The sequence below is a fragment of the Pan troglodytes genome, chromosome 18 (assembly GCF_028858775.2).
Source record: "Pan troglodytes isolate AG18354 chromosome 18, NHGRI_mPanTro3-v2.0_pri, whole genome shotgun sequence".
NCBI classification, from domain to species: Eukaryota; Metazoa; Chordata; class Mammalia; order Primates; family Hominidae; genus Pan; species Pan troglodytes.
The window spans coordinates 94,401,321-94,517,500 of NC_072416.2; the positions used below are offsets into that span (position 1 = coordinate 94,401,321).

General features: G+C 37.5%; 1 protein-coding gene across 2 annotated transcripts; it reads left to right on the forward strand.

Moving 5' to 3' along the window:
• The first annotated feature begins 16,832 nt into the window (after positions 1-16,832).
• LOC134808837 (MAM and LDL-receptor class A domain-containing protein 1-like) lies at positions 16,833-107,979 on the forward strand. 2 transcript variants are annotated; one of them, XM_063797967.1, is made up of 4 exons: positions 16,833-16,915; positions 55,788-55,950; positions 84,323-84,410; positions 106,741-107,979. In XM_063797967.1, the coding sequence occupies exons 2-4, from the start codon at positions 55,936-55,938 to the stop codon at positions 106,959-106,961; spliced, it is 324 nt and encodes a 107-aa protein (XP_063654037.1). In that variant the 5' UTR covers positions 16,833-16,915; positions 55,788-55,935; the 3' UTR covers positions 106,962-107,979. The 2 variants fall into 2 exon arrangements, 1 of the variants encoding a protein (XP_063654037.1); XR_010152702.1 differs by lacking the exons at positions 84,323-84,410; positions 106,741-107,979 and adding an exon at positions 62,884-63,003.
• Positions 107,980-116,180: the final 8,201 nt, after the last annotated feature.

Genomic DNA, 116,180 nt, shown 5'->3' on the forward strand with positions numbered 1-116,180 from the left:
AATCTGATAAATAACCCATGCTATTTTGATCAATCTTTGCTGCAGATAATCATGTTGTTAAATTAGGAGAATTCAGGATAGTAGTGAAAATAAGTGATTCTTCTTCCGCCATTGAAAATTCTATTGAGAATAAAAGTCAGGCATTTAACAAGAAAGCCTTTTTCTGTAATTATTTAAGATTAAGTTTCAATACATTAGATTATTAATGGTGACTGTGGAGAGACTGGATTTTTTTTTCCATGTCATACTTTGAGCTCGGCTGGGATATTATTTTTTTTGACAAGATCATTGTTCTTCTTCACTCTTAAAATTGTGTTAGAAGTATTACTGCCTTTCCTTTTCTTTTTGTTGCTTATCTGCTGAAACTATTCAGTTCTTCTCTTTTCTCACATGCCACTACTCTTGTTCGTTTTGTTTCCATTTTCAGGTTAGCAATGTGTGTGATAGGTAAAAAGGGGGTGGAAAGAGCCTTCCCCACCTAACACTAAGTGTTCCAAGCATCCAAGCAATCGACGTCTCCCTGCCTTGCAGAAACACACCACTGTAGGGAGTGAAATGTACGCTGCTTCTGATGTGATATAATTATCTCTTTGGGTTATACGTTTAAAGACACCTAAAAGACCACATAATAATTTAGTTAATTTATGTAGTATAAATACTCACATGCTTACTTTTAAGCACTTACTTTATAGCTGACAGTGTTTGAAGTAAATTTGCAAGCACAAACTAATTTATAGCTCTGTAAAATAAGGCATAAAGAGGATTAATATTAGGGCCCTGCTTCCTAGCTTGGGAGAGACTGACCCTTATAATGAGTGAATAAATTATGTACTATTTTTAGAAGGGATGTATGCTGTAGAAAAAAAAATGAGGCAAGGAAAGGGCAATGGGGGAAGGCAAGGGAACTTTGCAATTTCCAAGAGAGTTGTCATAGTACATCTCAGTTACAAGGTGGCATTGTAACAAAGACTTGAGAAGGAGAGGAAACAAGCTTTGAGATATCTCAAAAGAAAAGAAAGAGTGTTCTAAGCAGCAAGAAGGAACTAAGGGATTGGGACAGGAATACATCTGGTGAATTTGAACAATAGCAAGGGGACCAATGTGGCTGGACGAGGTTGATTATAGAGAACAATTATAGGATAATAAGGCTGAGGAAGAGCAGCCCACCTAGAGCAATGGTTCCCAACATTGGCTGTGTGTGAGAGACACTCAGAGTTCTTTGCAGCAACATGGATTGAGTTGGAGGCCGGAATCCTAAGCAAATTAACAGAAACAGAAACCAAATACCACATGTTCTCACTCGTAAGTGGGAACTAAAACATTGAGTTCACATGGACATAAATATGGACACAATAGACAATGGACTACTGGAGGGTGGAGAGGTGGGTGGATTTCAAAACTACCTATTGGGTACTGTGCTCACTACCTGGGTTATGGGATCTGTACTCCAAACCTCAGCATCGTGCAACATTGCCATGTAACAAATTTGCACATGTATTCACTATATCTAAAATAAAAGTCGAAATAAAAAGTCTTGAGGCAGGGCTAATTAAATCACAATCTCTAGGGTAGAATCCTGGCATTCACAGTTTTTAAATTATGTGCAGCCAAGGTTGAGGACCATTTCAGCCGAGGCCTTATGGGTGATTGTAAGGACACTAGCTTTTAAATGAGACTGGAAGCATTTTGAACAGAAGACTTGCAAGATCTGACTTGCCACAATCACTGTGTTTGCTACATTGAGAAGAGATAGAAGGGGGTTATTGATGCCCATCGTCAATGACCACCTGTAACAAGATTGGGTCTATTGATAGTTGCTAAGCAAGGAAAATAGCCTACTAGGAGAAACTGGGACGTGGCTTAACAAGAGGAACTTTTTCTAGGATTTGGACTTGTGTTGGGTCATTTAGAGAAGGGCTCAAGGAAGCAAGAATTTTCTTTTGATTGGATGTTTTCAAGAAATAGGATAATTCTGTAATTGTATATCTGAACAAATTTTATTTAGGAGGTGAGAGAAATTGAACTAAAGTTATAATTGGTTAAAATACAATACTCATGTCAGTCAGGAAAGGGGAATGAATATTTGAGGAGTTTCGAGTTTACACTGTGATCTTTTTTTGTCTGTGTTCAGAAATGAATAGAGTGGCCTTCTTTTTGTGTGGTTTTATTTCTCAGTCTACGGAGTGACCTTGTTTAATGTTGTTGATATGTACAAATCTTTATGTTCAACAGAAGATCACTACAGCTCAGCTGTTATTGTAAGTTCAGGTACTAGCAACACCAAAGTCTAGACGACATCACCAGCAAACTGCCAACTGTTGGCCAGTGTCAGAAATGGAAGCAGAGGGGGAGGAGCCAAGATGGCCGAATAGGAACAGCTCCGGTCTACAGCTCCCAGCGTGAGCGACGCAGAAGACGGGTGATTTCTGCATTTCCATCTGAGGTACCTGGTTCATCTCACTAGGGAGTGCCAGACAGTGGGCGCAGGCCAGTGGGTGCGTGCATCGTGCACGAGCCGAAGCAGGGTGAGGCATTGCCTCACCTGGGAAGCGCAAGGGGTCAGGGAGTTCCCTTTCCGAGTCAAAGAAAGGGGTGACGGACGCACCTGGAAAACTCGGGTCACTCCCACCCGAATATTGCGCGTTTCAGACCGGCTTAAAAAACGGCGCACCACGAGACTATATCCCACACCTGGCTCGGAGGGTCCTACGCCCTCGGAATCTCGCTGATTGCTAGCACAGCAGTCTGAGATCAAACTGCAAGGCGGCAGCGAGGCTGGGGGAGGGGCACCGGCCATTGCCCAGGCTTGCTTAGGTAAACAAAGCAGCCAGGAAGCTCGAACTGGGTGGAGCCCACCACAGCTCAAGGAGGCCTGCCTGCCTCTGTAGGCTCCACCTCTGGGGGCAGGGCACAACAAACAAAAAGACAGCAGTAACCTCTGCAGACTTAAATGTCCCTGTCTGACAGCTTTGAAGAGAGCAGTGGTTCTCCCAGCACGCAGCTGGAGATCTGAGAACGGGCAGACTGCCTCCTCAAGTGGGTCCCTAACCCCTGACCCCCGAGCAGCCTAACTGGGAGGCACCCCCCAGCAGGGGCACACTGACACCTCACAGGGCAGGGTATTCCAACAGACCTGCAGCTGAGGGTCCTGTCTGTTAGAAGGAAAACTAACAAACAGAAAGGACATCCACACCGAAAACCCATCTGTACATCACCATCATCAAAGACCAAAAGTAGATAAAACCACAAAGATGGGGAGAAAACAGAACAGAAAAACAGGAAACTCTAAAATGCAGAGCGCCTCTCCTCCTCCAAAGGAACGCAGTTCCTCACCAGCAACGGAACAAAGCTGGATGGAGAATGATTTTGACGAGCTGAGAGAAGAAGGCTTCAGACGATCAAATTACTCTGAGCTACGGGAGGACATTCAAACCAAAGGCAAAGAAGTTGAAAACTTTGAAAAAAATTTAGAAGAATGTATAACTAGAATAATCAATACAGAGAAGTGCTTAAAGGAGCTGATGGAGCTGAAAACCAAGGCTCGAGAACTACGTGAAGAATGCAGAAGCCTCAGGAGCCGATGCGATCAACTGGAAGAAAGGGTATCAGCAATGGAAGATGAAATGAATGAAACGAAGCGAGAAGGGAAGTCTAGAGAAAAAAGAATAAAAAGAAATGAACAAAGCCTCCAAGAAATATGGGACTATGTGAAAAGACCAAATCTACGTCTGATTGGTGTACCTGAAAGTGATGCGGAGAATGAAACCAAGTTGGAAAACACTCTGCAGGATATTATCCAGGAGAACTTCCCCAATCTAGCAAGGCAGGCCAACGTTCAGATTCAGGAAATACAGAGAACGCCACAAAGATACTCCTCGAGAAGAGCAACTCCAAGACACATAATGTCAGATTCACCAAAGTTGAAATGAAGTAAAAAATGTTAAGGGCAGCCAGACAGAAAGGTCGGGTTACCCTCAAAGGGAAGCCCATCAGACTAACAGCGGATCTCTCGGCAGAAACCCTACAAGCCAGAAGAGAGTGGGGGCCAATATTCAACATTCTTAAAGAAAAGAATTTTCAACCCAGAATTTCATATCCAGCCAAACTAAGCTTCATAAGTGAAGGAGAAATAAAATCCTTTACAGACAAGCAAATGCTGAGAGATTTTGTCACCACCAGGCCTGCCCTAAAAGAGCTCCTGAAGGAAGCGCTAAATATGGAAAGGAACAACCAGTACCAGCCGCTGCAAAATCATGCCAAAATGTAAAGACCATCAAGACTAGGAAGAAACTGCATCAACTAATGAGCAAAATCACCAGCTAACATCATAATGACAGGATCAAATTCACACATAACAATATTAACTTTAAATGTAAATGGACTAAATTCTCCAATTAAAAGACACAGACTGGCAAGTTGGATAAAGAATCAAGACCCATCAGTGTGCTGTATTCAGGAAACCCATCTCACGTGCAGAGACACACATAGGCTCAAAATAAAAGGATGGAGGAAGATCTACCAAGCAAATGGAAAACAAAAAAAGGCAGGGGTTGCAATCCTAGTCTCTGATAAAACAGACTTTAAACCAACAAAGATCAAAAGAGACAAAGAAGGCCATTACATAATGGTAAAGGGATCAATTCAACAAGAGGAGCTAACTATCCTAAATATTTATGCACCCAATACAGGAGCACCCAGATTCATAAAGCAAGTCCTGAGTGACCTACAAAGAGACTTAGACTCCCACACATTAATAATGGGAGACTTTAACACCCCACTGTCAACATTAGACAGATCAACGAGACAGAAAGTCAACAAGGATACCCAGGAATTGAACTCAGCTCTGCACCAAGCGGACCTAATAGACATCTACAGAACTCTCCACCCTAAATCAACAGAATATACATTTTTTTCAGCACCACACCACACCTATTCCAAAATTGACCACATAGTTGGAAGTAAAGCTCTCCTCAGCAAATGTAAAAGAACAGAAATTATAACAAACTATCTCTCAGACCACAGTGCAATCAAACTAGAACTCAGGATTAAGAATCTCACTCAAAGCCGCTCAACTACATGGAAACTGAATAACCTGCTCCTGAATGACTGCTGGGTACATAACGAAATGAAGGCAGAAATAAAGATGTTCTTTGAAACCAACGAGAACAAAGACACAACATACCAGAATCTCTGGGACGCATTCAAAGCAGTGTGCAGAGGGAAATTTATAGCACTAAATGCCCACAAGAGAAAGCAGGAAAGATCTAAAATTGACACCCTAACATCACAATTAAAAGAACTAGAAAAGCAAGAGCAAACACATTCAAAAGTTAGCAGAAGGCAAGAAATAACTAAAATCAGAGCAGAACTGAAGGAAATAGAGACACAAAAAACCCTTCAAAAAATTAATGAATCCAGGAGCTGGTTTTTTGAAAGGATCAACAAAATTGATAGACCGCTAGCAAGACTAATAAAGAAAAAAAGAGAGAAGAATCAAATAGACGCAATAAAAAATGATAAAGGGGATATCACCACCGATCCCACAGAAATACAAACTACCATCAGAGAATACTACAAACACCTCTACGCAAATAAACTAGAAAACCTAGAAGAAATGGATACATTCCTCGACACCTACACTCTCCCAAGACTAAACCAGGAAGAAGTTGAATCTCTGAATAGACCAATAACAGGAGCTGAAATTGTGGCAATAATCAATAGTTTACCAACCAAAAAGAGTCCAGGACCAGATGGATTCACAGCCGAATTCTACCAGAGGTACAAGGAGGAACTGGTACCATTCCTTCTGAAACTATTCCAATCAATAGAAAAAGAGGGAATCCTCCCTAACTCATTTTATGAGGCCAGCATCATTCTGATACCAAAGCCTGGCAGAGACACAACCAAAAAAGAGAATTTTAGACCAATATCCTTGATGAACATTGATGCAAAAATCCTCAATAAAATACTGGCAAACCGAATCCAGCAGCACATCAAAAAGCTTATCCACCATGATCAAGTGGGCTTCATCCCTGGGATGCAAGGCTGGTTCAACATACGCAAATCAATAAATGTAATCCAGCATATAAACAGAGCCAAAGACAAAAACCACATGATTATCTCAATAGAAGCAGAAAAAGCCTTTGACAAAATTCAACAACCCTTCATGCTAAAAACTCTCAATAAATTAGGTATTGATGGGACATATTTCAAAATAATAAGAGCTATCTATGACAAACCCACAGCCAATATCATACTGAATGGGCAAAAACTGGAAGCATTCCCTTTGAAAACTGGCACAAGACAGGGATGCCCTCTCTCACCGCTCCTATTCAACATAGTGTTGGAAGTTCTGGCCAGGGCAATCAGGCAGGAGAAGGAAATAAAGGGTATTCAATTAGGAAAAGAGGAAGTCAAATTGTCCCTGTTTGCAGACGACATGATTGTTTATCTAGAAAACCCTATCGTCTCAGCCCAAAATCTCCTTAAGCTGATAAGCAACTTCAGCAAAGTCTCAGGATACAAAATCAATGTACAAAAATCACAAGCATTCTTATACACCAACAACAGACAAACAGAGAGCCAAATCATGAGTGAACTCCCATTCACAATTGCTTCAAAGAGAATAAAATACCTAGGAATCCAACTTACAAGGGATGTGAAGCACCTCTTCAAGGAGAACTACAAACCACTGCTCAAGGAAATAAAAGAGGATACAAACAAATGGAAGAACATTCCTTGCTCATGGGTAGGAAGAATCAATATCGTGAAAATGGCCATACTGCCCAAGGTAATTTACAGATTCAATGCCATCCCCATCAAGCTTCCAATGACTTTCTTCACAGAATTGGAAAAAACTACTTTAAAGTTCATATGGAACCAAAAGAGAGCCCGCATCGCCAAGTCAATCCTAAGCCAAAAGAACAAAGCTGGAGGCATCACACTACCTGACTTCAAACTATACTACAAGGCTACAGTAACCAAAGCAGCATGGTACTGGTACCAAAACAGAAATATAGATCAATGGAACAGAACAGAGCCCTCAGAAATAACACCGCTTACCTACAACTATCTGATCTTTGACAAACCTGAGAAAAACAAGCAATGGGGAAAGGATTCCCTATTTAATAAATGGTGCTGGGAAAACTGGCTAGCCATATGTAGAAAGCTGAAGCTGGATCCCTTCCTTACACCTTATACAAAAATCAATTCAAGATGGATTAAAGATTTAAACGTTAGACCTAAAACCATAAAAACCCTAGAAGAAAACCTGGGCATTACCATTCAGGACATAGGCGTGGGCAAGGACTTCATGTCTAAAACACCAAAAGCAATGGCAACAAAAGCCAAAATTGACAAATGGGATCTAATTAAACTGAAGAGCTTCTGCACAGCCAAAGAAACTACCATCAGAGTGACTAGGCAACCTACAACATGGGAGAAAATTTTTGCAACCTACTCATCTGACAAAGGGCTAATATCCAGAATCTACAGTGAACTCAAACAAATTTACAAGAAAAAAACAAACAACCCCATCAAAAAGTGGGCGAAGGACATGAACAGGCACTTCTCAAAAGAAGACATTTATGCAGCCAAAAAACACATGAAAAAATGCTCATCATCACTGGCCATCAGAGAAATGCAAATCAAAACCACTATGAGATATCATCTCACACCAGTTAGAATGGCAATCATTCAAAAGTCAGGAAACAACAGGTGCTGGAGAGGATGTGGAGAAATAGGAACACTTTTACACTGTTGGTGGGACTGTAAACTAGTTCAACCATTGTGGAAGTCAGTGTGGCGATTCCTCAGGGATCTAGAACTAGAAATACCATTTGACCCAGCCATCCCATTACTGGGTATATACCCAAATGACTATAAATCATGCTGCTATAAAGACACATGCACACGTATGTTTATTGCGGCATTATTCACAATAGCAAAGACTTGGAACCAACCCAAATGTCCAACAATGATACACTGGATTAAGAAAATGTGGCACATATACACCATGGAATACTATGCAGCCATAAAAAATGATGAGTTCATATCCTTTGTAGGGACATGGATGAAATTGGAAACCATCATTCTCAGTAAACTATCGCAAGAACAAAAAACCAAACACCGCATATTCTCACTCATAGGTGGGAATTGAACAATGAGATCACATGGACACAGGAAGGGGAATATCATACTCTGGGGACTGTGGTGGGGAGGGGGGAGGGGGGAGGGATAGCATTGGGAGATATACCTAATGCTAGATGACGAGTTAATGGGTGCAGCGCACCAGCATGGCACATGTATACATATGTAACTAACCTGCACAATGTGCACATGTACCCTAAAACTTAAAGTATAAAAAAAAAAAAAAAAGAAATGGAAGCAGAAAGAGCAGTTGGGGAGTATTCCAAGGACTGAATAAGGAAATGATGGTGACTTGAGCTAGGTAGGGAGAGAGCAGTAGAGATGGTCAGAAGTGGGAAGATTCTGGATCTATTCTGAAGGCAGGTAGAAGTGAAAAGCTTTGATAGAAATGAATAAATAATATAAAGATAATAAAGCAAATCAAAGAAATCAAACATTGATTCTTCAAAAAGATTGGTGAAATTGACAAACCTTTAACGAAATTTACCTAGGGAGAGAGACAAAGGGAGAGAGACAGAGAGAGGGATAGACAAAGAGAGAGAGAGAAGATTCAAATTAGTATAATCAGAAATAAAAGTGGGGACATTACTTTCAATTCTACATAAATAAAAAAGATTATAAGATTAGAGTACCATATACAAGTACATGCCACAAAATTGGATAACTTAAGTATAATAAACAGATTCCTAGAAATGTAAAACCTACCAAGATTAAAGCACAAAGAAATAGAAAATCTGAATGGACCTACAACTAGCAAAGAGATTTCATGAGTAATAAAAGATCTGCCAACAAAGTAAAGCCCTGGAACTCTCCCATTAGTGTCAGTGGTGAAGTTTGCCAAGTATGTAAAAAAGAACTAACAACAATCCTCTCAAATTTTTCCAAAAAATTGAAGACAAGGAATATTTTCTAACTTATTCAATGAGGCCAGCATTACCCTGAGACTCAAGCCAGACAAAGAGACTGCAAAAAAAACTATGAACCTATATCCTTTATGATCATTTATGCAAAATCCTCAACAAAATATTAGCAAACTTATTTCAGAAGCATATTAAAAAGATTATACAACATGACCAAGTGGGATTTTTTTCCTGGAATGCAGGAATGGTTCAACCTAGGAATATCTGTCTATGTAATGCACCACATTAACAGAACAAAGGAAAGAAAAAAACACGTGGTCACCTCAATTGATGCAGAAAAAAACATTTGATACAATTCAATATTTAATTCAGGATAAAAATACTCAACAAACCAGGAATAAAAGGAAACCACCTCAACATAATAAAAGCCATGTATGAAAAACTCACAGCTACATTATACTCATTGGTGACAGACTAAAAGCTTTTCTTCTAAGATCAGGAATAAGGAAAGGATGTCCATCCATATCCATGTTTGCCACTTCTGTTCGTAGTACTAGCAAAAGCAATTAGTTTAAAACATAACAAAAAAGAAAATAATAGGAATAAAGAAAATGCAATAAAAGTCATACAAATTGGAAACAAAGAATTTTTATATGTAAATATCCCTGTAAGTTCTACAAAAAACCCTGTTAGAACTAAAAAATGAATTCAACAAAATGTAAAGTTAAAATACAAAAATTGGTTGCATTTCTTTACATTAGCTATGAACCATCCAAAAAGGAAATTAAAAAACCAATTCTCTTGCAATAACATAAAAAAGAATAAAAGTCTTTAGGAATTAAGATGGTGAAAGACTTGTACAATAAAAAATAAAAAACATTTCTGAAATAAATTTTTAAAAATATAGGTAATGAAAAGATATTCCATGTTCATAGATCAGAAGACGTAATATTCTTAAGATGTCAGTATCACTCAAAGGGATCTACAGATTCAATATAATCCCTGTTAAAATACCAGTCACATTTTTTAGCTGAAATAGAAAGTAAGTTCATATTGAATCTCAAAGAACCCCAAATAGACAAAATAATTCTGAAAAAGAGGAACAAAGTTGGAGGACACACACACCCTGATTTCAAAACTTATTACAAAACTACAGTAAACAAAACAGTATGGTACTGCCAAAAAGACCAATGTATAGATCAGTGTAATAGATTACAGAGTCCAGAAATAAATCCTCACATATATGAAAAAGTGATTTTTTTTTTGGCAAAGGTACCAACACCATTCAATTGGTAAAATCCAGTATTTTCAATACATGCTGCTGGGAAAACTAGATATCAACTTGCAAAAGTATGAAGTTGGACCCTTACCTAACTTCATATTCAAAAACTAACTCAAAATCAATCCATAAACTAAATATAAGACCTAAAACTATAAAACTCTCAGAAGAAAATATAGGACAGAAACCTTATGATGCTGTGTCTGTCAATGATTTAATGGATGACACCAAAGACACAGGCAACAAAATAAAAAATAGACAAATCGGACTTTATGAGAGCTTTAAAATTTTTTGCATCCTAAAACACTATCAACAGAGTAAAAAGGCAACCCCAAGAAGGGGAGAAACTTCTTGCAAACTATATATCTGATAAGGGATTGATATCCACAATATAGGAGAGAACTTCTAACACTCAATAATAGACCAACAGCTCAATTCAAAAATAGACAAAATATTTTAATGGACATTTCTCCAAAGAAGACAAAATATTTTAATGGACATTTCTCCAATAAGCATGTGAAAAGATGTCCAACATCACCAACATTAGAGAAATGCAAATCAAAACAATGAGATACCACCTTTCATCCATTAGATTACTACCCAAAAATAATAAAAACCCAAAACAAAACCAAACAAAAAACCAATCCAGAAGTGAACAAGTGTTGGTGAGGATGTGGAAATCAGAACTCTTGTGCACTGTTAAGGAATGTAAAATGGCATAGCTACTGTGGAAGAGGAAAGCAATTCTTCAAAAAAATTAAAAATATAATTACCATATGATTCGGCAATTCCAGTTTTGGGTATATACTCAAAATAATTAAAAGCAAGATCTCAAAGAGATATTTGCACACTCGTGTTCATAGAAACATTATTCACAATAGCTAAAACCTGAAAGTAACCCAATTATTCATTGACTGATGAGTGGATCAGAAAAATGTGGTGAATGCATACAATGGAATGTTATTTAGTCATAACAAGGAAAGAAATTCTGACATGCACTACAAAGTGAATAAAACTTGAGGACATGGCCAGGTGCAGTTACTCACACCTGTAATCCTAGCACTTTGGGAGGCTGAGGTAGGTGGATCACCTGAGGTCAGGAGTTTGAGACCAACATGGCCAACATGGTGAAATCCTATCTCTACTAAAAATACAAAAATTAGCTGGGAGTGGTGGTGTGCATCTGTAATCCCAGCTACTCAGGAGGCTGAGGCAGGAGAATTGCTTGAACCTGGGAAGAGGAGATTGTAGTGACCTGAAATCGCTCGTGCCGCTGCACTCCAGCCTGGGCAATAGAGCAAAACTCTGTCCAAAGAGATAAGTAAATAAATGAAAATAAATAAAATAAAATAAAAAAACTTGAGGACATACTGCTCAGTGAAATAAGCCAGTCACAAAAAGAAGTAATGATATGATTAGACTTATCTGAGGTATAGTGAATAGCCTAAATCTTAGAGACAGAAAGTAGAATGGGAGATTCCTGGGCCTGAGGGAAGAAAGGAGTGGATAATTCTTGTGTAATAGGTACAGATGTCAGTTTTGTGAGATGAAAAGAGTTTTGGACATGGATGTTGGTGATGGTTGTGCAACAATATGAAAGCACTTAATACTCCTAAGTTGTGCACTTAAAATGGTTTCGATAATAATACATTTTATGTTATGTGTATTTTATCACAATAAAGAAAAAGTAGGGGAAAAAGCAAATAAGAAGAGGGCTTGATATACCACTGCTGGTTTAAAGATGTAAGGAGCCACATGAAAAGATATGACAGGTGGGCTTAAGGAGATGAAAGAAATCCTCAGCAGACAGGCAGTAATAAAACAAGGATCTCAGTCTTGTAGCCACAAGAAACTGAATTCTGCCAACCATCTAAATGAGAATAAGCCAGGAAGTAGATTCCCCCCCCCAGCCTCCAGATAGAGCCATCGTACCTTGTACTTTTATTACTACCTTTTGAGACCCTAAGCAGACAGCCATGCCATGCCATCCTAGACCTCCGACCTACAGAAACTAAGAGATAATAAATGAGTGTTGCAAGTCTCTAGGTTTGTGGTTGTTTGTTACATAGCAATAGAAAACTAATAGAAACTAAAATAAAACAAATGCCCTGGGTATCAATAGAAAACAAATGCACTGGCAGTTACTTTCTTTCAACACTCTAAAGATAACATTCCTTTTCCTTCTGGTTTCCATTGCATCTATTAAAGAGGTCTAATAATTATTCTTTGAAGGTGATTTATGCTTTTTTTCCAGCTGCTTTTAACATTTTTCTCTCTGGCACAGATTTTTGGCAGTTTGGCTAGGGTGTGCCTATGTGGGTTTTCTTTGTATTTGTTCTTTTGTGCTCACAGGGATCCTTGAAATATGGCTTTATATTCTTTTCAGTTTTGAAATTTATTAGACAGATTTTTCAAATATTTCTTCAGTTCCTGGAAATACTGTATGCCCCACAATGAGTTCTGAAAGGAGGCCAACATTATTTCAACAAACGATCAACAATATAATTGTTAAGAGGGAATGGGAAGTAGTGATAAAATAACTTACAACATCAGGCATACATAGCCATGAAATAAGATGGAACTATCAAGCCAGGCTCAGTGGCTCACACCTGTAATCTCAGCACTTTGAGAGGCTGAGGCAGGAGGATCGCTTAAGCCCAGGAGTTCCAGACCAGTCTGGGCAACATGGCAAAACCTCATCTCTACAAAAAATACAAAAATTAGCTGGGCATGGTGGCACATGCCTGTAGTCCCAGCTACTCAGAGGCTGAGATGAAAGGATCTCTTGAGCCTGGGAGGTTGAGGCTGCAGTGAGCCGTGATCATGCCACTGCATCCAGCCTGGGCAACACAGCGAGACCCCATCTCAAAAAAACGAAGAAAAGAAAAATGGAATTATTAAATTGTGCTACAAGACATGGGAATATTAATGCAATTGCACTTGATTTGGGTTGTAAAAATGGGTAGCGTTAATATAAATAATTCCTTATATCCTGGAGAGCAGGTTATCTTGGGTAATAAGAGATACCTGTGAATTTTAAGCAAGCAACTTGAGTTTTAGCTTAAAATATTCATATTTTGGCTCTTTAGGTAATTGAGCTTTTGTCAAGAAGTATGAAACATTTGAGATCATTAGCCTAGTCTGGGGAAAAAAATATATATATATACACACACATATATATAATGCAAAGACAATATAAATAAACATTTAACATGACAGAAAAAAATCACGTTATTTTAAAAATACATCACTGATTTCTGCCTACCCCCAGAGAAAAAATAGTAGGGTCTTTTACGAATCATACATTTTGTTCATCTATATTACTATAGTATACTGTTAATGTGATTATCTAAAAAAAATTATACTACTTGTCTTACAACAACCCACCTCATATCACCATAGCACTAACAATCTTCTCATAAATGAAAGCATAGTAGTGGGTACTGTTATTAACATGAGCTGACTAATACAATTTCACATTTCAAACGCAATTGTGGGTGCTGTGCTACTCCATATTATATTAGTAATTATTGTTCTCTAAAGGTTCTTAAAAGCAAATAAACAAATGCAAGGCAAAACATATGAAATGCAAGGCAAAACATACGAAATGCAAGGCAAATGCATTAAAAACTTTTGAGTGTTAATATATAGATTTTATTTTATCTTTTTAATTTCTTTTGCTTAACCAAATAGATTACGTAGTTTTGATTAACTGGCCATGAAATAGCTCTGCCTACATAGAATTTCCCATGAATAATTGGTTGTGGAGACTTTTGTGTGTGACCCAAATCCTCCCTCAAAATTGAAGTTTGCCCAGCTATTGGGAGTGTTGGCAAATCATGCCTCTCAGCTGATTCTCTCTAGAATTTATTCTCAGGAGATCTAATTAATAACTTGTCAAGCTGATGTCCATCCTTGGGGACAACTCGTATCTGAAGAATGGCCAGTGAAAGGTATTAAAACTCCATACTCCTGCCTCAATTTAGGGCAACTCTGAAGGGTCACCCCAGCTTCTCAGCTCCCCCTTGAGATTAGCTGAGGTATTTGTTGTGACTGCCTCACATCTCAACTCCCTTTATCCAATTCAGCTTTTTCGCCACAGTTGTTAGTTCCTAGGATTTTACCCAGTTAAATGTTCTCTACACAAATCTCTATCTCAAATCTGCTTTACAGGGAATGTGGCCTCAGTCAGGTTTTCATTAGGTTCTGGACATAACTCTCATTAGTCATTGATATGATTCGGCTGTGTCTCCGCCCGAATCTCACCTTGATTGTAATTATCCCCACATGTCAAAGATGGAGTCAGGTGGAGATAATTGAATCATAGGGGCGGTTTCCCCCTACAGTTGTCGTGGTAGCGAATAAGTCTCACGAGATCTGATGGTTTTAAAATGGGAGTTTCCCTACACAAGCTTTCTTCTCTGCTACCATTTAAGATGTGCCTTTGCTTCTTTTTTGCCTTCTGCCATGACTGTGAGGCCTCCCCAGCCATGTGGAATTGTGAGTTCATTAAACCTCTTTCCTTTATAAATTACCCGGTCTTGGGTATGACTTTATTAACAGCATGAGAACAAACTAGTACAGTCTGTTCTATAAGCCCAAGTTGGATCACAGAGTCCCGCTTTCTGTTTTTTTTTTTTCTAGCCCATATTTCTACTAAAACTTGACTCATATAGACTTAAAACAAAATAATTAAGCATGGCTAATATTTATTTAATATTTTATACGTGTCAGGTACTGTATTTTGTAACTTATCTTTTAATAATCTTTCCAAATCTCTAAAAGGAGAATTCTGCTCTTTTATAGAGAAAATAAGGATGGCTCTGAAAATGTTAGTATTAGGGGAAGTAGGGTGAGGGACATAGGGGGCACTTTCTGTAATTTGTGCATTTTACTATCAGTCTAAAATCAGGTCAAAATAAAAATTAAAAAAATGAGTAGTAGAAGCAGGTTGTTAAGATTTTCAGTGTGACTCTAGAATTTTTTTCTTTGTTGTTTGTTTTGGAGTGTAGTGGTAAGATCTCTGCTCACTGCAACCTCCACTTCCCAGGCTCAAGCAATTCTCCTGCCTCAGTCTCCCAAGTAGCTGGGATTATAGGTGCCCGCCACCACACCCAGCTAATTTTTGTATTATTATTTTTTTTTAGTAGAGATGGGGTTTCAGCATGTTGGCCAGGCCAGTCTCCAACTCCTGACTTCAAGTCATCCGCCCGCCTCAGCCTCCCGAAGTGCTGGGATTATAGGCATGAGCCACCACTCCTGGCCCAAAGTTCATATTTTAACTTCTAACCTAAATTATTTTAAAAACAAAAGTCTCCTTGGACTCAAACCAGGTCAGAGTGACATGATCATGTGCCTGTTTTGTGCAGGGTGAAGTGAGATTATTATCTAGGAAATAGCTGAAATGTCCTGAGGGTGACAAAGAGGAGCTGTGTTTTCAGCCAAATATCAGAACCAGGGCCACTGCCTGCCGCCGAACCCCAGCGGGCACCCCTACTTTGTGTTTATCTGTGGTGGCTACGCTTGCCCACCTGGGTGGGAACCCCGAGAATGACTCCAGACTTTTCCAGGGACTGCATGCCAGGGTATTTTTACAATTTATGTGTAGACTTTGTTCGAGTGGAAAAGTTATTTTATGAAGACGAAACAAGCAATTGGGGTACCTACCTTATGGCATTTTTTACATTGAGAGTGTTAAAAATACCCCTCCCCTAACCAAAACCCTGACAAATAGAGCCAGGGAAGGCCATGCAAAAAAGGATTCTTGCGCTTGTATGCCTGATAACAAAAACTTATCACAGAAGACTGCAAAAATCACAATCTTGCACAAAGCCCATTGCAACTTTGCACACAACAATGCTTCTGAAGGATATTTGCCCAACAACTGCCTGTCCAACCTGGGCCTGGCATCACCTTTGTTATTGATCTTTGTAGCCAAGGATAATCATTTCCAAATGATCATATAATCTTCCTCATTTTTTCTTTTGTCTTCCTTTACCTCCGTGAATATGCATATAGTTTACTCTGGCTTGCCTATTTCTATTGCAAGGCTCTGTTTCCAAACGAATATCTTTTTCTTGTGGAGAGCCTCTCTCTGTTTGTTATTTAGGTTGATAAGAGAAATGTGAACATTTGAGAGCTCAGGTAAAAGGCCTTAGTCTACAGTGAAACTTTTTTGCACCCTTAGATGCTTACTTCCACTACAACTTGCAGGTGGGCCTTGAAAAGTTCTTGGAATAAGTTTGAGCTTTGGTCTTCTCCGATTCATTTAGCATAGATTCTCAAAATGTGGTCCCTGGACCCACAGCATCAGCATCACCTGGAGATTGTTAGAAATGCAAATCATCGGGCCTCATTCCAGACCCTCAGCTGGAAACTCTAGGGGCATGGCCAGACCCTCTGTAGCTGAACAAGCCATCCAGGTGGTTTTGATGCAGCTAAAGTTCTGGAACAACTAATGTAGCCCCACTTGGAAAACTTGGCTCTACAGGCCTCCCTAGCTGGTAAGCTGCTAGCATTTTTTGTTTGTTTGTTTGTTTGTTTTGATACAGGGTCTTGCTCTGTTGACCAGACCGTGACCTCCTGGGTTCAAGCGAGGACTCAGCCTCCTGAGTAGCCGGGACTACAGGTATGTGCCACCACCATGCCCAACTACTTTTTGTGGTTTTTTTTTGTAGGGATGGGGTTTTAGCCCAGGCTAGTCTCAAACTCCTGGACTCAAGCAATCTTCCCACTTTGGCCTCACGAAGTGCTGGGATTATAGGCATGAGCCACTGTGCCCGGCCCTGCCAGCTTTGTATAAGCTGAGGGGTTTTTAAAAATACCTAGACTCAGGGCAAACCCCAGACACTTAAGTCAGATTCTCTGGGAGTTGAAGCCCAGGCACTGGTATTTTTAAAGTCTCTACAGATGGTTCTAATGTGCTGCTAAGTTAGAGAACCGCTGATCTAGACCAGGCCTTTTCAAACTTAATGTGCATGTGAATTACCTGGACCTTGTTAAAATGCAGATTCAGTCTGCATAGGCTTGGGGTGGAGCCTGAGCTTCTGCATTTTTAACAAGTCTCTAGAGGATGCTGCTGCATCTGGGCTGCTAACTACACTTGGAGATAGGAGGTTCTGGAGAGCAGAGGAAAGAGCATGAACCATAACCTAGGGGCTGGTAGTCCTGACTTCCAAGCCAAGGTTTGCCTTTATGTGGCTGACAACTTGCTTGGACTCCTACCTCAATTCTTTGGGCCCAAGGTTTGTCCTGCCTCAGAAGGATGTCAAGAAAATTGAGTGAGTAATGCAGAATTGTTTCTTAAAGTGTGTGCAGATGCTCCATGAATTTAGAGAGTATGTGGATGCACATTAGTAAATTTTAATAGTTGTGACCATGTTGTTATGAGTACTTAGAACAAGTAATAATGGCTTTTGATGTATAGTAGTAAGAAGGCTTCCTTTTAAAAGGCATGTATTTAAGTTTCAAAAGTGGGGCTATTTAAAAATATATGAAATAAATAATAGTAGAGGTAATTGACAGAGCAAAATTAGGAAGGCAGGATAAGAATGACTCAAGTTTGGGAAATGCTGAGAAAGCAGATGCCCAAGGGCTATGAAAACTTAAAAAAATAGGTAGCACTTGATTTTGATTGGCTGAATGAGATGATGTGTTTGATCATTTATGGGGTTGGCATTTGGCAACATGCACTGGGTGGCTGGGATCACTGTTTATTAAAAAATATTTGAGTCTCTACTTTGCACTAGATACTCTTTTAGTCTCTTGGAAAAGGGATTGGGGGGCAGGCAGGATAAAAACAAATCATTTATGCCCACAAGAAAATTGCAGGAAGATAAAAGTCATGAAATAAACTCTATGCTTCTAATTTAATATTTTTTTATAGATTATGAGAAAAAAGTTTTGCTCACTATCAGCTAGGAAAGCTGTCTTAGCACAACCATTCATTCTTGCACAAATCAAAATCAAGACGAGCCAGATTTAATTTAATATTTTTTCACAGATTATGAGAAAAAAGTTCTAGTTTAATTTTTTTATAGATTATGAGAAAAAAGTTTCACTCTCTATCAGCTAGGAAAGCTGTCTTAGCACAATCATTCATTCTTGCACAAATCAAAATCAAGATGAGCCAGAAGGCTCCATTCTGACAGCTTCTAATGGAGAAGCTACATTTACTGGACATGGGGAAAGTTGCTGGGCTCTAAGGACTGTGCTCATTTCTTGAACTAGATAAATGGTCTTGGTGTAGCATAATACCAAAACTTCTTGTCACAGCCCGTAAGGACAGAACTCAATCAGCCTGAAAAGGAAGTCAGTGACTCCGACTCAACACAGGAATGTTCTGTGATTCCTGAAGAAGGATGTAGGAGTGTGGCACAATTCAACCACAGTCTGTGGCCCTGTGCCTCTGCCTTGACATGAGTGGGATTTCCCAGCTGGTCATTTTCTTCTTATCTAAGACATTGGGAACAAATTACTTGACCTCCTCTGGGCTTCAGTACTCCCACTCATCAAGTTAGAGGACTGGGCAGTCGCTAGGCTCTCTTTAGGCATCATATTTTAGTTTCTGTGATTTTAAATTTGAGAAGGGGTGTCTAAGGGAGAATACATAGGGGAGGGGGAAAGGCTTATTAAAAGTGTAGTTAGACACTGAATTTTTAAGAATTGCATTTTGTAATAATACCTTTACCTAATCAGGACTGACAATCTTACCTGATGACAGCACCTGGAGGAATGGCTGCATTCAAAAATAAAAATGAAATAAAACAAGACCTTATTTGAACTTAGCAATAATGCTGATTCCTCTTTTTGATTTGAGGAGGTTATAGCTGTTGTAAATGCTTGAATTGGGTCTGCCCAGGCAAAACGGAGTCAAGAGTCCATGTCGGATGAATTTTAACAATGTAGACAATAGAAAGGGTTGCTTAAACTGCCCCTCTTTTACCAAAACACATTTACAAATGAAAGAACAACACTTCCATTTTTTAAAAACATTTTTTGAGATGAAGTCTTCCTTTGTCACCCAGAGTGGAGTGCAGTGGTGCGATCTTGGCTCACTGCAAACTTTGCCTCCCGGGTTCAAGTGATTCTCCTGCCTCATCCTCCCGAGTAGCTGGGACTACAGGCGCCCACCACCATTCCTAGCTAATTTTTGTATTTTTAGTAGAGACAGGGTTTCACCATGTTGGCCAGGCTGGTCTCGAACTCCTGACCCCAGGTGATCCGCCGACCTCGGCCTCTGAAAGTGCTGGGATTACAGGCGTGAGCCAATACGCGTGGCCAAAAAATTTCCATTTTTAATTGCAGGGTCTGGGGAATTAAAATGCATCCGTAATTACTTGCATCTCTCCGCTCGGGCTTGCATGAATGCAGAGGGATGGGGAGGACTTCTTGAGGCAAGCATCCCCCTCTTGTCGCCTGCCATCTGGAGAGAGAGGGCTGTGATTTATCTCACTTTAATCAGGAAGGACCCGATGGGTGGATGGAGAGGTCTGATGGCTTTGTTGCTCCATGTGGGAAAGAAAGGGACAGAGTGAATTTGTGTATGATCCCTAAGGAGAAAGCGTCTTTGTGCTCTATTTCTTTTTGACCTGGAGCCCCTGAAAGCAAGCTAGTTACAAGTTGAAATAGGCCGTTTCTAAAGTGTGATTTTGTTTGTGTATGAGCCTTGATTACAAAGGGGAAATAAACCCGCTTAATTTACATACACCACATGTAGTGCAGGATCCCCTGGGCTGTCTTTTCAGGTATCAGGAAACTTTGATGAAAGTCGCTTGTCTCATCTAGGAGTCATTTCATATTGTTTAGCAGAGCCTGGTATTAACATTTCCTTCCAACTGTTTACTGGAATCTGTGTGTTCCCTTCAAGTGATGCATACTAGGTGCACAGGCTTCCTGCCACTGTCATCCTAATCTTTCCGTGCAGACAGGAGCAGAGGGGAGAGCGCTGAGCCAGGCACCAGCTTGCTTTTCTTTCCTGACTCAGCCCAGCTCCGCTGCACTTCTCAGCTCTTGCTCTAGGTGGTGCTGTTTGACCATTTTCTTCATGTGACCCTCCACTGGGTAATATAAATTCATTCGGAGGATGACCTGATATCAAAAAAAATTCCTTTTGATTAGTAGAATCAACTTGTTTCTTCACACGATACTCTTCCCACTGAGACACATGGAGACAATTCTGACTCCAGGTTTGCAACCTTGAGATTTCTCTCAGATGCAATAAAAAAAACAAAAAAGCATTTTGAGTGGCACAGTGATGCCTAGTGCATGATCATGTTTGTCTGCTCAAACATTAAAGGGAAACTGGTGGGTTTGAGGATGCCCAGCAGCACGACAGCTGCCAATGTAAATGAGCCGTATAGAGAGAGAGGGGGCGGGAGGGGACTACAAACTTCAGAATATGAGCTGATCGTTTATAAGTTTAAAAAAAAAAAAAAAAGTCAAAAGGGAGCCCAGGATGGTGCAGGAAAAAGGAGAAAGGAAGATTTTCCTTGCAGCTAATCAGGAGAGTTCATAAGGGCTGATTACATGAATGGAAGCCTTAAGTTCTTTTTTTTAAAAAATGTGAAAGTTTGCATGTATGTATGTATGTATGTATGTATGTATGTATGTATGTATGTATAGCTTCGTGTATTACCATTATTATTGCAATCAGCAAATGGATTTACTTCCTTTATCTCATGGGCTCCTTCCCACTCACTTCTGGCAGCACATTTTCCTTTCTCCTTCATCCCAGAACACCAAAGAACAGATGCGCTTCCTAACCCTGGCTCCAGGGGACTTTATACAATGTAAACAGTGCACCTCTAACGTGGTTCACCGCTTAGAGAACGTGTGTCCCATTTTAAAACTGTGACTCCTTTATATTTTGCAGTGCTTATTTTAATAAGAGACATTGGACTTGTGACTTATTTTTCATGGAGGAGTGAGCTTAATGGTTGAAAGTAATCGATAAACTTGTTTTTCCTCTGATGCCATCAGCCAAGATCCTATGGCAATAGTAAGAGGATGACACTGGGCTGGCACCCCCTCCATAACATATTTGGAACATGTTTTTCCCCCAGAATGCACATGCAATAGCTTCGGTTTGGTAAGAGAGAGATGGTGTACTTGGTTTCCTTCTGTCACACTTTTGGTGAAATGAATTAGACTTTTAAATCAGGAAATTCAGCGAGATGAGTTAGATTTTTACACAAGAGCAGTGGAGGACTTCCAGCTGGTTGGGGGAATGATACGGAAATATCTTGCTAAATCAGGGTCTGGTGGAATGCTGCTCCCCTGGCAGGCTCCTCTTCACAGGGAGCAATCTGTGGGTTGCTTATAGAACAGAGCGAGCAGGAGGCATAGCATGGTCTTGCTCATGGGAAGAACCGGTGTTCAGATGTTTGTCATTAGGAACTGGGTGTGGGCTTTTTCAAGTTAAACTGAAGCAGCAGTTCTATTAGGAAGAGCCTCCCAGATCAGCATCTTCTGTTTCTGGATACTCTCCCTTTGAAAAGCCAGATTTCAGCAAAAAGCTTTGCTAATGGTGAAATTGCACAACCCAAACCCTATGGGAGCAATGGGAAAGATGGAGAAAGAGGTGGTTATATCATGTACTTCAACAGTTTATTTAGAGGCTGTTGACGTTAGAATAACAAGCCAAGACAAACAAAAATACTCATTTTGGATGAAAATATTGTCTTTTCATGTTATTATAGATAGCTGAGTGAGTCCTAAGACTTCTACAGAAACACATTTTCCTAATGAGTGGCTGATTTTTCTGGTTGTGCAAGTAATATCCAAATTATTGTACAAATTTTTGGCTCAGGAGCAAACATTGTATTGCATATTGAGCTAATCACTTGCCCTTTCTAAGGTAAGCCCTTACCTCTGCTTTCCCTTCATCTTGTCATTTCTGTTTGTTGGGTACAGGTTTCCTGTTGGTTCTTTCTGTTGGCTCTGATGTAACATGAATGAAGTTCTTAACATCCTTTCAGACATAAACACAACTTAGCTCATTGTTTCTGAGTTCATATAGAGGTTTTCTTGCCCCTGAGACTTTCGTGTCAGACAGCTGGATGTTGCTGTGTTCAAGGCTCTATCTGTTGATTTTGTATCCTACAACTTTACTGATTTCACCTATCAGGTCAGTTCTAACAGTTTTCAAATTTTATTTATTTGTTTTTGTTTTTTAAATATTGTATGTTTCATTTTAGAGTCAGGAGGGTAGATGTACAGGTTTCTTAAACAGGTATATTGCATGGTGCTGAGGTTTGGGCTTCTAATGATCCCACCACCCAAGCAGTGAGCATAGTAATCGATAGGTAGTTTTTCAACCCTTGCTCCCACCATCCTTCCCTCCCACCTTTGGAGTCCCCCAGTGTCTATTGTTCCCTTCTTTGTGTTGAGTTCTAACCTTTTTTTAGTGAAGTTTGTAGGGTTTTCTATACATAACAAGATCATGCCGTCAGTAGAGACAGTTTCACTTCTTCCTTTCCTATTAGGATGCCTTTTATTTCTTTCTTTTGCCTAATTACCCTGAGAAGTGGTGTCTGTGGGCATCCTTGTCTTGTTCCTGATGGTAGAGGAAAAGTTTCAACTTTTCACCATTGATTATGGTGTTAGCTATGGGTTTGTCATATATGGCCTTTATTTTGTTGGGATACAGTCCCTCAATACGTGATCTGTTGGGTGTTTTTTTTTTCACCATGAAAGGGTTTCGAATTTTGTCAAAAGCTTTTTCTATATCTATTGTGATGGCCATATAGTTTCTATCCTTTATTTTTCTAATATGGCATATTATATGTATTGATTTGCTTATGTTGAACCATGACATGATCATGGTGAATGATTCTTTCAATGTGCTATTGAATTTGGTTTGCTAGGATTTTGTTGAGGATTTTTGCATCTATGTAGATCAAGGATATTGGCCTGTCATTTTCCTTTCTTGTAGTGTTCTTGTCTGGCTTTGGAATCAGGGTAATGCTGGCCCTGTAAGATGAGTTTGGAAGTATTCCCTCCACTTCAGCTTTTTGGAAGAGTTTGAGAAGGACTGGTATTAGTTCTTCTTAAAATATTTGGTAGAATTAATCTGGGAAGCCATCTGGTTTTGGGTTTTTCATTGATAGGAGACATTTTCTTACGGATTCAACCTCCTTGCTTGCTATTAGTCTGTTCAGATTTTTAAGTTTCTTCATGAGTCAATCTTGGTAGGTTTTATGTGTCTGGGAATTTATCCATTTCTTCTAGATGATCCAATTAGTTAGTGTGTAATTATACCTAGCAGTTTCTTAGGATCCTTTGTATTTCTGTGATATTGGCTATGATGTTTCATCTTTCATTTCTGATTTTCTGCTCTATTGAAAACATGAGGCATAGCAGGTAGGGGGCACTGGTCAGGACTTGGGGTATAAACTGGCAGATGTTAAGGTGGGTGATTCTGGTTAACTCAGAAACTCCGAAGTCCCGTGTGGAAGAATTAACTGCCTGTACTCACGTAGTAATGTATATCCTTGGTCAAAAAAGATCCAGCTGAGAATGTTGGATGAAGGGACCAAATCAATATTCATCATTATATTGAAAACAAGTCAGATTGGCTGTGGTCTTTTGACAGCAGGTCAGTGGCTAAGTCTATTTGAACGAAGTTAGGGCAGGTTCAAGGGAGAATCCTGAGATCGGTATTCTTTGTTCCATACAAACTTGCCTTTCAGTTTCTTCTCCCCATGCCTCCAGGATGTCCCTGCACAGCCCGTAGGGCCCCCTCCTTCAGTACCTTGCCTTATGAAGGGGAGAAAATGAGTTTTCTCCATTTGTTTCCAATGTTAGCATATATTTAGCCTTCCGAAATTTTCTATTTCTATTTTAGGGGAGCTCTAGGAAAACAGCAGATTACTCTAAATCCCCAGGTAAAAATCTGAAATGGTGGAATTTCATATGACCAGGAGACATATTTTGGGGCAAGTGGGCTTTTCACAATCACTTGGACATGAAGGCATCTGCTGCTTCTATGCCTAAAATAGTCCTTCAATTTAGTAGTTTAATTCCTCTTCCTCTTTTTCAAATTTCAAGACAATACATGTAGTGACTGAACAATTTGGATCCAAGTTTCACTATTTAACTGCCAGTGTGACCTTGGGCGAGTCACTTAATCTTTTCAAGGCTCAATTTCATCGTGTAAAGTAGAAGTACAAACAATCCCTGACTTAGAATATTTTGACTTATGATTTTTCAACTTTAAGATAGTTTGAAAGCAATACACATTCAGCAGAAGCTGTACTTTGAGTACTCATACAACCATTCTGTTTTCCACTTTCAGTACAGTATTCATTATATTACATGAGATATTCAAAGCCCACTTTATTATAAAATGGGCTTTCTGTTAGATGATTTTGCCTAACTGTAGGTTAATGTGAGTGTTTAAGGTAGGCCGAGCTAAGCTATGATGTTTAGTAGGTTAAGTGTATTAAATGCATTTTCAGCTTACAATATTTTCATAAGTTTATTGGAATATAACCCCATTGTAAATTGAGGGGTATTTGTAATAATGATATCTCTTCAAGGAGACTTTGTGAGCCTCTCATAGGAAAATGCATACACAGATGCATATAAATATATAACCTTTCTTTTCCATACATATGATATTCTTTAAGGATATTCAAAAATCTGGAAACAGTTGCCTCCAGGGAGATAAATGGTAGTGGGTTGGGAAACTTTTAACTGTATACGCTTTTGTACCTTTTGCATTTTGAATCAGATGAATGTATAATCTACATAAAATATTAAGATTAAAACATCACCGAATAACTTATCAGGAGTTTGGTGAACATAAGGGAAGGCCACCTATGGTGGCTGTATTTTATTCAGTGTTGGTCACTGTTGGGCACTTCATAGAGCTTATTTCATTTCATCCTCACAAGCGCCGTAGGAGGAAGGGGCCCCAGAGGGATTCATGGTTAGAATAGCAGAGTAGGAGCATTTGGCAGCTATATTCTGTGTAGGTGATAACTTTAAAGATATTTTTGTTATAAAATGTTTCAAACATACAAAAAATATAGAGAAGCAGTTTTCTATAGTTATTAAATATTCTTAATGGGTAGTCACAGAAATTATCATCCAAAGTGGGATATTCTTGAGAGAAAAAGGAGGTTCTATTTATAATTATGGTGGGATAACAAACTAAAGATGAACAGCTCTGGACAAACTGGGTTGTATGGTCCCTGGAAAACAAGGATTACTGTAAATGTGAGTCCCGCCTTGTGCTTCTCTCTGTCCCACCAAGAAAATATGATCTTGATACAGATGTTCATTGTGTCAAGGCAACCATGGCAACCATGATCTAGATACACTGTTCAAGTTTTATGCTGAACCTACCTATATATGTCTCAGGAACTTTCCAGAGTTTCCTTTGAGTGCTTCTAAATTTTGCATAAATGGTATGTTGTCCCTTGTCTCTTTTTAAAACCAATAAGCCATTTTCCCTTATTTTCCTGGAAAATTAAAGGAACAAAGACCAGGAAATAACAACGTATTAGCTAAGGTTCTGTTGATTGAAAGCAACAGAACCTAATTCTGGCTAGCTTAAACCATGCTAGGATTTAATGAAGAATACTGCAGAATCTTAGATATCTTATGACTGGGAAAGAGGAGGTTCAGGCAGTTCCTGGGATGTCAGCAACAGGTAGCTGTCAATTAACTGCCCCCACACCACCCACTGCTGCCGTCATCAATATAGCACACCACGATGGCTCCCAGCCTCTGTACGTCTGGGTTCCGGTGTTCAAATTCTAGAGACAGCAAGAGAAATCCCATTGAGTCAGGGATCCTTCCCTGGGTCACACTCCCTGCATATGGTCAGAAATGCAGGATTATGTACTAAAGACACAGCTAAAGAGGACCCACTTCACTGTTTTGGGACCATTTGCAGGGGAGGCAAAATTATGAGCTACTCACTTAAAGAGGTGATAACCATAAGTTTGCAGGAAAAAAAAAATTGGAGAAGAGAAGGATAACACTATCCTACGGTTTCTTCTGAAAATGGACTAAGGGAACAGCATTTCCATTTGGAAATTCTCTCCTGGCATTTCAATATTTATGGATTCTGAATTCTGAGAAAAATCAGTTGAGAAATTAGGAAAATGGGAAGGAACATTCTAATTTTCCTGTGAAAATTACAGCTTAATAGTCAGTATAGAGAACTTACTGGCTTGAAGAAATGCACTGACTTCAAGTCAAGCAAGATGAGGAAGCACTGACATGTGGAGATGAAAGTTAAGGTGAACAGGACAGGAGCAGTAAAGGAGACTCAGTCAGACTTTCTTGTATCTGCTGCTGTGTTACAAGTGTGTGTTCATGGCCTTGTCCGCTGCTAACAGTGAACCATTTCTGCAAATAAATATTAATGTGTTCATAGGCATAGTATATGTTTTACAAATCCTATGAGAGGTTTTCTAAGAAATGCCAAGTTTTAGAAACACAATATGCCCTTAAATTGGCAATTTTGACAGTTGCTTCTTTCTAGTGCTATTCATCTTGCCAGGAGATCAGAATGTTATGTTATTTAAATGGTATTGGAGGGGATGATTGATGCCTTGTTTAACAATGTCATGTAAACAATGACTAAAGCATTAAGTATTTGTGGTGTTACCTTTCAATCTTTAAAGGACTTTTCTTTAGCATTTATTTTGTGATAATATTCATTTCTTTTTAATGTTTTCTCTATTAATGCTATTGGATTTTATAATCTTGTTACAATATATTGGCTCATAATAATAATAAATCATCATTTGTTATCATATCTCTTTAAAACAGAAGACTACTAAAACTTTTCATATAATCCTGTTACAGAAAAAAAACGACTATTTGCTTGTTATTATAGTCACTTATTATTTTTCAAAAACTTGTAAGTGGAGTGTTATGAAAATCATATGAATTTGGGAATTCTCAAGCATTCTCAGAAATTCTATTTCCTTGTTCCCAAATCCCAATGATTAATATCTGCCAGGAGTCGGAAAACAGTGAAAGGAAGTAACATCCTATGTTGGATACCTGGTAGGGTTAGTGAAGAAACGTTATTGCTGAGCTCTGTGTTACGCTCACGAATGATGCCATTGAGGAAGTCACGCTTGTTGAAAGGAACGCAGATACACAAAGAGTTTTGCTGCTGTCTGTTGGATAAGAACCCCCTGGTCGATTTCAGCTCCTACTGCAAGTTACAAAAATCAATCCAATGATAAATGAAAAGTGACCAGTGTGCTGGGAAATAACTTATTTTTTGGCTTCAGAGGAAATTTTAGAAACAGTGCCAAGTGAAACGTAAAAACAAACTACGAAGACGTTCATGAATTTCCCACTGAAGCTGACAGCTGTATTTTAGCAGATGGAACTCCTACTATTAGCCCAACTCTTGGGTTGAAACAGTGTGTCCAGGAAACCCTATGTTAAAATGCAATGTGTTGGGGATATTGTTCCTCTATTTGCTTGAGTTAATTTTCAAATTAGTGTACTCTTGCTTAGCTGTGCTCTGAGGGAATGAACAAAAGATTGGTAAACTCTGATGGAGAACGCTGGTCAGGCAGGGCACATAGAATCCCTGGGGATGGTGGTTCCTGACAAATGGGGGAGGAGGACCTGAGCCAGGCTTGGGCTGGGCTGGAGGAACATGAAGATGGGATCTACTCACAACCCCCAAAACTGAGGGGTCCTGGTAACACATTATTTCACCCTCAGCCATGCAAATTCATTATTTTTATGGATAAAATAGCTTTAAAAAACTAATTTACATTGAAATGTTAAAATATTTATATAGAGATTAGAAATATTTATGTAGAGATTATTGGGAATCCCCTCCTAAAGCCCAAACATAAAAACTACCAAAAAAAAAAAAAAATTCCGTGTAGGCTAAGATTGCAAATGACTGATGGAATGTAATTTAAATTAAACATGGAAAATATATTTCCTCTTTAATAAAGATCTAAATTCTATTCTTTTTAGGAGCCTTCAGAAATGAAATTCAACTACTAAAAAAAGTATAGAGAAGCCTTTAGAAAAGAAACTTTTCTTTTGCTGTATTATATATTAAAGAACTTTGATGAGAATAGTTCTAAAGTGTTTAATAATCGATTACACTGATGTTTCTAGGTGTTGTGGGGAACACCTAGAAATTAAATCTTCATCTTTGGCAGATCAGAGGCCTATTATTTTTAGGTAAAACAATTAAAATCTGCTTTTAATAAATCACAAATTTTGCAAGTTAGCCATTAATAGTAAGTGCTTTTCAAAGTTTGGCCCAATACATGAAAAAGCCAGAAAAACATACCTGCATTAGTTTTGCCCATCACCTTCTTATGCTGGCCTCAGGAGATTTATTAACAGCATTCAATATTTTAGGTAGGCTGGATGTGGTGGCTCATGCATGTAATCCCAGCACTTTGGGAGGCTGAGGTGGGAGGATGGCTTGAGACCAGGAGTTCAAGACCAGCCTGGTCAACCTAGTGAGCCCCTCTGTCTCTCTGAAAAGAAAAAAAATTTAGGTGTCCTGTGGCTACCTCCAAAAACAAACTCCAGAGGAACTGAATTTTTTTTTTATTTCATGTGTTGGGATAATGGCTTCTTTTGCAGTTACTTACGAAGAATTTAAGGGTCAGTAAAAATATTTTTTCATCCTTAATAACATGAATTCTCTAATTTGTGTGTGATATAATGCTAGATATTGTGCCAAAAGTGTTACATAGACATAATCCATGCCCATTTTCAAAGATAATACTAATATAGAGAATAAGAATCATTATTATTGTAGTAATTATTATTTTAGTAATAGTAGTAATAATCAAAACAATTACATCAAACACTTGTTAAACCCTTATTATGTGATAGGTACTGTGTAAGCAATTTCCACATATTAGCTCCTTAAATGTGATCACTAACCCCATGAGGTAGGTAGCATTATGTCCATTTTATAGATGCAGAAACTGAGCTTTGAAGAGGGAAAGCAACTTGCCCAAGGCCATGCAGGCAGTCATTGATAAGGGTGGGGAGCGAGAAGTTGAAGTCTGAGATGTAAGTTCACAGACACGAGTACACAAACACGTACAAGATACTCGTATGACATGTGGGGTTGCTTGAAATATGTAATTGACTTTCCCCAGCACAAGAAAGTGTTTGGACAGATTTCAAAGGGATCTAACACTTCCTCAGAGGACTGCCCTACGACATTTTTCCGTGTGCTTTTCTGCCTCTTGTCCTATACTTTTGGCATTTCTTCTGCTCTTAGAGGCAATGAGTCAACAGCATATTTTTAGCACCTCCTGTGTGCATAGAAGTGGCCCCTGACTCAATGGGAGTGTATAACTACCATGGGCCAAATCTGTGTGCTTTCCTGTTAGCCAGGAGATTATAGAAGAACACACTCCCCTGATTCCAACAGAACTTGCTGCCACTCTGATGTCTTCATTGTAAGGCCTCTAAATGAATGTTCAAGAAATTCATGTTAAAGGCACGTGTCATATGTGTAACTTGTAAACATTTGTGTACTTGTCTCTGTGTCCTTACACCTCAGGCTTCAACTCTTGTTTTTACCTTTATCAATGACTACCTGTGTGCTGTGTGGCTTTGGACCAATTGCTCACCCCCTCTAAAGCTCAGTTTCTGCATCTGTAAAATGGATATAATGCCATATATACATAGATATAGATATACATACACCAATATATATACACACATATATGTGTGTATATACATATATATATAATATACAAACTGAAATATATAGTTATATAAATATTTCAGTTTAAGTTTCAAAAATCACTGGAGGGTATTTTTATAATACCCTTCAGCAATTTTACCTGCTGCCTTTGCACATTCTGGTGAATTTCTAAATGGAAGTCTGATAGAGATTAATCTTTTAATGCATCATAAATAAAAAAGAAAATCACAGAATGATGTAGCTGGAGAGGACCCTGGGGATCTAGTGTTTCATGAAAGATTAATGTCCTTGATCTGTTTGTAAGTGTTTTGGGAAAATCTTCCATGGTCAAATAAAACTTGGCAATGTTGGATTAAAGTTAAATAGGTTTTTTTTTTCCTGCAGAACTTCATAGTCTTTAATATGCTAATATGTTTTGTGAATCTACAAGGAATGAAGTGTTTCAATGCTTATTTTACCCAGATTCTCATTTTGGGACAGGCTGGTCAAGCTGAGTCAGCTAGTATATTCTCTAGATGGAGATGATGGCTGATGCCTTTTTCAGAGCAAGAGAGTCCCCAGGGGAAGCAAGGGTATATCAGTTGCTCCATTTCATGCCAAGGATCCTCAGTCTTTAGAGGCTCAGAGAAGGCTGAAAGGCTACTCTAGGCTATCAGGGCTACCATTCATTGTGACCCATGCTACAGAGAAGCTTTGAGCTCAGTGCAAAGGAGTGACCAGCCCTTGAGAATCAGGAAAATTTATTTATTCCTGACCTAGTCCACTGAGGACATACAAGGAATGGGGCAGGGGAGTGTCATCAGCTATGGTTACAAGCTAGTCTGATTCTCTTTCATTAAGAAAACTGGTCCCTGTGAGTTTAGATTGGGAAGCACCAGGTTAAAAAATTTTTAGGCCTGGAGTGGTGGCCACTGTACTCCAGCCTGGGTGACAGAGTGAGAATCTGTCTTAAAAAAAAAAAAAAAAAGTTAAGTGATGTCTTCTGTTGAGGACCTCTCAGAACTTTTAATATGAAAGTGTGCATTGTGAAGAATGGGAGTAGAGTGTACAGGAGTTTTAAAAGCTACTTGGTCATGAAACTCTTGCTTTGTGCAGGATTCGAGGGGCACTAACATTCTGAGGAAAATATTTTGGGAAACATTGATCTAATCCAAACTTCTCATTTTACCAGCAAACCACTGTGGGGCCCTCTAAGTTTCCTTTCTCCATCATTGTGACAAATTCATTGGAATTAATTCAATTAAACCTGGGGTCAGCTTTGAAGAGATTTATTTAGCAGGTAAATCTGTTTTGTACATTTTGAGGGAGTTCTGATTTTCCATAGTCAAAAACCACAGATCAATTTAACCAACCTTTATGGAATATCACCTATGGCCCAAAGACCCTTTAGCTACAGTGATGGTCTACAAAAATATAAACTGTAATTCTTGCAATACAGGAGATTAGTAATAATGGTCAATATAATGATGATGACACCATGAATAGCTAACATTTATTGAATGCCTTTCTATTAGTCAGGCACTTTACTAAGTATTTTAATCCTCCCAACAATTTATGAGGTAGGGATTATAATAATTCCCATCTTATAGTGAGGACACTGAGGTTAGGAAATTATCCTAGCCTAAATGTTAAGTATAAGCATGAATAGAAAGGTGTTATCAGCCTATAAGACATTCCTTTATGAGTGATACAAAGTCCTATATAAATTCAGAGAAAAGAAAAGTGGTTTTAGAAATCCTTGATCAGTGAGTGTGAAGCATGTGGTGGCCCGGTTACTGTTTGGTTGCCCATCTGTCCTCCCTCTGGGGATCAGCACCCCCTTACTTTGGAAGAATTGTTCTCCTTTTCACTGTAAGGTTCTTTCTGGCTATGCGATGGGGCACATTGCCTCAAACTAGCCCTGTTCCAGTCTTTGAGAACCTTGAAATTGGAACCAAGGGAAGAGGATTGCCTCTTGAATGGTAATTCTCTAAAATCTAGTCTGAGGTGCTGGTGCCTAATCCCTGGGTCTGTGGAAGGAGCTGGGCTGTGAGAGGGGAGAATGATGTTGATGTCAAGAGAGGGGCAGGTGCTAGGAGCAGAGAGATGGAGGCCTGGAGGGTTTCTGGGCTTCTCTGAGGCTTAGGGTTTGGATCATTGTCTTCGTTACTGGAACAAAGGATTTACCATACCTGCTCTTCTGGGAATGAAACTGTCCTGCTTTGCAAAATAAAGTGTCATTAGAAAGAGATCTTAAAAACCCCACACCATAGACAGGTGCACAGATCCATAGAAGTGTTAAAGTTCTGTCTGTTGGATGCTAAGCCAAGACTCTTAAGTATGTTCTAAAGAGAAACTGGTGTGTGTAGGCTGTGCACTCCCAGGGAGATAAAAAGTTAGGAACTTCATGGGTTGGGCTTGGTGGCTCCCACCTGTAATCCCAGCACTGTGGGAGGCTAAAGTGGGCAGATTGATTGAGCTGAGGAGTTCGAGACCAGCCTACGCAACATGGTGAAACCCCATGTCTACAAAAACTACAAAAATTAGCTGGGCGTGGTGGCATGTACCTGTAGGCGGGAGGATCGCTTGAGCCCAAGAGGGAGAGGGTGCAGTGAGCCATGATTGTGCCACTGCACTCCACCTGGGTGACAGGAACTTTATGGGGAATGGGATCTTGGAGACTGAGTAGAGACTAGAGGAAAAAAAAAAAAAAACTACCTCCCCAACTGGCCACACTATTCTTTTAAAAAAATGTTAATTGACAAATTAAAATTGTATGTATTTACGGAGGTATAATGTGATGTTATGATATATGTATACATTGTGGAATAATTAAATCCAGAGAATTAATAGATTCATCACCTCAAAACCTATCTTTTTTGTGGTGAGAACATTTGAAATTTATTGTCTTAGCAATTTTGAAATACACAATACTTCATTGTTAACTACAGTCACCATGCTGTGCTGTAGATCTCAACAAAATGTATTCTTCCTGTCTCAACTAAAACATTGTACTCTTTGACAACATTTCCCCATTCCTCTCACCCCCTCCAAAAACACCCATTCTTTATGTTGAAGAGAATGGCTAAAAAGTCCCAGCAGGTTTCAACTGACGGCTTCAGTGGTTGTCCCATCACACTTCAATGTTATTAATAGAAAGGGGAGGGGCAATACATAATTCGGACAGGCGGAAAGTACCATTGTAACCACTTTCCTGACTTCACAGAAAAAGTCCTCTTGTTTTCATCTGTAAAATGGGAACTGCGTGAATACCATTCTTCTTTTCTTCAGCCTCCAAAGAAAAAACAGATGCAAAGCCTTTTATCAATTGCAAAACAGTATACAATGTGTGTTATTACTCACAGTTGTCTTACTGTGACCAAACACTTTATAAGCCTGCAGCAAGTCAGCCTTACTCTCAGGAAGTGGACAATATTTGGGGAAGGAGAAGCAGCAGGGTCTTTCAGGACAGTAGCCTTGGTGGGTCCAAAAATTCCTTGAGCGAAATGGGAGACAAAACTTTCTTCCTGCTTTGGGGTTTATCCTGTTAGTCTTTTCTCTCTTCACTCCTATTTTCTATGGAGAATTTCCTGGTTTTGGAGTTTGGGTGCGTTTTTTGGAGAGGAGGCAGAACATCTTTAGCTCCAGCAGAATGAAAGGATACATGCAAAGGAACCTAGCACAGTATGTGGTACCCAGTTCCCCTTTAACTTGTCTTTATTCATTCACTCCTGGTAGGGCATTAATAAGGGATTTAGCCCCCTCCTATTGAAAACGATTAATTCAGGGAAGAGTTCAGGCAGTGTGGACAGATGCAGTGTAGGCCAAGCCTGTTTCTAAGACAGGAGCTGGGTAGGGAGGGGGAGAAGGGCGAGAAGAATAGGGAAATATGTGTCGTCTGTGTTGCTGCTGTTGCAAACACCACAACAAACAAACAAGTGAAAAAAAAAAAAAAAAGAATTGTCCATACTGGAAAGTGTGCTGTTTTGGAGGAGGCTGGGGAAAGTGTGGATGGCTCGAGTGGGTCCTGTTGGATTGAAGTCTGACAGTGGTGATTCCCTTCAACAAATGGTCGGGGTGGGAGGGTACACACACACACACCCCACATGCAGCGCCCAGCCTCCGATTTCAGCGCTGGAAGGAGATAACCATTCTTAGCTCGCCTTTCCAGGGTTATTTTTGGCTGAGGCTGTTCGCTGATGGCAAAAGGTTTCAGCCCCCTCCCAAATCCCTCCCCGTGCTTGTTCTAAAGAGAAACTGGTGCGTGTAGGCTGCGCACTCCCAGGGAGACAGGGAGACAGGCCTGGCGCCAGAGAGGAACCCGGACTCTGCCCAAAGTCTCGCCACCCGCCGGCTGTTTTCTGGCGGAGGGTGTGCCCCGGAGGGCGGCGATCGCGCATGAAGGCTGGGGCCAGGCGCGGGTGCAGGCGTCATCGGGGTGGGGCTAGCAGGCCCTGGAATCAGGCTTTTGGGACACCCCGAAAGTGAGTCCAAATTGGGGAGAAACTGAGGGCACCTCGGGCGGTCTGGCAGCGGAGAAGGTGGGCGGGAGAAAACTTTACAGGAAGGCAGAAGCAATCTCCGCCGAGGGAGTCAGCGAGCGGCCGCGCGGAGAGGAGGGGCGGGCGGTCCCCAGGCGGGCGGGCGCAGGGCGCCGACCTGCCGGAGAGGGGGCCCGGGCCCGAGGCGGAGTCCCGGCGCGCGGCCAGGCTGGCGGAGGCCCCTGGCAGGCTGCAGATTCCCTCAGGCCCCGGGAGCCGCAGCAGGACCGGCCAGGAGGCGCCACGGAGGGGAGCCCCATCCCGGTGCTGACAGTGCCCACCGCGCCCTACAAGGACCTGCGGCCGGCCGGTGGCGGGGGTCTGCGGCGACCTACCGGCCTCTTCGAGGGCCAGCGCAACTACCTGCCCAACTTCATCCAGAGCGTGTTGTCGTCCATCGACCTGCGCGACCGTCGGGGCTGCACCACGGTGGTGGGCAGCGACGGCAGGTACTTTAGCAGGACGGCCATCGAGATCGTGGTGCAGATGGCCGCAGCCAATGGGGTGAGTGTCCGGATGCCCCTCGCTTCCCGCCGCGCCGCCGCCATGCCCTCTCCTAGCCCTTGTCCCCCTGCTGCCTCCGGGCCCAGCTGGGAGGCCCCTGCCTGGCCACGGCTTTGCTTCCTCACTCCCGCGTCCTCACCCTCCAGCGCCCCACTCCCGCCGCGCTCGCAGCCTCCCCGGCGCACCCCGGACACTGGGTTCTATTAGTACCCACCGCCCCCAAAAGCCTTGAGGGGTGTCCGTCGTTCCTGGAGCCACTCCGGGCGCCCTGGACTCTTCTCCGACTCTGCACACATCCCGTACCTGCTCATTTTTCTTTCGGACATTCTCTTACCTGGCCCTGTAGATTCCAAGGCAGCTCCCAGTTTTCCATATTGTTCCCAACGCGTTCACTGCCCACAGTCCCCACACAAACTTCTTTCCCAGGCTCACAACAGAGTCCCTCTGCCCCGTGCCCTTTTTGCAATAATCTGCCAGTCCCCTAAGTCTTAGCTCTGCCTATTTAACAGTAGTGGTGTCTCAGAACACACGCATACACACACACACACACACGATCCCTGACATATTTGGCAAGAGTAGGCCCTGAAGGTTTTTAATATTTTGGTTCTTTAACCCAGTGGAATTATTGAATGATTTATTTAATTAGAGTAGGGATGGAGTGGATCCATTTGTTTGATGCTAAACAGCCTGAGCTCACAGTTCCCAGGGGGCATATCTCTAAATGGTCTGAAATGAGATTTGCAGTGGTTTTCTTAATGCAATTCCCAACTTCTCTCCAAATGCCTTTTGACATTTGACAACATTTCATGCCTCTTCCCCTTTCTCTTTTCATCCTTGTTTTCTCTCCCTTCTCCCACGACCTCGGTAGTCTTCTGCAATCCAGATTCTCAGACTTCGGGTTTTTCTCCCTCTGCCCCTTTCCTCTCTGTCCTATAACTAGAAGCACCTTTTGGCATAGACCCGTATCCCAGTTTCCTCTTTCCCAGGTCCAGCAGCATCTCAAGGACATCTACAAGAGGGATACCTAACTTCAGGGGTCTCTGAATGATATGTGGGAAACATCGTCTAAAAAAGTAATTTTATCCTTATTCATGCAACCAGACCCACACTCATAGAACTTTTCTTTAAGGGGAGTGTCTTGCAGATGTATAAATGAGTGTTAACATCTTTAAAAGCGAAACTGAACAATTCCCTGGCATTTGAATTCCCTCCTTCCTTCCCAACCCTCTCCTTTTCATTTTCTCATTTATTATTAAAAACATTTTTAAAGGATCTCCATGCTTCATATTTATCTACTATAATTCCTTCTTCTCGGTGTTGCAGGGATGGGGAAAGAGGATTTTTTAAAAAACACAATAAAAAGCAATTGGGAGAAACAGGGCCAGTGGTGTTGGGGTGGGTAGTGGAATTGTGATTTTTGACTCCAGTAGACAATGATGCTGGATATATGGGGTTTGATTTCTCTCTGGCTCCTCACTTGAGATTGATGAAGTTTGGCTAGAATCAGGGAGTTGAAGAGAGGTTGACAAATGGTCTTTCACTCTTCTCTGACAGGCTGTTCCTGTGGAGTGATGGAGAATAATGAGCCTTGGGAGAGCTATGGGAGATCTCATACTCCTTCCTGAGCCAATTTTTTAGGGAGTGAGAGAAACATGGCCTGTCCAATACTTGTTGTGGGTCAAGATATTTTTGAAGCTACGGTTGTTGATTTGCATGGGAAAATTATTATGTCTTATTATTTCTTGTCCCACTTTACCATAAGGGCTCCTCAGCTTCTTACTTCAATGGGTCTTCCATGACAAACACACTTTATTAACTCCAAGAGTGGAATTTATTTTAACAGATAATTAGCATAGGTCAATATATGCTTAAAATAGAGTCAAATTAAACCTACTAGCTGTTATAAAGGACAGATGACAAAATCCACATAGAAGCATCGACTCTTAAATAATCTGAAAGTACTACTACTAAGAGGGGCGGGCATGGGTGAAGGGAATGGTGGACATGTTTCAGAATTTCAAACGCCAACTTTAACCAATCGTTTCCTCATTTTGTTCACCTTCTTGGGGGCTTATGCTAAAGTGAAGTGAATAGCCATAAGGCTGGCTTCAGGAGAAAGGTGGTCTAAAAGAACTGGATAATTATAAGCAAAATTGGTCTCGAATGATTGAAAATTGATGAGAATGTGCTTGTCTCCTGATTTGGCATCCTGAGTTAGACTCAGGAATACTGAACATGGATCCCAAAGGCTTTGGTCTTTTTTGATATCCTATTGGATAATCATAAGCAGGCTAGAAAAATAGGAAACTAGAATTTATTCTCTTTGAACTGACAAATCTGTCCCGTGGGCTGCATTCTCTATATCTGAAAAATCTTGGTTTTGATTGAAAAAGTTAATTTTACAAAGCAATTTTCTTTTTTTAAATTAAATTTCATTTTTTTTTTTGAGACAGGGTCTCACTTTGTTGCCCAGGCTGGAGTGCAATGGTACAGTCTTGGCTCACTGTGGCCTTGACCTCCCCAGATTCAGGTGATCTTCCCACCTCAGCCTCCTGAGTAGCTGGGGCTATAGGTACACGCCACTACACACAGCTGATTTTTCTGTTTTTACTACTCATAGGGTTTCTCTGTGTTGCCCAGTCTAGTCTCAAACTCCTGATCTCAAGAGATCTGCCTGCCTTGGCCTCCTAAAGTGTCATGAACCACCATGCCCAGCCTACAAAGCAATGTTCTAGGAAAAACTACAGTTACTCTTTGATTATGTAATTGCTGGAGAAGAAAACCATGGCATTTCTAAAATGATGAACTATATTACTTATATTTTAATATCTCATAAAATTTGAAATAGACATTTCAAACATAAACATGTATAAAATTTTTATAAATTAAAAATATAAAATCAAAAACATTTTACAATTATTTTATTATAAAATTATTATAGAATCAAAAATATTATAAATTTAAACAACTTTTTAAAAAATTTATTTTGGGATTTCCCATGGAGTGATGGAGAATAATGAGCCTTGGGAGAGCTATGGCAGCTCTCATACTCCTTCCTGGGCCAACTTTTTTAGGAAATGGGAGAAATATACCCTGTTCAATGTTTATTGTGGGTCAGGATATTTTTGAAGCTATAGTTGTTGATTTGCTTCAAACTTTAAAAAAATTATTATAAAATTATGGGATGTAAAAAAATTTATTATAAAACTTTGAAATTTTCAAACATTCAGAAAAGCAGAGAGATGAGATTAATGGCACTCACAGGCAAGCATAGAACATAGATTGTAAACATTTTGCTATATTTGTGTCATGACTATTTTTTGCTTGTGTTTGAAAGTATATTAAAGAAAATGATATTTTACCCCTAAATTCTTTAGTACAGATTTCTAAAAAAATAAGAACATTTTCCTGTATAGTTACAAAATCATCTTTTCAAACAAAATAAAAAATGGCTTTTTTATATCATTTATTACCCAGTCCACATTCAGATTTCCTCAATTATTATGAAATGTCCTTTTATTTTTTGAGACAAAGTCTTGCTCTTTCACACAGCCTGAAGTGCAGTGAAACAATCATAGCTCATTGCAGCCTCAAACTCCTGGGCTCAAGTGATCTTCCTGCCTCAGCTTCCTGAGTAGCTAGGACTAGAGGTGCACACCACCATGCCCAGCTAATTTATTGTTTTTGTAGAGATGGAGGTCTTACTACATTGCCCAGGCTGGTCTCAAACTCCTGGCCTCAAGTGATCCTTCCAGCTTGGTCTCCCTGAAATATCTTTTGTGGCTGGTTTGTTCAAATTAGTTTCTTCTAATCAAGGGACACACATTGCATTTGATTATTTAGCTCAAGACTTTTTTAACCTGGAAAATACCCATACTCTTTGTTTATGTATTTATTTAGTGAAATTGACTTGTTGAAAAACTAGTCAGTTGTCCTGTAGAATATTTCCCCTTCTGGAATTTTCTGGTTGCTTTTTATGGTGTCATTTAACTTTTCACTCTGTTTTTTCCTGGTTAACTGGAAGTTAGTTCTAAAGGCTTTTAGGCCTGCTATAACAAAATACCAAAAACTGGATGACTTATAAAGAACAGAAATTTATTTCTCACAGTTCTAGAGGCTAGCAAGTTTAAGATCAAGGAGCATGTGGTTTTGATATCTGGTTAGGACCAACTTTCTGGTTCATAGATTGGCCTTCTTGCTGGGCCCTCACATAGTGGGAGAGACTAGCTAGCTCTCTGGGGCCTCTTTTATAAGGGCACTAATTCCAATCATGAAGCCTCTGTCCTTATGATCTAATGACCCCCTAAAGGCCCCACCTTTTAATACCAGCACCTTTGGGGTTAGGATGTCAACATATTAATTTTGGGAAGACATACACGTTCAGCCCATTGCAAGGTTTAGTTAGATTCAGGTTCAACTTCTTTTTTTAAAGACTATTTCATAGGCAATAATGTGTATTCACATCCCATCATTAGTGATGGTGAGATGATCGCAAGGTTAGGGTGATCACTGCCTATCTCCTCTGCTATATTCCCCCTTGGGTCAAGCCAGTAGTCTGTGACATGAACTTTGTACCATGTGTATATTCAGTTATATTCTGTATCAATAGTTACTTGATTGTTTTAGCATTTATTACTGATCCTTGCTTGAGTTGATTATTTCATTAGGGGTTTCAAAATGGTGAATTTCTAATTCTCTAATTCTATCTACATGTTTTAGCTGGCATTTTTCTATAAGCAGACCATTTTCTTCACAACTGGGTTATTTGGCTATCCTGAAACATAGTTCCTTCCGGGAAGGCAGAACATGTTTATTTCTGTTTTTTAAAAATTACTGGTGTTTGGAGTGAAGATTAGGTGAGTTAACTACCTCCACAGGTGACAAATGAATTTTGTTTTGTCTCACTTTTGCTTTTTTGAATATCACTGTGGCTGCTTGGATTTTTATATTTAATTTGAATGGATTAGGGAATAAATGAGAAGATAGGTTTTATCTGTTTCTGTAGTTTTTATGTGGCTGTGTGAACTTACTTTTAAAAATTCCCAGAAATATTTTAATTCCCCTTTAAAGATATAAACTATGCCTTACTATAAAGCAAAAGAAAAACCAATCATGTGAAGAGTAAATAGTATCGTTTAAATGAATTGTGGTTAAGCTTAGTTTGTAACTAATTAGTTTTTTATTTTCTTTCTACTTTTATCTGCTTCAGAGCCTCTACAGTGGTTTAGATCTTCTATGTGTCAAATTATTCTAATCTCTTAAAAAGTTTAAGAGCTAAAATACAACACAATGACTACAAGAATGCCCTTGTCCTTTTCTGGGTAGGTACACCTAAGGCAACTTCTTTTTCTCTTCTTTGTTCTCTTCTTCTTTCTTATTCTTAAATCATCTTCAATATTGGACAGATGACAGCACTATGCCTGCCTCAAGATGTTTCTGACTTTTTCTTTTTCTTTTTTTTTTTTGAGATGGAGTCTTGCTCTGTCACCCAGGCTAGAGTGCAGTGGCACAATCTTGGCTCACTACAACTTCTGCCTCCTGGGTTCCAGTGATTCTCCCAACTCAGCCTCCTGAGTAGCTGGGGTTACAGGCATGCACCACCACGCCTAGCTAATTTTTTGTATTTTTACTAGAGACGGGGTTTCACCATGTCGGCCAGGCTGGTCTTGAACTCCTGACCTCAAGGGATCTGCCTGCCTTGGCCTCCCAAAGTGCTGGGATTACACGTGTGAGCCACTGCGCCCGGCCGTTTCTGACTTTTTCTAAAGTCTTCTTTCTCTGGAGATGACATTATATAATAGCACTGTTCAATAGAAGTTTCTTTGATGATGGAACTGTTCTATAATCTGCATTGTCCCAGCCACTAGCCATATGTGACTACTGTAACACTTGAAATGTGGCTAGAGCAACTGAAGAACTGAATTTTGCATTTTACTTAATTTTCATTATTTAAAATAGAAATGCAAATAACCGTAAGTGGTTAGTAGCTACCATACTGGACAGCAAAGATCTATAATTCAGCATTTAAAATCGATTTTGTTTTGTTTTCAAAAATGGAGTCAGACTGTTACAACCCAAAAGAACTGTAGGTTAAATTAAGGTAAATCACCAAATACTACATACACATTTGGGAAATCCAAACCAGATTTTTTCATGTGATAAACACACCCTCTTTTGACTTTAGCCTTGGAGGTAATGGAGTATGGCAGAAAAAACCCTGTATCAGCAGCTGGAAGACTCACCTTCTTTTCCTAGCTCTGCCATATATTGACCAAAAGAGTCAAAGTCCATTCAGATGGTTGAGGGGCCTTGGAATTTTGTTTTTGGTTTTCACATACAAGTTGGAGGGCAGATGCGTTAGCCTCTTGAAATACCCAGAAACCACTTGTTTCCTCATCTAAAAATCAGGTATGACAGGATCATTTAATTATCCTGCAAATCAGATGAAGCACTGCATATGAAAGCACTTTGTAACATCGATAGCACTGGGAAATGTAAAGACCTTTTACTGAAATATAAAGGTGTATGGTCAACTGAATATATCTCAGATAGTTATGATTTGACTGTATATATTGAATATAACCTGTAGTGGGCCCCTTGGTAAACAGCTTACAGTTTTGTTGCAAGTTTTAGCCAAGAGAAAATTTATTTGTTGACTAGTCATGCCCTTTATTGGCCACATGATGAGGAGCAAAGATATTAACACACAGTGCACCTTGCAGAATTCAAGAATGTCTCAGTGTCTTGTGAACTAGGAAGCTGAAATGCAGTGGTATGCAGAAGGCTGGCTCAGTAGGAGCCTTGGGAGTGTCCTCCAGATAGATGTTTGTGCAGGTTGTGTTTGTTTCCAGTTGGCCATGAAAAGCTGGTTGCTCTAAAGAATGAGAATATACTTGGTTTTGCATTTACTAGAACTATCTGGGGAACAAATCTTGGGGTGGAAGAAAGAAGGGAGGGAGGGAAAGCTGTGCTTCAATACCTAGGGCTTCTTTCCTGGAATGGATCTGAGAATCTGGGATTGGGTGGCTAATAGCTCATCTCTAGAAGGGAGAAAGAACTGGGTGGTGATGGCTTTGTATTTTCTATTGGAGTTCACTACAGAATAGGTGAATGGAATGGGCTGCTATATCCAGACATTAGGGAGGACAGGTTTGTGATACATTAGAAAACTTGAATGAGCCCTTCTATGATTCTCTCTTCCCTCTTTCTGCGTCCCGTTCTTAATTACCATCCGCAGGTTATTGAATTAGCAAATCTATTATGTGAGCAATAGCAAACTTACAGGAGCCCTTGGCTCCATCTATCTCCCTGTTTGTGTCAGTTCCTTCTGGATGCTTTTAGTCTGTGTTCTTCATTCACTCTTTTTATGGGGAAGTAAAAGGAGTGGGACAGATTATGAGAACAGCTGGGTCCTCCCAGTTGCTGGGGTGGTTATTTTAAGCTTTGTTTAATGTGTCCAGAGACCCAGATGGCATTTTTAACTAAGCTGCTTTATTAAATCTTGTGATAAAGCATAGTGATGTTTATTGAAAAGGCAGACACGCATCAGCAACATTATGCGTGAAACTTGCTCTAAGAATTTTCTATAAAACAGCTGTTCTCTTTGAGCCTTTTGTGAACTCTGGAAGTTTGCTAGTTTCTATACAGACTTGAGGACAAGATGCTGGAACCCACTTTTGGAGATGTCCAAGCATAGGTATTGGAATCATTAATCCTAACCCTCTCAGTTTTAAGGCCCCGGATACCCTTCTGTTAGACAACAGTAACATGAGCAAGCACTGTAATAACATTTAAACAAGATTATTTGGAAATAATGGACAAGAAAAATTAGTATAAATTGTTTGGGGATTTTAAAATTAAAGATAAAAAGCTAGGGCTTCAATGACCTGTGCCAGCCTATAGCCTTAAGAGTCAATTTGCAAACACTCAAGATTTGGCCAATATGCCTCTACTACTTCTACTTAACACAGTCAAAGGGAAATTTTTAGATTCTTTCATCTGATTTGACTCTCTTAGTTACGAATAAGAGGATATCTAGAATATATATGTGACTTGTTAAAATGAAAATCCACCTTCTCTGAGTCTTCAAATATCTTTCATATCTTACATTTTTAGTCACATCAACTTTTGAAGTCATGTCCGTAGTTGTATGAAAAGAAAAATTTCAGGAACATTCAACCTCAAAAGTTCTTTTTCTTAGTCTGAAGTCGTAGAAACATTTGACTTTTACTTTCTCTTTTTAAGTTTGTACTAGTAGGTATTTTGTATAAATATAATATTTAATTATTGCCTTTGTATTCTTTTTCTCTAGTAAACATCCTGGTTTTTAGCTATCAATATGTAGTTTTACATTTAGGGATTTCTAATGGAAAGAGAAAGGAATCTGAAATCAGAGGACGAGAGTTTATTCTACTTGACCAAACACATACAAAATACTGGAAGGAGAGTTTTACAACAAATATTTAATATCTATGACATGTAAAAAGTTTTTTGCAATCAAGAAAATTCAAACAATTCAATACAAATATCATCAATAATAACACATGAACAGGTGGCCAACCTTATTAATAACCAGAGAAATATAAATTAAAACAATCCATCAACTTGTAAAAAAGATGAAATTACCCAGAGTTGGTGTAGGTGATGGAAAATTGTCATGTTTGTATACTGTTCATAGAAGTTAAATTGACATAACTTTTTGGTCAGGCAATTTGGAAGTATATATCTAAATTAATAGAGTAGTTTTCTAATAACCTGGGAATCTCTTAATCTAAGAATCTTTACTGTAGATTTTTCTAGAACAAATGTACAAACATCTGTGTACAAGGGTACTCACTGCAGCATTTTGCTAAGGAAAAACTCAGAAAAAATCTATATGTTCAACAGAGAACAGGTACATAATTTATGACACAACTGCACAATATACACCACTAAAATAAAGGATATAAATTTATATGTAGTATGAAAAAGATGTGAATGATAGCTTGTTGGTGAAAAACGGCAATGACTGGAATATTGTGTGTAGCGTAATCCTGCTTTTCTGTATATAATGTAGGCATAGAAAATAGGATTGAAAGGACATACTCTAGTCAACAGTGTATATAGCTTGGGTGGAGGGGGTGTATAATGGGGAAGGAGAGTCCCTTTTCCTATCTATTCCATATACATCTCTGGATTTAAAAGATCATACATGCATATGCATTACCTTCAAAATTAAAATGATAAAGACAAAAGGAGAAGCTTTGGATTTGAATCATGATACTACTGTTTGCAACTTCTATGACCGTGGGGAAGTCGCCTAGCCTCCTGGGGTTTATTTCCTCATTTATAAAAATAGGGAAAGTAATAATACTTGTCTACATATCTTCTAGGGTTGTTGGGAGGATTGAATGTGATAATGGGTTACAGCGTTATGAATTATTTATTCATATAACACAATTATTATAAAAATAGTTTGCTCTGATTAAAATAAAAGAAGGACGAGATCGTGTGTGTTTTTCAGTCCCAGTAGCTTTACTAACCAGAAAGCGCCTGCTGATGTGGTGATCACAGTTGCTTTGGTGCAGCTTCCTCTTGACTTTTGGCATTTCTCCATGCTGCTAGCTAAGGCTGAGGTGGCGACTGTGGAAGGTGTGATCTCCTCCCCCTCCCAGCACACATTTGTGTGCATACTCACACTCATGCACACACAAACACACACATGCACACTCTATCACAGTACATGAGGTGGCAGCAGCTGCTCCGGCATAGACTTTCACACAACAGAAAGGGCTTTTTTGGTGTGGTCTGTGCATTATTTCCTGTTAAGCATGAGCTGAGTCAGTGCCATGCTTTTCCATCTGAAACCTTTCTGAGGCTCAGGCTGTGTTAAGAGCAAACCCTCTCCCCTCCATGCCCACCCCATGGCCCTCTACTGAAGCCAGATCATAATCTGCTCATTTCATGAGGATTTTCAAACCGAATGGACTGGGCCATGTGAGAGATCACTGAAAGGAACAGACCAAGCAGAGGCTAAGAGACTCCACGCTAATCTGCTGAGTCGTCTGAAAATGCACAGCTGTGGGAGCTCACAGTGCTTTAAAGTACTTTGGCAGGATGTTTGTTCAGGGGGCCTGTTCCTGCAGCCCTGCTGAGTGTTTGGTTAGGAGGCATAATCATTTTTTGGACAGGATCTCCCAAATGTAAAGTGATAGATGCTAATGTGGAATATAATACAGAAGATCCAGCTTGGATGTCATAAATAACAATAAATTGTTTAATCTTGCTGAGTTGTAAATCTATGATTGCCAGAGGTCTTTAGTTCACTGGAACATAGTATGGGGGCAGGGGCACTTAGCAAATAGGCAGTTATGATTTTCCAACCAGACAGAAACTGGTCTGATGGAATTTATCTAAAAAGGCATACACATGTATTTTAATTAATTGTGACAATTACTCAGAGAAAACACATGGCCCTAAAGAGGCTGAGGGGTTTTTTTGTTCTACCTATAAATGTATATGTATATTCACCTATATTCTACCTATGTATAAGTAAGAGAATGAGTTTTTGTTTTGGGGATATATATTTATACGTATCTATACAGATAGATATACACATACTTAATTTCTGTCTACCTATTAAGGTGCGGTGCCAGATGGAAAGTATTTCTAAGCATTTAGATAGCTTATTCTATAGCATATGTGTGCATATAGCCCCCCCCCATAAAGCTTTGTCTCTTTTCTGGATATATTTAACAAGAGGCTAGAACAGAGTCCAAAATGTCAGAAATGTTTGAACATTCCATAGAAATGAAGGAGGTGTTTCCAAATGACCTATGTTTCTATGGCAATAAATAGAACTTGTGCTGCGTTGGATGGGTCAGGAGTAAGGAATATAAACAGTGTAAGTATGACTATTCCAGGCAGAAATCTACCTTGTAAGAACAGCTTTGTGCAGTGAGCTCAACAACATTGATCAGTTAGCAGTCCGGTTCAGTACAACATTGATCAGGTAGCAAGCCGGTTCGGCAGTGCCAGTCGGAGACACAGATGGGGACAATCAAAGAAGATGCAGGTCAGGACAAGGATGCAGACATGTACCTGTCATTACCATGGACTTCAGCAGCTTCTTAGTGAGCAGGTTTATGATCAAAGAAGAAAGACATCGTTGATATGTAAGCATGTTACAATTAATTTGTTGTTTAGTTATTAGCAAACTACATCCAGTTTTTAGTTTTTAGGTTTTTTTTTCTTTTTTCTTTTTTGAAACAGGTTCTTGTTCTGTCATCCAGGCTGGAGTGCAGTCGTTATCCAAGCTCACTGCAGCCTTAAACTCCTGGGCTCCGTGGATCCTCCCACCTCAGCCTCCCAAGAAGCTGGGACTACAGGTGCACGCCACCATGGCCAGCTAATTTTTCTTATTTTTTTGTAGAGATGAGGTCTTGCTGTATTGCCCAGGCTGCTCTTGAGCTCCTGGCTTCAAGCCATCCTCCTGTCTTGGTTTCCCAAAGTGCTGGGACTATAGGTGTGACTCACCATGCCTGGCCTACATCCAGTTTAATTTATACTACAGTGTGGGTTTAGTCCTCAAACATGTTTTTGTTTTACATATAAAAATTTGAGGCAAAAGAACATTTTTACATTGGTCAATAATGGTACATTTAAACAATGGACGACTATATCCATTAAAATCGTGTTGTGGAAGAATATTCAGTGACATGGAAAGATTGACTCAAGGGCAAGTGAAACGTGTCAAGAGTCTGTTAGGTACTAGACACTGTAAACTGGGTCTTGGCTGTGTTACTTGCTTACATCCTCCATCATGTGATCTTTTAGATAACAAAATCGAGATATATAGGGATTTGGGATCTTGTGCAAAGTCACCCAGGCAGTAGGTGGCAAAGTCAATTCTTACATTCTTTCCCATTGAAAACCAAAATCTCAGCTTACCTCAGGGCACTCAACTCTGCTTTCTTGACCCACACCCAGGTAGACCCAATGGACACTTGTAGTTCTTATCCAGCTGGGGTGGTCACCTCATAAAATGGCAACAAGTGGGGCCCTTTCTTGTTCTAGTGAGTCAGACTATATACCTCAAAGATTTCAGAGCACTTCCTATGTACTGAAATTGCCTCATTACCAGGAAGGACGTACTTCCAATTTTCACCACCTCCATTTTGCATCCAAGGAAGATTAGATTTCTTGATCTTCTCAATGAAATCTTGAGAAATGGGTGGGCCAATTGAAGAACAGGACTTGGGCCACACTTCTAGATGCCTGTGACTTTTCTGCACTTATTCAGATATTAGGAATTGATTATGAAATCCATGGTGGTTTGATGCTAATGAACTCTCATCTATCTCTCCAGCATGTGTGTAAAGACTTCCAGAGGTACAGGAAGTTGAGGATGAGCTCTCTTACTTCCATCTGGTCTCCATGTAACAAATCATATAACTGCACAATTATCCAAATGCAAATGAAGGAGTCCCTTGATGTTTGGATAACCACATTCATGCCTCGAGTTTGTTATTTCTTGGAATTGCCCTTATCCATCTCCTGTTTACCCATGGACAACACTACTTCACGGCTGGCACTCTGCAACCCATGGCAGCTTGGCTTTGGGGTTCCTTCCAGTGTTTTGTTTTTGTTTTTAACCGAGAAGACAGGAAACAGGCATCTTTGTGTATATAGCTTGCCACAGCCCTTCGTAGATGGACATGGTGGAGGCTGTGTGGTCCTGGAGAACACTTCCTCTGTGAAGCATCAGGGAAGTTTCTGTTCATTGTGTCTTCACTCTCTCCAATTCACTTGGGGAGTGATAGGGATTATAACACAGTGAGCAGAGGATATTGGGGAATGTCATGCTTAATTTTCTTTTCTTTTTTTTTTCTTAAATGACATTTAAAGCTAAAAGAGAATCACAAAGGGTAAGTCTGATTTAAGACATTTCACACATGAAAGAAATCCTGCTTTCATGCGTGTTATGTCACAGGAAAAACTCATTTAGAGTCAATATTCTGCACCTACTCCGAAATTTTAGCCTGAGGGTTTAAATATTACCTCGCTGCTCTCTAGGACTTTAATTTGAGCTAATTAGAAATGGAACTCATACTAAAACTAATTTAGGAAAGAAGCTGTTGATGTTCTGAAGAAAAACAGCTGTCAGAAATAAGATCATTAAAAAACCATAGTTGTATATGGCACAAAATGTAAAGGAATAGAAATGCTGGGAGAAAGCTTTTATAGAATAACATTTTATCTTTCTTTGGACACTGGTCTAAGGCATGTGAAAGGGCATATTGATTCCCTTGGCACCTGGTATGCTCATTTATGGATGAAAAAGCCCAATGACATAATTTAGGTGAGGTTTAAGGCTTGATGGGAGGCATTGGTGCCATTAGAAGGACGGACACAAAGAGTTCTTAAGTAACGGCATCATGGGAAATGATAATTGCACACCCCTTTCTACTATGTCTTGGTTTCCCCAAGCATTTAGAAGTCACAGCTGGGTAGGAACAAATTTATCATGAGTCTGTCTGTGTGTTTGGGAATGCATATGCCTCACAGATGTGTCTGCAGGGGTCTGTGTGATAATGTTCATATATGTGATAGATGTGGACCCTGTGATCTGTATCTGTGTGGACCCTGGGATCTGTACGTGTGTGTGAGTGACAGTGGACTAGGGTCCACTTTGCCCCCTTTTCCACGTGGGAGTTGAAGGAAATGCCCCTTAATGGCAGTAGCATCCGCTTGGGTGTGTGCACCTTCTGGAGGACTGGGTGAGGTTGCCCTTCTTCCAGCCAAAGCCAGACCCTATGGTGTGGGACGTTCAGCGGGGAGCAACAGAATGCCATGGCTTGGTCCTCCCTGGGCTGTGGTCTGGATTTCACTCAGGAATGAAAGTCAGATATTGCCTGCTTCAATGCTGTAAACATAACTAAGGCTAATTATGTAAGTAGACCATCTTTTCCTTGCAAGGTAGCGGTCTGCTGCATTGACAGAGGGTAGTATTTCTAGGACTTTTTCAGAGAGTAAAATGGTACTTTAAGGGATAATCTGCTATCTAAAGATGAATTTTAAATGTTGGAGGGGGTTGTGGGATTCGGGGAAGACAATAGAATAATTTGTGTCATGGTTAATTTAACAAAGGGTTTTTGTTTATAGAATCTGATCTTCGGTGGATTTTAACAACACTCTTCTTCCATGGCTTTTCAAATAAAGACGCAGAGCCTCAGAGAAGTTAAATGATTGATCCTATGTCAGGGGGTAGAGTCAAGACTCATACCTATGCCTTTTAACTTCAAGTTGAGTGCTTTTTCTTTATACAAAAGGGCTTCCAAAATTTATATTTTTTTTATCAATGACTAGATCTTGAAAGCCATACCTTTTCTGATGGCATTTATCCTGGGCTAATTGGTAGAGAGAGGGTGAACAGAAGAGAAGACATAGACACGCAGAGAAGAAAGTGACGTGAAAACAGAGGCAGAGATTGGAGTGATGTGAACACAAGCTCGGAAATATGTGGAGGCAACAGAAACTGGAAGAAGCAAGGGAGGATCCTCCCCTAGAGCCTTTCGATGAGGCAGACCCCCAGTGACACCTTGATTTTGAACTTCTGGCCTCCAGAACTGTTAGGGAATAAATTTTAATTGCTTTTAGCCACCAAGTTTATGGAAATTTGTTATAGCAGCCTTGTGAAGCTAATACAAACTTCGTATTAGATTACAAACTTTGTATTCATTTCCTAGGACTCCCATAACAAATTACCACATATTTGGTGGTTTAAAATCACAGAAATTTATTCTCTCACAGTTCTGGAGTCCAGAAGTCAAAATCAAGGTATCAGCATGGCCACACTCTGTAGATGTTCTAGGGAGAATCTGCTCCCTGCCTCTTCCAGCTTCTGGCAGCAGAATACATTCCTTGGCTTCCTGGGTGTGGCTGCATCACTCCAATCTTTGCATCTGTCTTCATATCTCCTCTTCTTTGTGTCTATTCTAGTAAGTACAAAGTGCTGCATCTTCCGTGATGGAAGTGGCCCAAATTAACCAATCTACCACCAGGTAGCTGGCTGATCATTTGGGGAATGGTACCATAAGGAGACTCAGTGTTGGTCCCTGCTGCTGGTAGAGTAGGCACTCTGCAGTGGCCATAGCCAGGTCAGCCTTGGTGAGTGAATGTCCATGTTGTTGAGCCCATGCATAGCCTTCATCCCTGCCATCACGGCCATGGTATTACAGCATTCTTGCATTGCTATAAAGAAATACCTGAGGCTGGGTAATTTACAAAGAAAAGAAGTTTCCTTAGCTCATGGTTCTGAAGGCTGTACAAGCCTGGTGCCCGCATCTCCTTGGCTTCTGGTGAGGCCTCAGGAGCTTTTACACATGGCGGATGACAAAGTGGGAGCAGGCATATCACACAGCAAGTGTGGGAGCAAGAGAACAAAAGAGAAGGTGCCACATACTTTTAAACAAGCAGATCTCATGTAAACGCAGAGCGAGAACACATTTATCATCAAGGGCATGGTGCTAAACCATTCATGAGGGACTCGTCCCCATGATCCAAACATCTCTCACTGGGCCCCACCGCTAACACTGAGGATTACATTTCAATATGAGATTTGGAGGAGACAAACATCTAAACCATAACAGCCACTTGGCTCATGAGCCCATTGGACAATGACAGGAATGGCTGGGGGAAAGCGACTCATTGACATCCACAGAACTGGTCATCCTGTTGTTAAAATCCTCCTCTGCCTAGGTCACCATTTGGTGAGTGTCCATAAGGGACACAAATATCTTCATGATTTTCCATGTCTTACCTCAGAAGCCCCATCACCCTCTCTTTCACATCTCCTCCAGTACTTATCCCCCAGATGATAGGACCATGTCCAGCAATATCTCTTCTCTCTGGTATTGATGGGTTAATGAGCAGATCTCACATAGGTAAAATTTCCAGATATCTAGAATTTAATCTTCTGTTAATTCTCCAATTATAACTAAAGTATTTCAGGTTGAAACTTTATTCAAGTGTAATTACTCACTTTAACCTTCTTAAACAGAATGTATATTACCTTTTCAAAAATAACTGAAATGTAATAAGATAAAAATGTATCTATAATCATTCCTACTTAATAACTTTACATGTTTATTTCTGCATTTTTCTAAGTCCTTGCCCCAAAGTGGACATAATTTTATACTGTAATAGCATAAAATAATTTTGCATTTGACATTTTTGATTTGGCATTAAACTATTGTTTATGTTTCTTTCGCTACTGCTTAAGAAAATGTGGGTGGTTGTAATAAATAAACCTGAAATGTAGGCAATTTTTATTGCCTTAAAACAATAGAATGTTATTTCTCACTCACACAATAGTCCAATGAGGATGTCCCTGGTGAGCAAAGACTCTTGTCTACCAAATGGGATGGGGACTCAGTTTCCTTCCCTCTTGTGACTCTGGCATTGCCTAGAGCCACATGATTACCTGTACTGAATCTGTAGAAAGAGAAATAAGCAGTGTAGAGATGATATGTCTGTTTTCTGATATCCTCAGCCTAGAAGAAACACACATTACTTCTGTTCTTATTCTCATACTAGTTTATCACCCATTGTCCAAATGCACCATGTGGCCACACCTAGATGCAAGGGTGGGTTGGAAAATGTAACCCCTGGCTGGGCAGCTGTTCCTCAGCATTGACTCTGTGCTATGGAAGGGCTTCCTAAGTTTTTGTGGACTGCTATCCCAGTCTCTCACCACTATACAATCTTCATAATTTTCCCTTTAAATGGCTGAGAGAAAATTTTGAACAAAAGCTACAAACATTTTTCAGATTCTTGATTCTCCAGACTTATTACTTGAGGGCAGTGACTAAATTATATTCAGTTCTATATCAGAAGGTTCTTCCATATTGCCGGTTTCATGGTAGATACTCAATAAAATGAGTTGAATGACTACATAAATTTTAGCAAGAGCATATGGAAAATAATTTATCATGACTTTGGGTAATACTATAGGTGTAATTATTGTCCTTTCTCTTTCCTGACTTGATTAATAGCACCACTATCCATTAAGTTATTAAAGGTAGAAAGCTGAGATTATTCTTGACTCCTTTTCTCACTGGTCCAGTATTAGTTATTTATTGCAGTGTAAGAAATTACCATGAAACTTAGTGGCTTAGTTGGGGCTTGATGGGGGTTGGAGGATCCACTGCAAGATGGCTCAGTCACTTGGCTGGCAAGGTGGTGCTGGCTGTTAGCCTCCCATCTGATCCTCCTCTTTCCACTCCTGCCACTCTTCAAGGTATTTTTTTCCAGAGCAGCCATTCATCATTCATTTATTTTTTCCCATTAATTAATTCAACAGATATTTATTGTATACTTACCATATGCCAGATTTGTTCTAGGTTCTTGGAATATAGCAGTGAAAAAAAACAGTCCTTGAATCTTATATACAGTGGGGAAATAAACATATAATATAGAAAATTAGATGGTAATACGTGTGAGCACATATATTATTTCTCATCATTTCTGAGACAGGAGATGGATATTCTGGCTTGGGGACTCACATGAGGTCACAGTTACATGTTGGTATTGGTTTGGTCATATGAAGGCTTGGTGGGGGCTGGAGGATCCACTGTGAGATGGCTCAATCCCTTGGCTGGAAAGCTGGTGCTGGCTGTTGTTGGCAGGCCTTGCTTCCTCTTCACAGGGCTTCTTGAGTGTCTTCATGACATGGCGGCTGGCCTCTCCCAAAATAAGCTGTCCAAGAGAGCAGGGCAGAAGTGTCCATGCCATTTACGGCCTCACCATGGAAGTCACACACAATCACTTCTGCAATATATACTGATTACCCAGATCTGCATCGTTCAGTGTGGGAGGGGACCACAAAAAGGCAAAAATGCCAAAAGGCAAGGACCATTGGGGCCATTTTGGAGGCTATTTACCACAGCCCCTCTATTCCATATTCCAGTCCACCTGCATATTCTGTTCATCCTCCTTCCAAAAATGTATCTCAAACCAAATGACTAATTTTCATTTCTGTTGGCTCTAGCCTAGTCCAAGACTCTATCAACACTCGACTTGAAGAGTCTCCCATCTGATATTCCTCTCTCTGCTCTTGCCCCCATTCAAGGTATTTCTCCCAGAGAAGCCATTCATCATGCATTCATTATTCTCCATTCATTAATTCAACAAATATTTATTGTACGCTTACCACATGCCAGATTTATTTTAGGTTCTTGGGATATAGCAGTGAAAGGTCCTTGGGCTTTACATACAGTGAGAAAATAAATAATATGGAAAATGTTAAAGGCAACATATGTGATCCAGAAAATTATAGCAGGGTGAAGGAAATAGGAAACAATAGAAAAGTTAGGGACTTCTGGCTATAGTATTATATAGGGCTGTCAAGGATGCTATCTCTGATTAGCTTACACTGAAACAGAAACCCAGAAGACAGTAGAAGGCAGGTATGTTAATATCTGGGCAAGTATTGTAAGCAGAGGAAAAAGAAAATGCAAGGGCCCTGAGGCAGGATCATGTTTGGTATGTTTGAGGAATAGCTGTTCTGTTCCGTTGTGGCTGGAACAGAAGAAGGAGGGCGGGAAGGCGATGGAGAATGGTACATGATGGAGGTCAGATTATGTAGGGCCTTGTAGACTACAATGAAGACTTTGGCTTTGTTTTGGGTTGGTGGGGGACAAGGAAAGCTATTGGAATGTTTTAGTGACTTGATGTGACTTACTTTTTAATAGGACCATTTGGGCTGCTCAGCCCATGATGTTTAAAAATGCAATCAGGTCACTTCCACTGTTTAAAACCTTTCAATGGATTCTGGTTGTACTTAGAATAAAATCTAAGCTCCCTTAGCTATTATTATTATATTATTATTAAAATTGACGTCCTTTATAACAGCAGTCTAATTCCTTCCTAATATGTACCTCACTAGTAACTATTATTATTATTATTGTTTATTTGTTTATAATCTGTCTCCTCTACTTGAAAATGTGTAGCCTGGGGATCTTGTGGATTTCCATACTAAATCATCCCAAGGCCACTTTGCTTTTGAGCTCTCTCTCTCTTTCTCTCTGTGTGTGCGTGTGTGTGTGTGTGTGTGTGTGTGTGTGTGTGTGTGTGTGTTTTGATCTCTTCTGTAATTTTTTCCCCCTGATCTCGCTGATTGTTATATTTGGTCAGTGACTGACCTCTAGCAATGATGGTGCCAGGGCAACTTTGTTGTTGAACTGTATGTTAAGGTTTGTTTTGGCTTGTTGGTTATATCAGTACTTATCAAATGAATTATCTGGGAAGAGAGGAGAGGATCTTATTAAAATACAGGTTCTTATTCGGTAGGCCTTGGGTGGGCCTTGAGGTTCTGCATTTCTTTCTTTCTCTTTCTTTCTTTTTCTTTCTATTTCTTTCTTTCTCTTTCTTTTTTCTTTCTCTTCCTTTCTTTCTCTTTCTTTTTCTTTCTCTTTCTTTCTTTCCCTTTCTTTCTTTCCTTCCTTCCTTTCTTTCTTTCCTTCCTTCCTTCCTTTCCTTCCTTCCTTCCTTCCTTCCTTCCTTCAGACAGAGTCTCACTCTGTAGCCAAGGCTGGAGTGCCGTGTTGCCATCTTAGCTCACTGCACCCTCTGCCTCCCAGGTTCAAGCAATTCTCCCACCTCAGCCTCCGGAGTAGCTGGGACTACAGGCGTGCACCACCATGCTCAGCTAATTTTTGTATTTTTAGTAGAAATAGGGTTTCACCACATTGGCCAGGCTGGTCTCGAACTCTGGAGCTCAAGTGATCTGCCCACCTCAGCCTCCCAAAGTGCTGGGATTTTAGGTGGAGCCACCATGCCCAGCTGAGGTTCTGCATTTCTATCAAGCTTGCAGGTGATGCCCATGCTGCCAGCCCTTTGAGTAACAAGGGGGCTTTATTACCGAGCTTGGCTGAACATTGGGATCATCTGTGGAGCTTTAAAACTACTAATGCTGGGCTCTCAACCCCAGAGATTGCAATATCATCAGTCTAGAATGCAGTTTGAGTACTAGGATTTTAAAAAGCTTCATAAGTGATTCTATTTTGTAGAAATATTGAGAACTACTAGATTGGATGATATTGAATCCAATTTTAAAACAAGGTGTAGCAATAAATGTTCTTCAGCGCTGTGTTGCTGACTTTTTAGAAAGTCAGTTTTGTAGCTCTAGAAAGAATCTGGCTGCATCCATGGATGACCTCCAGATCTCTGCTTAGCATGACTGGGTAATTTCTCCAATGTCTCCAGCACATGCTGTCACTTAACAGCAGAAAGATAATTCCTACTTTCAGGAGAAAAGTCATTCCTGAAGATTACAGTTAAAATATGCCTACAGATGATGAGGTTGTAGTAAATCAGTCCCCTTGCTCTCTGAGCTTGTTCTAAGTTACAGGAAGCAGAAGAAGCAGAGAAGCACTCCATTTCTTTTTTCTTGTAATCTCTAGCATGTTCATATGCATAGTTTCTGAGTCAGTAGCAAACTAAGAACTTCTTGTGTGATTCAAGCTAACCCCTCGATTATCAGAAGCAGATGTTTCAAACGACTGAAGATCAGTGAGGCATATCCTATTTACAGGTTAATAATTGACTACTAGATGCAGGTGCACCAAATGGTCTTAGAGACATTAGATAGGAGAGACAATGTCAGTGCTCCCCCTACCCTGCCTCCCCTAATCTAAAGCCTACTCTGTTTCTTTTATCAAGTGATTGGCTGTATGTTAACAGAGCCTGGGGCACTTTCCTGTTGAAATGCCTTTAATCCCAAGCAACTGGATTGATTTTTTTTTTGGATGGTTTAGATTGGACGACTGATTATTGGACAGAATGGCATCTTGTCTACACCTGCGGTCTCCTGCATTATCAGGAAGATCAAGGCAGCTGGTGGAATCATTCTAACAGCCAGCCACTGCCCTGGAGGACCAGGGGGAGAGTTTGGAGTGAAGTTTAATGTTGCCAATGGAGGTATGTGGTTCAGCATATGCCTTAATAATCACGATTTCTTTCCTCTTATATTATTATAGTCTCACAGTGACCCTTTGATGATAGACAAGCAAGGTGCAGAGGACCTAGCTCAGAAAAATTTAGTGTGGTGCCCAAAGTGACCCAACAAAGAAGTGGCATGAAGGGCTCATGAACCCATTTGGGTGGTCTCTTGGTCCCCTGTACTCTTCAGCATAAACTATTGAATAGTTGATGCTTATCTGATATGGAAGGACTCTGAATTTTAACATTAAAACATACCCTGAAGGTCGTTGTCTAAATGACAATGACCCTCATTTTACACATGAACAAATCAAAGGCCTGAGAGGCTGAGTTACTGCTGAAGGCCACAGGGTTGATCAGGGTCAGATTAATGATTTTTAGCCCAAATCCTGGGCTGTCTTTTTCCTACAGTGTTGACTTTCTCTCAAAATCATAGAATTGTTTCACTTTTACTTATATTCACAGCAATTTATAGTTTGGGGGTCCTTAGTGGAGGGGGTGGGATATATGTATGGAGTAAATTTCTTTTAAAAATTGAACACACAAAAAAATAGGGAGAATAAGAAATAGATAACATGTACCCATTATCTTGTTTTTCTATTTTGCTTATCTTTTTTTTCTGAAGAATTTTAAAGCAAATTATAGCACAAGAACATTTCACACCCAAATATTTTTGTATGCATCTCTTAAAAAGAAAGACACATTGCTGCATGACCGTGCTAACATACCTAACAATAATAACATTAATTCTCCAATATCACCTGAAAACTAATCTATAGTCAAATTTTTCAATAATCCCCAAAATATTATTATTTATAGCTGTTTTATTCAAATCAGGATACATCTAAGGATGCCATGCATTTGCTCGGCAAGTCTCTTAAATCTCTTTTAATCTAGAACGCTGAGTTTGCATGAATGTGGGTAGGAGCCAAATTTTAACCAGCAACAGTTACCATTATAAATTATTCCTCATCCCAGGCAAAGCAGTGCATTCTGAAGGGAAAACTTATTATCTATCCCTCCTTGTAGACGTTTTACACGTTATCCAAACAAGAAAGTGTATTCATGTTGAATATTTAAAAAACAATATTGTAACCACAAAGCAGAAAACTAAACCACCAAACCACAAAGGTAGACAACAATAGAGGAAGAAGAGAACAAATTATCTACAAAGTAACCAGAAAACAATTAGCAAAATGGCAGGAGTAAGTCTTTTACTATCAATAATAACCTTGCTGGTACATGGGTTAAACTGTCCAATCAAAAGATATAGAATGGCTGAGTGGATCAACAACAAGATCCAACTAGATGCTGCCTACAAGAGACCCATTTTTAAACTTTAAGAATAGGCATATATTGAAAGTAAAGGGATAGAAGGAGATATTCCATGAAAACAGACAGTTACCAAAAGAGAGCAGGGATGCCTATACTTATATCAGATAAAACAGACTTCCAGTAAAAAGCTGTTCCAAGAGACAAAGAAGGTCATGATTTAATGATAAAGAGGTCATCTTATCAAGAGGACATAACAATTGTAAACATATATGCATCCAAAATTGAAGCACTTAAATATGTAAAGCAAATATTAGTGGACATGAAGGAAGAAATATACAGCAATATAACACTAATAGGGGACTTCAGTACTCCACTTGCAACAATGGAGAGATCAACCAGACAAAAAATTAACAAGACAACAATAAATTTGAACTATACTTCAGACCAAATGGACCTACCAGACCTACATACATCCAACAACAGCAGAATATACATTCTTCTCTAGCATACATAGAACATTCTCCAGGATAGACCATATGTTAGGCCACAAAATAAACCTTAACAAATTCAAAAAGATTGAAATCATGTCTAGTATTGTTTCCAACTACAATGGTGTGAAGCTAAAAATCAATAACATATTTACAAATATGTGGAAATTAAAGAACATGCTTATGATGAACTAATGGGTCAAAGAAGAAATCAAGAGGGAAATTAAAAAATATTTTGAGATTAATGACAATGGAAACACAATGTATCAAAACCTACAGTATGCAGCAAAGTCAGTTCTAAGAGAGAAGTTTATAGCAATAAATGCCTAGATTAAAAAAGGAAAAAGATCTAAATAAGTAGACTAACACTATGCCCCAAGGAGCTAAAGAAAGAACAAACTAAACCCAAAGTGAGCAAAAGGAAGGAAATAATGAAGATCAGAACAGAAGCAAATAAAATGTAGTATAGTAAAACTATAGAAAATATAAATAAAATCAAAAGTTGGTTCTTTGAAAAAATAAAATCTACAAACTCCTAGCTAGATTCACTAAAAAAAGCAGACTCAAATAAATAAAATCAGAAATGAAAGTGGAGACATTGCAATAGATACCTCAGAAATAAAAATGGTCATAAGGGATTATTATGAACAATTTTATGCCAAAAAATTGGAGGACCTAGAAGAAATGGATAACTTTGCTGCTACTCAGATACATTTTATTTCAAAAACATACACTAAGGTGTTGCTGTTGGATCTTTCCAAAAACGTATTCACACAGAACTTTCAATCACACTGAGCCATATTTGAACAATCTTTCAAGGTCAGCTCTGGCATAAGCTAACATTATACCATTTAACTCAGAAATTTCTTTAGTATTTGATTAATGGGTTTATGTTTGATATGTAATGTAATTTTCTAATGCTAAATCAAGTGGTAATTTTGTTAGTCAAGTTGATTTAGTGGCTTGGGAAGAAAGCTTTTAATGTTCCCCTAATTTTTCTTACCTTTGACATGATCCTTCACATGTCTTATTTTGCTTAGTGATTTTTCTTTTTTTTTTTTTTTTGAGACAGGGTCTTACTGTACCACCCAGGCTTGAGTGCAGTGGTGCGATCACAGCTCATTGCAGCCTTGACCTCCCAGACTCAAGCTATTCTTCCACCTCAGCCTCCCAAGTAGCTGGTACTACAGGCACATGCCACCAAACTTGGCTAATTTTTGTATTTTTTGTAGAGACAGAGTTTTGCCAAATTCTCAGGCTGGTCTGGAATTTCTGGGCTCAAGTAATCCTGCCTTGGCCTCCCAACATGCTGATATTACAGACATAAGCCACAGTACCTGGCCAGTTTTCTTTTTTAAAAAATCTATTGGTTATTAATTTGAAGCCTTCCTTTTCATAGCTGTGCTCCTTAATTGGGAGCAAATATGAATGGACCACAACTTAGCCAATTTTCTATATACGATCTTTGCCATCCTAATTTAAAGGAATATTAATTCTTTCTTTTCCTCTTTCATTCCACAAACCTGTATTGGCTACATCTAAGTTCTAAATGGTGCACTGGATGTTGAAAAAGTTGATGATGAGCAAGAACAAAATTCCTCCTTTCAGGAGACTTACAGTTCAATATGGGAAATATAATTTGTTAAAATATAAAAGTGCAATTGTGTTACATGCTGTACAAAGTACATGTTGACATGTGAGTATATAATAAATGGGCTGGAGGCCAGAGGATTGCCAAAGAGAATGGGCCTCCTGCTGAGATGAAAAGTTGAACAGGGATTAGTTGGCGAAAGTGGAGGGACGATCCTTTCTAGACAGGAGGAAGAACATGCACAGAATCTCTGAGGTGTGATGCAACAAAGTCTATATAAAAAACTGAAGAAAGGTCTAATGTGGCTTAAATACAGAAGCTAGTAGGAGAGGAGTTGAAAAGAGGCTGGAGAAGTAGAAAGTGTCTGCATTCTGCAGGAACTTATATTGTATAAAAAGAATTTCTCTTTATTCTAAGTGCAATGTGAGTCATAGAACCCCACCCCTGAGGACTTTTGCAGTTTAAATAGCAATCTTGAGTAGTTTTCAAGTTTTTATTTTTTATAATTCTTCAGAATTCCTTTATTAAATAAACTCTTACATGAAACTCGAGATGGATGCATAGGTGGGTGGGCAGATGGATGGATGTATGGGTGGATGTTTGGATGAATGGGTGGGTGAATGGATGGGTTGGTGGGAGGGAGGGAGGTAAAACAATGGGAACAGTGTAGTTAAGCAGACACACCCTAGAGCCAGACTACAAAGGCTCGAATCCTTGCCTTGTCATTTACTAGCTGTGTGACCTTGAGTAGTCACTTAGACATTCAGCACTTCAGTTTCTCATCTGATGATGGGCATAGAAGTTGAAACCCATGTCATAGGAATATTGTGAGTACTGCATGAGTGAATGTATGTGAAGCATTTATGATGGCACCTGGGGCAGTGGGTACTCTGTAAATGTTTCCTATTATTATTATTATTTGAGACGGAGCCTCACTCTGTTGCCAGGCTGGAGTGCAGTGGTGCGATCTTGGCTCATGCAACCTCCACCTCCCAGGTTCAGGTGATTCTCCTGCCTCAGCCTCCCAAGTAGCTGGGACTACAGTCACACACCACCATGCCCAGCTACTTTTTGTATTTTTAGTAGAGAGAGGGTTTCACCATGTTGGCCAGGATTGTCTCGATCTCCTGACCTTGTGATCCAACCCCCTTGGTTTCCCACAGTGCTGAGATTACAGGCGTGAGCCACTGCACCCAGCCTCCTGTTATTATTATTACTGCTGACTGAAGCTGGGGAGAATCTCCCCTGTCCCGACCAGTGCAATTCCTGAGACATCAGAGCTCCTGGGAAACATTGCTTTTAGGCCACTTAACTAGTTCCTTTTCTTATTTAATGGAGTAGATAATGAGGCCCAGAGAGAAGATATCACTTGCCCAGGCTCACACAAAGCCAGATTTTGAACCCAGGTCTCCTGGCTCTTGGGCTTTGTGATTCTCAGAGATCTTTCTGCATGTGATGAAAATCAAGGCAGTACATGAGGAATTTGAGAAGGTCCAGCAACCTGTGGCTCTGACCTTGACTGAGCTGCTCTCTCTGCTCCCGGACCCCTCCAAGATGGGTCCAGAGGCCTTCTGCTAATGAAGTAGCAACTCGAACTCTCTTCTGGAGCGGCGATGGAGGTGGATGAAGGCAGTGAGCTATGAGCTTAGTTCACACTTGGACCATGTCTTAAGAGCATAGGATACAAGGTGTGAACTGCAGTTCATGCAAAGTGCGGTGATTAATTCACAGATAAGCTTTGTCAGCTTCCTCTCATACCCTCCCTCTCACTCTTGCTCTGACATATTAGAGCAACTGTCTCTCTCTTCTCCAGAAAGATAGGCAATCACAGGCAGTGGTGCCCCTCTGATATTTATGTGGGATCTCCAAGGTGATGGAGGAGAGAGGCCTTTAGTTTGTATCAAAACCAGAAGAACTGTTTATCTTCTATCAGGTGACAACCCTTCATTCCTTTACTTAACACATTGATTAGCATCTGCTATGTGGCCATGTGCTAGGCAGGGCCACTTTCTGAGTCCTGCGAAGTCAGTTGCATAGTGTCCTGCACTTGAAAGTGCCCCGCATTCGGTTTAACACTCTGCTGTCACATTAATAACGATATCTTTACACTTCTGTTTTGTCAGCGAAGTCCTGTAGGACAAGGGGGCATGCACAGGAGCAGAGGAGCCACATGTGATGTGTGTGGCCGCCGTTCCCTGCCGCCCCATTCACATAATCTTCTCCATGCCCCTGGGGAGCCATGCTGTGGGATGTGCAGGAAACTCAGCATGCTGTGAGTAGAGGCAGGGTTGTTAGTCAGTGACTGAGTGAGCGGGGCACTAACCAACTGGAGAGGCCTCACTTTCCACTGAAACCAGAATGCGCTTGTACACAGAAAGAAGGCAATGACATTTGTAGAGACACAAATGACTGAGGAGCTCTGTTGTATCCTCTTATTGGAGTTACTTCCCTGTGCTAACCGACCCCCGTGTTGAGATGACATGAAAGGAAATGGCAGGACACTATGGCCACAGTGCCCTGAGGGTGCCCAATCTCGTCTCAGAAGCTAAGCAGGGCCTGGCCTCGTTAGTACTTGTATGGAACAAGGAAAGGGGAAGAGAGAGCAGCCTATAGCTCCTGTCCTTTCAGTCCTTCCTTAGTGTCCATGATCCCAAGGTAGAGAGTGTTGCTGGAGTGTGTGGGTGTCAGGAAGTGAGATAGAAAGAGCTGAGATAGTTTTGTGCAGCGTATCTACTGTTTTAGCAAGAATGAAATACATACACATGGATGAGCTATGGAATGTGAACTGTGTAATTGTGTTGATTCTACATATGAGGTCAATGCTAATATTTTCATTTATACCTTGCATCCTACAATATAAAAACAAATGTTAAAAAGTCACGATAATTTAAATTTATTTTTTATTTTATTTTATCTTATTTTTTTAGATGGAGTCTCGCTCTGTCACCCAGGCTGGAGTGCAATGGCATAATCTTGTCTCACTGCAACCTCTGCCTCCCACATTCAAGCCATTCTCCTGCCTCAGTCTCCCGAGTAGCTGGGATTACAGGCATCCGCCACCATGCCCAGCTAATTTTTTGTATTTTTAGTAGAGATGGGGTTTCACTATGTTGTCCAGGCTTGTCTCGAACTCCTGACCTCATGATCCGCCCACCTCAGCCTCTCAAAGTGCTGGGACTACATGCGTGAGCCATTGCACCCAGCCTTAAATTTGTTTTTTAACTTAGCATGATATTAAATAGCAAATAAAAATACCATGACAAGTCAAGTGAGAGAGAACACAGAAGAAAGGAAAACACTATGTTTGAGCACCTTCAATGACACTTTTTCCTGCTCTTTGAACAGAAGCACCACATTTTCATTTTGCCCTGGGCCTCATGTTACGTAGCTGCTCCTGGTGTTAGGTACCCGGACGCACCACAAACGAAACAGATTCATTCCCCACAGAGCTTATTAGTCTAGTGAGAGAAACATACTTTGAATAGTCCCAGAAATACATCATTATAAGATAAGTCTATGAAAGAAGTGTAGAGCATTCCTATTCTTGTCTCTGAACAGGGCAGACTTCTTGGAGGAAGTGAAATTTGAACTGCGATGTGAAGAATGAGCAGGAGTTAGTGAGGTGAAGATGAGAGAAGGAGTGTTGCAAACACAGGTCAGTCTGTGCAAAGGCCCTGAGACACAAGGAGCCTAGAACCACAGCTCGAAGACAACTGTCTGGCTGGGGCATGGCTCGTCTTACAGATCACATTAAGGAACAAATAATTATGTTAAGAGTTATGGGCTGCCATTAAGGATTTGGATAAGAGAGTCTTACAATCACGTCTGTGTTTTCGAAAGGCCTGACACTGATTGGTACATGGAGTACAGCCTGAAGGGAACAAGACTTGTTAGAAAGGAAGCTATTGGCTGGGTGTGGTGGCTCGCGCCTGTAATCCCAGCACTTTGGGAGGCTGAGGTGGGCAGATTACTTGAGGCCAGGAGTTCGAGATCAGCCTGGCCAACACGGTGAAACCCCGTCTCTACTAAAAATACAAAAATTAGCGGGTTGTGGTGGTGAGCACCTATAATCCCAGCTGCTTGGGAGGCTGAGGCAGGAGAATTGCTTGAACCTGGGAGGCTGAGGTTGCAGTGAGCCTAGACTGCGCCACTGCACTCCAGCCTAGGTGACAGAGACTTCCTTTCCAAAATAAAAAAAAAAAGAAAGAAAGAAGAAAGACAGAAAGGAGGCTATTGCAGTAATGCAAGTGAGAGACCATGGTGGCTTAGGCAATGGTGGAGATGGAGGAATTTGGGGGAATTGATTGGGTTCAAGAAATAGGCAGGAGGAAACACGATGGATTGGGTGGGAGTAGGGAAACAGATGAGAAGAGGTATCAGGAAAGCTGCCTAGGTTTCTGGTCTGTGCCACTGTGTGGATGATGAGAGAATGTGTCAGTGGTGGAGGCCAAGGTCTGAAAGTGGAGGGGGGAAGAGTGAGAGAGAAAATTGTAAGTTTACCTTTATGTTCAGCTGAGGTCCTTTCGAAACATACAAGCAGCAGTATGAAGAATTCCATTGATATATTTGTCCGGAGCCCAGAGTGAGGTTTAAATAAGAAGAAATAAACTCGCTAGTAAAAATTGCAGACACACAAAAGGCTTGAACAGGCACTTCACAAAATAGATTTTCCAAATGACCAATAAACACATAAGTACTCAACATCATTAGCCATTAGAAAAATGCAAGTTAAAACCACAATGAGATACCATTTCACACTAGAATGACTAAAATTTTAAAAGACTGACAATGCTAAATGTTCCCAGGATGCAGAACAACCAAAACCCTCATATATTATGGGGGACATGGAAAATTGTACAACTCCTTTGGAAAACAGGTAGTTTCTACAGAATTTCAATATATACATATGATACAACTCAGCCATTGCATTCCTATTTACCCAACAGAAATAAAATCATTTGTCTACTGAAAAATTTGCAAAATAATGTTCATTGCGGCTGTAGCCATTATAACCCTCAAACGGAAACAACCCAATGTGCATGGATTGTGAATAGATGACAAATGGTGGTCCATCTATACAATGGAATATTGTTCTTCAACAGAAACAAACTACAGGTCCATGTAACAACATGATGAGTGAAAGAAGTCAGATGTAAAAAAGTACATATGTATGATGCAATTTATACGACACTCTAGGCAAAACTAATCCTTAGTGATGAAATCAGATCTGAGGTTGCCTGGGGCAGAGATGGGGGTAGCTGACTGCAAGGAGGTGTGGGGAGGGTTGTGAATTTTGGGGAGTGATGGAGCTGCTCTGTATCTCAATTGTGATGTGGTTACACAACTGTATGCATTTGTCAAAACTCACAGAACTACACTCTAAAACGTATACATTTTACTGCATGTAAATCTTACCTTAATTAAAAATTAAAAAAATTGAAGATGTGGATTTAGGTAAGATTCACTAAGTGATAAAGATAGAGTTGAGTTACAAGAGAATTGTTATCTCCATCTTGCATGGGAGAAAAATGAAGCTCAGAGAAGTGAAGTGGCTTCCCAAGATCACACAGCTACTAAGTAGCACAGCTGGGGCTCAAAACCAGAGCCATGTGATCAGATGGCCCATATTCTTTTTGTTCCCTACCATCAACCAAGCTCAGGCCCATGGCTGAGCATGATGGCCAAGCAGGGAGGAGGGTCAGCTCCTCTTCAAGGAAGAAAACAGCATGCTGTTCTTTATATATGTAAATGATGTTCTGTTCCTCACCCATCACCACTAACCCTAACCCTAACCCTAACCCTAATCCTATAATATATATATATATGTTATATATATATATAATTCACTTGTTTGTTTTTAGACACATAGGTTGATTCCATATCTGATTATTAGAAATAGTGCTACAGTAAACATAAGAGTGCAGATATTTTTCAAACACAATGATTTCATTTCCTATGGATATATACCCAGTAGTGGGATTGCTGGGTTATGTGATCGAATGATTTTTTGTTTGTTTGTTTGTTTTATTTTTTAACGAACTTCTATAAAGTTTTGCTTAATGGTTGTACTAGTTTACAATCCCATCAACAGTGTGTAAGTGTTCCCTTTTCTCCACTTCCTTGCCAACTCTTGTTATCTTTTACCTTTTTGGTAATAGCCATTCTAATGGGTGAACTGGTATCTCATTGTGGTTTTGATTTGCATTTCCCTGATGGTTAGTGATGTTGAACATGATTTTATTATATATTCGTCTTGACCATTTCTATATTTTCTCTTGTGGCATGTCTTTTAGTTTATTTTGTCCTTTATTTTTTTTTGAGAAGGAGTCTTGCTCTGTTGCCCAAGCTGGAGTGCAGTGGTGCAATCGGGGCTCACGGCAACCTCCATCTCCCTGGTTCAAGCAATTCCCCTGCCTCAGCCTGCTGAGTAGCTGGGGTTACAGGCACATGCCATCATGTTTGGCTAAATTTTTATATTTTTAGTAGAGAAATTTCACCATATTGGTCAGGCTGGTCTCAAACTCCTGACCTCAGGCAATCCACCTGCCTCAGCCTCCCAGTTTTGCCCATTTTTAAATAAGTTATTTATGTTTTTGCTGTTGAGTTGTTTAAGTTTCTTATATAATCTGGGCATTAACTCCTTAGCAGATGTATAGTTTGCAAATATTGTATCCCATTCTGTAAGTTGTTTTTTCACTCTGTTAAGTTTCCTTTGCTGTGCAAAAGCATTTTAGTTTGATGAAACCCCATTTATCTATTTTTGCTTTTGTTGCCTGTGCTTTTGACGTCTCATTTAAAAAATCCTTGTACAACCCAAAGTTATAGAGAATTTCCCACATGTTATCTTCTAGTAGTTTTTCATAGTTTTCAATCTTACCTTTAGGTCTTTAATCGCATTTGAGTTGATTTTTGTATAAGGTAAAACATAGGGGTCTAATTTCATTATCCCACATTAGATATCCGATCTTCTCAGTACCATTTAATGAAGAGACTGTCTTTACCCCTGTGTGTGCTCTTGACTCCTTTTTTAAAAATCGGTTGACTTTAGGTATGAGAATTTATTTCTGAGCTGTATATTCTCTTCCATTGGTCTATGTGTTTGCTTTATGGCAGTGCCATGCTGTTTTGCTTACTATGGCTTTGTAGTATATTTTGAAGTCAGGTAGTGTGGTGCCTCCAGCTTTGTTACTTTTGCACAGGATTGCTTTGGTTATTTGGGGTCTTTTCTGGTTTCATACAAATTTTAGGGTATTTTTTTCTATTTCTCTGAAGAATTTCATTGGTATTTTGATAGGGATTGCATTGAATCTGTAGGACATTTTGTTAGTATGGTCATTTCAATAGTATCAGTTTTTCCATTCCATGAGTATATAATGTCCATTTTTTGTGTATCATAAATTTTTCCATCACTGTGTTATAGTTTTCATTGTAGAGATCTTTCACGACCTTGATTACATTTATCTGCAGATTTCTTGGTAGCTATTGTAAATGGAATTCCTTTCTTGATGACTTTTTCAGATAGTTCACTATTAGTGTATAGAAACACCACTGAATTTTCTGTGTTGATTTTGTATACTACAACTTTACTGAATTTATTTATTATTTCTAGTAGTTTTTGGTCAAGTCTTTAGGGTTCTCACTCTATATAAGTATATATAGAAAGAACCCTAAAGAGAGAGAGATCATATATATCTATATGATCATATATATAGATGTATACATATGTATGTGAGATCACATTTTCTACAAACAGAAACAATCTGACTTCCTTCTTTCCAGTTTGGATCCCTCTTATTTATTTCTTTTGTCGAATTGCTCTGGCTCTGACCTCCAGTACTATGCTAAATAGAAGTGGTAGAAGTTGACATCCTTGTCTTCCTCCATATCATAGAGGAAAAGCATTTAACTATTCACCATAAATAAGATGTTAGCTGTGGGTTTGTCACATATGGCCTTTACTGCATTGAGGTACACTCCTATACCTACTTTCTTGACAGTTTTTATCATAAAGGAATGTTGACTTTTGTCAAGTGTTCCTTTTGCATCTGTTGAAATGATCACATGGTTTTTGTTTTTCTTTCTATTGTGGTGGTGTATCATATTTACTGATTTGTGCATGTTAAGCCATCCTTTCATCCCTGGGATGAATCCCACTTGATTATAGTGAATACTCTTTTTAGTGTGCTGTCGAAGTCAGTTCACTTGTATCTTGTTGAGAATTTTTGTATCTATGTTCTTCAGGAATATTGGCCTGTTATTTTCATTTTGTGCGTGTCTTTGTCTGGTTTTAGAATCAGGATATTGCGAGCCTCATAAGATGAGTATGGAAGTATTCCTTCCTCGTTACTTTTGTGGAAAAGTTTGTGGAGAATTGGTAGTTATTCTTTAACTGTTTGGTAGAATTCAGCAGTGAAGACATCAGGTCCTGGGTGTTGGTTGTTGTTGTTGTTGTTTTGATGGAAGATGTTTTATATCATTATTGATGTGTTCAGATGTTATATTTCCTCACAATTTAATCTTGGTAGTTGTATGTGTGCAGAAATTTATTCATTTTATTCTACATTATCAAATTTGTTGGCATATAGTTATGAGTAATGTCTTACAATCCCTTATATTTCTGTGGTGTATCAGTTGTAATGTCTCCTTTTTCATCTTTTATTTATTTGAATTTTCTCTTTTTGTCTTAGTTTAGCTAAAGGTTTGTCAGTTTTACCTTTACACTTTGTCTTATTTATCTTTTGAAATATTTTTTAGTGTCTGTTTCATTTATATCTGCTGTGAGCTTTATTATTTCCTTCCTTCTACCAATTTTGGGTTTAGTTTGTTTTTGATGTTCTAGTTACTTGAAGTGTATAATTTTGCTTTGTGATTTGAAAATCTTTCTTCTTTTTTGGTGTAGGCTTTTATTGCTATAAATTTCCCTCTTAGAACTGCTTTTGCTATGTTCCATAGGTTTGGGTATGTTGGATTTTCATTCTTACTTGTCTCAGTGACTTTTGAAATTTTCCTATTAATGTCTTAATGAGACCTATTGATTTCTTGGGTGCATGCTATTTAATTTCCATGTTTTTATAAAATTTCCAAGGGCTTTCCTGTTGTTGATTTCTGGCTTTATATCACTGTAATCAGAAAAGATACTTCATATGATATCTGTCTTCTTAAGTTTGTTAAGACTTATTATGTGTCATAATGTATGATTGGTCCTAGAGAATGTTTGGTGTACAGTTGAGAATAATTTGTATTCTGCAGCTGTTGGATGATGTATTTGTCTGTTTTCATACTGCTGATAAAGACATACCCGAGACTGGGTAATTTACAGAGAAAAAGAGGTTTAGTGGACTCATAGTTCCACGTGGCTGGGGAGGTCTCCCAATCATGACGGAAGGCGAAAGGCACATCTTACATGGTAGCAAACAAAATAGAATTGAGAACCAAGTGAAAGGGTTCCCCCTTATAAAACCATCAGATCGTGTTAGACGTATTCACTACCACAAGAACACTATGGGGGAAACCGCCCCCATGATTCAATTATCTCCTACTGATTCCCTCCCACAACATGTATGAATTATGGGAGCTATAATTAAGATGAGATTTGGGTGGGGATATACAGCCAAACCATATCAGGTGAGATCTTCTTTACCTGCTAGGTCCATTTGGTCTATGGTATAGTTTGAGTCTGTCATTTTTTGGTTGATTTTCTCTTCATATAATCTGTCCATTTTTAAAGTGGAGTGTTGAAATTTCCTACTAATATTGTATTGCAGTCTATCTCTACCTTTAAATCTAATATTTTCTTTATATATCTGGTTGTTCTGGTGTTGGGTACATATATAGTTACACCTAAGTAATATATATGTTATGTCCTCTTATTGAATTGGGCCTTTTGTCATTTAATTATACAGTGACATTCTTTTTTATATAGTTTTTTTATTTAAAGCTTTTTAAAATATGACATGACTGTGGCTACTCCTGCTTGCTTTTCATTTGTTTGCATAAAATATATTTTTCCATCTCTTCACTTTCAGTCTATTTGTCTTTAATAGTGAGGTAAGTATCATGTAGGCAGCATATAGGTGGGTTTTGCTATCTGAATCCATTTATCCACTTTATATCTTTTAATTAGAGTTTAATCCACTTCTATTCAAGTTTATTATTGATAAATTAGGACTTCCTTCTACCATTTCATTAGTTGTTTTTTAGATTACTTGTTCACTTCTTCCTTTCTTATTCTTTATCTCTCTAGTTTGGTGGTTTTCTGTGGTGCTAAGCTTTGTTTCTTTTCCCTTTGTGTGTGTGTGTGTGTGTATCTCCTGTAATTTATTTCTTTCTGGTTAGTGAAACTAACCTACAGAGTCCTGTATTTGTAACAGACTATTTTACACTGATAACAACTTAACTTCTGTCACATAAAAATACTCTTGACTTCTCCCCCCCACACACACAATTTATATTTTTGTTACCTTACATTGCATCTTTATGAATGGTAGACTCCATGGAACATAGGATCTATGTCACAACTAAATAAATTATTTAATGGCAGCATTAAAGCAGCCCAAAGAATGTGAAAAACTGGTGTGGGTGTATTTAACTTTTTAAAAACTATGTTTCATAATGTTTTCATGAAAAAGTCTTTATCAGTTTGCTAATGCCTAATTTTTACAACCAGCCACCATAGATTTTACAGGATAAATATATTATTTCAGTAGTAATTGAAGCAGAATTTTTGTTGCTCTTCTTACCCTTAGAGATTGTGTATTATCCTCAGAGGTAATTCTTTGATTTTTTTTCTTTTCATGTTGTTACACATAGTTACCAACAATCAATGTGAGAATAACCTTTGAATATTTTCAAGCATTAAGATTTGTTTATACAGCTGCACAATTAGACAACCAACACTCTTGGGTCTTTACCTCTCAGCATACACCTGATTATTAACTTAAAGGTATGATGGGAAAAGTATCAATTTTTCTTGGTCACCTAGATTTAGAAATATGTAATAACCATAAGCTTGGGTCTGCTTCTTCAGAAGCCTAGGAAGTGGAGTGATGGTTCTCTGAAGAGGCTGGAAACAAAGTATGTGTTTCCAGAAGGCTTAATAGAATATGTTGAGACATAGGCCATTAACACAAAAGTGAAAGAAATGCAAAAAAAGTATGAAAGTAAGGATTTGAGAAGGGAAATTTTATTTTTAAGTCTAAGATTCCTATGAATTATATGAAAGTAAATGTCCTTAAAATTAGCCAAAGGAAGCACTTTACTTATCAATATGATATGACTTTTCATACTCTTATCTAAAGATATCCTAAACTAAGATCCAGTTTTCTAAGAAAAGACCTTTTACTCATGCTTTAAAGCATGTTAGAGGATTCCTACCACATCACATCATGTTGTTTACATGTATGATTTAAACTGCATTTATTCTTCAACTCACTGGTTCCTTAGGCTTCTTATCTTTCCTTGCACGCTTAGATAATTTTATGTAAAATTGATTTTTAGAAGTTTAGTTGCTGGGTGTAGTGGCTGTCACCTGTAAACCCAGTACTTTGGGAATTCAAGGCAGGTGGATTGCTTGAGTCTTGGAGTTTGAGGCCTGCCTGGGAAAGATGACAAACCCCATTTGTACAAAAATAAAAATATTAGCTGGATATGGTGGCACATGCCTGTGGTCCCAGCTACTCCAAGGCTGAGGTGGGAGGATGGCTTGAGTCCGAGAGGCAGAGGTGTGAGCCAAGATCATGCCCTGCTCTTCAGCCTGGGCAACGAAGCCAGACCCTGTTTCAAAAAAAAAAAAATCTAGTGAGATTTGATTTCTATTTCTATGTGATTCAAAACTAGGAGAGCTTCAAGGCTAATGACTATTAAAAAATGGCCATTGCTACTTGCATTTTCTATGAAGCCAGCATACACAGCAACGTGCAACGTGCAACCTAAAAACCAAGCTATTTAATATGTAGCTTAGATTTCAGGTTTGATTGTCTTTGAGGTTTGATTATTGCAGAGATCAATTGCCAGACCAAATATAGACTAATTCTGTATTTGGTCTTTTTATCATATGAAACATCCCAGCCTTGGGTAGAAATTAAGAGCAAATACGGATGTCCTTGTCAGGTGGTTGCTTCTCTGCACCTCCCGTAGGTGGCCAGTGAACTAAGACCATCAAGAGAGGAGAAGTCACAATAGTATCTTAGATGGTGTTAAATTACATTACAGTAACTCATGAACTCTGTCAGTGAGCTTGCATCATTGCTGGAGCATACCTCTTAGAATCCAAGGGATGAAAAGCAGGTACAAATAAATTGTGTATTGAGTGGCTTTCAGACTGCACTAGAATTAATTTTGTTTCAATGTTGAAATGTTGTCATGGAAGAAGTCCTAGATTCCACATGAGCTTATACACTGAGAGTTCACAATGAGATGCAGCATTATTTTTAACTATAATCTAGGTAATGTGAGGAACTGGAGAAAGCAGAATAGATTCTTAGGAAGTAGAAATAAAGAGAGAGCTCATCTAAATTACAAATGATTTTTTTGTGTAGGCTTTAGCTGGTTTTATAGGAGACTACAAGGTACAAACTGAATCCTCAGTAGACTAGGGAAAACATAGCAAAAATTTTCTTTTGAGCAATAAAATAAATAAATGTATGCATATTGTATTCTCCCCACATTGCATGGTTGAATAGAAATTTGATTTAAGAGGAATTGATAATTCATTCTTATCTCAGTTATCAGGTCAAGTAATTTATATTCCTAGGACTTTTATTTGCATGTGTGTGAAAAAGTATAATACATCTCAGTTATCAGGCAGAGGACTTGATATCCCTGGGAATCCACTTGTCCTTTTTAACACAGAACTTAGATTAGATTAGTAGCTCTTAAATTTTCCTAATTATCAGAAAAACCTAAAGTCTTATACAAAAATGTAGATTCCCTACAAACACCAATATCAAAAGCTCCAGAGGAGAATCCTAGGAATCTGTATTTTTAGCAAAAGCTGTTAGTGATTCTGATGGTAAGAAAGACAAATTGGGGAAACATTAGATTAAGTGATGTGTAAAGTAAGTGCCATGCTATTGAATGTCACAATATATTTTAAAAATTTCTTGAGATGAGTTGTAAATGTGACAATTCATTCTAGCTTATCTCCTAAATAGCATCAAGGACCCTATATTCTCTCTTTAAATTTCATTACAAAGATGCTAACTTAAATGCAGTCAGTGGAAGGTAGCTGAATTATAAAAAATGATGATGTGTCAAACAGTTAATAAGAGCTTTTGTTAATGGTGAAGATTATATCTGTGCTTTTAGTTCTGTGGTGTCAATACAGTATCCCTTTCTAGTTGGTAGACAACTGACCATATTAGTTTGCTGATACTATCTCAATAGAATATTCCAGACCTCTCTCCCTCTACTTTATCTGCTTAGCAAACACTTCTATCCTTCATTTTGTTCAAGTAGATTTCCTTTCCTGATAACCATATTTTGATAAACAGCTAGCATAAATATTCAGACACATGTAGAGTTATATTTTCATTTTGTATTAAGTAACTGGCATTTTGTTTTATGGTTACTTTATGGGGATACTGTCCAGGTCACTGAAGACCAGACACAAGCTGAATATACCCAGAGGGGGAGACACCATAAGAGGCTGGCATGAGGCGCTAGTGCTTATTTTCTTCTGCTGTAAGATGCCTGGGCATGAAGGGGAAAAAGCCTGGATGTAATTTGATCTGGAATTTCTGACCTAATGCTTTAAAGGGATTTCTGATTTGAGGCACTGCTTGAGACAAACTCATCCTCTTAAATAGGAGCCTGGGGCAGTGGCTGGACATCAGAGTACAAGAACAAAAAATAGAACTCAGGCTTATCTTGTGACAGATGAAGCTGAGGTGATTGCTTGAATATTTACCCCAGGCATAACTGAGATAAAAGACCATCCTGCTGAGCTGCCAGATAATGCAATGAGAATGGTTTTGATAAGTAATTCCCAGTTTTCAGGGAAAGTAGTATACTAATTTGTCAGAATTGAATACTTAATTTTTATTTCTATATGTACAAAAATATGATGCTTGATCAGTTTGGGAAAAGCATTAATGGACAATTTCATCAGTTTGATATAAAGGGATGCTCTCTATCACTGAGCTTAATATGAATATGTGGCTCTATACAACAGTGTGTTTCTTTTTTCTTTAGTTGTGTGACTTACTGCCATCAAAAATCCCATTATACAAATGTGTATAATGAGAAAGGCTGCCACCTGGTTTAGTGAAATTATGATGAAAGATGTTTAGCAAAACTTTGACCAAATATGTAATCAAAAATAGTTGATTTGCACAGCTAGTCTACATAGTGCCTAGAATCTCATGAACTGAAGATCTAGAAAGTTCTTGCAAATGGAATTTTTTAAATAGAAAAGCCAAAGGGCTTGTTGGTTGTACTACTGCCACATCTTCACAAACTGAAAAAGAAATACAAAAACAAAAAGCCTTAAGAAATTAATGACCCTCAACATGTTCAAAAATTAAATTACTCCATTAAAAATATTCTCTTAACATTCATCACATTAAGAAATCACATAAGTAATGAAATAGCTGTTAAATATTCAAGGATAACTTGGGTTGCAAGGGCTTCCGAAGGTATAAACCACCAAAGAGATTTTACTCTAGATTTCTAGAATTAAAATTATCTATTTTTTTCAAGCAGTTAAGGAGTGATGTTTAGTTTCTATGTTAAAGAGTTTGCAACACTTATGACTATTCCTGTGTTCTTATGATTCTTTGGTCTTGTAAGGTCTGTTTTATATATATTAGCCTTATTGTAAAGAGAAATTTATGTTAAATTATAGATTTTGATGAACTAAATTCCCCCACCCCCAAACTACATTATAATGTGCACATCATGTCACAGTTAATGTTCAACATACCCTCAAATACCATTTTGGGAATCAGAGGCTTAAGTGACACCAAAGCATTTCCACATGTAAATAATAAAAAAGATAACATTAACATTATATTTTTATTTTCAAGGAAGTCAGATTTGAAGAGCAATTACAAAGTGGACAGGAACTTGACAATAAAAACTTAAAAGTTACATTTCAAATGAAATACTATAACTTTTAAAGAAGAAAATGTTATTAACAGCATTAATTTTGTTAAAATAAAAACTTTACCCACATTAAATTTAACATAATTTAATTGAGCAAGGAAAGATTCATGAATTGGGCAGCACTCAGAACCAGGAGAAGTTCAGAGAGCTCCACCCAGTAACATGGGCAGGCAGTATTTGTAGACAGAAAAAGTAAGTGACATACAGAAACAGCTTGATTGGTTAGAGCTCAGCATTTGCCTTATTTGAGCATGGTGTGCTAAGGCCTTTGCTTTATATGAACATGGTTTAATCATTTGTGCTGAACTTTGGCTGCTGTGATTGGCAGACACTCGGTTACAAGAGTATACACTTAGATTGCTGGTTGTTTACATACTAAGGTTGCTGTTTGCTATGTAGGGATTCAAAGTACTACGTAATAACTATGGAGGAAGCTTTAGGCCAAATTAAATTTAATCTAACAGTTTCAAAAGCAGGTATTATTTTCACTAAAATGAGATTTTAAAATCTAAATTGAAAAAAGTGTTTATTTTGGAAAAACATTTATTATTACAGAACTTGTTCCTCTTGTAAGGGTCCAAAGTCAGTTACATAATGAATATTAAGGTGCCATGAAAAAAAAATAAAATGTGACACATGTAGAAAATGTTATATTATTAGTATAGTGCTAACCACTTGGTAGATGTTACAATTTTATAGTAAGAATTAATAGTTGTTTAAATATAAATAACTGTTTAAATTGGTTTTGTATTATTTGTATAGCTTCCTCTGTCATTTGACACCTATTAGTGACTATGTGATCAGTAAAAAAAGCAAGAAGCCTTGTAAAAGAGAAAGTGAAAGTAAAAATTTGAAGCGTTTGGACTTTTTAAACCAGTCAAGAATTAGACTTTTTGACTGTTTGGACATCATTTAACCAATGGTCTTTCTATGGGCCTATGGATGAGTTATTTAAATTTTGTGGGTCTCATTTATTCAGATCTAAACTAAGAATTTTAGATTCTAAATGTTCTCTATGGACCCATTTAGTATTAAAATGATAGATTTTAAAAACTATGTTGTAAGACTGGCCACAACTAATAGCTATTATACAAATGTATAACATATATGATATACGTGTATATCATATACGTGTATATGTTTTAATTTATATTATATATTTTATAATATAAATTATATGTTATATATTTATATTAAATATATTTATATGATATATAATATAAATTCAAACATATACACACATATGTGTGTATATGTCTCTGTGCACATACACATATATATGCATACACACATACATGTGTGTATGTGTGTATATATATTTCTTTTAATTCATCTAACAAATGAAATTGATATTACTCCAGATAGAAAGTGATGCTTGATAAATAACCGAAGATTGAAGGAAAGGACTTGGAAATGCAGGCATAAGTTGGGGAATGGAAAAAGGAGGACAGTCATGGCAAAACTATATAAATGTAGGTAGAAATCGAATTGGAATCCAGGAACTAGGCCATGTAAGGAAGAGAAAGACACGGTTTCAAAGTAAAAGGATGCAGGATTTGTCAGCAGTTTAGATAGTAGTGTGAAATATTAGCGTAATCAGTATCTTTGGCACATGTTTTTTTTTTTTGATAATTGTATGTCATGTAAAACAGATGGGATATGGCATGGCACCAAGTGTAACACCAACAGTTTTAGTTGAAAGGGGAAGTTTCTTTTTTTCTTAAAATACATTAAGAGCTTATAATGTGCTAGTTACTGTGCTGGATGCTGTGTTTGCAGCGCTTGTGTCCTTCAGTGTCCCTCCTGGAGGTTGTCCTTAAAGTCTCATAGAGAAGACGAACATTAAATGCACAAATACTTATGTGATTATAAACAATAAGAAGTTTGTAAAAATAAAAAGAAAATAGCCTTAGCTTGAGTGGTCAAGGAAGGCTTCTCTGAGAAAGTAACATCTAACCTGGAACTTCAGATACAATTTCTAATTCACAATAACTAATGAGTGGGTATGTGGGACATTGAGCTAGAACAAAAGACAAATATGGGTTAGTTAAGGTTTAAGTAGAGTTTAAATCTATCTTTTTTTATTTCTACTTTAGGTCTACATCAGTGTTAAGTTGCTACATAGAAACATAAAAATGGGGGAAATTTGGGATTTGATGTCTCCTTTTACAAAGAGAATGAAAGGCATGTGATGATTTTTTGTAGAAAGACTTGTATATTAAAATAATAAATTAGAGTTCAACTCTTTTCCTTAAATATTACCTTTAATGATATGGAAGATAAAATTAGTCTGATGGGAAAAAAATGACATTTAAGAATTTTAAAACTATGCTTCCTAAATAAGAATTTAATTTTGGCATGGGTGAGCCTATTGATCGGACAGTAGTGCATTGTATTCTGTTAAAATTTTATACCTTATTATGTCATTTTTAGATAATAAAAACACAATTTAATGAAAATTTTAATCAATAGCTCTGAACCTTCTTCACTTTTTTCTAAAATATCAACCAGACTTTTTTCAATTAAATCATTCATTGTAACCTTTAGTAAAATAGGTTCCATATAATTTTTACGATTTGGAAAAACTGAGAATAATTTGTCCTCATTCACGTAATATATGAGATGTGAAGTGGGTTACAGGGTATATGGGTTCTCAGAGGGTATTTTAAAATAGCATGTGAGTGTGCAGAGTTTCAAGTAGCAAACTAATTTCAAGATGATCAACACTGATTCTTTTTAAAATTTACTTAGACAGGTTTCAGGAAGGCATTGTTATATATTAGAGGCAAAAACACAAATGTGCCCCAATTTGGGCCCTTTTTTTGCACATCTAAAAACACACAGAGGAAAATGGAACTGAAATGAACTTTGTGGTTTGTGAATCCTTTAAAAACCGCAAAAAGCAAATTAATCTCATATGACTTGAGTACTTAGAGATGATGTGTGTGATGATATGTGTAAGACATTTGTTTAGATTCCAAAGTAATGATCAGCTCCCCACATCCTCCCTCTCTCTACCTCTCTCTCTCTCTCAATGTGTGTATTCTCTTTCACTCAACAAGATTAGCAGGAAGAATTCTCTGTAAGTAAAAAATCATGTCTGAGGTTGTGAATGGCCCAATTTCTTAAATCTTTTTTTATTTCTCTTTTATTATTATTATTATTATTTACTCTCTGCCCTCAACGCAGCAGAGGCCTTGATGGGAAAAGGCTTTGTGGGCAAGCAGCAGGTGGGTAGTTGAATCTGCAAGACTCTAACAAATGAGACTCCTTCCTTCAGAAGAGTATGAAATGAGACATTTTATAAGGGGAGGGGAAGCTGAGTTGATTTAACCATTCCAGTGTGCAGATACATTAGAAAAGAATTAAGGGATCGTAATGCTTCCACAAATGAAATATTTCAACCATGTAGCACCATCCAAGTGCCCTGTTTGGAGATAATTCTCCACAGATTTCTTCTGTTTGGCACAGTTCAGCCTTTGAGCAAAGGGCGTATTTAAATGGTCTTTACCTTGAGACATTTGCTTACATTCCAGAGTAAAAATAAGCTCTTCTTGCCACCTCTCTTTCTCTGGAGGGGAGACTGGGCAGACATGCCAGCAGCCTATTCCAGCTAGAGTCTCCTCATTTTGTATTTCTCTCCTATGGTGTGACTGCCTCACATGCAGGTAAACATCCCTGCCTCCTCATATTGCCCTGTGGGAATGGAAGGTACTTCTCTGGCTGTTGCTTTTTCCTGTCTTTCTGTATCAGGGATCTAGTGTCTTATATCAGTGTATATATATGAAATAGTGGCAAATTTACTCATTAGCTTCCAAGTAGGGTAAAATCTCAGGCCCTTCATGCTTTCTGATTTGAACTGTGCAAGGAATGGCAAATCCAAATAACTATGGGAACCAGACATGGGACATGAATTGAAAGAAGTAGGTGATATGGTTTGACTGTATGTCCCCCACTTAAATCTCTTGTTGATTTGTAATCCCCAGTGTTCGGGGCAGGACTGGTGAAAGTGATTGGATCATAGGGGTGGATTCCCCCTTGCTGTTTTCATGATAATGAGGGAGTTCTTATGAGATCTGGTTGTTTAAAAGTGTGTCGCACTTTCCCCCTTTCCCCTTCATTCTCTTCCTCCTACTCCAGCCATGTAGGAAATGCTGGCTTCCCTTTGCCTTCTGCCATGATTGTAAGTTTCCTGAGGCCTCCCAAGCCATGCTTCCTGTACAGGCTGTGGAACTGTGAGTCAATGAAACCTCTTTTCTTTATAGATTACCCAGTCTCACATAGTTCTTTACAGCAATATGAAAACGAACTAATAAAGTAGGTGAAGTTTAAAATAATGAATGGCAGCTGACAACCTTGGTGTGAGTGCATAATAGGGAGGACTAGTGTCTGCAGCAGCTGAGGAGCAATGTCTTCTTGTGAGATATCCTACTTTTAAAATATTGGCAACCAGTCTGACTCAAGAGCACTCATGGAGTTAAACTAAACTGTTATGGACTGGGTCCAGCCCAAGGGCCACCATTTAGTCTTCTCTATCGTAAATGGTGAGATAGTCAAGGATGGGGATGAATTTATTCCTTCCTGTTAACTGTGGAATCACTTGGCACAATGCCTAAGTAGGCACTCATTTTTCTTTTTTTAATCAAAAGTTCTCAGCAAGCTATAAGCCAGACATTAGCTAAGAAGAAATACAATATAATGCCAAAAGATCAACATAAATTTTGTTATGATTTTGTTTCCCAAAATAAGAAAAGAGATTTGGTAGACATCATATTTTTTTGTCAGTAATCATCTTATAGTTCTTGACTACTTATATATCCCAGCATTTTATTTTGTCTCTACTATTACAACAATGTTATTATTATCCATTCCTTTGCCTAGTTTCTCACACAGTTTTAATATGGCACTTATGACCCTTGTTTCATGATAAATGGTTTTCATATGTCTACTATAGTAGTTGAAAAACTCCAATTATTCTGCAGTTTTGTGTATGTGATAGAGTCAGCCACAGAGTTAGAATCATAAAATTTGTCAGGCCAAATCTGAGTTTTATTTCATAGAGATTGGTTTCAGGGTTGTGTAAACAATTGCAAAGATGATTTTAAAACCCTTTTATATTGTATCCAGCAAATAGTTCCCCCAGTATTGGCCTAAAAAGTTTGGAATTCTAAGCTGATTTTCTAAAAGCTCCCAAGAATTGTAGGTTATGTGGTTAAATATTAGATCGTACTCTGAATGTGTTTATAAGAATTTACTTAACACCTTAGGTGTTAAAATGGGCTAACAGAGAGCTTCATGTAATGCCTTTCATTCGGTTTGTGCATTTTTGATTATTGGAAAATGCAATGAAAAATAAGTGGGTATCATTAAGAAGTATAAGAGAGAGCGTAAGTATTTGTCCTCTAGGAAATTATAAGTGGATAGCAACAGAAAATTGTTCATAGCTGAATTGAAGAATAGATTGAGATTCTTGAGATTACTATATGCTGGTTATAAAATGCCACACATTAAATTAGCAATTGAGAAAAAGACATGAAAGTAATAGACACATTGATGACTTTTGGCAATAAGTATAGAATAAATGCTTTGTATTTGTTTATTGAGGTATAATTTATATGTCGATTTTATCCTGTTTAGGTGAGCAGTTCTATGAATTTCAACAAATGTACAGTTGTCTTTTGGGATTCAGAGGATCAGCTCCAGGACTGCCGCCATGTAACTAAATCAGCACATATTCAAGTCCTACACTGGAAACAAAGTGTTGGCGCTCTGTATCTTTCACAGCCACAAGTATTTTTTATTGTGTTTGATTTAAAATAAGCCACACATAAGTGGACCAAGGCAGTTCAAACTCATGTTGTTTAAGAGCCAACTGTATACAGTTGTGTAAGCAACCACGACAACCAAAATAGAGCATATCTCCACCATTCCCCCAAATCTTCCATTTCTTGATATAGTCAATCTCCTCCTTTTACACCCCCAGCTCCTGACAACACAAATCTGATTTCTTTCCCAATTGATACGGTTTGGTTCTGTGTCCCCACCCAAATCTCACCTTGAATTGTAATACTCACCATGGGTCAAGGGTGGGACCAGGTGGATATATGGGGGTGGTTTCCCCCATACTGTTCTCACAAAATCTGATGGTTTTATAAGGGGTTTCACCCTTTGCTCGGGTCTCATTCTCTCTCCTGTCACCATGTGAAGAAGGACATGTTATCTTCCCCTTCTGCCACAATTGTAAGTTTCTTGAGGCCTCCCCAGCCCTACGGAACTGTGAGTCAATTAAGCCTCTTTTCTTTGCACATTACCCAGTCTTAGGCAGTTCTTTATAGCAGCATGAGAGTATTCTAATACACCAATAATTCTGACTTTTCTAAAATGGCATAAAAGGAGCTGATAAATGATACAGGCTTTTGAGTCTGGCTTCTTTCACTTTAATGCTTTTGAGATTCACAGCTTTTGTTGCATACATCATTGTTCCTTTTTGGTGCTGAGTGGTATTCTATTGTATGAATATACTGCAATTTGCTTATCTGCTTACCAGTTGGGAGATATTTGGGTTGATTTGAGCTTTTGGAGATTATTAAGAAAGCCTGTATAAACCTTGTTAATGGATTCTTGTTTAGACACATCTTCATTTGTCTTGAATAAACAAATACCTACACGTGCATTGCCATGTCATATAAAAGTGTATGTTTAATTTTATAAGAACCTGCCAAATTAGTTGTATTAATATGGCTGTGCCATTTAGGATTCTCATCAGGAATGCATTGGAGTCCCAGTTGCCCAACATAGAATATATGCTTCTTATAAATTTTAAACTAAAATTTCTGCCTCAGATATAATGTATCTTCATATACAATATATTATGTTTGAGACAGAAATTCTTATTTAAAGTTTATAAATTTATAATATATCTGAAAATACATTATAGTTATAAAACATACCAATTTTTAATATAATGTGTCTGAGGATACATTATATTAAAAACTGATATGTTATATTGGAATTGTGTAATATTTTACAAATACATGATGGCTAAAGTGAAAGTAAGCAGCAGGTTGAATTAATTCCATTTCTCTTATGAGTTAATGGAGGCTAAAACATGTGTTTGTATGTGAGGACAATCGTTTTTATATCATTTAAAATTTTGGTCAGTCATTCAGTTTCCTAAATACATAGAAGGATGAGTTCAGGAAAGTTGCCAGAGCCTCATTAATGTTTAAGCCTCAAAGTTCCAACGTGGTTACCAAGGCCAGTCTGTCTTTATGTGGAGCAGGTGGCAGCCCATGCAAAGAACAGCTTGGATGAGCTGGTTTACTTCATAACATTTCCAAGACGATGATAGTTCTAATATAAGTAGAATTGACCTGTACAGATAAGGCAGGTCATTTAAACTAAACTGGATTTTCAGTTGCCCTTTGAGGCACTCCGTAAGGTAGCAATGGGACTTAGGAGTAAAATTCGACTTCCCTAAAATTCCAGAATCAATACTATCTTATATACAGTGTATAATACTTGTGTTTTGATAATCTTCTATTCGTTCTCGGGGAAAAACACCATAAATGAAAGTGACGTTTTCATAATAGAGGCATTTGGGTTTATTCTTTTTGTGGTCATTTTCTTAGGACTAGTATTTTAGAATAATTTACCAAGCTTTTTTGCAAGACTAAAATATAGGGTTAAAGTAGGGTTAAACCTTAACAGTCATAACTTTGTTCCTGAAGTGTGATTATTATCAAAAACTCTTTTAAAAATGATTTTCTTAAATATTCAAAAGAGATTGAGACTATCATACAAATGGACAATTTTAGTTTCTCAAATTGTAAGTATTGTTCATTAATTCTCAAGAATGCTAACATTTAGAGGTTAGCAAATTGAAGATATTTTGGTAAAAATTATGATTAAATTATGTATTAGAGCAAACCCAACCGTCTTCTGTCTTGGATTGTTTCTGTCTTCCCATTGGCCTTGAATGCAGATAGAAACAATATTAAAATACTTCTCATGCAACATGAAGTAAACTCCAAAGGAAAAATGCCTTGAGCAAATCACATTCTGTAACCTGTTATGGCCCTCTCTGGGTTACAGAATTTTGTCTTAAATTTTCATAAATAGCCAATTCTTTAATTTGTGACTATATAAAGACAATAAAAAGTCTTGGAACAATTGACTCCAAACACCAGAATGGAGCTATGAATGTGTATATATCCCTAAAACTGGTTTACAGCTACTTATATGTACAACAGCCTCACTCTCTGTGAAGTGGGATGTTAATATCAATTTTCTATTCCTTCTCATTAATAAGATAATGATAATCATGAGGAGTGAGGCCAAGTCAATAGTATTTATTTTTATTTACCCTACTTTCTTCTTTCTTTTGCTGTTTCTTCTAAGCAATTTGTTAGCATGTTCTGTGTTTTATTGCAGTGGGATTTACATGTATGGGTACAGGACATTAATTGGTGATTAATTTATATTTGTGCCTTTTCCCCAATTGTTCACCCAACTCTATTTTAAAAAATAAAACAGAGTACGTTTTTCTGTAGTATGTTCTTTCAAATTCTGTCTGCTAGTTTAGGTTTATTGAAAATAATTGTATGAGTTTGGACTAAACATTCTTTATACATTTTTGTTTTCTCTGCCTATAATGCCTTTCACTCTTGATGGTGGTGGGAAAAAGGATGCATTTTTATGTTTGGAGAGACTCATTGTAAAACAGCAGGACACTTCCTGTACAACACCATTAAATGTTGTTCAAACAATGTCAGGGGGACTATATTTGCCCACTAGTTCTATGCAGAAACATTTCCCAAATTAATTAATTTCCTGAGTGACAAATCAGGGAGAAAATCCTGGTGGACCTCAAGAAAGGGTAGAAAGTTGGAGAAAAGTGTTAAGAGGTTTGAGGTCAGCAATTTGACCTTTTAAAACTTTCTTTCATAAGGACAATGTCAACAAATAATGTTTGTGGTAACTTCAAATGAAGGATAGAGCTTGAAAAGTAAAACTTCAACTCCCACATATAACATTTGTGAGGAAAATGAAATGAAAACATATGTTCATATAATAATGGGAAAACGTAATGCATTTTTCTAAGTTTGAGTTTGCTAGAAGTTCTTTATTATTAAATTATGCTGGGATTCCTAGTAAGCATGCAACACATTTGCATAAGTATTAAAATAATTCATCATGATCAATTCTGTTACAGTAAATCTCAACCCTAATCACAATCTACCATATACTACAGTGGTTCATCTATATGTGGTATTTCATATTTTACTAAGTTTTGGTGGAACTGCAGCTCCTGCAGCAGCACAAATGTCATCTGAGTTCACTGTGATTAATGTGGCCCTGAAGGAGATCTAATCACGGTTAGCCAATGTCATAAAGTGTTACAGAATCAGTGTCATGTGAGAAACATTTTAAAGCCCTTAAAACTGTATATCCTAGCAAGTAACTCTGGTAGAAAGTCTAGGAGGATGAGGAGGTTTAATTTGGGAAACAGATGACCAAGGAGGATGAGGGAACAATTATTTGCCTTCAAATACTTAAAGGACCAGAAGGGAACAACACAAATCTAGAACTAATGGCTGAAAGTTATAGGGCAGTGGATATCAATCTAATATACTGAAATTTCAAAAATGGAAACTTATCAGAAATGCAGTGAGCTCTATGGGTCTAATAGGCTCAATGAAGTATGGAGGTTTCTGTTACTAGGAGTATTCAAGGCAAGATTACCACTTCTGGAGACTACTGCAAAGTAATTTTTTAATGGCACAGAAGGTTATATTTGGGTACATTTTAAATTCCTCTTCATCCATTCCATAACTTAATTTCCTTTACCACATAAACACATTTCTTATTTTTATTTTTTATTTTATTTTTTTAGATATTGGTGGAGGCTTCAGTGGGAGATGGCTTCACTGGAGATATTGCGATTGATGATCTGTCATTTATGGACTGCACCCTCTACCCTGGTAAGAGTGAACATTTTAATTTTGGGTTATTTCTAAATCTGTTTACTTGGAAAACTTGCAAGGAAATCAATATTTCATTTCTACAAAATTTCCAACATGACCTTGCTTTTATTCTTTTTCTCAAAACTATTAACTCTGGAAAAGATTTTTTTAGATCCTTGCTAGTAATTAGCTTTAAAGTGTCAAACATAGTCAAGATGTTTGAATCACTTATGTCTATGACTTATCACATGCAAAATACTAGAAAATCATGTCTGAAGTTAAAATGTAATTCCATTATATTTAAGGAGTTACAATAACCAAACCATTTGCCTTATAATTACATCACATTGGATACTTTATTAACCTCTCGGATTACCCTCGGGAGGCACTTTAAATATTTCTAACAATTGTTGTCAACCATTTCCTCACTATTTTATGGACTTATGTCTATTAAAATGACATAAATGACATATTTTCCAGATATATATCGATTTTCAAACTTTCCCCTAACTCCAGACTCATATACTCACTACCTACTCAACAGCTTAACCTGGATGTCTAGAAGGCATCTTAAACATAATGATAGGAAATAACCTAAAATAAACACAACCCAGGCCTTGAATAGTGTTATGAGGAGAAACCCATTCTGAGAAGTGCATAGTGATCTAAGAAGACTGGATATTAAACTAATGGAGTTTGGCACTCAGACTGAGAGCTCTTAAAGTGCACGACAAGAGGGAACATGATCTCCTCCCTGGAGTGATCAGAGGCTGGGGCCCAACAACATTCTCAATTGCCGAAAACTTAACATCCATCCCTGCTCTATCATCTTAGCCTCACTGGTCTGCGGAGCACCAGCTCCATCCCATGCAGAGTCAGGGGATGGGGCTGATTCCAATATTTTCAGTTGTAGCTATGTGACACAGCTCTGATCCTACCCACCACTCAGCATCCTAACAGGATCGATTGGTGTCACCACTGTGTGTCATGGTTTTCATAGAACTCTGGAGACAGCCGAATCCCTCTCTTGAAGGCTAGTAAAACAAGAGGCAGAATTGAACATATTTACTTTTACCTCTCAATGCCTAAAAGTGAATTCCTGATTACCAGTTGCCTCTCAATCCTGCCACTCCTGTATACCTCCCTATCTCAGCAAATGACAGTTTATATCTAGCTGCTTATTCCATATTAACAAATCTGGTTTATATTAACAAATTTGGCTTAGTACCCACTCCTCATTGCCCTCACCACTTTCCCCGTGGTCCAAGCAACCAGTGTCTATGCATGGATTATTGCAATTGCTTTTTAAATGATCTATCTGCTCCTACCCTTGAGTGCTATATTCTGAAAACAGCAGCCCACATGTTTCTTTTCAAACTTAGATGAGATTAGGCCATTCTATTGTCAGAATCTTCCTATGACTTTCTATCTCATTCAGAGCAAACCTCAAACTAATGATAGCTTCCAAGGAATAAATGACTAACCCCTTATACCTCTTGAATTCACCTTTCACCAGTGTATATCTCATTCACTTTTTCCTACTACAAAGGTCTCTTAGCTAATACTTGAGCACTTCAGCCAATTTATGGTGTATTAGTCCATTCTCACACTGCTAATAAAGACATACCCGAGCCTGGGTAATTTATAAAGAAAGGTGATTTAACTGACTCACAGTTCTACATGGCTGTGAGGGCCTCACAATCATGGCAGAAGGTGAAGGAGGAGCAAACTCACATCTTACAAGTTATAGGCAAAGAGAGTGTGTACAGGGTAACTCCCCTTTATAAAACTATCAAATCTTGTAAGACTTATTCACTTTCACAAGAACAGTGTAGGAAAGACCTGCCCCCGTGATTCAATTACCTCTCAATGGGTCCCTCCCATGACATTTGGGAATTATAGGAGCCATAATTCAAGATGAGATTTGGGTAGGGACACAGCCAAACCATATCATATAGTTAGGGCTTTTCCATCTGCTTTCCCCTGTTCCTGGAACAGGTTTCCCACAGATGTCTATCTGACTCCCTCCCTTACTTCCTTCTGGTCTCTGCCAGAGTTTCTTCTTCAGGGAAGCCTCCTCTGAACACAACACAACACAGTTTCTTTCTTATCTGGCATTTTCTATTTCTACTCCTGGTGTTATTTTTCTCCACATCACCTATCACCCTTATGGTTAAATTTCTATTTTCCCCCGTAATGATGTTAGTTGCATGAGAGCAGGTATATCACCTCTTCACTGTTTAATCTCCAATTCCTAGAACAGTATTTGACACATACTAGTACTCAACAAATACTTGTTGGATGGATAAGTAGGTAGAGGAATGTCAATAATTTTAGGTGTTTTATATACTCTCGTTATATATTTTAGTTTAGTTTTAATATTATTGCTAAAACATTAAGTATTTCTATGTGCCAGATACTATAGTATATGTCAGTCAGCTTTTGTTGAAAGCCAAGTCTCAGTAGCTTATGACTACATTTATTTCTTGCTCTCAAGCGTGTGGGTTGGCATAGAGAATAAGAGCAAAGAAATAGACAGACAGATAGATAGACAGACAGACAGATCTTAATCATAGCCCTGTGTAATTTTATGTAGCTCTAAGCTATGTGTCTCTGTTTCATGTGGTCCTCTCTCTCTGAGAGCATGGCTAAAAGACCAAGTCCCTATTTGACACATTTCATAGAGGATGGAAAAAAAAGCATATTTGAAATTTCAACTGGGACATGGTATACATCTTACTGTGTCTGTTCATGTTCATTATCCATTGATCAGATCCTAACAATGGGGCAGAGAAGTATTTTCCACCTACAGGGAGCTCAGCAGGGGTAGGGGAGATAGAAAATCTTTACAAGAAAGAGAGGTGATGTGTACGGACAATATTACAACTGGCCATTCATACATATTTTATTTTACTTAATCTTACAATGTTTTAAGAGTCTAGAAGAGTGCCTGGTCCATCATAGGTGAATAGATGTTGTACGTGGGGCAGGATTAATGCCTTTATTATACCAGTTTTATGGAGGAAATTGAAAAGGAGATAAGGTGCTCAAGGGTACCTAGTTGTAAAGTGGCAGGACACAGTCACTGCTTCTTGGAACCATAATGTTCACCACTAGTATTATAGGGCTCATCAAACACACTAAACCTGAAAGGAAGAGGCTACAATCTCCAGTTTACAGATATGAAAAATTAAAGACATAAGTAGCGTGGATGAGAATACAAAATTAAGGATTGGACTGTGATTTTACCTAAGCTGGTATGATTTCAGTGGCCAGGGCTTTCCCCACATTGCCCCCAAATCTGAGATTAGAGAGAATCACTGTGACCTCAGAGTGAGAAGAGAACAAAAAAAGAACACAGGAAAGAAACACAAGTCACCATTGAAGCTATTGTTGCCCTAATTATCCGGCTAAATCCATTCTGTGGCTCACAGTTCCCAGGGGAGGTAAAACAGCTACTAGAAGCATAGGCAGAGATGCGAAATATCAGTTACTGAGTGTTGGTCCCAATTTTCTGTTTCAAGTTTTGGAAGAAAAATAAAAAAACTTGAAAAACTGTAGGAGCTGTGTTTTTTGCAATGGCATAACAAAATAAACTATGGGTCAAAACCACAAGGCTTGGTGAATCCATAGGTTTGATAAAGGAATTTGATAAAGGAATCTTACCATAAAATGAAACAAAAATACAAATTGAGCTCTACGTAAAAAAAAAAAAAATATTGCTCTTGATGCTTTCCAGTCATTTTTTTTTCATAGCATCATGTTATCTGAAGTAAGAATCATGCTTGTAACTTCACTAAGGGGCATTGATTTCCTTTTAATATTAACTGATTATTTGTTTATAGCATTTTTCTTCTTTGGCCAATAAAACAAAGCAAAATAAATAAAAACTCAAAGTCACATACACACAAACCAGAATGTTGACCTAGTCCCCAAGATGTGGGTTTCTATCTTACCTACAACTTTTATTTCATAGAAAATGACTGAGCAGTAGATTATTTTACTTTTCTTTGGTACTTCAAAATCAACCTTTTCCCCTCGTGCCTGCCTTGTAATTTTAATGAAAGCAGTGTTCTCCAGCAACCTGGGCTTGAATTTCCGCAGTCATCTTTGACTTTCTTCTTAAACTTCTTCGGTTGTAAATTCCACTGACTACAACTGCAAGATATTTCTCGGACCTTCTGTTTTTTTCCATTACTGTAATTCAAGTCAGTGTTGACTTGAATGAAAAACAAATATTAGACCAAAAATGTTATTAATATTCCCCAATAGTTTTTATGCCCTTAAATTAGTTTATTTTTACTTTGTCTTAAAACATCATCATTTGCTCTTCCAAGTCTTCTCTCTCATATTCTGAGCTATAGCTTTTTTCTAATTTAATTTTCAAATCATTCTCAATTATTAATTATACCTGATTTGTTTCAATACTTTTATAATATTGTTAATTAATTTTTCCTACTTTATTAAGATATAATTGGCAAAATGGTATATAGTCAAGGTGTACAATATGATGTTTTGACATGTCTATATATTATGAAATAGTTACCACAATCAAACTATTAGTAATTGACACATCTCTAACCTCATATAGTTACCCATCCTCTGTGTGTGTGTGGTAAGAGAACTTGGCTGGGCCCGGTGGCTCATGCTTGTAATCTTAGCACTTTGGGAAGCCGAGGTGGGCAGATCACCTGAGGTCAGGAGTTCAACACCAGCCTGGTCAACATGGTGAAACGTGGTCTATACTAAAAATACAAAAGTTAGCTGGGCATGGTGGCACACACTTGTAATCCCAGCTACTTAGGAGGCTGAGGCAGGAGAATTGCTTGAAACTGGGAGGTAGAAGTTGCAGTGAGCCAAGATCATGCTACTGCACTCCAACCTGGGTGACAGAGCAAGAGTCTGTCTCAAAAAAAAAAAAAAAAAAACCACTTAAGATCTACTCTCAGCAATATTCAGCTGTACAATATCTTGCTGCTGACTATAGTCACCAGAACTTATTCTTCGGATAACTGAAAATTTGTACCATCTTACCAACATATCTCCATTTCTTTCATCCCTCGACCTCTGCTAACTACCTCTCTACTCTGTTCTGTGAGTTCAACTTTTAGATTCCTCTTACATGTGCAATCATGCAGTATTTGCTTTCTGTGTCTGTCTTATTTCACTTAGTGTAATGGACATGGCATTATTCTAATTTCATAAAGACAGGATTTCTTGATTTTTTTAAAGCTGCATAATGTTCCAATGTACATATATATTAGATTTTCTTTATCCATTCATCTATCTCCATACATGTAAGTTGTTTCCCTATTGTGGCTATTGTGAATCATGCTGCAATGAACATGGGAGTTCATTGGAGTCCAGATGTCTCTTTGAAATAGTGATTTTATTGCCCCTGGATATACACCCAGAACTGGGATTGCTGGATCATGTGGATAGTTACATTTTAAATTTTTTGAGCAACCTCCATACTGTTTTTCATAATGGCTGTATCAATTTACATTCCTACCAACGGGTATAAGTGTTCCCCTTTCTCCACATCTTCACCAACACTAGCTATCTTTTAACTTTTGATAATAGACATCCTAACAGATGAGAGTCAATATCTCATTGTAGTTTTGATTTGCATTTTCCTGATCATTACTGATAATGAGTGCCTTTTCATATACCTGTTGTCTATGTCTTCTTTGGAAAAAAATGTCTATTCAGGTATTTTGCCCCTCTTAAAATTGGATTATTTGTTGTTGTTTTTGTTTTGTTTGTTTTTGCTGTTGAGTTGTATAAGTTTCTTACGTAGTTTGATATTAACTCCTTATTGGTTATATGGTTTGGAAATACTTTCTCTTGTTGTAATTTTTGTACATGATGTAAGATAAGAGCCCAATTTCATTTTGCTTTGCATGTAGATATCCATTTCTTTAACACCACTTATTGAAGAGATTATTTTTTCCCATTGCATATTCTTGTCACTTTTTTATTGATTACTTGACTTTATATGTGTGGGCTTATTTCTGTGCTTTCTATTATGCTCCATTGGTCCATGTTTCTGCTTTTATGCAAGTACCATGATGTTGTGATTACTACAGCATTGTAATATAATTTGAAATTGGGAAGTATGATGCCATCAGTTTTTTTCTTCTTGTTCAAAATTGCTTTAGCTATTTGGAATCTTTTGTAGTTCTCTATGAATTTTTGTCTTAGAGACAAAGATTTGAGGATCTTAGAGGAAAAGCTTTTAACTTTTTACCATTGAGTGTGATGTTAACTTTGGGCTTGTACAGGGGTTCGCTTTTACCCACATCCTCCCAATACTTGTTAAAAGTTTTAAGACTGTTACTGTATTAAGGAGCATTTCTTCTATTCCTAATTTGTTTGGAGTTTTTATCATGAAAGGATGTTAAATATTGTCAAATGCCTTTTCTACATTTTTTGACGTGATCATAAGATTTTAAGCCTTCATTCTGTTAATGTAATGTATCACATTTATAAATTTTCATATGTTGAACCACCTTTATGTCCCAGGGATAAATTCCACTTGGTCATAATATATGATCCTTTTACACTGTTATTGAAATCAGCTTGCTAGTATTTTGTTGAGGATTTGCATCTATATTCATCAGTCATATTGGCCTGTAATTTTCTTTCCTTGTAGTCTCCTTTTCTGGCTTGGAATCAGGCTGAATTTTTTTTTTTACTTTTTCTTTTTTTTTTTTTTTTTTTGAGACGGAGTCTTGCTCTGTCGCCCAGGCTAGAGTGCAGTGGCATGATCTTGGCTCACTGCAAGCTCCGCCTCCCAGGTTCACGCCATTCTCCAGCCTCACCCTCCCAAGTAGCTGGGAGTACAGGCGCCCACCACCATGCCCAGCTAATTTTTTGTACTTTTCGTGGATCCGGGGTTTCACTGTGTTAGCCAGGATGGTCTCGATCTCCTGGCCTCGTTATCCGCCTGCCTTGGCCTCTCAAAGTGCTGGGATTACAGGCGTGAGCCACCACGCCCAGCCCAGGCTGATCTTAAAAAATGAGTTTGAAAGTGTTTCTTCCTCTTCAGTTTTTGGAGGAGTTCGATAAGGATTGGTTTGAATTCTTTAAATGTTTGGTGGAATTTAGTAGTGAATCCATAAGGCCCTGGACTTTTCTTTGGTGGGAGATTTTTGGTTAATTATTCAATCTCATTACTCATAATTCATCTGTTTAGATTTTTTTATTTCTTGTTGATTCCATCTTGGTAGGTTGTATGTTTGTAGGAATTTATCCATTTCTTTAATGCTATTCAATTTCTTGGAGTATAATTGTTCATAGCAGTCTCGTATGATCCTTTGTATTTCTGTGGCTTCAGTTGTAATGTCTGTTTCTGATTTTATTTATTTGGGTCTTCTGTTTTTCTTATCTAAATGGTTGTTAATTTTATCTTTTCAAAAAATTAATTTTCAGTTTCATTGATCTTTTTATTTTTTTCTTCATTGTAATTATTTTTGCTCTGATCTTTATTAGTTCCTTCTTTCTATTAACTTGGAGCTTAGTTTGTTCTTTTTCAAGTTCCTTGAGGTATAAAGATAGATTGCTTATTTGAGTTTTTTTTATTTCTGATTTTTTTTTATTTTTTAGGTATTCAGTACTATAAACTTTCCTCTTAGAACTGCTATTGCTGTATCCCATAAGTTTTGGTATGTTGTGTTTCCATTTTCATTTATCTCAGATTTTTTATTTCATTTTGATTTCTTCTTTGACCTACTGGTTTTTAAGGAGTGTGTTGTTTTAATTGCCATGTTTGTGAATTTTCCAACTTTTCTCCTGTCAGTGATTTCTAGTTTCATACCATTGTGGTTAGAAAAGATGCTGGATATGACTTCAAACTTCCTAATTTGTTAATGCTTGTTTTGTGGACTAACATATTATCTATCCTGGGGAATGTTCTGTGTGCTCTTGAGAAGGTGTATTCTGCTGCTGTTGAATGAAATGTTTTGTACATGACTGTTAGGTCAATTTACTCTAAAGTATCATTTAAGTTCAATGTTTCTTAATTGATTTTCTGTCTATATGATCTATCCATTGTTGGAAGTGGGATATTGAAGTCCTTTACTATTATTGTTTTGCTGTCTCTTTCTCCCCTCAGATTTATTAATATTTGCTATACATTTGGGTTCTCTCATATTGAGTACATATATTTATAATTATTATATCCTCTTGATTAATTGCTATATATTTATATAATGACTTTTTGTCTCTTTTTACCATTTTTTGCTTAAAGTATATTTTGTCTTACGTAAGTCTAGCTTCCTGTGCTCTTTTCTGGTTTGCATTTGCATGAAATGTGTTTTTTATTCTTTCAGTTTTAGTATATCTGTGTCCTCAAAGTGGAAGTGAGACTCTTGTACGCAGCACACTATTGGATATATTTTTTTTTAATCTGTTAAGACATTCTATGTCTTTTTGTTGTAGAATGTAATTCACTTACATTTAAAGTAATTATTAATAGGTAAGGACTTACTATTGCCATTTAAAAAATTCCTTCCTAGCTGTTTTGTAGATCTTTTGTTTCTTTCTCTCTTGCTATCTTCCATTGTGATTTGATGATTTTTCTGTAGTGGTATGCTTTGATTGCTTTCTCTTTACCTTTTGTGTATTTACTATAGGTTTTTGCTATGTGTTTAAATAAGGCTTACAAAAAACCAGCTTATAGTTACAACAATTCATTTTAAGCTGATAAAAACTTTATTTTAATTCCATACAAAAATCTTACACGTCTTCCCACCCCAACATTTATGTTTTTAATTTCACAATTTACATCTTTTTATATTTATAATATTTAAAAATAATTCTAAATTCAGAATACAGAATACACACTAGTACTGTAATGATAATATGTAAATCACTTATAACTCTAAACACTAAAAGATAAATGTTATTAAAAATAACTATAGCATCAGTAATTTGTTAATGGATATGCAATATGTAAATAAATTCTTATTTTTAATCTAATCCATTAGGCAAAATTAATTACATTTCTAGTAGGAACTTAGCCATGTAATACATTTCTACAGTTCTTTGCATAGCTGTAAAATGATGTTGTCTATTACCTGAGGAGACCACGGTGAGGAATGATGAAAAAGTTAAAGATATTTCCTTATATCTTGAATCAGATCTTCAGTTTAGATTAAGAATTGCTCTGAGACATTTATATTAAAAAGTGTGTATCTCAAAGGAAGTATTTGCTTTTCATTATTCTTTCTGTCCTTCATTAGAAAGGCCAGAATTATATTTTTTTCAGCTGAGCATATATGACAGGAATTTTCTTTCTTGCACCAAGGATTAATGGTGAGATAGCTAGTTTATTTAGAAAAATAAAACACTGACTACATCACAAAATACTGTCTGCAAATTGAAATATAATTTATGTGCTCTTTATTCTCTTTTAAATTTTCAGATTTCAGCATGCACATTAGAATTGTTAGTTACTAAAATTATTAGTTATTACAATTTAAGTATTATATGAATATCCATGTTTACATTATTATTAGTATTTTGTTTTCCCCAGGAACTAAAGCAGTGGCACATTGTACAATTGATGATGCCTTCAAATTGATAAAATATGATGACTATTTTAAGGACGCTTAACATAATTTTTATGATGTCCTCCCCCACCCCTCACACATTAAATGTGTTGTTTTGTCGTTGTTGAACTGGGTTGATTACATTTTTGGCATCCCTTCTCGTTAGCTTCAATGTCTCACCAGCTTTATTTACAAATGGTGTTTAAGTCTTCCTTTATTCTGCAGAGATGAATGTTTGTTTCAGTGTGGATCAAAAAGCAAGGGGAACAGGGTAAATACTATTGGCTTTACTTTTAAGATATCACCTGTAGCTTTTCATCTTCTAATACGCTGTTTGGCGTGTTCATTATATTTGTCTCCGAATAATAAATTACATGAAAGCACTGTGTTTTGAAATATGCCTTTCTTTTGTATTTTTCTAAAGGAGGTGTAGACTCAGAAGAAAATACCAGATTATTGGAAAGTTTTGCAGTTTAAAGTAAGATTTCAGGGGAAAAATAAAGAAATTTGAGCCTTGGTGATTGCATTCTTAAATATTCTGGTTTTAGCTTCTTTGGTGTAGTCTGTAAATTGATTTAGCATATATATAGGGAAAAAATTTTGGCCAAAGTCTGCGATATGTTCAATTAACAGTTTTATTGTGTTCTTAGAAAATAAAATTGAACAAATTATTCGCTTAACTTATTTTAAAGTTAAAACTTTTACATTGTTTCACATTCTCTCTTAATTGAGAGAAATGCTAAATGTTAAACATGGAGAAGGTTGTCTAAATGGTTAGTTCACAGCTTGGAAATTTTCCATCTGCTACTTCAGTCATTTGTAGTCACATTCAAATATAGTAGAATGCCTGTAAAGAAGGAAAATGTCATTGAATCTTTGTTATAAAGCAGAAGTATTTCAAAAATTGCTGATTGGCTACCGGAGACAGAAAAAAAAAAAGCACTGCATAGTTTGTGGCAAACAGCTATAACACAGTTGTTATAATAGTATCCGAAGAATAGCTATGCTTTCATAAAACCTTTTCACCTGGAAAGTATATCTAACACAGACACTTCCATAAAATCATACTAAACATAGTTCTTTCAGCTTGTGAGTATAACTCCAATTTATTGTACTAAGTGAAATAGAAGAAATGTATGATATTCCCCAAAAGCTATAGATATTTAAACATTTTAAATTTTCTAAAGAGACTGTTTAAGCTTCAAATACGCTTTTACATTTTTATATTAAATATATTTCTTAACTCAAAAAGTCACAGGGAAAACATGCGTTGTTAGCTACAGATAGATATAAAGTACAATGATTCATATTAGTCAAGCAATTCATTCAGTAATCATATGTCTAAAGTTGGTAATAACTTATCAAGGACTAGAGATGTTAAAATGTTGTTTTTGTTTGCTTAATTATCAGTGTGGGAATGGCTGTAGGGAGGGAAGTCTAGTATAAAACAAGTTGGAAAATCTATTTTACCAGAGAGAATATATTAATGTAGCCTGAAGTTTGTCATATTTGTTACAGTGAAGTTACAGAGCGAGGAGTTAGATCACTGAGTCCATTTGGAGCCTGAGACATCTACTTATGAAATCTTCCACATGACAGATGTGCAGGTAGTTTGGTTCCCCTGTGGCTCAGAGATGTGGAAGAAGATCAGATCAAACCAGACTAATCTCTGCTTCTTAGTGAGTGCAAACTTCAGTCATATGCATTTCATCTTTTCAATTTTTGTTTCATCTGCAAAGATTTTAATGTTCTTTGTTTAAAGAGACTTAAATCTATCATTGCTACCAACTTTAGCCTTATTCTAAGCAATTATAGGCCAACAAAACCCTATAAGCTTTGTAATTAGTTGAATATTTGCCCCACTCCACAATTCATATCTTGAAACCTTAATCCCCATTGAGATGGTATTTGGAAGTGGGGCCTTTGAGAGGTAATTTGGAGTAGATTAGGTCATGAGGATGAGGTTCTCATAATGGGATTAGTGCTCTTACAAAAAGAGGATGAGACAGGAGCTCTCATGCGCTCTCTCGCTCTCTTGCTCTCTGTTTCTATATACTGCATAGTCATTTCTAGCATCACCTGAGTTAAGAGTGTGATACTTTAGAAAATACTCTTCTAAGTATTTGCAAAGTTAAATGAGTTGACCTCATGTCCCTTAGAGGAAAGTCTAAACAATGTGTGAGGACCAGAGAGTCCATCAGGAATCTTGCAGTACTTGTCATGCCTCAGTCACACATGAAGAACTGGCCTGACCATGTTTCTGGATTCTATTTTACTTCCACATCACAGAATCTCTGAAATCAGCTGCAACTCCATCTTCCCAGTTACAACCACCACCAATTGCAAAGTTCAGCTCCAGAAGAAGAAACGCTTTTCTCATTTAGCTCTTTTAATGCTCTTCTCTTCAATGCAAGACATTGGACTTACTTGGTTTGTAAAATTTCCTCATTCTGGTGGAGTAATAAGGAAGTAATGAGAATAGGACTAAGAATTATGAACTCTTACTATGTTTTTGCTTAGAGTAGTTGTCCTTTTACTTATTCTCTGAAACCTTTTTAAGATAAAAATGAATTGTCTCTACTTTTCCTCAGTATGAACTCATCGGTCTCTCTTTCAAGTCATCCAACTCATGTCCATGATTTCTCTCTAATGATTATTCTCTAGTTAAGTTGAAATCAGAACTAAAGATGCAGTTCAGACTGCTGGTTTTGCTGAGTGTGGTGGCTCATGCCTGTAATCCCAGGACTTTGGGAGGCCGAGGCGAGTGGATCACCTGAGGTCAGGAGTTTGAGACCAGCCTGGCCAACGCGGTGAAACCCGGTCTCTACTGAAAATACAAAAAATTAGATGGGCATGGTGGTAGGTGCCTGTAATCCCGCTACTCAGGAGGCTGAGGCACAAGAATCGATTGAACTGGGAGGCAGAAGTGGCAGTGATTCGAGATCGTGCCACTGCACTCCAGCCTGGGTGGCAGTGAGACTGTCTCTCTCTCTTCTCTCTCTCTCTCTCTCTCTCACACACACACACACACACACAACAGACTGCTGATTTTAGTAGTATGGAAGACCAGATGACCTAAAAACTGTGACACTATTTATTCCTAGAAATGTCAACTATAACATAACGTGCATTGATTTAAATGTCAAGCTGAGCTTAAAAAGGGGAAATCTCCAGGTGAGAGAAAAAAAGAGAGAGTATTGAGAAATAGAACAGAAAGACAAAGTAAATGCCAGAGTTAGGGAGTAAGAGCATATGGGATGGACAAGATGGAGAGAAAGGGGAGAGGAGAGCCAGAAGTGAGTGAATTGCAAAAGAAGCACAATTAGGCTGATGACTGACTTCTTAACAGCAAGAACAGAAGTCAGAGGACAGATATAATTTTCAGAGTTCTAAAAACTATTAATTGTTAGCCTAAAGCAAAGCAAAACTTTTTCAGGAAAGAGGGTTAAGATGGCATTGAAAGATAACACACACACACACACACACACACACACACACACACACACACACACAAAATAATATTATTTCACTGCACCAGATTCTGCAGTTCAGACAAATGAACTATGTAAATGTGAATCTCAGAAAGACACAAAATGAGCTCAACCAGGGATGTGATGAAAAATGGCAAACACATGGATAAACCTAAATATACGAATGAATGGCAAGTACATATTGTATGTTGAATGTTTATATACTGCTGGGAAGTATAGAATTACTTTGGAAACTGGTTTGGCATTATCACCTAAGGTTGAAATTGTACATACCCCGTAACCAAGCAATTCCATTTCTAGATACATAAGGAGAAATGTGCAAAATGAGAAAACAATACCTTAGAAGAATCAACCCCAAAATCATTAACGGTGGAATGGCTAACTACAATATATTTTCATATAATAAAACACTAGACAGCATTCAGAATTACTGAATTACAATATACACATTAACACTAATGAATTAAAGTACTGTCTTGAGGAAAATACCATATGGCGTTGGTTAAAATCTCTAATCATTATAATCTCTGTTGCTGATACAGAGAAAGCTTCCATTCATCTAAAGTTAAAAACCCAAATACCATTTTATTTAAAAAGGACCTCCCTGATGTTTACTATATTCTGTCACTATTATTAGAATTTTAAAATGTTAGGCCGGCTACGGTGGCTCATGCCTGTAATCCCAGCACTTTGGGAGGCCGAGGTGGGCAGATCACGAGGTCAGAGATCGAGACCATCCTGGCTAACACGGTGAAACCCCATCTCTACCAGAAACACAAAAAAACTAGCCAGGTGTGGTGGCACACGCCTGTAGTCCCAGCTACTTGGGAGGCTGAGGCAGGAGATTCACTTGAACCCGGGAGGTGAAGGTTGCAGTGAGCCGAGATGTCACCACTGCACTCCATCCTGGGCAACAGAGCGAGATTCTGTCTCAAAAAAATAAAAAAGTTAACTCATTTAATCACATAACAACCTAATGAAATAGAAACTGTGAGAGGATATTTGGTGCACCTGCAAATGAAAAAAAATCATAAAAGCAAATAAATGAAAAATAATTCAGTGTACTACTCACCTTGAGAGATGAGCAATGAGGGGTTAGAATCAGCAAGAAAGACACTGGAGGCTTCAAAACTATCAGGAGATTGACATTTCATAAACTGGTAGGTTCATATCTTTTATTCTTTAAAGCAGGCATATATTTTACTCATTTTTATTCATGTGTAATAAAAATTTATACATTTCATAATAAAATGTAAATAAGTGAGAAAAGTTTGTGCTGCTCAATAGACTAATCGATCAAAACTGGCTATATATATAAATTAGATTATAATCATAGATAATATACAATAAAGTCTAAAGTAAAGACTTAAATGTGCAAACCACAACTATCAAAATTTAAAAATTATAGAAACATCTCGAATATTAGAGAAAAAAATTAGAGAAACTTTAAGGCATTAATCATAGAAGAAGTGATTGATAAATTAAAGGTCATTAAATTTTTTTTTAGTTTGAAGGACACCATACAAAACAAAAAGACATTTCACAGACTAGGAGAATATATTTGTCATACAGATAAATAAGAGGATTAGAATGGAGTATGTGGAATATAAACCTGTAAATAAGAAAACTATAATCCAATTGGAAAAAGAATAGGAGATATGAACCATCAGTTATAAGCCAGAGCAAAATACCAAAGTGGCCCTTTAAAAGTATGTATTTAAAAATATTTCATTTTAAATTTTATCTTTTATTTATTTTTATTATATTTTAAGTTCTGGGATACATGTGTAGAACGTGCAGGTTTGTTACATAGGTATACATGTGCCATGGTGGTTTGCTGCACCCATCAACCGTTCATCTAGGTTTTAAGCCGCGCATGCATTAGGTATTTGTCCTAATGCTATCCCTTCCCTTGCCCTCCACCCACCACAGGCTCCGGTGTGTAATATTCCTCTCCTTATGTCCATGTGTTCTTGTTGTTCAACTGCCACTGTGAGTGAGAACATGTGGTGTTTGGTTTTCCGTTCCTGTGTTAGTTTGCTGAGAATGATGGTTTCCAGCTTCATCCAAGTCCCTGCAAAGGACATGAACTCATTCTTTTTTATGGCTGCATAGTATTCCATGGTGTATATGTGCCACATTTTCTTTATCCAGTCTATCATTGATGGACATTTGGGTTGGTTCCAAATGTTTGCTATTGTAAATAGTGCTGCAATAAACATATGTGTGCATGTATCTTTATAGTAGAATAATTTATAATCCTTTGGGTATATATCCAGTAATGGGATTCCTGGGTCAAATGGTATTTCTGGTTCGAAATCCTTGAGGAATCGCCACACTGTCTTCCACAACGGTTAAACTAATTTACACTCTCACCCAAAATATTTCTTGATGTAAAAATTACATAATTTTTACAATCTCAATAATTTTCATAATTTCCATAATTGGGAAAATACAAATTAAAATGTCAAATGTGAAATGCAAGGATGTGGAGCAACAGGAATTCATGTTCATTGCTGGTAGAAATACCAAGTTATATAGCCGCTTTGAAAAAGGTTTGATATTTTCTTCTAGAATTAAACATAGTCTTACCATGTCATCCAACAATCAAGTGCTTTAGTATTTACCCAAATGAGTATATTCACACAAAAAACCTAGATACAGATAGGTGTTTATAGCAGCTTTATTCACAATTGCTAAAACATGGAAGCAACCAGGATGTCCTTCAGTAGATACATAGGTAATAAACTGGATCACATCCAGAGAAAAATATTATTCAATGCTAAATAAATGAGCTGTCAAGCTGAGATATGAAGGAAATTTACCTGCCTGTTACTAAGCAGAAGAAGCCAGTATGAAAAGGCTACATACCTTATGATTCTGACAATATGACATTCTGGAAAAAAGTGAAACTATGGAGGTAGTAAAAACATTAGTGTTTGCCATTGTTTAGGGGAGAGGGTGGGATGCATAGATGGAGGATTTTTAGAGCAGTAAAACTAGTCTGCATGATACTGTAATTGCTGATCTAAGTGCTGACAGGAATAGGGTGTCAGATTTGGGGTTGATGAGAACAAAAAGATATGCCAGTGTCCAACAAGCATACGAAAACATGCTCAACATGATCAAATAAGGAAAATGGAAATCAAAACCACAATGAGACATCACCTCATACCCATTAGGATGGCCACTATCCAAATAATAAAAAATAGCATTAGTGAGACTATAGAAAGATCAAAATTCTTGTGCATTCTTGGTGGGACTGTAAAGTGGTTTAGCCATTATGGAAAGCAGTATGACCATTCCTCAAAAAATTAAAAATAGAATTATCCTATGATGTAGCAATGCTACTTTCAGATACATATCCAAAATAATTCAAGCAGAATCTTGAGGTTTTTGCCTCCTCTTGTTCATTGCTACATTATTCACAATAGCTAAGAGGTGGAAGAACCCAAATGTCTATTAACAGATGATTGGATAAAGAAAATGTGGTATATACGTACAATGGAATATCATGCAGCCTTAAGGGGGAAGGAAATCCCATCACATGCTACCACATAGATGCTGTGGACTGAACATATTTTCCCAAAATTTATATGTTGACATTCCAACCCCCAACGTGATGGTATTTGTATGTGGGATAATTAGGTCAGGAGAGTAAAGCTTTCATGGATGGAATCAATGCCTTTATAAAAAGACAGGAGAGAGCTTGCTTTTTCTCTCCCTATTCTCTACCATTTGAGGATACAAGGAGAAAATGGCCGTCAGCAAACCAGGAAGTGGGCCAGACACCACTTCTGCTGGCACCTTGAGCTTACACTTCCCAGCCTTCAGAACTAAGATAAATAAATGGCTGTTTAAGACACTCAGTGTGTAATGTGTTATAGCAGCCTGAACTGACTAAGACAATGGATTAACCTCGAGGACATCATGCTAAGCTAAATAAGCCAGTCAGGAAAGTACAACCATTGTAGGACTCAACTCATATGAATTATTTAAGGTAGTCAATATCATAGAAACAAATGTAGAAAGGTGCTTGCCGAGAGCTGGGGGGAGGGAGGAAGGAAGGAGAACAAGTGTTTAATGGATATAGTTTCTGGTTTTTGAGATTAAAAAAAGCTCTAAAGATCTGTTGTACAACCTTGTGAATAGCCTTAATACTATTTACCACAATAAAAACAATTAGAAAACAAACATGAGAAAATACAAATTGGTACAAACTAGTATTTGGATAAGGGTCCCTCTGAAGGCATTAGTGAAGGGGTAGAAAGAGGAAGAATGAGGTCTGAGCATTATAGAAAGGTTTTCTTTCTTTCTATTCTTTCTTCCTCATTTATTTGTTAATATAAGGATCTGAAACAATGCTATAATAACAATTTACTTAGTCTTAGTGGTGGAGTCATGTATCTATTATATAATTTTCTTAATTTATATGAATGTTTAAAGCTATTCATAATTAAAGTCATTTTTTTAAAGAAAAGATGTAATTGAATCTGAAGCAGTTCAGTCGATGTCTTCTTTGTCTCAAATGCAAAGTTATTGACACTCAATTCGCTGGGCTTCTGTCCTGCCCTGAAATGTTGTTCTCTTGAAGGAAGAATAATAAAATCAGAAATCGGCCGGGTGAGGTGGCTCACGCCTGTAATCCCAGCACTTTGGGAGGCCAAGGCGGGCGGATCACGAGGTCAGGAGATCAAGACCATCCCGGTTAACACAGTGAAACCCCGTCTCTACTAAAAATACAAAAAAATTAGCCTGGCATGGTGGCGGGCGCTTGTAGTCCCTGCTACTTAGGTGGCTGAGGCAGGAGAATGGTGTGAACCCGGGAGGCGGAGCTTGCAGTGAGCTGAGATCGTGACACTGCACTCCAGCCTGGTCGACAGAGCGAGACTCTGTCTCAAAAAATAAAAATAAAAATAAAATAAAAAATAAAATCAGAAATCAGTAAATCCTAGGTATTTGTGACTAGAAGTGTATTATCGAGCAAGTTTAAAGTAGTACAGTCAGTGAAGAACATCATATATGTGTTTCCATTTAGCTGTTTATTGAAGTTTCTGTGTATTAAGGTAAGATGATTAATTGTAAATGTCTACTTCCATAAATATACATAATATACAGCAATTGTGAAGAATAGGAAAACATGTGTGATCCACTGTTTTTTAAGACTTCTACTGTTCTAGTAATGTGTATTTACCCTGAGCTTGGAACACAAATTTACCCATTCTCTCTTGAAATTAATGCATTTCAAAATGGCTGCCTAAATTGGAGCATAGAACATTTTTCTCAGTGCAAATGACAGTCATCTCTGTGGAATTAAAATCTTTGTCTTAGACTAAAACTTTATTATCTAAATATGGAACAAACCAGCTTGGATGAGCATGTGCTAAAGTGAAAGAACTTGACATCCTGCTTTGGTTAAAGGAAAACTTTCATTGAAACTTTGACGAAATACGTCACTTTCCAGATGCCATTTTTGATATAGGACATACAAATAAAAAGTTTACATGCATCTTTTAATGCATTTTAATTATATATTTTTTTCAGTACAATTATGTAAGTAAATTATGCTCTGAAATGGCACAACAAATTTAGCCATCAAATTAGAAGATTATTTTTAAGACCTTGTATTTAAACATTTTAAAAGGATGATTTTCAAAGAAATTTGTTCCATATATTCCACTGAGACATATAAAATATCCATCAACCTGGCCATTGAATGTTTTGCAGTTCTCAGCAAATTCCCTCAGAAGTGATTTTTATAATCTCATTATAGATTTATTTGAAAATAATTTTTCATCAAGGCTAGCGAATTTTTCTTTCTCTGATTCAAACTCTGTCCTTCAAGATCTTCAAAGTCATCGGCATTCAGAAATGATAAAATGATTGTCTTTTTAATTTTTTTTCACATTTTATTATAACGTTGGATGCGTCAGATTTCTATGGAAGGTAATAACTTTCACCTCTAATTGGGTTCTTATTTTTGCTCAATGACTTAGACGTGAGTATATCCAACTGGATGTGAGATAAAGTTTCCAACCTGTTAGGATCTCCTTTTTTGTGTGTTGTTGTCATTGGCTTTCTATTTTAGGATAGAAAATATTTCTTTTTACATTTATTTTATTTTGATTGTTTAATTTTTTATTTTTTGTTTGGGTTGGGGGGTGGGAAGGTGGGGTCTTACTCTGTCACCCAGACCATAGTGCAGTGGTGTGATCTCGGCTCACTGCAGCCTCAACCTCCCCAACTCAAGTGATTTTCTCACCTCAGCCTCCCACGTAGTTGGAACTACAGGTGTGGGCCACCATGCCCAGCTAATTTTTGTAGTTTTTTATTTTTGTAGAGATGAGGTTTCAACATGTTGCCCAGGCTAGTCTCAAAATCCTGAGCTCAAGTGATCCACCTGCCTTAGCCTCCCAAAGTGCTGGGATTATAGGTGTGAGCCACCACACCTGGTGAGAAAATATTTCTTATCCCTAAAAACTGACTCCTCTTCTATGTTTTATATATCTGATCTTGGGGAATAGAATGCTCATTTACTTAACAATCGATTAATCATTTCAAACTCACCCCTATGGGATCAGAATACTATTTCCTTGGTCTTAATCTCTCATGTAGACTGAGCTGTATCTGGCAGCCTAATATTCCTGGTCTCTCTTCATCCTCTTATTCATTCCTTCCCAGAGGAAGGAAGAGCAACAATGGATTGGTGAGTTTTCAAGAAGAATCTGAGTATGCATGCCTGGTCCCTCACCTCCTCTTTTCTTTTTAATGTTTACTAGCTGAGGAAATATGAAATCTGGTCAACTCTTCCTTGCTATAGTTTCACACAGGGTAGCCTGGAAGACACAGTTCGGGGTCTTATTTCTGGGTTTCACATTTTAGAAGACCACTTGTCTACAGAAATAGGAAATTTTCTTCAGGATTAGCTATATCAATAAAAAGTTGATATTTTGATCTATCTTCCATCTTAGGTCTTAATTGCCTCTGCATTTGACCTAAGAAATAAACTACTAGTTATTGGACTTTCCCCAGATTCCCAACAGCATGTAAATCCCCAGTCCTCCAGATACTGGACGCTTAGTATTGCTCAGATTTTTGCTCTTTCCTTTAAACCATCTCTGTTTTGGTTTATTAGTTGACTGGATTAAAGAAAGAGGTTAACTATTCTAACTATTATTTTTTTTCAGTGTTAGAGCAACCTACAATTCATGCTTCACACTGATGCCAAAAAGTACATCCTGAAATAGACATTTTATATCTTGTTATTTCTCCATATTTTTGTGTGTTTATTTCAGACTCCCAAGTTGATTTCAGCTGGCTCTTTATGGTAACTGTCTACTCTCCAGTTCCATATCTAATGAGTCAATCAGACGCATGCTTTATTATCATATCACCAGATATTATCGTGTTAAATTCTCACAGTATTTAAAATAAAAAAACAGTTTAATGTATTTCCATGCATTCACACAAGTTTTTTCTCATTGCCCATAAAGACTTTGTATTCTTTTTCACCTAGCAAGATGAGCTCATCAACCTTTGAAAGTCAGTTTAAGCATCAGTTTGCCAAGGCATCTTATTTGACTCCCATCTGATATTTGGTTTTCCTCTGTTTTCTTTCAATACACTGTGAAATCTTCCATTTGTTATTTTATTCATTCATCCACTCTGGTATTCATTCATCCGTCCGTCCATCCATCCATCCGTCCATCCATCCATCCATCCATCCATCCATCCATCTATCCATCTATCCATCCATCCATCTGTCCATCTATCTGTCCATTTATTCACTTGTCAATGTCAGTATACCTACCATATGCCATGGTCTGTGAATTGTGCTATGGATGCAGGGATGAAAGATACCATTCTTGCTTCCCTGGAGTTATATCTTTACCATAAATTTATCCCAAATACCTGTAATGAAAGATACATCTGACTGCCTTGTCCACTAGATGTAAACTATTTAATGGCAGAGATGGCATATTTGACTTGTGTTCTGTGCAGAAAATGCACGAGGAGAGAAGGAAAGACACACACACAATACCTTTAAGGGTAAACAAGCTTTATCCCACATAAATAGCAATGCAGATATAATAAGCAAATGATATAAGCAAATTAACATAAGCAAATTTATATAATAAGCAAATGATATAATAAGTAAATTGCAATGGGAAGGGGAGAAGGGAAAAATATATACATATTTACACTCACCAGACTATGGAGGATTCACCACCAAACTGGGAAGCAACAGCCTGGGCTCCAGAGTTGGACACTGCACTCACCAGACAATGGAGGATTCACCACTAGGCCCGGAAGCAGCGGCCTAGGCTGCAGAGTTGGCCAGTCGTCCATGCACAGAGGAGGAGAGGTCTCATGAAGCTTCGGAGCAGCCTGGGACCCTAGCTCTTTTTGTAATGAGTTGTTTGGCATGAGGTCCATTCACAAGGGTCCTTTGTGACTGGGCCCAAGGAACACAAAAAGGTTGACTTGTTTTGTGACTCTCTGTTGTTTTTCAATAACTAACATATAGGAATAGATTGAAATAGAGATTTCTTCTAAACAACACTGGATGAAAGCCTGAAGGGGCTCACACAACCCGTTCTGGGACTTCGTGATCATTCTTTGTGTCCATGTTCAATTTAGTTCAGGTTTAATATTTAACTTTTTCTCCACAGCGTGGATTCCCTGCATCTACCACGTGTATGGCACAGACATGTTATCAATACATGTTTATTGAATAACTTATAAATCAGTCATCATCTATAAATGTCTTCCATCCTCAGTAATTTCAGAAATTGTAGTCTTGTATAAAATTTCTAGATGAGGATTTCAGGTTTGACTCTTTCCTGAAACCTTGAATTTTAAATAAGTGAAAATATGTTAAACAAAGATGAGGAGATGTTAGATTTATTGTAGCAGTGGAAGGACAAAGGTTATTTACCTAGTAAATTAGAAAGTTATTTAGATCTTTACTCTGGCTCTTAATTCCAGAATCTGAAACTCCCTTGGTTCCTGCTGATTCTCTAAGCCCTGGCCTTGGGCCTCCCATTGATTTGGTGAGCTCTGAATAGCTTTCCAGTAATTTCCATCTGTACCTTCATCATTTTTCATGATCGAAGATGTTTAGTTATTTACTGTTACTAAAAACAAGAACCTCAATTTTATTTTAGCAGAGTAGCTGATACTACCCACTGTTCTCTATGATATTGTGAGGCATATTTAGAAAGCTTCATTGTGTAAAATCTCTAAAGAAGTAGAAAACTAGAAAACCTGCTAAATGATGCCTGTATATTATTTCTTATCAAGGTAATTTGCCAGCAGACCTCCCAACTCCACCAGAAACGTCAGTTCCTGTAACATTACCTCCACGCAACTGCACAGACAATGAATTTGTCTGCATATCTGATGATCACTGCATCGAAAAAATGCAGAAATGTGATTTTAAATACGACTGCCCTGACAAATCAGATGAAGCATCCTGTGGTAGGTGGATTCTTAAAATTTGTTTAAATATTGCCACAAAATAGAAAATACAAGTGTAATCTCTAAGTAGCACAGCCTAGCATCATAGTTAGATATTTTCAACATGAGTTAGGGCAACTTCTAAATGTAACAGTTATTCATACAGAAAATTGTAATGGAAGAATCAGAATGCATTTTCTGCCAGGCCCAGTAAGTGGTAAGTGTCTTTAGATTAATGTTTTGGATTCAAAACTATCGTTTTCACAAACTTTACTTGACTCTGGGAGTAGCATTTAGTAGCTCTTTCCATCCATTCCCTTTGATCTGTACTCCTGACACTATAAAATAGGGAATGTTTAGGGAGGTAGCTTTATAATACTGTCAAATTAATTCATTCAAATTTTGCCATTGCCAAAATGCACATACAACATTAGTACTATTAAAATATGCGGAGTTCATGAGAAAACCTATCTTAATGCAAATGAGACTTTTATCCCCTGTGTCCTGGTTTTTACCTGCCAATTCAATGGCTTTTCCTAAATGGATCAAAGACAAACTATTTAATTTAAAAATGGACTTCTCAGCCAAAGATACAGTCTGAGAGGAGAAAAATTAATCTGTGTCTGAATGAGCAAAGCATAAGATCAGAAGGGTAAACACTTTGAAATATCTTTCCCTTCCCTGTTCTTTATGGAGTAGCCTGTGAATTGACTGTACCATCATATTTCTCAAGTGTCTTGATAATATTAAGGGCTTAGAACAGACAGATAACACAGAGAGAGTATTGAAACCCTTGTTTTATGTCAACCTTGTGAAGAAATTCTAGGACTTAAGAAATCCAGTGAGGTTAATATGTATTCTTTTAATCTAGAAAAAAAGGTTTTTTAATGTACAAATACACCACCAATTAACTATCTAATCTAGACTAAAAAAGTCATAAAATCAAAGCTGACTCACTTCGTGCATAAGATGAGACAGTAATTAACTCAACCTAGCCAGGGATTTATATCATGCATCACAGATGGAAAATAATACAATGGAAGGTGTGGTGGTGTTCAGACTTGCTCATCGGAAGGCATTCGAATCCCCTTATGATCTTATATAAGTTGTAGTGCTTGTAAGAGTTTATACAAAACCTAATTAATTACACAAAATGAGTATCTTTAGGGAATACTGAATTTCCTCTAAGTTCAACTTTGTCATTTTAGTCATGTCGTTTATGATTAGAGGGGAAGTTTTGATAAATTCTTTAAATGTCCTAAATGAGGGCCTACTATTAAGTTATTCTTAGTCAAATAGTTTTTATAATTTTGAACAAATATAAATGAATTATTACCATTTTATTTATGAATAAACTGAGATATTGTCTCTTCCAGCCTTTTCTAAGATAAAATAGTATGACAAATCTGCCTGTAAAATATACAGATTTTCTAACTGATTTTGAAAATTGTGATAAAAACACATAACATGGCCAGGCGCAGTGGCGCACGCCTGTAATCATAGCACTTTGCGGGGCCAAGGTGAGCAGATCAGTTGAGCCAAGGAGTTTGAGACCAGCTTGGCCAACATGGCAAAACACCATCTCTACAAAAAGAATACACAAATTAGCTGGGTGTGGTGGCGTGTGCCTGTAATAACAGGTACATACCATGTTTATACAGATAGCGGTGTAGATATTTCCATGTTTATACAGATAGCGATGTACATATTTCCATGTTTATACAGATAGTGGTGTAGATATTTCCATGTTTATAGAGGTAGCGGTGTAGATATTTCCATGTTTATAGAGGGAGCGGTGTAGATATTTCCATGTTTATAGAGATAGCGGTGTAGATATTTCCATGTTTATACAGATACCGGTGTAGATAATTCCATGTTTATACAGATAGCAGTGTAGATATTTCCATGTTTATACAGATAGCGGTGTAGATAATTCCATGTTTATAGAGATGGCGGTGTAGATATTTCCATGTTTATAGAGATGGCGGTGTAGTTATTTCCATGTTTACAGAGATGGCGGTGTACATATTTCCATGTTTACACAGACGGTGGTGTAGATATTTCCGTGTTTATACAGATGGCAATGTACATATTTCCATGTTTATGGAGATGGCGGTGTAGATATTTCCATGGTTATACAGATGGCGGTGTAGATATTTCCATGTTTATACAATTAGTGATGTACATATTTCCATGTTTATACAGATAGCGGTGTAGATATTTCCATGTTTATAGAGGTAGCGGTGAAGATATTTCCATGTTTATAGAGGGAGCGGTGTGGATATTTCCATGTTTTTACAGATGGCAGTGTAGATATTTCCATGTTTATACAGATAGCGGTGTAGATATTTCCATGTTTATACAGATAGCGGTGTAGATATATCCATGTTTACAAGATCACGGTGTAGATATTTCCATGTATACAGAGATAGCGGTGTAGATATTTCCACGTTAATAGAGATAGTGGTGTAGATATTTGCATGTTTATTGAGATAGCGGTGTAGATATTTCCATGTTTATAGAGGTAGTGGTGTAGATATTTCCATGTTTATAGAGATAGCGGTGTAGATATTTCCATGTTTATACAGATAGCAGTGTTGCTATTTCCATGTTTATAGAGATAGCGGTGTATATATTTCCATTTTATACAGATAGCGGTGTAGATATTTCCATGTTTATACAGGTAGCAGTGTAGATATTTCCATGTTTGTAGAGATAGCAGTGTAGATATTTCCATGTTTATACAGATAGCGGTGTAGATATTTTCATGTTTGTACAGATAGCGGTGTAGATATTTCCTTGTTTATACAGATAGCGGAGTAAATATTTACATGTTTATACAGATATCGGTGTAAATATTTATGTGTTTATACAGATATCAGTGTAAATATTTACATGTTTATACAGATATCTGTGTAAATATTTCTGTGTTTATACAGATATCTGTGAAAATCTATGTTCATACAGATATCTGTATTAATATTTACATGTTTATACAGATATCTGTATAAATATTTACATGTTTATACAGATATCTGTATAAATATTAACATGTTTATACAGATATCTGTATAAATATTAACATGTTTATACAGATATCTGTATAAATATTAACATGTTTATACAGATATCTGTATAAATATTAACATGTTTATACAGATATCTGTATAAATATTAACATGTTTATACAGATATCTGTGTAAATAATATTTGTATGTTTATACAGATGACTGTATAAATATTTATATGTTTATACTGATAACTATAAATATGTATATGTTTATAGACATATCTGTATAAATACTTATATGTTTATACAGATTTCTGTGTAAATATTTATATGTTTATACAGATATGTGTATAAATATTCATATGTATATACAGATATCAGGATAAATATTTTCATGTTTATACAGATATCGGTATAAATACTTATATCTTTAAACAGATAGCAGTATAAACACATATGTTTATACAGTCAGCGGTATAAATACTTATGTTTATGCAGACAGTGGTATAAACACTTACATGTTTATACAGATGGCAGTATAAACACTAACATGTTTATACATATAGCGGTATACTTACATGTTTATATAGATAGCGGTATAAATATTTACATGTTTATACAGATAGCGGTATAAATATTTACATGATTATACAGATAGTGGTATAAATACATGTTTAAACAGATAGTGGTATAAATATCTACATGTTTATACAGACAGCGCTGTAAATATTTACATGGTTATACAGTTAGCCATGTAAATATTTATATGTTTACTCAGAGAGCAGTGTAAATATTTACATGTTTATACAGATAGCGGTGTAAGTATTTACATGTTTATACAGATAGCGGTGTATTTACATGTTTATGCAGATAGCGGTGTAAATAATTACATGTTTATACAGATAGCGGTGTAAATATTTACATGTTTATACAGATAGCGGTGTAAATATTTACATGTTTATACAGATAGCGGTGTAAATATTTACACGTTTATACAGATAGCGGTGTAAATATTAACGTGTTTATACAGATATCGGTGTAAATATTTACTTGTTTATGCAGACATCGGTGTAAATATTTACGTGTTTATGCAGATATGTGTGTAAATATTTACGTGTTTATACAGATATCTGTGAGAATATTTGTATGTTTATACAGATAGCTGTGAAAATATATGTTCATACAGATATCTGTATGTTTATATGTTTATGCAGGTAGCTGCATAAATAATATTTACGTGGATATACAGATATCTGTATAAATAATATTTACATGTTTATACAGATATCTCTATAAATATTTACATGTTTATACAGATATCTGTATAAATAATATTTCTATGTTTATACAGATGACTGTACAAATAATGTTTATATATTTATACAGATAACTATAAATATTTATATGTTTATACAAATATCTGTATAAATACATATATCTGTATACAGATTTCTGTGTAAATATTTATGTTTATACATATATGTGTATAAATGTATGTTTATACAGATAGCGATATAAATATTTTTATGTTTATACAATTATCGGTATAAATACTTATATCTTTATAGAGATAGCGGTATAAATACATATATGTTTATAGAGACAGCGGTATAAATACATGTTTATACAGACGGCGGTATAAATACATGTTTATACAGACAATGGTGTAAATACTAAAATGTTTATACAGATAGCAGTATAAATAGTTACATGTTTATACAGATAACGGTATAAATACATGTGTATACAGATAGCGGTGTTAATATTTACATATTTATACAGATAACGGTGAAAATATTTACATGTTTATACAGATAGAGGTGTAAATATCTACATGTTTATAGAGATAGCAGTGTGAATATTCACATGTTTATACAGATAGCGGTGAAAATATTTACATGTATATACCGATAGCGGTGTAAATACCTACATGTTTATACAGATCGCGGTGTGAATATTTACTTGTTTATACCGATAGCGGTGTAGATATTTACAGGTTTATACAGATAACGGTGTAGATATTTACCTGTTTCTACAGATAGCGGTGTAGATATTTCCATGTTTATACTGATAGCGGTGTAGATATTTACATGTTTGTACAAATAGCGGTGTAGATATTTACATGTTTATAAAGATAGTGGTGTAGGTATTAAAATGTTTACATAGATAGCGGTGTATTTACATGTTTATACAGATATCAGTGTAAATATTTACATCTTTATACAGATATCTGTGTAGATATTTACATGTTTATACAGATAGCAGTGTAGGTATTTCCATGTTTATACAGATAGCAGAGTAGATATTTCCATGTTAATACAGATAGCAGAGTAGATATTTCCATGTTTATACAGATAGCGGTGTAGATATTTCCATGTTTATACAGATAGCGGTGCAGATATTTCCATGTTGATACAGATAGCGGGGTTCATATTTCCATGTTTATACAGATAATGGTGTAGATATTTCCATGTTTATACAGATGGCGGTGTAGGTATTTCCATGATTATACAGATGGCGGTGTAGATATTTCCATGTTTACAGACATAGCTGTGTGGATATTTCCATGTTTATAGAGACGGCGTTGTAGATATTTCCATGTTTATAGAGATGGTGGTGTAGATATTTCCATGTTTATAGAGAAGGTGGTGTAGATATTTCTATGTTTATAGAGATGGGGGTGTAGATATTTCAATGTTTATACAGACGGTGGTGTAGATATTTCCATGTTTATACACATGGCGGTGTAGATATTTCCATGTTTATAGAGACGGTGGTGTAGATATTTCCATGTTTATACACATGGCGGTGTAGATATTTCCATGTTTATAGAGACGGCGGTGTAGATATTTCTATGTTTATACAGATGGCAGTGCAGATATTTCCATGTTTACAGAGACGGCAGTGTAGATATTTCCATGTTTATACAGATGGTGGTGTAGATATTTCCATCTTTGTAGAGACGGCAGTGTAGATATTTCCATGTTTATACAGATGGCGGTGTAGATATTTCCATGTTTATAGGGACGGCGGTGTAGATATTTCCATGTTTATAGAGATGGCGGTGTGAATATTTCCAAGTTTATAGAGATGGCGGTGTAGATATTTTCATGTTTATAGAGATAGCGGTGTAAATATATCCATGTTTATCGAGACAGTGGTGTAGATATGTCCATGCTTATAGGCATAGTGGTTTAGATATTTCCATGTTTATAGAGACAGCGGTGTAAAAGTTTACATGTTTATAGAGATAGCGGTGTAGATATTTCCATGCTTATGCAGATAGCGGTGTAGATATTTCCATATTTATACAGATAGCGGTGTAGATATTCCCATGTTTATACAGATAGCGGTGTAGATATTTCCATGTTTGTACAGATAGCGGTGTACATATTTCCATGTTTATACAGATAGAGGTGGAGATGTTTCCATGTTTATTCAGATAGTGGTGTAGATATTTCCATGTTTACAGAGATAGCGGTGTAGATATTTCCATGTTTATACAGATAGCGGTGTGGATATTTCCATGTTTACAAGATAGCGGTGTAGATATTTCCATGTTTATACAGATAGTGTAGATATTTCCATGTTTTTACAGGTAGCAGTGTAGATATTCCCATGTTTATAGAGATAGCTGTGTAGATATTTCCATGTTCATACAGGTAGCAGTGTGGATATTTCCATGTTTATACAGGTAGCGGTGTAGATATTTCCATGTTCATACAGGTAGCGGTGTAGATATTTTCATGTTCATACAGGTAGTGTAGATATATCCATATTTATACAGATAGCAGTGTAGATATTCCCATGTTTATACAGATAGTGGTGTAAATATTTCCATGTTTATAGAGATAGCAGTGTAGATATTTCCATGTTTTTACACATAGCGGTGGAGATATTTCCATGTTTGTACAGGTAGCGGTGTAGATATTTCCATGTTTATACAGATGGCGGTGTAGATATTTCCATGTTTATACAGATAGCGGTGTAGATATTTCCATGTTTATACAGATAGCGGTGTAGATATTTACATGTTTATACAGATATCGGTGTACATATTTACGTGTTTATACAGATATCGGTGTAAATATTTACATGTTTATACAGATATGTGTGTAAATATTTCTGTGTTTATGCAGATATCTGCGAAAATATATGTTCATACAGATATCTGTATGTTGATATTGTTATACATATATCTGTATTAATATTTACATGTTTATACAGATATCTGCATATTTATATGTTTATACAGATACCTGTATAAATAATATTTGTATGTTTATACAGACGACTGTATAAATATTTATATGTTTATACTGATAACTATAAATATGTATATGTTTAAAGAAATATCTGTATAAATACTTATATGTTTATACAGATTTCTGTGTAAATATTTATATGTTTATACAGATATGTGTATAAAGATTTATATGTTTATACAGATATCAGTATAAATATTTTCATGTTTATACAGATATCGGTACAAATACTTATATCTTTAAACAGATAGCAGTGTAAATACTTATATGTTTATACGGACAGCAGTGTAAATACTTATATGTTTATACAGTCAGCGGTATAAATACTTATATGTTTATGCCAACAGCGGTATAAACACTTACATGTTTATACAGATAGCGGTATAAACACTACCATGTTTATACAGATAGCGGTATACTTACATGTTTATATAGATAGCGGTATAAATATTTACATGTTTATACAGATAGCAGTATCAATATTTACATGTTTATACAGATAGCGGCATAATTATTTACATGTTTATGAAGATAGCGGTATAAATATTTACATGTTTATACAGATAGCGGTATAAATATTTACATGTTTAAACAGAGAGCGGTATAAATATCTACATGTTTATACTGACAGCGCTGTAAATTTACATATTTATACAGATAGCCGTGTAAATATTTATATGTTTATTCAGATAGCGGTGTAAATATTTACATGTTTATAGAGATAGTGGTGTAATTATTTACATGTTTATACAGATAGCGGTGTATTTACATGTTTATGCAGATAGCGGTGTAAATATTTACATGCTTATACAGATAGCGGTGTGAATATTTACATGTTTATACAGATAGCGGTGTTAATATTTGCATGTTTATACAGATATTGGTGTAAATATTTACGTGTTTGTACAGATATGTGTGTAAATATTTACGTGTTTATGCAGATATGTGTGTAAATATTTACGTGTTTATACAGATATCTGTGAAAAGATTTCTATGTTGATACAGATATCTGGGAAAATATATGTTCATACAGATATCTGTATGTTTATATGTTTAAACAGATATCTGTATAAATAATATTTACATGGATATACAGATATCTCTATAAATATTTACATGTTTATAGAGATATGTGTATAAATATTTGTATGTTCATACAGATGACTGCACAAATTATGTTTATATATTTATACAGATAATTATATTTATATGTTTATACAAATATCTGTATAAATATGTTTATGCAGATTTCTGTGTAAATATTTATATGTTTATACATATATGTGTATAAATATATGTTTATGCAGATAGCGCTATAAATATTTATGTTTATACAATTCTCGGTATAAATATATCTTTATAGAGATAGCGGTATAAATACATATATGTTTACAGAGACAGCGGTATGAATACTTATACGTTTATACAGACTGCGGTATAAATACTTGTATGTTTATACAGACAGCGGTATAAATACTTACATGTTTAAACAGACAGTGGAATAAATACTTAGATGTTTCTACAGATAGCGGTATAAATACATGTTTATACAGATAGCGGTATAAATACTTACATGTTTATACAGATAGCGGTATAAATACTAACATGTTTATACAGATAGCAGTATAAATAGTTACATGTTTATACAGATAACGGTATAAATACCTCTTTATACAGATAGTGGTGTTAATATTTACATGTTTATACAGATAACGGTGATAATATTTAGATGTTTATACAGACAGCCGTGCAAATATCTACATGTTTATACAGATAACGCTGTGAATATTTACATGTTTATACAGATAGCAATGAAAATATTTACATGTATATACAGATAGCGGTGTAAATACCTACATGTTTATACAGATAGCAGTGTGAATATTTACATGTTTATACAGATAGCGGTGTAGATATTTACAGGTTTATACAGATAACAGTGTAGATATTTACCTGTTTGTACAGATAGCGGTGTAGATATTTACATGTTTATACAGGTAGTGGTGTAG

Coding starts and splice junctions, on each gene's coding strand:
- LOC134808837 (XM_063797967.1), top strand. Junction 84,411..106,740: donor GGACTGCACCCTCTACCCTG/GTAAGAGTGAAC, acceptor TTTCTTATCAAG/GTAATTTGCCAGCAGACCTC.